Source organism: Siniperca chuatsi, linkage group LG1, assembly GCF_020085105.1.
Source record: "Siniperca chuatsi isolate FFG_IHB_CAS linkage group LG1, ASM2008510v1, whole genome shotgun sequence".
In the NCBI taxonomy this organism is placed as follows: Eukaryota; Metazoa; Chordata; class Actinopteri; order Centrarchiformes; family Sinipercidae; genus Siniperca; species Siniperca chuatsi.
The window spans coordinates 21,000,039-21,142,484 of NC_058042.1; the positions used below are offsets into that span (position 1 = coordinate 21,000,039).

At 38.7% G+C, this 142,446-nt stretch overlaps 11 protein-coding genes and 1 long non-coding RNA gene across 19 annotated transcripts in view; 8 read left to right on the forward strand and 4 right to left on the reverse strand.

Annotated features, from left to right (window-relative positions):
• LOC122876003 (CUB and sushi domain-containing protein 1-like) overlaps nt 1-30,615 on the reverse strand; it is a 491,774-nt gene extending 461,159 nt beyond the window's left edge. For both annotated transcript variants that reach the window (XM_044195800.1, XM_044195789.1), the window contains exon 1: nt 29,540-30,615. In XM_044195800.1, coding sequence (XP_044051735.1) covers nt 29,540-29,573 — 34 coding nt within the window. In that variant the 5' untranslated portion in view covers nt 29,574-30,615. The remainder of the gene's footprint in view (nt 1-29,539) is intronic.
• Nucleotides 4,667-31,832, forward strand: chs1 (chitin synthase 1). Its single transcript, XM_044195815.1, has 35 exons — nt 4,667-5,005; nt 5,177-5,265; nt 8,842-8,977; nt 9,517-9,702; nt 10,272-10,473; nt 11,417-11,577; nt 11,968-12,043; nt 12,540-12,658; nt 13,309-13,486; nt 13,768-13,864; nt 14,174-14,270; nt 14,991-15,112; nt 15,436-15,531; nt 16,667-16,831; nt 16,922-17,069; nt 17,889-17,954; nt 18,059-18,234; nt 18,480-18,538; nt 19,254-19,454; nt 19,594-19,762; nt 19,981-20,096; nt 21,126-21,305; nt 21,432-21,536; nt 21,634-21,751; nt 22,971-23,052; nt 23,139-23,374; nt 23,766-23,878; nt 24,003-24,084; nt 24,260-24,413; nt 24,793-24,897; nt 25,235-25,345; nt 26,601-26,738; nt 26,898-26,977; nt 27,346-27,412; nt 30,622-31,832. Exons 2-35 carry the CDS (start codon nt 5,219-5,221, stop codon nt 30,700-30,702), a joined length of 4,269 nt encoding a protein of 1,422 aa, XP_044051750.1. The 5' UTR covers nt 4,667-5,005; nt 5,177-5,218; the 3' UTR covers nt 30,703-31,832.
• An 882-nt stretch (nt 31,833-32,714) lies between these two features.
• Nucleotides 32,715-42,067, reverse strand: ddx21 (DEAD (Asp-Glu-Ala-Asp) box helicase 21). Its single transcript, XM_044195828.1, has 16 exons — nt 41,908-42,067; nt 39,757-39,990; nt 39,348-39,485; nt 39,103-39,178; nt 38,625-38,803; nt 38,388-38,505; nt 37,956-38,141; nt 37,541-37,686; nt 37,009-37,158; nt 36,553-36,714; nt 36,069-36,188; nt 35,564-35,637; nt 35,283-35,442; nt 34,725-34,859; nt 33,958-34,002; nt 32,715-33,757 (listed from the first exon to the last, which is right to left on the reverse strand). Exons 1-16 carry the CDS (start codon nt 41,989-41,991, stop codon nt 33,497-33,499), a joined length of 2,268 nt encoding a protein of 755 aa, XP_044051763.1. The 5' UTR covers nt 41,992-42,067; the 3' UTR covers nt 32,715-33,496.
• Nucleotides 42,068-52,031: 9,964 nt separating this feature from the next.
• On the forward strand, nt 52,032-55,944 carry mpc1 (mitochondrial pyruvate carrier 1). Its single transcript, XM_044195989.1, has 5 exons — nt 52,032-52,216; nt 53,338-53,341; nt 53,679-53,775; nt 54,279-54,411; nt 54,999-55,944. The coding sequence occupies exons 1-5, from the start codon at nt 52,146-52,148 to the stop codon at nt 55,021-55,023; spliced, it is 330 nt and encodes a 109-aa protein (XP_044051924.1). The 5' UTR covers nt 52,032-52,145; the 3' UTR covers nt 55,024-55,944.
• Nucleotides 55,945-56,854: 910 nt separating this feature from the next.
• LOC122876053 (kinesin family binding protein) lies at nt 56,855-63,804 on the forward strand. The gene is made up of 13 exons (XM_044195911.1): nt 56,855-57,370; nt 57,862-57,960; nt 58,573-58,652; nt 58,869-58,927; nt 59,260-59,384; nt 59,597-59,690; nt 59,924-60,036; nt 60,304-60,453; nt 60,790-60,864; nt 61,534-61,696; nt 61,864-62,038; nt 62,133-62,318; nt 62,589-63,804. The coding sequence occupies exons 1-13, from the start codon at nt 56,903-56,905 to the stop codon at nt 62,725-62,727; spliced, it is 1,926 nt and encodes a 641-aa protein (XP_044051846.1). The 5' UTR covers nt 56,855-56,902; the 3' UTR covers nt 62,728-63,804.
• A 5,910-nt stretch (nt 63,805-69,714) lies between these two features.
• On the forward strand, nt 69,715-78,412 carry srgn (serglycin). The gene is made up of 4 exons (XM_044195978.1): nt 69,715-70,257; nt 72,271-72,412; nt 77,169-77,392; nt 77,500-78,412. Exons 1-4 carry the CDS (start codon nt 70,203-70,205, stop codon nt 77,604-77,606), a joined length of 528 nt encoding a protein of 175 aa, XP_044051913.1. The 5' UTR covers nt 69,715-70,202; the 3' UTR covers nt 77,607-78,412.
• A 1,289-nt stretch (nt 78,413-79,701) lies between these two features.
• vps26a (VPS26, retromer complex component A) lies at nt 79,702-89,092 on the forward strand. Of its 2 annotated transcripts, XM_044195955.1 has the most exons (10): nt 79,768-79,852; nt 80,436-80,640; nt 81,201-81,350; nt 81,973-82,048; nt 82,570-82,726; nt 83,399-83,563; nt 83,683-83,789; nt 84,037-84,138; nt 84,345-84,454; nt 85,999-89,092. In XM_044195955.1, exons 2-10 carry the CDS (start codon nt 80,554-80,556, stop codon nt 86,113-86,115), a joined length of 1,071 nt encoding a protein of 356 aa, XP_044051890.1. In that variant the 5' UTR covers nt 79,768-79,852; nt 80,436-80,553; the 3' UTR covers nt 86,116-89,092. The 2 variants fall into 2 exon arrangements, with proteins under 2 accessions (XP_044051897.1, XP_044051890.1); XM_044195962.1 differs by lacking the exon at nt 80,436-80,640 and having other exon boundaries at nt 79,702-79,852.
• LOC122876092 lies at nt 86,449-103,233 on the reverse strand. The gene is made up of 2 exons (XR_006378007.1): nt 102,535-103,233; nt 86,449-86,506 (listed from the first exon to the last, which is right to left on the reverse strand). It is a non-coding gene; the product is annotated as an uncharacterized LOC122876092 (long non-coding RNA).
• On the forward strand, nt 90,117-100,314 carry supv3l1 (SUV3-like helicase). Of its 2 annotated transcripts, none has more exons than XM_044195889.1 (16): nt 90,117-90,601; nt 90,858-90,935; nt 93,084-93,191; nt 93,281-93,395; nt 93,548-93,716; nt 94,286-94,397; nt 94,915-94,992; nt 95,377-95,468; nt 95,601-95,781; nt 96,200-96,293; nt 96,620-96,739; nt 96,874-96,973; nt 97,103-97,183; nt 97,707-97,883; nt 98,587-98,735; nt 98,982-100,314. In XM_044195889.1, exons 1-16 carry the CDS (start codon nt 90,325-90,327, stop codon nt 99,403-99,405), a joined length of 2,355 nt encoding a protein of 784 aa, XP_044051824.1. In that variant the 5' UTR covers nt 90,117-90,324; the 3' UTR covers nt 99,406-100,314. The 2 variants fall into 2 exon arrangements, with proteins under 2 accessions (XP_044051824.1, XP_044051833.1); XM_044195898.1 differs by lacking the exon at nt 90,117-90,601 and adding an exon at nt 90,629-90,650.
• Nucleotides 101,374-112,399, forward strand: hkdc1 (hexokinase domain containing 1). 2 transcript variants are annotated; one of them, XM_044195851.1, is made up of 21 exons: nt 101,374-101,612; nt 103,245-103,407; nt 103,565-103,722; nt 103,978-104,100; nt 104,201-104,296; nt 104,939-105,038; nt 106,027-106,210; nt 106,323-106,478; nt 106,561-106,794; nt 107,120-107,261; nt 107,385-107,541; nt 107,665-107,813; nt 108,070-108,189; nt 108,421-108,516; nt 108,948-109,047; nt 109,423-109,535; nt 109,646-109,809; nt 110,152-110,307; nt 110,534-110,621; nt 111,494-111,639; nt 111,825-112,399. In XM_044195851.1, exons 1-21 carry the CDS (start codon nt 101,550-101,552, stop codon nt 111,958-111,960), a joined length of 2,844 nt encoding a protein of 947 aa, XP_044051786.1. In that variant the 5' UTR covers nt 101,374-101,549; the 3' UTR covers nt 111,961-112,399. The 2 variants fall into 2 exon arrangements, with proteins under 2 accessions (XP_044051786.1, XP_044051777.1); XM_044195842.1 differs by having other exon boundaries at nt 101,375-101,612; nt 109,643-109,809.
• A 5,611-nt stretch (nt 112,400-118,010) lies between these two features.
• LOC122876032 (hexokinase-1) lies at nt 118,011-141,200 on the forward strand. Of its 2 annotated transcripts, XM_044195866.1 has the most exons (21): nt 118,014-118,414; nt 125,781-125,943; nt 129,350-129,498; nt 129,601-129,720; nt 129,987-130,082; nt 130,272-130,371; nt 130,653-130,836; nt 131,410-131,565; nt 131,699-131,786; nt 132,123-132,268; nt 132,568-132,760; nt 132,864-132,975; nt 133,617-133,765; nt 135,473-135,592; nt 135,889-135,984; nt 136,082-136,181; nt 136,265-136,448; nt 136,610-136,765; nt 137,055-137,142; nt 137,692-137,837; nt 139,155-141,200. In XM_044195866.1, exons 1-21 carry the CDS (start codon nt 118,352-118,354, stop codon nt 139,300-139,302), a joined length of 2,757 nt encoding a protein of 918 aa, XP_044051801.1. In that variant the 5' UTR covers nt 118,014-118,351; the 3' UTR covers nt 139,303-141,200. The 2 variants fall into 2 exon arrangements, with proteins under 2 accessions (XP_044051810.1, XP_044051801.1); XM_044195875.1 differs by lacking the exons at nt 135,473-135,592; nt 135,889-135,984; nt 136,082-136,181; ... (3 more) ...; nt 137,692-137,837; nt 139,155-141,200 and adding an exon at nt 135,652-135,871 and having other exon boundaries at nt 118,011-118,414.
• Nucleotides 141,201-141,424: 224 nt separating this feature from the next.
• tacr2 (tachykinin receptor 2) overlaps nt 141,425-142,446 on the reverse strand; it is an 8,550-nt gene continuing 7,528 nt past the window's right edge. For all 3 annotated transcript variants that reach the window (XM_044195935.1, XM_044195924.1, XM_044195945.1), the window contains one exon: nt 141,425-142,446. This exon is cut by the window's right edge and continues 1,033 nt beyond it. The gene's annotated coding sequence lies outside the window, so the exon portion shown is untranslated.

Genomic DNA, 142,446 nt, shown 5'->3' on the forward strand with positions numbered 1-142,446 from the left:
GGGGGTGTTTTTCAGCAGCAGGAACTGGGAGACTAGTCAGAATCGAGGGAAAGATGAATGCAGCCATGTACAGAGACATCCTTGATGAAAACCTGCTCCAGAGCGCTCTGGACCTCAGACTGGGGCGAAGATTCATCTTCCAACAGGACGACGACCCTAAGCACACAGCCAAGATAACAAAGGAGTGGCTACGGGACAACTCTGTGAATGTCCTCGAGTGGCCCAGCCAGAGCCCAGACTTGAACCCGACTGAACATCTCTGGAGAGATGTGAAAATGGCTGTGCACTGACGCTCCCCATCCAACCTGATGGAACTTGAGAGGTCCTGCAAAGAAGAATGGGAGAAACTGCCCACAAATAGGTGTGTCAAGCTTGTAGCATCATACTCAAAAAGACTTGAGGCTGTAATTGGTGCCAAAGGTGCTTGCTGTGAATACTTATGTACATGTGATTTTTTTCGTTTTTTATTTTTAATAAATGTGCAAAGATTTCAAACAAATTTCTTTCACATTGTCATTATGGGGTATTGTTTGTAGAATTTTGAGGAAAATAATGAATTTAATCAATTTTGGAATAAGGCTGTAACATAACAAAATGTGTAAAAAGTGAAGCGCTGTGAATAGTTTTCGGATGCACTGTATGTACATCAACTAAAAGGTCAGAAGAAACTGGATTTAAACAGTTTTTTTTCTTCAAACCAGATGCAGAGGGATACCAAATTTGACCTTACAACTAGTAGCACAGTTTGTAAGAATAGTTCTATGTGACTGGATGAATCAACTGTGTGTGTGTGTGTGTGTGTGTGTGTGTGTGTACACACCTCAACTGATTCTGACCTAAATATATTCTTTCAGCACAATCAGAGCAGATCACTGCCCTCAGGCAGGTATAGAGCTCTTGGTGTGCATAATTTTCAAAAACTGTTTGTTTGTTTATTTTTCCTTTACGTACTGATCAGCAATATTCTCTTCACATTCATCCTACTCAGTGTCATTACAATCTTCTTTGGCGTCTGAATGTATCTGCTGAAACAGTTGGAAGCTAAATGTTTTTCTCAAGTACACAGTAATAATACATTTAATTTGTACCACACTTTTCATTAGTGAAACAAAGTCACAAAGTGCTTCATTATTTATGACATAGAACACACAACAAAGAAAACAGTAATAAGAGTTAAGATGAAAAAGCCTTCCTGAATAGAAAATGTCAAATCACAGACAACAGAAGAGAATGAACTAATAACGTGGCATACAAGGTAAAACACAGAACTGATAGGCAAGCTGAACAGCCCGACTTACTTTCTGATATTACTAGCCAGAAACACAAATTTATCAACTTGATTAGGATCAAGTGCGGCTCTCTTTTTATTTACAATATTACCTGCCGACAAGAATCGGTGACCGGCGGTGGCATTATTACAAGGGGCCATCTGGCAAGGGGCCTGCTGGAGCTGAGTGTGCCGAATAGTAGGCAGTCAGATGAGGTTGTACACTTGAGGCTGCTCCACTCATCTGTGGTGCCTCCACTGCATCACTTGGGTGGCAAGCTAGCAGGTTTGTTGTCGTTGTAGAGTAAGACAGCTGCTTTGTACAAAGTCGACAAAAAGCCTTATCTTTGTTAGTTACTTTGCCATCTATGGTGTAGAACCCAAAATACTTCCACAGACTGCTTCTCAGATGCTTTGGTGTCGTGATTGTCTGCTCAGGATGGCTTTGTTCGCTAGTATCTTCCATTCGTAGCAAATAACATCACATTATTAGCTTAGTTTATGATAGGTCAATAGGGCATGTAATAGGTCAAGCTGCTGAATGACAAGAGAAACTACTTCAAATGGTCTGTTGCGCTTACAGACTGTAAATTCTGTCTGCGAACATGCCATTACAGTTCGAATATTAACTTTTCCCATGTTCGAACAAATGTTCGAATTTTGAATAAAAAGTGACAGCCCTATTGGGGTGGCAGTAGCTCACTGGCTTCCTTTCGGTCAAAGAATTTATTTTAAAAATACTGCTGTTGTTTTATAAAGCACTGAATGGTTTTGAGCCAAAATACATTTCTGATCTTCTGCTACATTATGAACCATCCAGACCTCTCAGGTCGTCTGGGACAGGTCTCCTTTCAGTCCCTAGAGTCAAAACTAAATTAGAGTATAATCACCTGAAAATAAGAATTGTTGTGTTTTCATTACCTTAGAATAAGCCATTATTTCATCTACAGAGGGAGCGGGTCCACTTCCACGGAGGTCGCCATGTTCCACCACCATGTTTCTACAGAAGCCCAGAACAACCAAACACTGGCTCTGAAAGGGCTGTTTGTATTTTTGCGAGTTTCGCGGCCACCGTAGTTTTTCCTTCACAGTTGGAAGGGAAGGGTGAGGTGAGTGGTATTCAAATGGTTGCAAATACCAATTTCACCGCTAGATGCCACTAAATCCTACATACTTAAATTAAATAACATAATACCAATACTAGTTTGAGCTTGTGAGCTGCCCACAGTCTTATATAAGGGGGACTCAACCATACACACCAGAAACAATTAGCTGAAAGAGGATTATAGCTTTATACAGCTGCAGAATTGGCAGAGACGTCGGCATTACCAGAAACCCTTTCACATTGCAGGGAGCCACTTAATTCACAGTTAAAATTAAAATTAATTCAACTATTATATCTTTAGGGGAATGAAGATGATAGTGGTTCCCACCAGATATTCCCAGCCAATCTAGGGAGTTTAGTTTCATTTCAACATTTCATTCATGACCCTACCCCTCCCTTGCCATTTTACAGGCTCTGAACAGCTGATAAATAGTGAGAGTCAGCCTCTCCATGTGTATCTACAGCAAGTAGTTATTCTCAACACACAGTCCATATGGCTACTAATTATAGTTTCGCATTTAACATTTCAGTGTGTCCAAATCAGAGCCAGGGATAGGTACCTTGCTACTGACCTTTCTGTAGATCTGAGAGGCATCAGCTGTGAATAGCAGTAACAATGCCCTCAGTGACATTACCACTGTGATGTGAACAACATTTCACAGATCATAGAGCAGGACTGTCGAGCTGGGATCACTGCTACTGAGAAACGACAGATGCCAAACTCTTGACACAACTTCTTGTGATCTGATAGCCATGCCCACCTCCTTTTATGAACAATAAGAGATCTTTTTTGTAATGTTTAAGCTTGCAAAGCTTGCAAACAATCTTGCTTCTTCACATTAAACCCATAAAACCTGCTCGCTCTCCTGCCTTGCTCTCTGGTTGCTGTGTGTTATTATTGTGGGACTGTTCTCAAACTCAACCACCTGAAGGTGGGGGAGATACCACCGCCATGTTGACCATATGGCTGGCTTATTATGCACTGGCAGAGCATCTTAATGAGAGTCCACAACCTGAAAGAGACATTCTTTTGAGCCCACAGCACACATACACACAGACACAAATGCACACACACACACACATATTAACATACAGGCACATTGCTTCATAGATGCAAACACGCACACACACTTAGACTAGTGCAAATGTACAAACACCACTTAAGACACACGAAGTGCATACACAAACAAAAACTCTTGTGCATAGTCCGTTTCCTTTCACACACATACACACTACTGAAAACTGTGAAAAATCATTCAAGCATAGACATGGGCTAAAATTAAAGCCCTGTACTGACACCTAGTGGTAACAGTCACACATTATATCTGTACTGGCCAACAAGGTCAGCACTTGATACTTGTTAATGCTTTTGACATACAGCCAAAATGATGTATTACATGTTTGAATGGTGTACAGCCCACAAGAAAACAAGAAAAACTGACCATGTTTACAAAAAGTAACATAAATGTTGAACGCTATGGCAAACAGGCACATTTACATTAAGTATGAAACTGTAAAAGTGGAGGTTAGGTTGGCTTATAATATAACAGCGAACTGGTTCCCATGGTGCTGGATGAGCTTTAGATGGGACTTAACTTGACTTTACAACCAGAGAGTGAGATAAAGAAGAGGTAAAACGTGGCATTTCATGCTTCTGTTAGGGCAAATTGCTCATCAACCCTCACAATTTTTTTTTTTTCATATATACAAAAATACAAAGCTCAATCCAAAACACTATACTGGACATCTTGGAGTCATATACAGGGATGGCATTATATCAAAAGGAATTTCTTGTATAAAAATAAAAGAATAAAAGGAGGCAGCATCAGTGCACCTTCCATACAGCATTTTCATTGCCCAAGGTTATCTTTAGTACAGAACACTAAGTGTTAGCCTTAGTTAATTAAAAAGAGAGAGACTGAGTGAGTGCGTGTGTGTGCGTGTGTACTCACACTGTGACGTAAAAGCAGTTGTGTGAAGTACTAGAAGTAGGGTCCAGGTTTGTGTGTGTCTCTGTGTAAATGATCCTTGTACCTTCTTATTGCCCCCCATAAAAACTGGATAGATAACCTAACTAGTCACTGACACAACTTTGATTAGTCACGCAGAGAAATCACGTACTTTATTCCTATATTCCAGTATTTCATGTTGGGTGGTTACGGTATCTTATGCTCATGGTTACCTTTCACTCGGTCAAACCAACATACACACTTTCCGGTCTGCATAGCTTTCAAAAACTATGATCACCAGAACACACACACACACACACACACACACACACCTGAGGGGGCTGAACCTGACTGTCTATATGGGCGTCTTTTTCATAAACTATTGATAACAGACAAACAGGTGAACAAAGGGAGAACTGACTGAGAGACTTCAACACAGTTGGTTTCCAGTCAAATTAAAAATGAAAGTAATTTAAAAATACTTATGTTTGCACTTATGATTTGGGATTCCACATAATTTCATTCTACTCTGAATGATTGAAACCTCTTTCCTGTGGATAAAAGTTTGCTGATATTTGAGTTTGGAGGTGAGCTGAAGGTAGAACTTCTGTGAAGAGATACAAAGCAGCTAGGGGTGGATAGCTGAAGATAGATCTAATCAACAGAAGAATTCAAGATATCAAGGTAAAGTTTCTCTGTTTTCTTATATTTCAACAAGACATAATTTAAAAAAATTCTATTCTTTGTATTGTTTTATGTTTCACTTTCAAATACATATTACACTGTAGGTAATCGTCAGAAAAAAAATATTAATTTCAGCTCCCTGTTTGAACATTTTTCCTCTTTGACACACAGACTCTACATAGGCCACCATAAGGAGCGGAGTAGACAAGCAAGATGGAGGAAATGAAATACAGAGGAAAGAAAAGAGAGGGAAGACACAGGTAAAAACTACTCTGGCAGCCCACTGAGCAAAGCTACTATAGTTTGATCTTAATTAGCAGGTCTGATCAAATATATACAATGGGGGGGGGATTCGTCTTGCTGAAACTTTCTTTTTAGGCAGCAGAAACCCATCTTCTTTTTGTCACAATAATATCTGTATTCCTATTTGTATTCAGATTAGGTTCTTTACAGTGGGAAAATACGAGTCACAACTGTGCTGGGCCATATTGCAGGGGTTTTCTTTAAAAACTAGAGGTTGTTTATATAATGGGAGGAGGAGGAGAAGGAATGTAAAGTTGGTTTGAAGTGTATATGATAAAAAAAATAGAAAGCTGCTGACAAAAAACTGGCCATATTAGCTCACTGGGTCATAATGAATAATTTAAAAAAAGATAAAATAAAGTTTTTGAGTTTTGTCTATGAGAAAACTATTGAGAAAAATCTGAAAAGCTCTCTTGGCCATTTTGCGTGTACTTTTGACATAGTCCCTAACTTCAGCTTGTCAGTTGTCAAGTTGCAACTATGCAAACAATTAATCGATAACCAAAATACTTGCAGATTAATTTTCTGTTGATCAACTAATCGATTAATCGTTACAGCTCTAATTATTATATCATGAGGTAAAAATAACACCACATCAGTCAAGCTATATCCTGCACTGCCCAACAAGGATGGACCTCGCTTAATGTCTGTTTTGTTTTGTTTAAATCCGTAGTTTTTAGTCAGATGGTCTAATGTGGAAATAGCTTTTTTTGTTCTGCCATCATTTATGTACGGTAGTTGTAGAGCAGAGGTCAAGATTACATCATTACATCATGCCATCAAGTTTTAAAGTTGTGTCTGATTGGCTGTATTAGTGAGACAGATTTAGAAAGAAATAGATTCAACACACCATGCAGCTTTGAACTAAGCAGCTGTTCCACTTCCTGTCCATTGGCACACAATCAAAGTTTATTAACCTCTTCATCATTGTTAGGAGGTTAATTATTAGCGAGATAGATATTGGTAATGGATATCATTATTAAATTGTTCGTCTGGTGATATATCAAGTAATGCATTACCAGGTTTCTATTTGGTATAATTTACAGTTTGACGAAACACTTAATTTCCCTTGTGCACTGCTGTGCTTCTCTTTATTGCTGTGGCTGATATCCCCACAGATACCGACTGCTGTTAGGGGAGGGCTGCTCCATTTATAATGTTAAATACGTACTACAGCTTTAATCACATTGTGCACTTTGGTATCTATGAGGTCAAAAGAATCAGGTTGTTTCTGGGTTTAGATTTTTTTTTTTTTAAATACACTTCACTTATGTGCTGCTATCCTCTATATGATTAGGTGGAATTTGTATTGGAAAAACAACTTAAAACTTCAAACTTCTTGTCAAATAGTATTTGTAAAATCTGATATACTACAAGTCTAATACTACAAAATGACTTCATACTTACCATTTGTTTTTTGTCTAACAGTGCATTAAGTGTTATGCAACTGTGATGTGTGATGTGCATATAAGTGTGCTGTAAGATCACCAGAGGGTCAACAATTAAAATCTAGGAAAGTGGAACCAATCTGCTATGTCCTGAGCTGTGCAGTGGCCTAGAGTAGAATAAAATGCTGTATTATAGTAAACATACATTATGGCAGACCTACAATTAGATTGGTGTTTGGATTTGAATGAGAAAAGCAAAAGTGAAATGAAAAATAATCTTTATTCAGTTTTCCTGTAAAGGTGAAGGACTGTGAATGTTTGTGGTGTGCGCTGGACAATTGAAATGGAGGATCTCATCCAAACTGCGCTTTTTTCCTCATTTTTCTGGCCTTTTCAGTGCAAACTGCACTGCATATAAACAGTGCAAGCTGCTGGTTGTCGTCCATGTTTGTTTTGGTACAAGAACACACAACAATTGGCAGTTCTCACGAGATTTGCGGGGTTGTATACCACTAGAACTACAGTCGTTACTGACCAGTGGTTCAGTGCGTTGTCTAATGTATTTACTCAGTCATAAGGTTTATGCTCTTCCCTGACTATCAAAGACTAAAAATCTGTGGAAGTTAGTGGAAACAATCTTTAAGTGTGCTTTTGTAGGTTTCAGCTCATATTTAGGTTTGTCCCAAGCTTTAGGGGAGGTGACCCGTTTAGTCTTATTGTAGAGCTGGGGAGAATAATAACAGTCTTTGGGATGACAAATAATTAATAATTAAATAATTAATTAATTAATAATAATTAAAAACAAAAATCAATTTCTTTACAGACATCGCTGCCTGTTAAATGGATTCAGTAGAATAAACTCCAGCATTCTGTGTTACAGTTCTCATAAATTGCTCTGTAATAACATACTATATACTGATGTCTTTGTATTTATATGTGATTATAGAATTGTGTGATTACACAGTATAACTGGTATTGATTTATTCAAATCAAAGATTCTCCCAGCAACACTTAATTGTGATTTTCAAACAGTGGAAATTTATTTTAAATAACTGTCTTTGCTCTTCTAAAATCAGCAGCTTTTTATGGCTATTTATGTAATGGCTACTTATATGTATCATTATATTATTGTATCCTCATCTCCCAAACACACCTTCTGCCAGCATTGCTGTAGATATAGTGCAGAGCAGATTCACCTGGACTTGCTGGTATTTTTGATAGTTGCTATGGCAAAGTCAAAGATCACAAAGTGTTATCAATTAGAAAAAACAACACCCTGAGAATTATTCTGTACTTGACACATCAGCCAGCAGTGGGGGGCGGCAGAAAGGCTGATAGACACTAAAATGTCATTGGTTTGGTTTATAGTGCCAAAAAACTTGAGTATAATCAGAGGTATTCTGGGGGCTCAATCGACTTAAATGCCTGCTGTGTAACTGTAGTTTCTTGGGTCAGAATCCAGCCTGGGACACCTATTGTATTTCGTTCACCCTACCCTTCATGCTAATACATTTCATCTTGCAACAATTCAAACTGACAAGTAACAATAAAGTAGAAAGACAAAAAAAGTATAGAAACTAACAAAATGAAAATAAGAAGGGAATATTTTACACAGTACATTGACAGCTGCAGGAAGGCTAGGACAAATTGTACCCAAAGATTCTGTACCCTGACCCCTATGAGGAAGAGTTATTTTTTATTGAGAGACTAGTAAATTAATCATAATTATCTATAGAACCTTCTGGAGACGTAACCAGAATCCAACTCCACTTCCTGATTGTGACCTGCATTTGAATTATCATTATTATATTGTAATAAACATCTTTCCCATATATCAAACTCTTCCTCATTGCCACATCCTTGCAGTCCCTTTCAGCCCGACACTGACCTCTGGTTTTAGGGCAGTAAACTTGCACATTCAGCAAACTACACAGAACAATGTTTTCCCTGAGTTTCACATAGATGCAAACTAAATCCTGTAACCAAAAAATGTTTCAAAGTCCAACACCAATTCATTGGTTCTCACTCTCTTGGATCTGCCATCTTGGTCAAGTGAGTTGGGATTGACTCTGGCCTTAATATATAGGATAACTGTGATGACAGCTGAAATCATTTAATGTATGTGTGTTCATGTGTGTGTCTCAGGGATACATGGGATCCATTCCAGCTGAACCCAGTAGGAGCTGAGAAGGAAAGTAAGAGAAGATGTTTCCAACTGGTCCAGTACCTGGTGGCTGGTATTGTGGGGATGGCTGTCTTGACCAGTGCTGTTGTCGCTAAGGTAGGATTGCATGTATTGTGTGTCTGCCTGTCTATCTATCTATCTATCTATCTATCTATCTATCTATTTATGAAGTTATTCATCTATTTGTCATTGGTGTTGAGGCACAGAGGAAGAAGTTTGGCAGACATGATTGTAGTTCGAACATTTTTTTCTGTCAGAACTTTGATAGTTTACAAAAACATGTGTGTCTTATCTGTCTCTGCCTCCCTGTCCAGAGTAACATGAACAACATAGGTGCTATTTATGGTAGGGCAGGGCTTGGAATTCTTGACCCCGTGTACCCAACTCTATTTTTGTTGTTTTATCTCTCTGTCTCTTTCTGTATCTCTGTCTCCCTTTTTTCAGATAATCTTCATTTTCTCTCTATCAGTCTTTAACTCTGCAGCATGTGCATGCGTTTGTCTTCCCCTCTGCTTCTAGAGAACCATATTAATTGTATAACTAGTATGACATAGCAAATTGTAAGTTTACTTTGTCTTCTGTCTCATCTGTCCAAACTCTCTGGTTTTCTTTAACATACTTTTGGTCTCAATCAGGGCTCTCTCTTGGTGTTGTCAACGTTGTCCAGTCCAACCTCAATGCGCAGCCCCAAGGAAAAACAGTTCTACATGCTGATGTTGGTTTTCTGCCTGGTCTGCCCCAACTTCCTGGTGTTTATTAAATCACTGTGGAGGTGTGCCTTCAAGAGCTTTGTGCAGCCCAACATGAGGACCTTGTTATTTGTACGTTTTCTAAAGCAAACTCATTTATTGTGTAACCTGCTTTGCATGTGATGATAACAAATAAGAGTGGATAAATGTACATCATAAATCCTTATTTACAACCTTACATAGGAGGACACTAGGATCACAAGGATATTCCAGCAATAACTGTTTTGATCTTTGTCATTCATTATTTATGACTCTGCTCATCTGTTTAGATTATTAATCTTTATGAGGAAAACAACTTAGAGAATCCTGTAAAATGGGTCCAAACTGTCAAATAGTCAGTTTTACAAAACCTAAAACATGACCATACACAAATTTTAATTCACCTAAAAAGGTTGTTTTAAAAAATGGGGGGATTTATCTTACAAGTGCATGTGCCATTAGCAGATCTTGACCGCAGTATGCCAATGGGTCAAGCATTGTCATGCTTCTAGACACACTCAAATTGCCAGTTTGTGCATAAACTATAAAAATGATGAATGTCAATCTAAATCTTAACTGTAATGCTTAAATTTGTCACCCACCTGTAGCCCATAGAAATACTGTTAGTATGCAAGCATAATGATGTGTGTCTTTGTGTCCAGATTTCTGGCATTGAGTGCCTGGTGTCTCTTGGTACTTCAATCCTGGTGCTAGTCGTTATGCCTCAGTTTGATGTGTTGACCAATCTCTTCATCAGCGGAGGAGTTTGTATTGTGTCTGCCATTCTGCAGATATTATTCAGACTCCAGAGAGAAACATGGAAAATCTTGTTCCCAATCTGCTCCCTCATTCTCACAGTTGCTGGTAACTCTCTTTACATTTACTGTCTATCTGCAACACTGTCTGTCTGTCTGTCTCTTTTGATACTATGATATTAGTCACTAGTATCACTCTAAACAAGAATAAATTCAAAAAGTAGATCTCCATGATCAGTTCTACCCTCACAGACTCAAGATGGTGCTGTTGAGTGTCAAGTCCCATTTGGTTTGTTGTTATCGAAATATGAAAAAAAGAAAGACTTTATTCTATGGACTTAACAAAACACAGCTTGACAAAAACAATTACCTTTCAAAGTCTGACAGCTCATAGGAGGTCATTTGTTTAATAGCCATGCTAACATGTCTTTCCAAATTAGAACTAGGAAGGGGGTGAAGCAGAAAGAGAAAGATGATGCCAATCTGTTATCCTCCTCCTCCACAGAACATGTGCAATAATAGATGTCAAACTGATTGTTTGCTGTGTTTCTCCCACTTGTTTTGAACACATTGCAGTTGTAGTTTGTGTCTTCAGGTTTTGACTGAACTGAGGTGTCTCTATAATTATCTGTCAAGTCAGCTCTTTCAATTTCTTTCCATTGTTGACTTGTGTTTTTCCATGTAATGTCTGATTCAGTAAATCTGCCACCCTCATTATGACAACTGTCACAGATAAATGATGTAAGATTTACTAACTGGCATAACAACACTGACAAGTTCTGATTTGAGCATTCAAATTCAAGTTAGTAAGTAGGTTACAAGCTCCATGGTGGAGAAAAACACCTCAACAGCTCACAAAACTTAGAAAATCATCATCATCAATCATTTTTTTCAGTCAACAGCTGAGAAGTTAGACAAATAATTGCAAATAAACTACTTCAATATTGCATTTTTTAAGTAATTGGCTTGCATTCAAATTCACTGACATGATAGATGGAGAAATAGAGCTGCTAAGTAACTAACTGCTTACTAACTAACCAACAAATTAACAGGTTACTGCCTCCTGGGGGTTGACTACTATGTTCGTGTATCGTCATTTGTGGATAGACAGAGTGCTGACTGCTTTGTCTATGTTGGAATTGGAATTTTCTCTTCACTCCTTGTCTCTCTCTGCTGGTGGGAAAATCCACTGCAAGCTACTAACCGCATGCAGGTATGTTTTTTTTATATGGTGTTTCTATTGTTCTGTCTTAACCTCACTTAACCAACCCCCAAACTAGAAAACTACTTCTTTTTTTCTTTTTCTTTTTTAAATCAGCCACCAAACTGGAATTTACACCACCATCCATTCACCCCATTGTAGACTACAAGTTAAAAAGCTGAAATCCCCTCCACTGACCCCTAACCTTAAAATATAAAAGGTTCTTTTAATTGTTGCCACTTATTTGTAATTGTATTACCCACGTGGCCAGCTGTGCCAGGTGTTTTTCCACCTTTGTCTTCTGATAGAGCTTCAGCTGGATACTGAAGTGTTTTGGGCCAAATATATTTACTTGACATTATCAGTGAGACTATTTTCCCATCTCTTTCTTTCTCCCTGCAGGACAAGCTGTCAGAATTGGACGGTTTCAGGGACTTTGCATTTGTCATCAGCAGTATTCTGAGGATTATAGTGATAGGTAATTTTCTGCCATCAATGTCTGTATCAACATACAACACTCAAAAGAACATGCTGGCAAAATTACACAGGCTCCTGAAATTTATCATCAAGATCCAACACTGCTGTGTTTTGCCATGCTCAGATTGTAAAAATTTCCGACATTCACACTGGAGAACAAACAGATTTCCTGTGATGTCAGAGGTGCAGATGGATTGCAGAGGATGTTCTCCAGCTGTGATGAAATCTTCAATTGTTGTTTTCAATGTTGTAAAGCTATGCTTTCTATTCTGCACAACACAACACTATAAATTTATTCCATTCCATACAACAGCCTAATTTCCTTATATTTACTTGTGTTTCTTACTATTTCAAACCAGCACACTCGACTTCATGTTAACCTATTCTAACATACTATTTTTTGTGGATTATATGTAATTTGACATGTTATGGTTTTTATACTTATACTTAATTAGATTGTCTCTTTTACATCAGTGACACATTGTATTCTGTTGTAGGAGCAGTATACCTGTTCTACCATGTGCTTATTCAGAAATCTATCAGCTGGCCGGACTTTAACCTACAGAATGATGACTGGGAATTACTGCAAATAGGACTTGTGCTGTTTTTCTTACAGGTAGGTAGTAAGGAAGACAGAAAAACAGACAGACAAACAGTTAGAGACAGGCAGAGATGGGCAGTAGGTATATATGGACATGTATGTTCATGGTTCTCTTCTTCTGCTCCCCTTGGGGGATATTTGCTAAGGATTTGCAGCCCTTCTTTAGGTGCTAAACCATCAAATTGCATTTGTCTATATCTACTGCACAAGTAAAATTGAAGAAAATGTTTGAGCTCATGCAATAAACATTATTTAGAGATGCAAAATTATTGAAGAAGGAATGGAAATTTATACACTAGCCACGGCACCTGATTTATCACTGCCGACAGACCACTGCAGCAGACAAAACGGCATCTGAAGTTTGACGTCTGATAAAAGCAGGTGTAAAATCTCCGGCACTGTTTTACCAGGCACACAGAGGGAGAATTGCAATACCAATTAAAAACTAATGATGAAGGCCTGTTAGATTTATTTACTGTTCTAATCTAGTCAAAGGAGTTTAAAACTTTAAAGAACTACTAAAAATCTCCCACATTGATTCTTATTAATTCCAGCAGGTTTAACTCAATCACTGATCAGAATCAGATCTTACTGCCACTTATTTACATCTGTAGAACTAACATTGAAGTAAGCTAAATAATTATTCCCCCTGCCTCCTGTTTCAGGCCTTCTGCTCAGCAGCCTGCCACTGGTTTGGTGTGGTGGCCTGTAAGATTCATGCAGTCAGGATGAGTTTTGCACTGCCAGTATGTTGCACGGGACCTGCAGTGCTACTGTTGGGACTGATACTTTTTATAACCCAGGCACAAAAATTGGACGGAGCAGAGCACGGGAGTATCACAGGTGAGTTTATTTTTTTGTTAACCTATATTATATACTGATAATATTGAGAATCGTTTGTGCTCTGCTGAGATGTACTTTGATACAATTTAGTTTCATTTATGTTATTAATCAGAAAGCAGAAAAATGTTTGTACCTGTTCAGTCGTGGTGAATTGTGAGAAATCTTTGGTTACAAGTTACTCATGTCTCTATACTTTGAAAGGCAAATTTATACTGGGGAGCTAACAAATAATTTCACTTACTGCCAACATCCTAAACCATTTAGCTATATTTCCATTGCAGAATTTTGTGAAAGTTTGGTCTACTTGAGCCATAAGAACACAACCCCTGTGGTTTTACTGGAAATCACAAGGAGCATTTGTCGAACTTCACTCAACAGGTACATGTTTGTGTGTATGTGTGAATGAGCGAGTGAATGACTGAGTGTATTTCAGCCAACAGTATTAAGCATTTCCCTGTATCAGGTTTAAACTGTGTATGCGTGTGTGTTTGTGAGCAGTTGTATTCCCTACAATTCATGCAGCCTTGGTGGTTTATAAATGTGCTTGATGTGAGTAAAATGTCCTAAAACTACATATCATGCAATGTCCTATAACAATATATTAAGTAATCTATGTACAGGCATCAACATACACATTCAATCTATGTATATTTTGCTCAAAATGTTTATGGACTATGTGATTGACAGCTACTACTTGCAATGGCCTTTTTCAATGCTGGCACTGGAGGGAGTGTGTATGTGGTCAGGCTTCGTCACATGTACCTATTACGTATGGAAGATCAAGGTATCCACACACACACACACACACACACACACACACACGCACCTCCATTTACAATAAGCTTCTTACAGGGTCAGTTCACCCAAATTATCAAAAGAGATAGCCGTCTCTCTGAGATTTCTGGCTACACCCCAATACAATGGAGGTGAATGTAATTTCCTTTGTGTTGCTTACAGCATTCAACAATTACATTTTAAAAGGTCAGCAGCAACATCTCTCTCCAGAAACAATGTCTCTGTTAATGTTGATGAGCCAAAGAATAGATTTCATTGGAACTACTCTTTACCGAAAAAGAGTCCCAATGAAAACTGTTCACAGTGAATGTAAATGTAATTTTTCAAGTCCAGGAGCACCAGAAACAAAACTCCATTCACACCGTTGTATTAGGCAGCAGCAGAAATTGTGGACATCTCAAAACCTGGCCAAATAAAACCAAAACTGTCTGCATGGCTAGATACCAGTAACAGCCAGTAAGAATTAGTTTTCTTTGTAGTTTGGATAAACAAAAAAAAAAATGACAGATTCTGAGTTAGTTTCAAACCACCATTTAATCTGAAACTACAGCCTACTGCCACATAGTCAAACTTAAAATCACAACATATTGCACATTTTATTACATTTTAGGTCTACTGGTAATTTCATCAACCCAGGGGTGGGCCTCTTATCTTAAGACCAGACAAAAAGACATACACCTAAATGTCTCTATGGTTCACCATGTCGTAGGTCCAGCGTATAGAGAGAACCTCTCAACTCTTTGTCCGTCGACTCTATGAATCAGCTTTCATTGACCTGTCTCTGCTACTCAACACCAAAATGAAGGTGCCACGAGCCCGAAACCAAGAGAGGTGAGAGGGGTCTGAGAAGGGAGTTTCCCTGATTATTTTACTTTGCATTTTATTTTATTGACATTTTAAGCAGGTATATGGAAAAACCACACTAGGGGTGATAATTGTGTGCGGATGCAATAGAAGCTTTTTTGCATTACCAAGTTAGTTGTATCTGCACATGGTTACTGTATGAAACCATTGGCACCATGGGTCTGTAACAGTCCCCAGCTGCCATATCAGATCAAAGTTTGTTTCTTAGACTGTAGACCCATGTGCATGTTCACAACATGAAATGTTTAAAATTTCTGCTTAAAACCTTCACCTTCCCCTCTCCTCTACAGCCAGGATGACATACAGAACTGCGTGATCTATCTTTGCGCCACCATGTGGCACGAGACCTATGATGAAATGCTGAAGATTCTCACCTCCATGTTCAGGTTAGGGACACTGTCACTGCAGAGGTGTACCAGTATCAAAAAACCTTTTTCACATCTCTTTAAAGAGCAACTTAACAGCAACTGAAAATCTTGTTTCTGCTGACCTCCACTGGTTAACCTCTCACTTTGCTGCAGTGATATAGATGTGTACACTCCAGGCAGGGTCCAAAATTAACTTCTAACTGCCAATGGCTGATAAACTGAAAAAATATACCAGCCATAAATTTGCTGGTCTTTAATCCATTCTATTTTCATACAATGAGTTCCAACCACAAACGAGCAGGTCCTTTTTGTCGAGTACCTGCAGCAAACGCTGCAGCTCATTGTATTGTCGGTGCTGTCATAAAAAAAACAATCTCTCCTCACCCCCTTATCTGTGAAGTGTGACTTCTCAGTAAATTTCCACCATGCTCTTCATTTTTCCTTTTAGGTTGATCTACTCCAGCAATGTGCTGCCACATACTTGCAGACTCTTTTTGTGGTTAGCACGAAATGGTGGTACCCGGCTTGATTACCAGCTAGCTAGATAAAGTAAGCATAATCATAGCGACAGCGGGCAGCAAGGGTCAATCAAAGAACTGCAATACACTTATTGATGGTCATACGTTGCATGTCCCCACCAGTGTGCAGAGTCAATGCAAAACAAAACGCGGTCAATCAACTTGTGTTGTGGTGATGAGAGTCTGTAGTGAAGTATGCCTATTTCAGCAATTCGCCAATGGCGGTTGACCTCATTGATTTTATTCGCCAACGTAGATTTTTACTCGCATTTGGCGAGTGGGGCGTACTTATTTTGGACCCTGACCCCAGGGTGTGTCAGTACACTGTGACGTCACTGTGAATACAGGTGCAGCAGAGCTCACTTCTGGTCAGAGATGCAAGAAGCGTGAGAGGCAGTGAAAAACAGCCTTTTAGCCTGGTGTTATGTTGCTCTTTAAAATGTTAATCATTAATTAAATGTATCCGCTTATGACTTAAGATGTTCAAGGGCTTAAAATGCTAAACATTTCTGCTGTTTAACATTTGAAATTGTATTTGCCTATTTATTTCCTTTCGAGCTTTGACGTTTTGTACAGAAGAAGAAAATACTTGCAGTATTTTGCAGTATTGCTATAATCATTTGTTGTTGTTTCAGGTTGGACCGCTATCGAGGTGATCCAAATGAGGAACATAAGGACTGTTTTGACTTTGAGTGTCACATTTATGTAGATGATGCCTTCATGATTGAAAAGGACACAGAAAGGACGCTGGTTAATTCTTACGTTAATGACTTGATCCATGTTGTCATAGAGATTTATAGGTGAGATTATCCATCCATCTATCAATCTATCTATCTATCCATCCATCAATCCATCCATCTAACCAACCATCTATCCATCCATCCATTCAGGGTGTTTACCAACAAAGAACCAGATGATGTGTCGATCATTGAGACTCCCTATGGTGGCAGGCTGATGTTTGTCATGCCAGAAGGCAACATGCTCTATGTTCACCTAAAAGACAAAAGTCGCATCAGGAACAAGAAAAGATGGTCCCAGGTATGGAGTAGTATACCTAGTGGCAGTAGTGGTACTTTGTGTGTCTATATATTCCTGTATATCTGCGTGTAAATCCTAAAGGTGTCATGGTACAAGATGTTATTCAGTGGCCAACAGTAAAAGACTAGCACCAGGTAGTTCCTAGTTAAAATTGTATGACTATGATGCAGGGGATTGCTCAAAAATCTCTTTTGAGTCCTCTAATGAAAAGGCATAGGCAAATGAAAAATTTTCCCAGAGTCCAAGGTTGTCCATTGTCTTCAAATTGCTTGTTTTGTCCAAAACCCAAAGTTTTTCAATTCACTATCATATGACAGGGAAAAGCAGCAAATCCTCACATTTCAAATGCTGTAACCAGCCCATTTTTGACATTCTTACATCAATTAACAAATTAGTCTGCAATAAATTTTCTGTCAATTGACTAATAAATTAATCGACTAATTGTTTCAGCTCTACTTAGTAATGCAAAATGAAGAACTCTATTGTTCTATACACACTTGTGAATACTGAAAACGAGTTTAGGCTTTTCTCTAATGTCTCAATGTATTGACAGTGGAAGAGATTATGCTGATAATTAAACATCTCTTCAGGCATATCATTGTACTACTGTAGGAATATGTTAACTTATAATTTGAGATATGTTTTATAATAATATTGCGGATATAATTATATTGTCTTTCCTATTTGTATTATGGTTCCTTTAAAACACAATTTCATCATGTCTCTCAGATTAATCAAATGAATAACTGACAAATCATCTCTGTTAAAGATTAGACTATTTAGATTTTCACTCTTTACATTACTGTATATGACTTTCAGATTATGTATATGTATTATCTACTCGGCTGGAAGGGCTACATCGTCAAGAACCCTCAGAAGATCTCAGTAAGACTTTTCTGCCTTTTGTGTAAAATGTGCACATATTAGTATTTTGACAGTATGTGTATAAAAAATCTAAATATGTCAAATATCTATCCTGTTTTGTCCAGCGCCAGAATAACCCATGCAGAGCTAGTTTGATCTCTATGGATGGCGAAATTTTCCTGTTGCCTCAGTATGACAATGACATCAAGAGAAAATTCATCTCAGATGAACACACTTACATCCTGGCTCTGGACGGAGACACTGACTTCCAACCTAAAGCTGTGATCCTGCTCGTAGACAGGTAAGTGACAGACAAATCAACCAACTGATTTATACTATTATGGCTCAGGATTGAGATCTCATCACTTTCCAACATAAATCACTGATACTAATGGTGGAGAGGAAATGCTTTAGCTAGTTGTTTTTTTTGTTTTTAGTTTGACATTCAGCCAGTTAGGGCAATTGTTTTTCACTTATTATTGTATATAAGTTATTATTGTATATTTTTAAACATTTAGTAATTGAAACATTTATTTTCATTTACAGATTGAGGATGTATGAAAATGTAGGTGCAGCATGTGGTAGAATCCACCCTACTGGTATGGGTAAGTAGACTTTTTTTTAAATGTCAAACATGGTTCAAGTTGGTCTAACAACAAGACTAAGACCTTGATTTTACTTTAAGTTGCTTGCCCTGTGCAGCCGGCACCTGGAGCTATGAGGTAGCTTCCACTGAATCCATTTAACACAGTACGGCATAGCAAACCATCTACTAGCAGGACTTTGTAACCCAGTTGCAGAGGACAAGCATCCCAAATGCATGCCCTTAAATGGTAAATGTCACATTAAGTCATGGGATGAATTATAGTATCACCATATTTTTCATCTGTACCATGACTCAGTTGGTTGCTTAGATGGGAACTTCATTACATTGTATAGTTATTCATTGGAAATGCCTATTTTTGTAGCAGTAATCAAAGGTACTAACCATTTAAAAAGGTCCTGCTTCAGTTCCCAGCAGTGGTGCTTTCTGTGTGTAGTTTGCATTCTCCTCATACAGTCCAAAAATAAGTAAGATGGTTTAATGAAGGTAATTCGTCAAAAGGTAGGAGTGGTCCTGTCCAGCATACACTGGGTGTTTGCTGGGATAGACTCCAGCTTCCATAACCCTCAACATGACTGAGTGAAAAGAGATCATTTAAGAACTGAGCATTTGTGTATTTTCACTGCTGAAGATTATCTATTTTTCGTCCTTTTTTCATTTTTGTCTATCACTTTGTCTCTGTGACTCCCTGGTCACCACCCTGCCTGCCATCCCAGGTCCCATGGTGTGGTACCAGAAGTTTGAGTATGCAGTAGGCCACTGGCTACAGAAGACAGCAGAACATGTGTTTGGCTCTGTGCTGTGCAGTCCAGGATGTTTCAGTCTGTTTAGAGGGTCGGCCTTAATGGATGACAATGTAATGAAGAGATACACAACAACTGCAACCCAAGCTTCGGAATATGTGCAATATGACCAAGGTTGGCACACACACAGACACGCAAGTGCACCACCATTTTTACCTCGCCTAGTTTTGTCTATTTACCATTCTTCTTTGACTCTTCACGTCCATTTCTCACATTTCTTTTGTGTCTTGTGTGTGCATGTATATGCTTCTAGGGGAGGATCGTTGGCTGTGTACTTTGTTACTGCAGCAAGGGTGGCGTGTCGAATACAATGCTGCATCAGATGCATACACCAACTCACCACAGGAGTTCAAAGAGTTTTATAACCAGAGGAGACGATGGGGACCATCGACACTGGCTAACACACTGGACCTTCTGCACAGGTTAGTGTTATTTATTATTAGTAAGAGTGGATTTACGTCCTTGGACAGGTACTTTCTCACTTAACTGATTAAAAAAAAAAATCAAAATTAAAATTTGACTGTTTGTTCTGGTGTTTCAGAGACATATCTACAGGCTAGACATCCTCAATCAGCTGTTTACTATGACACTTTGACATGTACATTGTAACCCTTTTCTGTGGTTGTGACTTAAATCACAGTGGTTCAGAGACAGTGAAGAGAAACTCGTCCATCTCCAGGCTTTACATCTTATACCAGATGTTCACTGTTGGTTCCTCTATCCTTGGTCCAGCCTCTGTGACACTTATGATAGCAGGTAGGTTCAGGTCTAGTTTATTACTCTACAAGCCTTTCCTTTTGGGGGTTATGTAATGCAGTGGGGATAACATTTTCTTCCCCTCCACCATTGTGTCCCTGCTTCTCTCATCTCCACTTATATATGTTTACCATTATCAGGCTTTTTTAATTTAGTCATTGAGGGTTGAATACATCAATAAGATCTGACGCCTTCTGCATTTACATGAACTTGGTGACTGGAAACAATCATTTTTGGTGTTTTACTCTTTTAAGTGTAGCTGTTAGTAGACAACAAGTTGCTGCTCATTAAATCTGATCAACTTTAGAAAGGTGAATCCTGAAGATTTCATCAGAAACCTGTGACTTACTTTCATTCACGCTACTATCTAACACCATAGTCGTGTTGGCTCACTCAAGCCATACTGCAGTTTATGAAGTTCACATTAGAATGACTTAAGTAACTGAGCAAATCCCAGCAGGAAAAGTCAAACTGTTTCTTCAGCAGCTAGCTACAAGCTTCTTAAGACTTCTTAACAAACACGAGGACGCATGTGAAATAACTTTTGAAATTTTGCTAAACATTAAATTAGCTTTGACCAAAAGCGGGGGAAAAAGCAACATGGAATATCAATTCTGTAAAGTGAGTGTGAGGTAAATATGATTTTTAGCTGTGAGTTACGCTAGCTTACTATTATATTCTGCGTCATTTCAAGTCATATTCTGATTGGATGGTTTGTAAATATGGATCGTGGGAGCAATTACATGGTAAGATTTGGGTAATTCATTTATGTGTTTTTTGGCCAAAGTTCAGCCGTCAGTTTCCTTGGAATGAATGGGCCAGCATCTTGGCAGTCTGCATCCAGACATCCACGGACTTAGGCTAAATCAGAACAGACTTTATAATAAACTCAAATGGTGACAAGTAGGACACCCAGAATGCCCTGCATATCTGTATTAACAATTTTTCTGTATTAATAACTTCATCCAAGTCCATCTACCTGCATCCATTCCTTATTTATTCCCCTCTCTCTATGTATTTTCCTGCCAGGTGCTTTCCAATTTGTCTTCAAAATCTCTGGAACACTTTCCATCGTCATCGCAAGCATTCCTCCCGTGTTCTACATGATCGTCTGTTTTGTAGCCAAGTCTAATAACCAAATAACCATCGCTGGCATTATGAGTGTTCTGTACGCATTCCTCATGACTGCATCCTTCTTTTCTATCATCGGTGGGTAGAAACTCTTTGTGACTTCATATTACTTTGTGTGTGTGTGACATTTTCTTTTAAATTATGATTTAGTAAATGCATTTTAAACTCCTAAATGCACATACACACACCATGTTCCCCTTTTAGGTGACATGGTGATTCAGGGCACCTTCCTGACCCCCACTGGCTTGTTTTTGATTTCTATGGCAATCATGTACATGGTGACAGCTATACTACACCCAGAGGAGTTTGGTATGGATATATTATTATAAACATTATTTTCATGTTTTATGTTATGCTAACAATTTTATGTTATGTTAACAGTTTTATATTATGTTATTTTCTCCAGGGATGATTATCTATGGTCTGATGTATTTCATCTGTATCCCCAGTGGATATCTCCTACTGACCATCTACTCACTGGTTAACATGCACATTGTGTCCTGGGGCACAAGGGAATCCAACAAGTAATGCACTGATCATTATTAGAAGGACTAGTACTTTCACTTTCAGCTGCAAACAATTATTTTCATTTTTAATTAATCTTTTAATTACATAATTTGTAATTTACAATGATATTAAGCAAAGAGAAGCAGCAAACCCCCCAATTTACAAATCTAATCATCCATTAATCTAAAGCCAATCTGTTCGTTGATTAACTGACTTCAGTGATTTCAGCACTAATGGTGTTAGTTGTAACAGTAAAGATAACTGTTGTAAGGAGAGACGTGGTAATGTAAAAGTAGCATTAGAAGGAGCAAAAACAGTTACAACAGTAGTAGACAAAGTGGAATTTCCAAACAGTAGAAGTAGCTGCAATCTAGGGCGTAACATCCACTAGGGACAGGGGGGACATTATCTGTTGATCGTGCCTTAAATAATGTGCCATAGATCTATCAGTCCTATTCCTGAAAGTATAGCTTATCCCTAATTGAATACCAAATCATGTGATTTTCAGAAGGATTATGGGTTAAACATGCAGAGCAAGACAGCTTTTTCTGATGTATATTTACTACTTTTCTGTCAGAATGGTTAAACTAAGCACAATGGCCATCTTAATCACGTGTTGCTGCTGGGAATATGATAAAAAAAATGCAGAAAATGGTATTCATATCCTTGTATTTCCTTTCTGCTTTATTGTGCACCCCACACTCTTCAAACCAATGTTACACCCTTGCCAGCAACAATGGTGATTGTGTTACTATAATTAATTGATTAATATTGTGACGTAAAAGAGGAAATATGAATTGTTAATGTCAAAAATACAATTAACCTGAGACTTGTGCACTCAATTAAAAGTTTTAAAAGACAAGAAATAAAATATACAGTCCAATAACTGAAATGTATGAAAATATCAGAGTTATAGCAAACCAGTTAAAAGACGTAAAAAAGGTGCCTGAGGGTATATAATGATATGTGATACTGTAAAATTACGTAGAATTTAAGCTGATGAAATCCATCCAATCATCCATCCATTTTCCGCCACTTATCCGGTTCGGGTCGTTGTGGGAGCAGGCTATTGTTAACCAATGATTCACTTATCCAGCAGATAAGCGGAGGCAGCGGGGAATTAATTTGTTTTCTTTTATGCCAATCTGCATTCCCAACAATCACTCACTGTATCTGTCTGTATTTTATTGTGGGTAAAGTTTTTTCTGACTGTCCATCCTTCTGTCTGTCTGTCAGGGGAGACGGAGAAGTGAAGAAGAACCATAATATTCTGTGTGACACAAACTGTAGACTCTGCTGCTGGGACATGAAGATACAGGTACTGTTACCAAACAGCTACTAACAAGCCCTGCAGTGGATGAATCGATGGGACGGATTCATTAATTTTATCCTATTGCTTTACAGGTAACACAGGAAACAGAGAATCTGATGATTCGACAGATCACAGGCCAGACTACACAGCAAGCCCCTCCCCTTCCAATCACCAACCAGGAAATAACTCAACAGGCAGCTGCAAAGGTGGAGCCTCGAGCCGAAGTCAATACAACCAAAAAAGAAACTGTGGAAGAGACTGAGAAACCGCCAACTGACAAACTGAACAAGAAGGCGGCAAAAGGCAATGACGATGCTTCCAGTGGCAGGTATTTATTTTTCTTTTCTTACTTCTTCTGTTTATCATTAATCTATCTGGTCACTAAATATTTCAGTCAATCTGTCAGAAACCTGTACTGCCATTAAGTCAATCAGCTGTTTAGTCAATCGGTCAAACTGTAGCTTGTGTTATCTTTCATGCTGAGATCATTAACACACCCATGTACACAAACTCACCTCTACACGCTGCTGACGTCAAACAGAGTACAGTACAGTTCAAGTTCCAGACTGAGGACACTTGGTTGTTCCTCATTTTGAAAATATTAGACTTAGATTTAGATAATCATCTGTCCTTGTAGAAGAACAAAAGCACCTATACACTTGAATTGTGAAATCCATACTACCCAACACTCAGAAAAATGTTTGTGTGCCTGTGTGCAGTGATGACAGTGATGAAAAAGAGAGCATATCACAGAGTGCATCCGACAATGATGATGATGATGAGGTTGCCAAGACTGTTGACATAGAGCAAACACAGGAGCTTCCTGTCAGTGGTGAGAAGCACTTTCACTGTGTATTTGCCCTGAATACTCCATACTGTCATTCATACAATTCATTATGTAGAACCCAGTATGTATAGCATACTATGACATTATTGGTGTGTATGTGTGTATGTAGACTGGGTGAAGCCGGTAAAAGAAGAGTTTTTGAAGAAGCTGACTTATGCCAACATGAAGAGAAATCTACAAGAACAAATACGGTAAATAACTGAGAAATGTAAGATTTTGTATGTTCTGAGTCATAAGGCTTTTGTCACAATATCCACAAAAACTGTGGCAGTGTTTGCAAAAAACAGTGAATATTACTGTAAACAAATTAATAAACTAGTTTGTATCACAAACCGGAATTTGTTTTTGTGCTTTTCTTGTCCTCAGATACACACTCCGTAACAAAAATCAGGATGATGTGTGTGAGGAGCTGGTCTTAATGTTAACAGACACTCTTAATGGAGAACTAAGTGGAATAGGGCCCGAAGATGTTCTGTCAGAAAGCCAGCTGGAGCAGTTACAATATGCATTGGCAGAGCAGGTAACAATAATAATAATAATAATAATAATAATAATAATAAGAAGAAGAAGAAGAAGAAGAAGATTAATAGTAATAGCACATAAGCAATTGATTTGGTTAAAAAAAAAGTAATAATGTGTTGTTCTTAAAATAATGTGTGATAAGTTTGGCAGCAATAGCTCAGCTATTTTAGTTTTCTTTCCTTTTACATTGCCTTTGCCATATTTGTTTACATTTTTGTCAATTCAATCTCCATTATAAACAAAATGTAAAATTTTATTATATCACATTAGAATGCTTCTATTTCAGAGGCTTTTGATTTTATGAAAACCAAACTTAAAAGCTCCTGCAGAAGAGGAATGATTGAATCACTGAGTAACTGACTTTCTCTATCTTCCAGGCTCGGCGTATCCTTAAAACCAGTCATATGGAGCGATTAGAGAAGAGAGTAAGGAGAGCCATCGAGAAAACACTCACCGCCCCACAAGTTCAAAAACTAGATGAGGTAAGATGCTGATTCAGCCCCTGGGTTTGTGAGATGCAAATACTGTACAAGAACTAGCAGGGACAAGTCAGTGTTGCCTGGCAAGCTGAAAATCTTTTTCTGTACAGGTAGTACAGAAAAAAATCAAATAGTAACTTAAATGGGTAATCAAGAAAATGTGTTTAGGTCTGAGAAGGTACGGTGACAAAGTCAGGTTTTACACAGGGTTGATGTAAATGTTTTGTCATTCTTAGCTTTACTTTTCTATTATTACATTAATTAAGGTAGTTCCACTTTTGCCTTAGTTTAAATAAATCCTAAAAATTACTTGTGTGTATGCATCTGTGTATGTGTTTAGGGTGAGCATGACTTCTGGAACAAGTTAATCGAACGCTACTTGAAGCCCATCATTGACACTAAAGCACATCTGGAGGACGTCACAAGAGAACTAAAGTCACTGCGCAACAAGGTCAGCTCTCTGCATTTACTGTTTGTGCAAATGGGTCTGTTTTTTTGTGTTTATGGCATCAGTTCTCACATGAAGTGTGCATCTGTTTGGACCTTGAAATACTGACAACGTATTGGGCCAGTTTATTTTCTAATTATTTATTAAAACATTAGTCTGTTTTGGGAGCAAGCCTACTGAGGGGTCTACTACAGAAAGGGAGAGGCCAAAGACAAGTCAAACAGAAAATTGACCCATCTATTTATGTTTATTGCTCTCCTGATTGGTGTGTTGTTGACTTCGACCACTGTCAAACCACTCGCAAACCTTCCTGAAGTGCACATGCCATGATAACATCAGAGAAAGTGAGGGAAAAAGTTCCTCCAGCCAAGCAAGAGCTGAAAACCCAGTCACCTCTTACCATCTGTTGCATAGTGCACCTTTTAATCTGCTTAGAAATTTAGAACAAAGGAGGGATATAAGAAAAGTTGATAGCTTCCAGTAAACAGTGTAGCACAGTGGGCTTCAGGTGCTGGGAGGCCAAGGAATAATTTCTTTTTGGAATAAACAGAGCCAAGAGCTCTGTCCAAACTGTTAGTGCTTTCTACAAACGTTTGAGGTGACCCTCAAAAACGACTCTTTTGCTTTCCTTAAAATATGTTTTTACGTCAACCTATTAAAAGATATATATTACAATTACAGCCTAGATTTTAAAGGCAGATGTCAATATCAATATTTGAGAGTTTAAAAAGCCGATAATACAGTATACTGTCCAATATTCGTTTTTTTCGTAAACACAAACGTTTCTGATAAATTTTGGTTATCAAAAAATTGCGACCAAGATATGTAGTGAGCGGGACATTTGAAATAAAAAAATAATAATTTGTCAATGCTGTCTGGTGGAAAAACTACAGTACTAAATGCTGACACTGTTTCTAAATTACCTCAGACATATCTTTGGCATTTGTCTGGTACAATTCCTTGTGACTTATTGGCCAACATATATGCTAATACCGATATATCTGTGATAAACTAGCTTTGTTATTGTATCATTCAGAAAACATCCCTTGATTGGCTTGTTTGGAATGGGAATGACAATGAGCAAAGACTCATGGGGCATTTTATATCTTTCTGGGGAGTTCATCTCAGTTAAAATTTCTGTCCATTTTGTATGCACACTCATACTTTTCAATACAACTAACATTGCAGGCACTAAAACTGACATGTTATTTGTATTTAGTATGAAGAAACAGTATTAAATACTCCTTCCTCCCCACAGGCAGTCTTCCTGTATTTCATCATCAACGTGCTGTGGGTGGTGGCTACCTTCTTCCTGCAGGCCATAGGAAATGATGTCATCAGCATCAAGATCCCTAAATACTATCCAAATGGAAGTCTATCTGAAGAATCCCTCAAGGTTGGGAGAGACAGACACACACACAGACAGCCCTACATGCATGTGCTGCAGAGATAGAATTAGTTAAAAGGAGGACTGTGACATATTTTTGAATGTTTGTCAGTAATGCTGTAACTCCTGCTAAAAGTAATCACCATTACTGTCATTTTGTGTTGACAGGTGGAGCCAGTCAGTTTGATGTTCCTGTTGTCTTTTGCTATTCTTCTCATTATCCAGTTTCTGGCCATGTTATATCACAGGTGTATACACACACACACACACACACACACACACTTTTTCTCATCACTTCAAATTCAGTTTTTACTTTTTTGCAGCTGTAAAATCAGACTATATATTTGACAGCTTCATGGCTAACTCACAGACTGACCTTGAAAACTAAGCAGGAAAACATCCTAATTTTCAGAGAGTGGAGGTTTGATTCAGTGGCAAAGAAATGATAGCAAAGTTTTTAAACTGGTACTGAATATTTTCCCCCATCATGAGCAGCATTAATACATTTATGGAGAATTATAATTACATCTTCTGTTCTTGGAACTATTCTACATCTGTTTCTTCATTTTCCCATATTTTCTACTCGTGTTTCATCTTGGTGCCTCTCTGTTTGCAGGATCTACACTCTGATCCATGTGGTGTCCTATCGCAGCACAGAGAAAGACTACAGACAAAGAGACAATGTAAGTAACAACACTCAAACACACACACACGTATATACACATAAAACTGCTGGGACTTTGTTTTTGTACCTTGTCAGGTACAAGACTTGCAGAGGCTTTGAATATATTAAGGTCCCTTAACATAACATTGTTAAAGAAAGAGAACCAAACGGACTTGTCATGAAAACGGAAACAGTAAAACATAACTATACACAAATCTAAACTTCACTATCAATCACTAAAACATAATGACAGCTTGTTTAGACACCCAAACATTATGACACTATACTAATATGGCTTTTGCATCAACATTTGCAGTACACCTAAAAACTCACAGTATATATATGACTCAAGCACTGACTGGAATGGACTGGGACTTAAAAGCAGCCCTGGAGTTTGACACAGAGCAGCCAAACACAGCTGGCATGCAAATACTACAAGGCCTATGACGGGATTCACATACAGTATGGTGTATTCACAATAGAATATGCATTTAAATATGAGTTTAATATAGGCAATTGCGCAAGAGGGGTTCAATAACATTTAATCATTACAAAAAATGCAGAAAGTGCAATAATGGGTTCCAAAAAGAAAACATATTCAATATATAAGGTATGAGCATGTAAGCTAAATAAAGCTAATGGACAGGTAAAGGATATTATTTATTCAGGCCATAGATTAGTAGTGACATGTTGTGAGGGAAAAAAAACATAAAAGGGGAGCCATGTGGCACATTCTCTCTTAAAAAAGTGTGCATGTATCTAAATTTTAGATTTGAAGTACTGTACTGTCACACATGCAAACCAAGTTTTTTCAACTGCAGAATGACATTAAGACAACAAAATTGTTTCAGTTAAAATAAAAGAATGCATACATGACTTACGCATGTTTTTGTTATCCATCAATTTAACATAAACATTTATATAGGCTAAAATGCAAATCTTCTTACCTAGTTGCAAACAAAGTACAGATCAGTCTTGATTAACACGGGGATAGTGATGACTTCTACAGCATTTAATTGTCATAAATTAATAATATGGTAAGTTCTGGCAGTGTGCCATCTATAAAATTAAATGAGCAGCAGGAGACCCCACACAGGACTCCCTCCAACACATGACAGCTGGCTACATATACATGCTGTTTTCCTTTGCAAGGTCGTTATTAAAGCAAATTACTCATTATCCAGCACAACTTAAAAGAAAAGGAAGGACTATAGGCATAGGCTACAAACCGTCACAAATCACACACAGCCAAACAGGTGACTTGACAACTAAAATGTCAAAAAAATAAACATGAAACTGGAGGGTTCTTAAAGGTGCTATTGATAACCTCTGCCAAGGTGCATTTATTTATGCTAAAGTCGCGGTGAAAAGAGGATAGGGTTAAATAGCACTGGAACAACAAGAATACGTTTTTCTTCCATTTTTATAAGACATAGCGGAACAGAGAATGGGATGGTGAAACAAAAACATTTGACTGATTGGTGGACGCTTCAGCGCGTCATTGGAGCGCTGGAAAAGGCTGAGGCCAGCTCAACTTTGTTTTGTAGCGCGTCACTCCCATCACCTAGCAACAAGTGTCGGGAGTCAGTCTGTAGCTTCATGGCTTCCATTGAAAATTAGTTGTAGCCTGATGGTTTGTCGCCGGTAGTCTGAACACAGCATAGCTATACTATACTATACTATACCACGTGATTCAAGCATCGTATACTATTGTCTCACAAGCCTTATTAGAAGCAGGAACCAAACGTCAGACATCTCACACAGAAATAAATTCAGTCATTTTGCACCTATATATATTATGAAAAGTGATCCTTTTATTCTGCACCTTTCTAAAAGCTCTGGGTGTTTTTGTTGTTGTTGTTTTTTTTACATTCTTCTACATAAAAATGTTATCAACATAACCTTTAATATGTTCCAAGCCCCAGCTCTTGTGCTGGGTGTCTGAGTGTAGACAAACTTCATTAACCCTGACTATGATATCACACAAACAGCTACATTCAGGCAAACCCATTACATGCGATAAAACCACATCAACAACTGCATATACAACAGTAAAGAAGTCCATACAGACAGCCACAGCTGGTCATTTGCCACCAGGAAAGCCACAGAGGGAGCAGGGAGAGAGGAGGGGGTGTGTTTGACTCACCTACCGGTATTTGAAGAAGGCCGCTGGCCTCCATGGTGGCAAAGTGTTGATAACCACGTCAGATAATTACATTATTTTGTCCAAGTCTTCCCATGTGTCATGTGCTCTGACTTCGCCCTCTTTCTTTACCCGGGCAGGTCCAGTTTCGGAGCAGCTCCCTTCAGTTTCTCCTCTCAATCATTTTGAGCGGTTTGATTTTAACCAGCTAAGATTAGCTAGTGAAGTAGTCACGCAAAAAAAGCAGGTAGCTGATATCATTAGCGCTGCTGGGAAACTTGATAACTAACCCAGTTTGTTTCTTTTGAACAACTTTGCTAACTTTCTAGGGTTTAATTGGAGTGAAAGAGGCCACAGTGGCTTCCATTCACAATTTTTACCTGAGTCCTGACCGCTTACTTAGTTTCCCAGTGGCTTGAAGTTTTTACTTATCAAGGGATGCCATTGCCAATCTCACCTGCGTTTCTATCGGTAGACACGCTCGCCTCCATAACAGTGCAATACCATCTGTCACCACACAAGCTAATTGACGTTTACCACACCTTCCAATCCAGAGGGCGCTGTTTCACTCATTTTACCAAACTCAATGGAAACTTTGGGATAGATAGATTTAAAGTAAAACTGAGAAATTTCAAGGAAGGTCTGACAAATAGTGAATGGCACTGAAAATATTGAAGATTGATAGATTATTTAATTAATCCCAATGAGAAATTGCATTGTTGCAGCAGCCAAGTGGGTATAGTTGTAACATTACAATATTTTAAACAGCATAAACTGCAGGGCTGTAGCGTTTAAGTTTCATATAGCTCAAATCTTCTGCAGACAAAGCAGTTTTTCAAAAGGTTTTGAATCTGTATTTTATCTATAATATATATTTCAATCATCTAAATGTGTGCTGATTAAAACAGACGCTAGATGCAACAAACGTGGCCAAAGACAAATGAAACATTTAAAGCCAGAGACATCATCACTCATTCTGTTAACAATGTAGAAACTCTCAGTTAGGATAAGTCTCTTCATTTACTTGTCAATGCCATCCATGAGATCTTTATTTGTGTGTGTGTCTGTGCCTTCCTGTCACATAGGAGGAGGATGAGGATGATGATGGCTTGACTCTGGAGAACCAAGTTGCCAATGGACTTGTCATTACCAGTGATGACCTGTAGTCAGAAACAAACAACTGTAAACAGTGAAACACAACAACCAGCACACAGTGGCATCGCCAGTGGCAACCAACCAGCAGGTCTCTGGCTGGCAATCAAACACTTCTTTTTCCAGTTTTCACAATGCACTAAATACAGCACATATTAATGATCAAACAGCACAGAGGATAGCCTGTCAGACAGTTTTTGTAGACAGGCTATGTCTTAACCTTAAGGTCGCAGTAAATCATCTAGTCTTCAGCTATTCTGCAGCAGCTGTTTTGCCTCCCAGCTAGTGAGATTTGAGTATAGTCCAGCTAAGGTGGCAAAATGGCACAAGGGAAATCAATTATAGAAGAATAAGCTATAAGCTATATCTAATAAACTTTGTTTGACAATATAAAATGAGGAATTATTAAAATGTGAACTCAGGTTTTTACACAATGGGATCTCAGGTAGGAGTGTTTTTAATTATCAAGTGTTTTATTTGAATGTATTTGCTCTAAAGACTTGTATTTCTTCTATTTGAAGTATGGTTGAATGCATCAAGTCCACAGACTAATTGAATGTCCTTATCCGAATCAAGGGACTAAAGATAGAGGGTGTTGTATATGTTGTAGAGAGTGCACATCCCATTATACAATAATTTAGGAGGGTTACAAAAATAAATTTTAAAAATTCCTTGTTGAAGACACACTTCACATAGGTATCAGAAAGTTTACAGAATAATCAGTGTAATCTGGTCTTTTTTTGCATTTTTATTAATCACAATAGGTTGTATATGGAAGCAAATCATTTTAATTTGTTCAAGACTAATATGTATGAGCTCCTTGTCAGTTCAGGTTAAAGAACAAATACTTGAATGTTGCTCCCAGGAAACAGTGCCAAAGATTTATAAATGTGATACTTGCACATGAAATATAGTGAGGAATACTTTCAAGATTTTATTGTTAGACCTCCTATTTTATACTCTGAATAGTTTCTGGTGTAATTTACACTAATGTGTTGCCTTTTTAATATTGTGTCAAGATGCCATCAGTGTAATTATGTTTACCAATTATGTATACCAATTGTAACAATTCACTTTACAAAGGGATAGAATTTTCTTGAAAATATTTAAATAAACTGCCTGGAAAACTATTGAACTGATTGAAGTAAACGTGTGGACAATCTCCTTGTATTGTGAAAGAAATATATAACTACATATCATGTCAGAAATAACGCCTTTATGTGTAAATTGTATTTAAACATATCTAAATTAAGCTTACATGGTCTGACTCATAATTAGCAGCTCATATTCATCTTCTCATATTATTAACATGCTCTATATGAGTAAAAAGAATATTTCATGTCCTTTGGATACAAAACTGAATTTTCTTATTGTTGTTGAGACTTTGACAGAAATGTGTTTATTCAACTCTATGGTCAAAAGGTGGTTAAAAAAAATATTGGAACAGGAAGCAGACTACACCGTTAATAACAGTTTAACTTGCTTTTAATCATTTAACTTTTTTGTATAAAACGAATAATGTCAAGTAGGGCATATATTTGTTGTTGTTTTTTCTATGTAATGCAGGGATATGTAGGGCTAACTCTACAGTATTTTCCCTGGTGTGGGGTTGGAGGCCAGTGAGCAAGGTTCAACTGCTGTGCACCACAATCCGGCACCCCTGCACTGAAGCGGTATGGGGGGAAGTGGGATTTCGTGAGGTAGGTAAAAGAAGAGGGCTTAATTGAGTGGGTAGTGTGACGTTAATGTTCTAAAACCTTTTCATAATTTGAGCGCTGTACAGGGTTAGGGTAGTTTCTCCTCAGTTTGGTGTACTGGCTGTCCCAACTTTGCAACATAAACTTTTGTCGATTACATTAACTAAATTGCTAGTTATCCATTCATGCATTTGTGACTTTATTATCTTAAAGGCCAGCTAAAGTCAAAAGCATCGAGGTTCCCGAAAGCAGTTGAAAATTGTACTTATAAAACATTTGCACTTGTATATATGCTTATTTCACACCCCTTCAAAAAGACAAAACACAACCTTAGTTGACCTTTTTTTAATGAATAAATCATTGCATTCAAATGAATGGAAGCAGTAGACACAGTTATTAAATAGAGGCAATTGCAAAGCAATCATCCAATATATTTTTGGGGAGAGATGTTTCAGCTGAGGGTAAAGCAGCAATCTGACACTGAGCACAACTGTAAAGGTTAACACCCATTTCATCACTGTGGGTGCAGAGCAGAAACATAGTGTCTCCCACATGACAGTGTCTGCAGGACAGTGCACCTTCACGATGACACTACACACTCAGTTATCTAGTGTAGTCGTGTAACAAACAGCAAGTTGTTATGTCAGAATGGTGTGCCTTCTATTTTGGACAAAGGCTCAAGTCTGATTGCTGCCACTGTTCCCCAAACACCCAGTACAAAAAACCCAGCTATTAAGAACAAGTAATTTCATGAGTTTCAACTAATGTGTCACCTAAAAGATGTACACACTGGGTATTACAAAATGGCTGCCAGTGGTACTGTTTCAATACACTGTACACAGAAAATCTGATCTTAAACCTGTAAGGGAATGGCTACTTGGAAATAAATTCTCTGATAACATGTTTTGTTTGCTTTATTTTCAGGGAGCAGAAATTGGTCATTAAATGTACTGTAAACTTGTGAATATTTGAAAGCTTACAATTCAGCTTGTATCATGATGGAGATTTCCACCAGCCATACATCAATCCCTCTCACTGACAGCCAATAAAAAAAAATCACTGCCAGCCCAGATGAATGACAGTCAGTCTTATCAGTCCACAGGTCGGCACTTCAATAATCAAAAGCTTGGCTGAAGTTGCGTTTGTGTCCTCTGTTGTTGCCATAGCCACCACCGCCATTCCGGAACCCGTTACCACGGCCACCGTTTCCCCCGAAACCCCGCCCCCTTCCACCTCTGAACCCTCCTCCTCTGTCACCACGGTTACCGCTTCCAAAGCCTCTGTCGCCACGGTTATTGAACTGCTTCTCCTCCAGCTCTGGGAGCTCTGCGGCTACAGTCAGTTGCCAACGGCGACCGTCCTTCCAGTTATCCTGTTGAACGATTGAGCGGGGTGAAAAAGAACGTTAGTAGGGCTACCGCAGTCTGCCAACTTCAACAAGAAAACACTGTCAAAAATATTTATAGTTGACTTTGGATTATTCATTTTCACAAATTTAATTTAATCTTGAAAACACTATAAACAGTCTATCACATATCCTGAACAGATGGGAGATTTCGCTGTTGTTCTCACCTGCATCTCCTTGACTTTGTCAGCTGGGACATCAAAACAAACTCCCTGTAATAAACAGAAAAAGGGTGAGAAGGTGAGTGTTTCTGTCTCCCTCTGTTTTAGAGAGGAGTCAGTCTGCTGTCAGCTATCAGAATAAGAGCCAGGCATGGTCACACCTACAAAAAAGGTTTCACACATTTAATTTTTCCTAACCGATGTTTTGCTGTTTGCCTGTTGTGGATAATTAGTTGTGTACTAATGTCTACTGTGGCTGTAGTAGCTGAATTCACATATAAACTAAACAAACAAAGTTTTTTAAAAAGAAAATACACGGGTTCTTCTCTCAATTTGCCTTTTGATTTACCACCAGGTTTCCCATTTAATTTTAATTTGCCAAGTCTATTACAATCATTTATGAGGCACTGTGTGGGCCTTTTTTGTTGTTGCAAAAACTACTAATCCAAGTGGGATCTAACAAAAGCACTCATTGGCTATCACCTCGACCCAATTATTTGTAGCCTACATCCATGCTCAACTTTATAACTGTATACACCAAATATACTCTTTCTAGTACAGCGATTACTCAAAACCCTATTCTTAACCTTAAGCTAATAAAAGTAGAATTTGACAAGCTGAACCTAAAAAGTTCCACAATGGCTCCCATACTAAAACACAATGCGATCTGAAATTGAAAAAACAAACAGGAAATGTAACAAATATAATTCCTTTAACGCATATATAAACGCCAGCAGCACATCACATATGTACATGTTTGTGCGTGTACATACTGTTCTGCCTTTGAGGAAGGTCATTCCACGAATGTGGTTCTCAATCTCGTCTCCAAGCTGTTCTTTGATGGTTCTCCAGGCGTAACCCAGATTATGCATCTCCTGAGAACACACCAACTGCATAGTGGTGTAACCCTGTAACAACAAACGGAAACAATAACTAAGGTGGAATTAGCGTTATACAGCACATAAAAGCACAACAAATTCATGACGGTATCTAAATCACGGAGGACAAGTACAACATGTTTAATTGCATAACAGGGATAACAGGTCATATCAGGTGGGCCTGTGTGTGTATACCAGGGCTGTTGCAGTTTGAATCATCCTGCAGTTGTTGTCTAACCCTTGCAGGGTGCATGGTACAACTTCTGCAGTGTTTCAGTTAACACTGCAACCCTAGATGAACATATATGAAGCTACTTTGTCAGGCAATGTTGTATGTGAGCGTGAGCAGTAGCCGCTGTTATACCACTTTTTTTGTCTTTTGTTTTGGTTTTTGTGAATATATTTGTGTGTAGGTTGTTGACGAGAATAAAACCAAACCAAAACCAAACTTACAGCATCAGAGTTGAGCAGTGACCTCTGCTCTAGACTTGTGGCTCCAGAAATATGGGCCAGGGCTGCAGCTAGCGCATCAACTGCTCCTCTTTCCTCGATCAGTTTCTCAGCTGACGCTCTGAAGTACCCGATAGCTGTGACTGGAACAGAGTCCAGAAACCTGGACATAATAAAGAAATAAAATAATACCAAATCAATCTGACACGTATTTGCTTTCTTCCATACATCCAAAACAAAATATATATGGATCCACTTGGCTCTCACTCTCCAGAATTACCTACCTGACAGCATCCTTGCTTGATGACTTGATGATATCATTGGCAGTGGGAACGCCAACTCGTTTGAATGTGATACCCTGGAATAATACCAAATCAAATTTGTTTAGTTTGATACTCAATATAGAAACATGTAGAGTCACACAGATTGCATAGAACGTCCAAAAGCTGTGTCTTTGTCAATAAAATGTGCAATTTTACACACTATTTCTGACTACCGGGAAAAGTCGACTTTCAGTCTGGTTTTCTATGTAGAGCAGCAGCACCTTCTTCAACTCTGGCCTCTCCAATGAAACACTGTCACCCCTCTACATTTCTGTATTTGCTACTTTTGATTCTCCACTTCCCTTCTGTGCCTTCTCGTCCACTTCCATCCCATGTGTAACACAGAAGTGACTGAAAGCATTGTTTTTTATTTTTGCATAGCTGCTCAAACAAATAAACTTGTTGCTCTTCTTTGCCCTTCTGTGATCTACTCCTTTGACTGAATTTAAAAAAAAAAAACACATACTGCTTTGTTTTCTACGTAGCGCAGCTGGTCCTCTTCTTTCCTCTGGTAGAAACAGATGCAGACTCCAGTCCTGCCTGCTCGGCCCGTACGTCCCGAACGATGGATGTATGACTCCACATCCTGAAACCAACCACAGACACAGAAAAATGTTCAGAGAAAGTAAAAGGTGACAGGCCTTTATGAATCATAATTAGTTTTGTTTTTTTAAGTGTGCAGTGAAGATTAATCCACTATGAGTTGATTCTTCATTTTTCATCAATCAACCTGTGCTTAAAAGTGTACTGCAGCTGTTTCCATTTTCAATTCAACTCAATCTGAAGCATGCAAATGCTAATTTTCAAATGTAATTATCTTATGTGAATGGAATCTGCACCTTAAGATCAGAAATTATTTATAAATCTAAAATATAACATCTACATAGCAAAGAAATGGCACGTCCAATAAATGCGAAAATATACTCATGTTATAAAATTCTTATTGATACCTTGGGTGGAGAACACTGGACCACCAGGTCGACTTCAGGGATGTCTAATCCACGGGCTGCAACGTTGGTGGCAACGAGAACCTCAAAAGCCCCCTTCCTGAAGCCCTTCAGCGTCAACTCTCTCTGTTTCTGAGGAATATCACCATGGAGGGACTGGGCACTCTGAAAACATATAAACAAAATGAAATGAGAAAATGGTATTGTTCTCGGGGATCTGACACATTAAACATGCTGCAACAAAAAAAACTGAAAATACAAGCAGAAAACATCAGTTTTAAGAAGCGACAGCCCTGGCTAACAAATGTAACTGTCACAACTCCCCAATATTACAAAACTCTCAAATGATTGTTATGAAGTTATGTGATATATGAAATGTCAGTTGATCATTTTACAAATTAAAAAAGGTGTAATGTATTGCTGTTGTATGAATTAGCTATTCATAAACTGTAAGTCTACCTGTTTGATGGATGCATTCATGGAAAGTTCGTTGGCCTCTTTCTTTGTCTCACAGAACAAGATGGTTCTGCCGTGGCTGCCGCTGTAAACCTGGATCACATCGCCTATCACGGCTGCACGCTGTGACCAGTGGCAAGCTATGGCCAGATGCTAGAGGAAAGGACAGACAGAGACAAAAAGATGAACACACAGAGAGAGAGAAACCAGGGAGCAAGAAGAGACATTTTCATTAATCCAGCGGGCAGATTTTAACTTGTACTTCATTATAATTCCACTGGTGTTGATGATGATAAATACAGAAGTCTTAACAGCAAATTAACTTGCTGGGCTTTCCTGATGGAAATATATGTGAACAGTCTGAATTACTTTAACTGTCCCTGCTTACAGGCAACTTTGAGAGAACTAAGCCTAAGAACTAAGATTGCTGTAACGCTTGTTAAATTGCACCCATCACACACCCTTTACCTCTTTCACCTCTGCCAATTAATTCTCTCTCTCACACACACACACACACACACACACACAAACTTACTTCTACAGTTGTTGCAGCTCTCTGTGTTTTCTTGCCAATCAGGTCAACATGTTTGCACTCCGGTCTCATGTATTTCTTAGCCACCTCGTAGACCCAGGGGGGGCAGGTGGCCGAAAACAGAAGAGTCTGTGGGTTGGAGTCAGAGTCTGGAGAGGAGGAGCGCGCACACACACACACACACACACACACACACACACACACACACTTCCTTATTTTACATACATACATACATACATACATACATGACCATACTGATCATTTAATGTACTTTAACATATATGATACACAAACCAACATCCTAAAACTCCACAAATATGAACACACACATACTCATTTTCACAAAAACACACACACACACACACACACACACACACACACACACACACACACACACACACACACAGATTTACTCTACCTTTCTTATATGATGAAGCCAAAATCTCTTCAACCTGTTCTGCAAATCCCATGTCCAACATTTGGTCTACTTCATCCAGAACAACATGTTTCACTTTAGAAAGGTCGAGTTTATGGTTCTGGATGTGGTCTTTGATGCGACCAGGTGTTCCAACCAAAATATCGATACCATTACGGATAGCATCGACTAGACAGGAGGAGAGGAGTGGAGAGAGTTATTATTATTAATGTGTAAAGTATGTTGTTAAAACAACAGACCAAAACCACCTCAAAAAACAAATAACGAGCCTTGAGTTTTCTATCTATTTCAATAGTTAAACCTGAAAATACTTTATAATAAACGTTAAACATTAAGTAGCCATCAATGAAAATAAATGGACTCTTAATGATTTGAACTATTTCAGAATTCTATTTGTTTTTGCATAAGACTTACTCTGTGGGTTGTAGGAGCTGCCTCCATAGAAACAGGTGATAGCCAGTCTCTTGATAATGTCTTTGAAGTCCTTAGCGACCTGGATAGCTAACTCTCTGGTTGGAGTTAACACCAGGACCTACAGACAGACAGAAAAGAACCTCAGCCATACACAAACATAACCAGAGAGCAACTGATACTGGGACTCTGACTGATGTTAGTTTTCGATGATGGTTGAAAGTGTATGTGTGTGTGCACCTTGGGAGCCCGGCCTCTGGTGAGCACCAATGAATCCTTCTGGAGCTTCTCCACCAAAGGGATGGCAAAGGAGAAAGTCTTTCCTGTTCCTGTTCGGGCTTGGGCAATTACGTCCTCTCCATCATATACAGGATTAAATGTCTTCACCTGAATGTCAAACAGGTGAGAGACTCCCCGGGCTGAGAAAGTGATAGAGAGAGAGGGGACAGAGAGTGAGGAAGGAAAGAAAGTGGGACGACAGGACAGGGAGAAAGTTATTTAGCACACCCCAAAGCACCTCAGCAGCTTCAAAGCCCAGTTAACACTCCAAAGTACTTTTTCAGTACAAAAAGAATGTGCTTATTTCATAATGGTGATCACCAAATTTCAAATTCAAAATGTTTACTTCTCAAACACTGACACAAAATGTCAATCAATACTACAATCTTGAGCCACAGAGGGAAAAACTATGGTATAAAAACGTAAATGTGATGTTTACCTTTTAGTTTATCGATGGTGACTTGGGAGATCCTGAAGTTGGAGAAGGCCCCTTCCCTCTGCTCTGGTGTCTCCTCCTAAACAAATAAACAGAGTCAGTCTATATGACTGTTATCTTACCCTACAGCTCACTTCGAAGAGTGTCTGAAACAGCTCAATTATTTATTTTAATTACCACAAAGCGGAGTCATCATACAGCTAGTATCAACACAAACATTCAACTTCTCCTGAGGGGAAAAACTGTACCGTTTCTTTTTCACTGTCGCTAGCTGAGTCTTCACTTGACTGGGACGGTGTCTGGATGGGCGTCTGAATGGGGGTGTTTGGGGTGGAATGTCCGTTGGTTGCTTCCTCTGCGATTGCCTTCTTTTGCTTCTTTCTTTTCTAAATCCCAAGATAAAAGTGGAGACAGTGTTACACAAGGAGCAGAGTAAGACCTCATCTACAAAGCCAGAGAATATGCATTTAAGTTTTAAGCAAAATTCTAATCTGCCACCAATCACCTCTATAGCCTTTTCACCATTTACCACGAGAGATCGTCCAATGACCCACAAAACAACTTGATGGATAATAAATATAGTTTGTTGTCCATTTAGTTCCAAGACTAGACAAAGGAAATCTGGTAACTAAATATTCAAACTAACACAGCACTGACCTCTGTGTCTCCTTCAGTGTTCTTCTTAATCTTCTGCTTTGGTGTTTCAACACCATTATTGTTGCCATTGATGTCTGTGGCCTCATCTATGTGGCCGTTCACTTGGTCCGCTGCCAGCTTGTCTTTTTTCTTTTTCTTCTTTGGTGCTGGAGGTTCACAGTCTGGGTCCACCTGCTCTTCCTGGTCCTCCAGCTGCTTCTTCTTCTTCAGTTTCTTGCCCTCCTTGGTCTTGTTCTTTATTAATTTTTTATTAAAACAGAAATGATAAAAGGCATAGGTTTTAGTTAAACCAAATACTGAGCAACGACTAAAAGTTTTAAGAAACTGGCACCTTGGCAGCTTGAGTAATTTAAAGTTTGCTGTTATCTCAGCGTATTGATAAATATAATTAAAAGATAATTAATTATATGTGGTTATGTAAGGTACAATACATCGAAGTGGTTAACAAACACCACATTCTATTTGTTACAATTATTATTAGACTTTTTAAAGTGAATCAAATTTATTTTTTGTTTATGAAAAAAAAAAGAACTTGTCAGTTCAACACCACATAATGACTTTATTTTGACTTCTCGTAATTATTATAACTACAACTGAATGATTCTGGAATAAGTTTCTCATTGAATTTTGGTTATTAAGTACATATATTATTTCGTATAAAATAACAGAACTCATGGCAATTCATTTTTAAAATTGTATTTACAAAAATTAACAAGTACAAAGTACAAAAATTAAAGTACACTGTATTTGATTTTGCACAACCAAGGATGCACTCAGATCATGTTCATGTTTTTAATTCGTGTCCTCATGAAGTGTATCGCTTTTGATCAACTAATTGATCAAGACAAAATTTATCAACAACTGTTTTGAGAGATGTCTGCATTTTTAAATATAATGTAACTAGATGACACTCTAGTTTGTGGTGCTCAAAGCGCCAAATAAATAAATAAATAAATAAATAAATAAATAAATATATATATATATATATATATATATATATATATATATATATATATATATATAAATAAATATATATATATACACACACACACACACAAAATGCATGGATTGTCTCATTCTGGTAATACGCCTGTTTCCTTTTGTCATATTATATATATATATATACACACACACACACACACACACACACACACACACACACAGCTTTATTTTACATTACTTTAACATTTGAAAAACTCAACAGCAATGTCTGTTTCCAGAAATCATGACCCGGTTACTCAAGATAATCCACAGACCTTGTTGTGACCAGTTTCATGTAGGAACTACTTTCTTTCTATTGATACTGAAACTCTGCAACTCACACCAAAACAATCTAGATGGATAAATAACACTACAGGTAAGAGGAAAAATATGTACTTTTGATTTTGGGGTGAACTGTCCCTTTAAGTTCCTTTAACTGTAAGTGGAGCTTGAGTTGGGGATGCTTTGTGAAAAATATCAATCACCACCAATAAAAATAATCATTAGTAACAGCTATAGTTCATTTGAATTGTTTGTTTTACTGTTATGAGAAGGTTGTTTGTATACTTGACTAACAGCTGACGAGCCCAGCTGTAGAACACGTCATCAGGTCGCGCCCACAGCGCAGATACACACAGATCTAAGCAGTCTCCTAAAGGCTTCCACGTTGTCAACCCGTAAATCCGTGTGATCTATAGATCAGCTCGCTAACTCACAAGCATGCCATGCGATCTTCTAGCTAGGCTAAGTGGCTACATTAACAATGTATGCAATCATTACGTTAGCAGTGGATCAAATTCACTTTGGGACAGCTTTCCAGAGTGACTTTGTAACATCTGTCCAGGAACTAAAGATGAAACATTGCCTTTTGGCTGACTCTGGCGCATTTACAGCAATGTGCACTGTGCCTGTTAAATAAACCAAATAAATAAATACATAATTCATACAGCTATTGATTAACGTTACAGTGTTAATATTATTTCACTACTTGTGTCGCGGCATAAACCTATCTTACGTTGCTTTCCTAACAGTTAGCTAGCCGGTTAGCCGAGGTTTCAGGTTAGCACGTTCAGCCACATGTTGTCAAACATGGAGCAGCCGGAGCAGGACGTCGCACTAGCTACACGGATTATTTAGTCTGTCCAGGGCGACACGACCTACGCAGCTCACCTTAAGGGGTTTAGCCTCCGCGACAGTGTCCACATCTTCCTCCATGGCCTGATCTTCGGTTTCAAAGATGATTTTTGTCGGCATTTCTCTTCCCTGTTGGAACCCTCACCGTAGACACACAGGCTAACCCACGGGCACGCGGATAGAAAGGAACGCGCAAGCCTGCGCGCTGAAGAGTGTTCACGAGCCAGACTCAGAAATACAAGTGATAGAAAAGCGCTACAGGGCACAACACGCAAGAACATTAATTACCTCAAGACGGTACTGTCCAAAATAGATAACTGCGAATTCTACACTATGTAGAAGAACTAAAAGGCAAGGTGTGATTTCTAAAATAAAATCAATAACTTTTATAAAATTTGACAAATAGTTAATTCTACTATGCCTCACATGAGAATAATTATTGTAAAAAAAAAAATAGTGTGGTGTGGAATAATGTGTGTGTGACAGAAATACTGAGGAAAGCTCAACTAAACAAGCCTAAAGATGTTTCCTTTTCTCAGTTGATAAACTCATTACAGCAGAATCAAGGCAGAAAATCGCACTACAGTCAACATCAAAACGGTAACGATAATAAGTTCCCAGCAGATGGCGCACTGTGTCCTGTTCTGTAGTGCTTTGTCCTTCACATTGTAGGTATGCTCACCAGTGTGTAAGAGGCCTTTTGATGATCTGTTGCATAAAGTGTAACCATGGAGTTGCTATAATAAGTCTACTTGTCTTTACACTTAAAATCCACCTGAAATTAAATTGCAAGTTTTTTTTCTGTGCTATAAAAAGTTACAAGCTTGGCAGGTCAATATATAGTCATGCCCCTGTCTCTCAGACTCGAAGTTAATGTTCACCTGCAACTCAAATAGGGAACTTAAAGTTTATTGTCATCTTTGTTTTAGCTTGCAGCACATCTGTTTGTGTGTTTGGACTGAGATATTTGGGATCAAGAACTTTGTTGAAACTAATATTACTGAATGACCACATGCTAGATAATTTAAGTTGTTTAAGGCAATATTTGCATTCTTTTCGAGGACCAAGGTTAGACTGCGTTTTACCTGTCCTCAATGTAATATTTCACTTTGCAGCAATAGCTTTTTTCACATCAGACATGTGAAAATAACGGTGTTAATAACATTACCATCCTAGCTTGATTTGAAACAATGCAATTTTGGTAAATTATGTAGATGTAGATCTACATAATCAGTGAATAAAGGTAAAATAATCTCCAGAAATTGTCTAAAAACTTGCCCACGGTCCAATAAATATCTTTTCTGCCTCTTCTGGACAATGAGAAGTGTGCAGATAATTTGTTTGCTAATCACAAGTGCATTTCAAATGAGCTCCTTCATGTGTTATTTCAGTTTTGTAACCAGTTGGACACCAACATGTTTCACATGTGAAATTTTATTTGGGGATTTGGAAGCAAAATTATTAATTTGTAACTGAAACCTCAGTTAAATTTGCTTAATGAAAAATAATATCACATTTTGGATAAAGAGCAAATCTGTGTTGTGCATAAAAGATTGATTTTAGATCATTTGGACGAGTGGACTCACGTGTCTCCACAGTCCACGTGTGCACACAATGTCCACTGTGCGAGCGTGTGGTATGCGTGTCACGTGCAGCACGCACATGCACGCCCAAGAGGGACAATGATGTACTACTTTTGTCTTGTAACCTATTATGTGATGAAATGGCCTGTAGTTTTGTCCCAACTTCTGTTGTCTTATCTGCTTGTACTGTAGGCTATGTGGCCTGTATATCTTGTGCTTTTTATTTTTGACAGAGATGACAAAGTTCGAGAACACAAGATCTCACATTTGGCCTTTTCTGTAAAAATTAAGGTGCAGCAAAGCAGGTCTTGTCTTGATCTTGCAGGAGTAAAAACCTTCCATTGGGCCAGATGTCCTCAGGTCCTCTCACACTCTGTTTAATTCTTCTTCAATAAAACTCTTGAGTCGAATAGAGTCCAATGCAATGTAGATTTTACTGTAATAGCAAAACAAAGTACACGTAAAACCGAGTTGGTTCATGAAGCAACTGAACAGGCTCAGTTGTGCATTCACTTATATTTTCAAAACATGCTCCTCCTGGGGGGTTGTTAGGATGTTCCCTATTGGTCCATAATCAAAACACGGAAATCAATGACAGTCTCTGATTGGTTATGAATTATTGTGCCATTACAACAAGTGTGAGGGTTCCATTACACAAGGAAACTTCTGATTAAAGACATGAAAACATGATTACCTCAACTGTCCTTGAATAAATTGGATAAAGATAATGGTATGGTTGTTTTTTTTGAGAAACTAAAACAGGAGGATCTGGGCAGAGAGATATGACTCCTGGGAAGAGCATCTTTTCTGTCTCTTAATTAGACAGAAAGAGTTTATCACAAAACTTCCCAGGCTCTGTTCAACGAAATACAAACTTTTGTGTGTTTTTTTCTGGATCATAAATTCAATGTTTCTTTGATTAAAATGTAGCACATCATAACTCTGCAATAAACGAGCACCCTCCGACCTTTGGTAAAACACATCGAAGCCCATAGCAGTTGGTATTACGTGTGTACAGAGAGCATGCACATTTTCTTCTCTCAATTGTCATGTATGTCCATCAACTGTAGACACTTATTATAATCTATAGTACGTTCTAAAATATAAAAAAATAGAGGCTTTGTTACAAAACTATATGTATTAATCAGGAAACATTACTTGCAACCAAAGAATGAGCTAATTGATGCACTAGGAACACAGGGAAGGGGAAGGTCTGCCCTTTGTGCTCCAGAGTGGATAAGCAATTGGGGTGCCAGAGGCAGAGAGCTTCTTCACATAATGGGCACCCTTCCACAGGAATGTAGGTGCAGTACAAGCAGGCTGGTGCTTTCACTGAGCAACACAACTTGAATGATAATTGAACATGATTGTCTATATTTGTCCATATCAAGGAAAATATTTTCCACAGTCTCACACTGTGTTCAACTGAATATGAGTCATTTTGGATTCCTGTACTCCAACTGAAAGAGGGTGCTCCGACAAACTGCAGTATCTCTGTGAGGTTTTTTCTCTTGTCTCTTTTTTTTTAATTGCACACATTACTCTTATGGCTTTGTCCTTCAATGAATTTACTTGGCATTTCATGTAGCTTCCTGATGGTGATGATGTCAGTCCAACATTGTGCTCCCTCCCTCTGCCCTCTTTCTCTCTCTTAGAAGCTGCTTGATTTTACTTCATGCTCAGTAGAACCTCCACCTGTGCGTTAGTAGGTTATGGAAATACCTAATGCACTGCCTGTTAGGTTACATTGGAAATGCATGTCCAGCCAATGCTCTTAGTTTAGTGTTTGTTTTTCTGATGTTCAATAGTGTGGCAGTTACAGATATATTGGACAATATCCTATAAATTATCCAGAGAGCTGATATGTTGCGCTACATTTCCAGGATCCATATTTGTGGTAGTTTAGGTGTTATCACTTCCTGGTTTATTTTGGTGGTATTCTTCTTCCCTTGTGTATGTTGTGTTTTTACTTCCTGTCTGTGTTTTCCCTCCAGTTTTGATTCTTGGTCCGCCCTTGATTGTTTGCACCTGTGTCTCGTTGTCTCACCTCCCCTAGGGTATTTAGTCTGGGTCTTTTCTTTGTTCAGTGTTGGATCATTGTTGTACATATGGTGTTGGTCCTGCCAAGCGTATTTACTGTGAGTTTGTATCAGATTCTTTGTTCTCCCGTGGACCTATTTTGGATTTTGCCTGCTCCCCTATGAACTGTATTCCCACCTTGGACTCACTCCCCTGCTTTCACCTATACTAGCCGGTACTTATCTGCCTTTTGTCTGCTCACTACCTGTCTGCTTACTGTTCTGCCCATACTTGCCTGCATACCACCCCACAATAAACACGGTAGTCATCTGGCTACTTTTCCCTGAGACTGCTTCCTTATCATCTGCTTTTGGGTCCACATACCTCCATGCAGCACCCCTTACGACAATATTTTGGTCAGTTTTGCCTTTCTCGTCCTTTTGGGGTAAGACTTTTATCTGTTCTTTTTTACTACACTACAACTTATTATTAAGGGAATAAAAGGTAAAACCATTAAATGAAAAAAAATCTTTCATCTATCTATACATATATACACAGTGCATCCAAAAACTATTCACAGCGCTTCACTTTTTACACATTTTATGTTACAGCCTTATTCCAAAATTGATTAAATTCATTATTTTCCTCAAAATTCTACAAACAATACCCCATAATGACAATGTGAAAGAAGTTTGTTTGAAATCTTTGCCAAAAAAAAAAAAAATCACATGTACATAAGTATTCACAGCCTTTGCTCAATACTTTGAAGCACGTTTGGCACCAATTACAGCCTCAAGTCTTTTTGAGTATGATGCTACAAGCTTGGCACACCTATTTTTTTTTTTTGGGCAGTTTCTCCCATTCTTCTTTGCAGGACCTCTCAAGTTCCATCAGGTTGGATGGGGAGTGTCGGTGCACAGCCATTTTCACATCTCTCCAGAGATGTTCAGTCGGGTTCAAGTCTGGGCTCTGGCTGGGCCACTCGAGGACATTCAAAGTTGTCCCGTAGCCACTCCTTTGTTATCTTGGCTGCGAGCTTAGGTTCGTTGTCCTGTTGGAAGATGACTCTTCGCCCCAGTCTGAGGTCCAGAGCGCTCTGGAGCAGGTTTTCATCAAGGATGTCTCTGTACATGGCTGCATTCATCTTTCCCTCGATTCTGACTAGTCTCCCAGTTCCTGCTGCTGAAAAACACCCCCACAGCATGATGCTACCTCCACCATGCTTTAGCTCAAAGTACCGCTGAGCTGAAGTACAGCCTCCCAGCCATTAGCGTGGCTGAGGACTCTTAAAAGAAAGCTAAAAAAACAAAACGTATCTCTTCACTTTAGCCTTTAACTAGCTATGACTTTCCTGATACAGGCATGGAAATCTTTTTGCACTTTGCTTCATACTTGTGCTATGCTGCACTTCTTTTAAAGTGTTGTATTTTACTTGATTTTATGCATTCTATGTACTCTATTGTTTTTTTTTACTTTATTGTTCAGTGGGTTTTATTTTCCATCTTGTGTTATGCATTCCTCATTTTTATCTTATGTTCACTCTTATTACAGTGGCTTGCAAAAGTATTCATACCCCTGGAACTTTTTCACCTTGTCACTTCACAACCACAAATTTAAATATTTTTTAATTTGCATTTTATGTGAATATGTAACACAATAGTACATAATTGTGAAGTAAGAAAATTATACATCATTTCCAGATAAAAAAAATACAAAACTGAAAAGTACAGTGTTCAAAAGTATTCAGCTCCCTTAAGTCAATACTTTGTGGAACCGCCTTTTGCTGCAATTACAGCTTCAAGTCTTTTGGGGTATGTCTCCACCAGCTTTGTACACCTACAGACTGAAATTTTTGCCCATTCTTCCTGGCAAAACAGTTCAAGCTCTGTCAGATTTGATGGAGACCGTTTGTGAACTGCAGTTTTCAGATCTTGCCACAGATTCTCAATTGGATTTAGGTCCGGACTTTGACTGGGCCATTCTAACACATGAATATGTTTTGCTTTAAACCATTCCATTGTCGCTTTGGCTTTATGTTTAGGATCGTTGTCCTGCTGGAAGGTGAACCTCCGCCCCAGTCTCAAGTCTTTTGCAGACTCCAACAGGTTTTCTTCCAAGCTTGCCCTGTATTTAGTTCCATGCATCTTCCCATCAACTCTGACCAGCTTCCCTGTTCCAGCTGAAGAAGAGCAGGCCCACAGCATGATGCTGCCACCACCGTGTTTGACTGTGGGGATGGTGTGTTCAGAGTGATGTGCAATGTTAGTTTTCCTCCACACGTAGCGTTTTGCTTTTAGGCCAAAAAGTTAGATTTTGGTCTCATCAGACCAGAGCACCTTCTGCCACATGTATGCTGTGTCCTCCAAATGACTTCTAGCGAACTGTAAACAAGACTTCTTATGGATGGTTTTCAACAATGGCTTTCTTCTTGCCACTCTTCCATAAAGACCAGAATTGTGTAGTGCACGACTAATAGTTGTCCTGTGAACAGATTCCCCCACCTGAGCTGTGGATCTCTGCAGCTCTTCCAGAGTCACCATGGGCCTCCTGGCTGCATCTCTGAGTGCTATTTTTGTTCGTTCTGTAAGTTTTGGTGGACGGCCATGTCTGGGTAGGTTTGCAGTTGTGCCATACTCTTTCCATTTTCGGATGATGGATTGAACAGTGCTCCTTGAGATGTTCAACAATTGGGAAATCTTTTTATATCCAAGCCCCACTTTAAACTTCACCACAACTTTTTCTCTAACCTGTTTGGTGTGCTCCCCAACACTCTCTTAACAAACTTCTGTGGCCTTCACAGCACAGCTGCATTTATACTGAGACAAGATTACAAGATCCGGAAGTCATTCTCAATTGGAAGTCAATTGAGAATGACTTCCGGATGGGAGCCGAAACGTCTTGATTCTGAAAACAGTGTCCAGATGACTACGACTGAAACCTTTTCTACGATTATATGTAATACTAAATACACGCAGGTTAAAAATGAATCTCACTCTGCCCTTTATGAGCGATGCATCCTGAATATGTCCCGTTACGTATTCTCTGTTGTCTTCCTGGTAGAGATGCTTTTTAAGGTAACGTAACTGTAGAGGTCTATGGTCATTGTGAAATGGCATTAGTATTAACTGAAATGTTCTATTATTACAATCCAATTACTTCATGGCTTCTGAGCTGTTGAATGAACTTTCCAACCCCTGCTGGGTTGCGATCAGATATTAGAAATAAAGGGAAATATATATATATAATTAAACAGGAAAGATAAAAATGAAGAAACACTGCCAAAACAGATAGTAGAAGCAGAGAAGATCTAACATTCATTTAAGTGTGGACTGGGGTATAGCCAGAAGCCTTAAAGTTTTAAACTTTTAATAATTTAATAATAATAATTTATTTGTGTGTGTATAAATGGATGTTTGTTTTCTGTTTGCAAGGGTTGATACCAATGCATATGTTCATGTACTGTTTGTGTGTAAGCATCCCACCTTATTTCACATTTCATATTTTGTACTTTGTGTCTGGAGGTACATGCGCTGCTTCTAACAAACATCTGTTTATGTTTGTGTGAAGCTGGCTGTGGAAGCTCTAATCACCTCGGTTAAACCCATCGGGAACATCGTTCTCATTTCCTTCGCCTTCTTCTTTTACTTTGGCATCCTTAGGGTGCAGGTAACACACACACACACACACACACCTAACCTAACCTTAAACCAAGTCTTCACTGTAAAATGTAATGATTTATGTTTTGTCCTCAAAAGGAAGGCAAGTCCCCACAATGTGACTGTGTAAACAGATTTATGTCCCGACAACATGAGTAATACAGGCTTTCTCTCTCTCTCTCTCTCTCTCTCTCTCTCTCTCTCTCACTCACTCACTCACTCACTCACTCACTCACACTCACTCTCACACACACACACAGCTTTATTTTACCCTGACTGACAATCAAACTATTAAAATGAACAACATGACCTCTGGCCAGCCTTTAGCCAAGCACTCATAGTAAACACCTCTGTTGAGAATATACTCCTTTTTTTTCTTGGCATTAATAGTGTAATAGCCTCCTAGCTTTAATCCAGTTGAGATGATGTCAGGACAATGATAAAATAACACTACAGACACTCTCTGTCTTTATCTCACATAAACACTGTAGTTATAATCAGAGGGAAGTTCTACTAATGCGTTGGTCAGGACACGAGAAACATCACCAACAAGGCTGACTGCCTGTCGGCCAACTATTGCTGGATACGAAAGGAGTACAACTTTGACAACCTGCGTCAGATACGTACTAACGCACTGAGGAGGAGAAAGGGAGAGGAAGAGTTGTTTTATCTTTGGGACAATACTGACACATTGTTTGTTTTAAGGGTTAGGGTAGAATTAGGTTAAGGTTAGGAGGGGCAAGGAAATGCATTATGTCAATGACAGAAAGAAGTACAAGGATATGTGTGTGTTATAAGTTTGCAGAGGGTAGGGGATCGGGATAAGAGGTATATGTTTTGAATGAATGTGATATGAATGCACGTGTCTGTATCTTGTGTATGTGAATGTGTTAATGTTTCATGTTAGCCTGACACCATCCCAGGATAGTATATACTATTTTATATATCAAGGTAATATATTTGTTGGTACGCGATTGTAAGCAAAACCTCATGGTGGAAAGCCAACCTGTTCTTATTCCCTCTGCAAGGATACAGACGCACATGGAACCCTTTAGCATCTGTAGGCGACAACTTGAGAAACTACTTGGTTTGGTAGACTAGTAGGAAATCGCGTTACATAAGTACATAAGTTAACTTTTGGTTTCAAACAGGACACGAACCCTGGTCTCCTGGGTGAAAGTCCTGTGTTTGTTTGATCCATCCATCCATCGCTTGACAAACTATGTCACTTGACTACCTTTAGGCTCTCTGGCAGCCCTGTGCGTCCCATACAAATGGTACCTTGTGTGTCTGTATACAACGGCGAGTGGTGTGACAAAAAGTAACGCTCCTCTGTCAGTCATGGTTTCAAACCCACCCCATATTGGATAAACGGCTGTGATTGGCTCAACTGAATCCAGGATGGGTGGAAATCTGTTTGAATGGGAGAAGGGCCAAACGTACCTGCAAGAGCAAATGAAACATGAGCTCAGCAGATTCCTCTGGTTCCCAGGCTGGGGTCGTGTGGCAACATGTAACAAATACAGAGCATGAAAACATTTGGCTAAAAAGCTACTTTTAAACAGGGAGTGCATGCTTCATCAAGACGGCAGGTTGTGGTCATCATACTGCACCTTTTCCTCCTCCAGGGGGAGACAGGTGACGCAACCACACTACATACTAACTGTATAGCCTGCATTGTCATAGTATACTGTTTTTGCAGTTAGTTTACAATAATCATACACTATACCGTTTTCTATCAGGAAATGATAAAATACATGCACTGATGTACAACAATAACACTGCGACCTTGGAGTGCTGTTGCCAAGAAAAAGATTAAAAGATTTATTATAATAATAATAAACTTTATTTACACAGCACTTTTCAAAATCAAAGTTACAAAGTGCTTTACATGGTTGAATCAGGGTTAAAACATTTCAGGACTGAGGCAAATACAATCAGACATTAAAAACACAGCAATACAATGAAATAAAATAAAATAAAACCCCAATAAAGAGAATTACTAATAATAAAACAGATTCGATATGTTGGCAATACAACAGAGTACTAGAATTAATAAAAGGCTTTTTTGAAAAGATACGTTTTGAGAAGTGATTTAAAAGATGTCACTGATTCAGCAAGCCGAGGAGCCATGACTGCAAAAGCCTGGTCTGTTACACTCTTTGTTGTTGTTTTCCCAAGACCTTCCTCGAGCTGTCTCACCCTCCAAAATTAGTTTCACTGTTTTTATAATATATATATATATATATAATAATACAATTTTATTTATAGAGCACTTATCAAAACAACAACAAAGTACAAAGTGCTTCACAACAAGAGAAATAAAATACTGCAGTGAATGACGAAATATAAAGAAATAAAATACATAAAATACACAAAAGCAATCAAATAAACAGCCAGTTCGGGTAAAGTCAGGATATGCTTTCAGATAAAAATGTGTTTTGCGAAGAGACTTAAACAAAGACACTGACTCATACAACCTAATTTCTTCGGGCAAGTTGTTCGAGAGCCTCGAGGCCCTGATAGCAAAAGCTCTGTCCCCCTTTGTTTTTATCCTGGACTCAGGTACAGACAGAAGACCCCTGCCCGAAGATCTCAAACTACGTGAAGGTTCAAAAGAGATTACAAGGTCTAAAATATAGTCTGGAGCCAGGCCATGAAGAGCCTTAAAAGTAATCAACAAGATCTTAAAATCAATCCTAAAACAAACAGGGAGCCAATGAATAGAGTCTAAAACAGGTGTTTTTCAGCTGCAAACTCTCTTTATACATCCCTGACCCGCAGGTTACGTCAACTTCTTTTATACTGTCTTTTCCCAACCCAGTTCTCTTCATATATCCTTGATCCAGACAGATCCAGACCGTCTGACGTTGCGCTGCGTAATTGCGACAGTGTCGTAAAGCGCCAATGTTGTGGAAATTCGACCAGTCGTCCTCTGAGTTAAGCTGTCAGTCGCCCTTCAACACGGAAAGAGCACTCTTCTCGGCCAAAACAGACACCAGCCTATCGTTAAACCATGGCAGGGGCAATTGCACGGAAAGCTATTGACCACCTGAAGAGTAAAGACTTCAGGGATTATTTGATGAGGTATGTATTGGAAGCTGATAGATTTTCTATTAGCACGCATGCTAAAGTAGCTAGTTGGCTGTCGAATGACTGTTACAGCTAGGTAACGTTAGCTCATGTTTAACAGCCGGCTGAATTTACCGTCCTGATATGTCCAGCCAACGTCTTAATACAATCTCACGACCATTTTCAACAATGTGTGTGTTACTGTCGCTTGCAGTGGCATCGTTTTTCTCTGCTAGCGTTAGTTTTCAAGGACGATTGTGCTTTCTGTAGTAACGTTAGCGCTCACTTAACTTGTTTCTCCAGTAGGAGGTTGGCTGTAAATGGAGAGAAGACTGTGGGTGAAATTGTTTTTAAAAACAGTTTCTAAGTGAACTAACTACATGGGAGGGATATGTTGTCAGTTGTGCTAAAAACACCCTAAAAACCAGCAAGCCTTGAAAGTGGGTCGTAACTCGTGAGAGGCTCTGATAGGCTCGCAGGGAAACAACTAGCTGCTTTGCCTCTAACAACAGTATTGAACTGGGTTGTGCTTTGAAGTTATGGCCAGGGTCAAATATGTATCGTATACTATTTGACATGTTGTCAAGACGTTGGTTAATTTTTACATGATGCCCTGGTGGTGTGTGTGCTTATTATAATACTTATATACAGATTAGCAGCATGCTTGAAATTTAGAGTAAAGGCTAAAGTATGACACAGTGATGTAAGAGGCCATCTTTGTTTACATTTGTCACAGATAAACATGGTTATCTCTGGGTTATTTTTTGAAGAGCTATATCTGTAAAGTCTTGAAAATCCAGTTGAAAGTCAAACAAATGCACTGTAGATGTGTGTGAGGCACACATTATGTCGGCGTGTATGAACATCTCTGGTGTTTCTTTGGCTTTCTATGGTGTGTTTTGTCATTGTGTAGAAAATACAGTAATTAATAAATTCACCAGCTTGTGTTATGAATACTGTGGTAGATGTTGTTGACTGTAAGTGTAGTTAAATATTTTCATCCAGGTGCTAAAACGTTACCTCATTCATTATAACCTAATTTAGTAAAGTGCAAGCAAGACACAGCAGATTATTTTACTGTATTTATGTTCTTTTCTCTTCTATGTGGGCCTGCAAATAAAAAAACAATTCAACAGCACGGTAAGTACTCATCTTTTCTGTCAGTATATCTGTTTCTATGTGTGTCTTTCCTCATTTGTGGCTGCCTACTAGTTTATCTGGCTACCTTTCTTTTTGTCTTTGATTATTTTTGTGCTGTACAATATAGTCGTATCTGTTAATCTCCACTGAGTCTGTAGGTGTATCATTTTCATTACTTTTTATAATGGGATTCACAATACAGATTTTACTATTAAGTATTCACATGATAGTTATTGTATAGTTCTGTTCCACTTTACAACCAGCTTAAGATAAATGTCCAAACCATATAAAGTCTATGGTCCAACTATATTTTGTCACTTTGTGTGTATCTGTACAGCATTTCTGGGGTCCTGTAGCAAACTGGGGTCTTCCTATAGCCGCCATCACAGATATGAAGAAGAGCCCTGAGATTATCAGTGGCAGGATGACCTTCGGTAAGACACACAGACACATGCACTGATATACCCAGATTTACACATGCAGGGCACACACAATACCCCCATCCTTTTTAGTTAACTTTGTTTTTGTTAGGGTTGTAATTTGTACTTTAGAAATGAGCAATGACTGTCCCCTTTCTGTGTTATATTCTGAATGAGAGACCTTTTGCTTTGGCCTCAGAAGGGAAGAGTTTGTACTGTAGTATTAGGTGTGTGCAGCTTTGGAGAGGGGGATTAATGTCTGTGTTGGAATCAGGATTTCATCTACTGACCTGTAATGGCTTTAAAAATCCCCCCCATTTAGATGTTTAACATCCATATATATGAAACATTTATACTGTTGATTACGCTATAATTTATTTTTTTGTGGGCAATAAGGCTAGGTGACATATTTATGTTACCTATTTGAGCAGCAGTAAGACGTTTTCCAGCAGTAAATGTTTTATAAGAAGACAGTGCTATAATAAACTGCTGCCTGTGTGTTTTCTCCCTCCTCTCAGCTCTGTCCTGCTATTCACTGCTCTTCATGAGGTTCGCCTACAAGGTGCAGCCACGCAACTGGCTACTCTTTGCTTGCCATTTAACCAATGAGGCAGCACAGCTAATCCAGGGAAGTCGTCTCATCAAATACAAGTAAGCAATATGTGTTTTTCTGTTGTCATTGTGAACTGATTGTGTATCATGAAACACTGTCGGCCAAACGTTCAGCATTTTCAGAATTTCTCATGTATATTTCCCCAAAAATAGTGACTTCATGTCATGGTCTATAGTTTTCAATCACATTTCCATAGAATAATCTCATCCTGTTGGTCTTAAGTCCACGTTATCTTCTCTGCAAGGCTTAAGAAATGTTAGTGATGTTATGTAGGTGGCTTAGCTTGCTTTGTCATGAAGCTTGTGTGTTCAAAACCGGTTTATGTCATGTCATCCTTTCTGCATCTTTTTGCATGTTATTTTGACAACAATGATGACCAAATATATTAGTGGTCCTTATTTTGCCACCATGACTTTAGACCCAGTTCAACATCTCATCAATGACTAAACTGAAGACTTATGATAAAGAGCAATGTTATCAAAGTGACTTGCCTTCAGCACTTGATATGATAATGAGATTTAGGATAATAAGACCTAGGTTAAAAATAGCTGAAATGATCTTTTAAATTAAGGTAATGGAATAAAACAGAATTGTATGAGCTCTGACTGTTTCTATATTATTTCAGAATGGAGAAGAAGACAGGATCTTAGTGGGTGAAGCCGATGCAAAACGTTCACTGCAGAGTGGCACCATGCTGCTTCAACAGACGCCTAAACTTGGACATCAAAACCCATGCATCGAAAAACATCTTAATCTTATCATTGAAACCGTAGCACTTGCACCATTTTTTAACCTGATGTTACTCTGATCGATCACCCTCATGAAGTTTTAGTCACACAGAAAAAAGCTGATGCTTTCCTCCAAGAAGTGCTTCATTTTTAGATTGTTGCAATATTCAACATGACACACAAAAATATAATGTGGGTGAAAGTACACTCAGCTAACCTGCCTGACAGTTAGATGCCTTGCACACTGGATCCACTGGCTATTGCACACTCTGAAACTTGGCTAAAGCAGTCATTGTTCATAAATCATCTCATTTCAGGTCAACAGCATTAATATTTTTATTACTTTCATACCTGCTAAGTAATTGAAATGTTAATGATATTTCACAGAGAACTTAGCCTGAGGTCAGTTTGTGCAAATATGTCCACACCATGGTCCATTATCACTGGCTAAGCATATGGACTTTCATTCATTAACCTTTGCTTAAACACCTTTGTTTTTTGTGCCCTGGAGCTTATTATTATGCTGTACAATGAAAACATGTGTGGATGATGATCCAATTTGACAATTATTTGACAATTATTAAACAAATGTTTAAATAATACACAATAAATACTTATGTCTTTTTATGTGGTGAAGCTGCATAATTAGGATCAGACTGTCTAGGTTATAATCCTCCATGACTGGGCAAGACAAGCTGCTTCTGTCAGTGCTAACCCAAAATGTAATGTGTGTTGTCATATGTCATTCACATTAATTTATTGTCATTGTATAATTCACATTATTTCCCCCTGATTAATGATTTGACTCTCTGGGTTTGTTAAAATAAACCAACTTGAACACAATTCAGCAAGCGAGTGATTTATTTGCAAAGATTGTTTTTCATGAAGTTCGGCTTTGCAATTGTAGTTTTAATTTGGTTCTTGTTAGGGATCAGGTAACCTTTACAATGTCAGGCACAATACCAGGCACCATGGTAATATCAAGGAGGTCACTGCTCATATTTACACTCAACACTACTCAACCTAATGCCCTTGTTAAATTAACACTAAACACATCTTTTCATCAAAGTTATAAAGTACAAACCAAATGAACTGGAAATGAATGGGGGTTATTACACATGTTATATGTTTTATGTATACACCAGCTTAAGCTTTCATGTGAAAACAATTGCTCAGAGCTGGATAAATATATATTAAACTTTTGTTTATTTCACCACCAATTTCAACAATCAGGAGCCATTCAACATTGTCAAAACCAGCGGGGGGGAGTAGGATTCAGATCCTTTACTTAAGTAAAAGCCGTAATAGGCCTTATTTTCACTTCTTTACATGCTGTTGCATAGCGTAACCAATAACAGTGCATCATATTTTATAAACTGCTTATATGTTTTGTATGCAAAGTAGCAAGTGAGTAAAAAGTACAATATTTTCCTCTTAAATGTAGTGGAGTAGAGCTATAAAGCAAATACTTAAATAGTGCAAGTACCTGAAAATTGCACTTCCACCAGTAGTCGTAACTGATACCTTGGACACACAAAGATTCAAGTAAATATAATTTAAATGCAGCTGAAATATTTTTTGGAATAAATGGATGTTGTACTCGCTGACTTTCCAACAACAACCTAAAACCTTACTGGGCAAGAATGTAAATGGGTGTTTGATTTTTGGGATTTTTGATGGGGAAATAATAATGAGAGAAAATGACATTGAACGAGATAACCAAACTAACTAATTCCAGGAGATGGCAGTAATGCAATAATACGGACCCAGTTGCAGTTAAACGAGAAAGAAGAAGACCAACATGGCGTCCCTTAACAGTGACGAGTGGAGAGCTATCTGCGATAAATTCACCAACGCCCAAAACCTTACTGATGTAGAATCACGAAATGACCCGGAAAATGACCCGTTTCGTTCCAAATACAAGGCCAGGGAGCTCCTCAGAGAGATATACTGCTCGCTGAAGAGTTTCGAGGCCGGCGAAGGTGAGGAGGACGGCGGCGGAGAGAGCGGCGACCAGCGGCCGACAGAGCCGCCGACAGAGCCGCCGGTGGACGGGCAGAGGGAGGATGTGTTCGGTCAGGGCTTCAGCGGCGACTCGCCAGCCGGGCTGCGGGCCGCTAAACTCGGGGCTGTGGAGTACTATCTGGGCGTCAACCATGTCGACACAGAGGAGCTGTCAGCCGGGCAGGAGCATCTGATGAACTGCATGAAACTGCTGGAGAGATGCAGAGTGTCGTGCGAGAATGTGTCGCTGTTTATCCATGTCAGGGTAACGTTGACGTTATAACTTACTCCTTAATAATGCAATTAAGCTAACTGCCCGTTAGCTTCCCGTTAGCTGTCAGTTTTCTCAGACATTCCAGCACAAGTCGTCTACAAACAGGCCGTGGCTGTAGCTAAAGTCAAGCTCAACCAACATTTCTAAATAAAAATAATTTTGAAAGATATGACATGACAGATTGTGACTGAGATGCTGCTACGAAACGAATCGACCATCACGAAGTAATTGACTATAATATTGTTAAACCCTAATACAACTGACAATGGCATCATCAACAACGCCATTCCTTGACGTTGGAGGAGCATTGTGGTCCAGTGGGGAAGCAGTTTGTACCACCACTCCCCTTTTACATACATTACAGCTTGCGTATCAAACGGTTGATGATTTGCCATAATTATTAACAAGAATCACAGTGATTATAAAGCCCTGTAAACAGAGTAAATTATTATTGCTTATGTATTGGCTGTTTGTGTTATCAGAACCAGTTGGGCATCCTTTGGGCAGGCCGGGATGAGACAGAGACGGCTCAGGGATTCCTTGAAACAGCAGAATCCATCTATCAACATTATATGAATGAGGTAAGGTTGGTTTCCTGTGTGACTGTTTACTTGAAGGTACATTGATTGATTGATGACAGGGCAGGAGAGACTGTAGCAGAAGAAAGCCATCGGTGCTACATGAGGAGTGGGGAGACAGACAAACAGTTTTCTTCCCAGGTTACTGTCCGACTGATTATCTAGCTTCTTTATTGTCTCATAACCCGTCTATCATCTGCCTATCATGATCATGATATAGAGTGTCACATAACCATAATTTACCTGTTTGTCAGGACAGGAGCATTGCATTGTTGTATTTTTAATAAAAAGTAGGTGTACATGCCATTGGCATTGCATTTTTTTGCATTGTCTGAATTTCTGAGGGCGCTACATTATCCCTAAAATTCATTGCTATTCTCAAATTAAGATGAAATGTGAATACAGTGCACTAGGTAGCAGAAAGCGAGCAAATAAGTATGCCACCTAATTGTTGGTCGTTAATGTGTGTCACTCGCTGTAACTGTGTTGACACCAGCATTCAAAAGACAAATTGAACTGAGAAGTATTAGTATCTTGCAACAGCAGGACTGAAAATTACAATGGTCAAATCCTCTTCATCAGCATCCGTGGTTGTTGTGTTTTCTTTTTTTTCAGGATGGGAGTCCTCCCACTGATATGTCAGAGTACTTCACTACTGAGGAGAAGCTCCTGACACATCAGGAAAGGACCAAGAGGTAACTTGTAAACTCCAACATCCCTATACAGAAGGCCCACACACATATATGCATTTACAGACTTACTACCTGTTTATTTGAATACTTTTGTCCCAAAATTGGTGTGATAGTGGTCATTCATGCAGCAAACACAGGCACATGTTTATGTTTCTTTACTATGCTCTGCCTTCCCCATATACCCATTCTCCCATTCACTCTCCAACTTTCCTTTCTCAGGTTTGAGTTGGCCTACACCCATACCATGTACTACCTCGCTCAAGTCTATAAAAACCTTGGTGAGTCGGATCTTGTTTCACTCAAATAAGTAGAACAGTATATACTTATTGGCTCGTGTAAATACTTAAAAACGTGTAAAACGTAAAATGCACTTAATAATATTTAAACATAGAGAACTTAAATTTCTCCATAATCCATTAACATCCACTTTTATCTAATAAGGAGTCTTTTGAAGTTGCATCATATCCATCAATTTTTGAGGATGCTTATGGATTCTAATATGAATTGGATTCATGTTTATCTATGTAAATATAATGAAGCTGAGGCTTATTATGTTAATATATTGCTTTATTTGATGATAGTAATAATAATATTATACTTTGTCTCCCAGGTCAAACTGAGCGTGCTGCCACCTACTGCCACAGTACCCTGCAGAGACAGTTAAAGCTAAATCAGTTCAGCCCAATGGAGTGGGCTCTGAACGCTGCTACACTTTCACAGTATTACATCACTAAGGTAGGGCATAGATTGATGAAAACTGATTGAAAACTTTTGATTTAAAGCCTCAAATAAAATGTCAAATCATTTTGATTACATGGCAAGAATTTTGGTTGTAGTAATCCGATACATTTTTGTAAGATCTACTCTAGGTGTTCAATAGCGTTGTCACAGCAGTTTGTTTTTAGTATAAGTAATGAGAGGTGTGTCTGTGCGTGTGTGATTTCTAGGGCCGATACATGGAAGGCAGACATTGCCTCTCAGCAGCTACTGTCATCTCAGGTTTGGCAGGAGAGGTTCCTTCTGAGGCTGCAGCACAGGAGAGTAAGTATCTCTCAAAATCGTAATAATTGACATTTCTGTACATATCAAAATAAGCATACTGATTTTCTTTGTATTCTGTAGCCCTAATCATCTACAGTGAGTCAGACATCTTACCTCCCTTCCTCTATCTGACTCCTTCCCCCTCACTCCCTCTCACTTCATCCAGATACTTCTATCATTCCTTCCCTCTCCTGGCATATCTTAATATCTTTTTCTCTTTGTGTCTGACCCAGGTGAGACAGAGAGTGAGCGCAGGGAACAGCTCAGACAGAAGAGAGCAGAGATTGCGAGATGTTGGATCAAATACTGTCTCAACATCTTGCAGGACGCTAAGAAGCTGCTAGAGGTACTGCATGGTTGTATGTGTGTGGGCACTTATGTGTGGTTGTGGGTGTTTCTAAAATCTTTATACTCAAGTACAAGTCACATGACCAAAGATGATGCAAAGTTGATCATTTTAACTTGTCTGTTTTTGCTTCAGCCAAACCTTGATGTGCATGTTTTTCATGTACAGTATCTGTATATCTGTGTGTTTTAAGTTTCTGTTTACATGTCCACATTCTTGTGTGTATCTGGGCTTAGATCTATATAATTGTATTGTGTTTGTGACCAGGACAACATTGGGGAGCTGGATACTGATCGCCAAGAAGAGTTGAAGAGAGCGAGAAGAGTTGAGGAGGAGGAGGAAGAGAAGGGCAGGAAGAGTGCTCTGCTGTTTGGCTCTGAAGATACCTTCGACTCCATTGCTAGTCTGGAAGAGAAGGTCTATATACTGTGCCTGATACTACTGCTAGTGCTACTAGTAATGGTTTTTGTCATAATTGTTAGTGCATCATGTTGAACTGCTGCTTGTTATCAAAAACCACCATTATTTCTGTGTCAGAAGCTTCTCTTTATTGATAATATGTTATAACAGTAGCTATTTTTTAATATTATGTTTTAGTAATACAAGATTTTGATGTGATAGTATCACTCCATGTATCAAAAGCATAACCGATTGAGAACAAATCTGACAATAAATACAGATTTCAAATTACTGTATCATCAGAGGGCGCCATTGTAGTAGATGAGATCAAACTCCCTGCTTTCTGTTTTCCAGGTGCCCTGTTTGCTTCCACTGGACTTTACTGAGGCCAGAGCTGTATTTCTGGTGGGACAGAATTATGTCACACAGGTATGCACAACACACACACACACACAGACACACACACACACACACACACACACACACACACACACACACACACACACACACACACACACACACACTGAAACTGGGTTGGACCCTCATACTTAGACACTCTTATATAAGTAAACAGACACACACACAGCAGTGGAGCCCAGTTGAATTATCCCATCTAGCTGAGTTATTCAAGTTACCATTCCAGCAGATAAGTGAAAAATTAATTTAATAAGAAAAATGTGAATAAAAAAATCAGGCTATGAAATTAAATGTTCACCTCCCAGTGCAGTTTGTGGGCTGTGAAGGCCATGGAGATATTGAACAAATAAATGGGACTGGACTTGACTTGACACTTCAATGAATGTACCAAGCAGATAGCTACAGATGTTTTCATGCTAAATTCCTCAACAATATTGTTGTCTTAAATGTTCACCTCAAGAAGCAAATGTACACTGTGATGTCGTGAATATGATGTTATTCTGATATATGATGTTAAGCTGGTATTAATGGCAGTTTCCCTCTGAAGAATTTTGGATTGAAGGCCAATGAGAGAAATTGTGTAAGGAGCTCAAAACCTGGTTTTCTGAGCAAGTAAAAAAATGTGATCTGAGTGGATGAGTCCTTTATCCTTTTTCTCCATCCTTTCACTCACTCTCACAGGCCAAGGAGTACTTTCAGATGGATGGCTATGTGACGGACCACATAGAGATCTTGCAGGATCACAGTGCTCTTTTCCTGGGCCTGGCTTTCTTTGAAGAGGATCTGGAGCGGCGCTGCAAAATGCACAAACGACGAGTTGACATGCTAGAGCCAATCTGCATTGGTACTGCACTAACTTTGTTCTTGAGTTGCAGTTATTTTTGTATTTTTTTGTCTCTGAATAATTTCATAGGATTGAGTATGAAAAAGACGAAACAAAATAACTTGTGCGTGCAAAGTGACATAATCGATTAAATCTGACTTTCTCTGACTCTCTCTGTTTCTCTACAGACTTGAATGCCCAGTACTACCTATTGATCCGCAGACAGTTGATGTTTGAGTTGGCTGAGATCTACAATGAAATGATGGACTTGAAACTGACACTGGCCAACAGACAAGCAGATACACAGTCTCTAGATAGTCATGCCATTAAGAAATTCAACCATCTCTGCTCTGCCTCTGCCAAGTGAGTGTATATGTGTTTGTGGACATACATGTGTGTGTATGCATCTACATTTATTCAATCTAAATTATTTGAAATCCTCTGTTCTCCTCTTCAGATACTTCCAGATGTTCCTAGACTCTCTGTGTTCTCCAGAGGGGAAGCTTCCAGAGCACCTGGAGGAGGAGGTGCTCAGACCGGCTCTGGTAGCCCGCTTTAGAGTGGCCCGACTCCACAGCCGGCTGATCTGCTCTTCACCCTCTGCTCAGCTGGACAACCTCAACAAGTCTCTGGAAAACTACAAGTATGAAGATATATTTCTTAATTTATGGTGATACATTCAAACACTTTCTGGGCTGCATATTGAAAGATCTACAGGATTACTCTATATTATGACAGTAATAGGTAACAGAATGAAAGACAGCTGTATTTGGTGGAATAGAAAGGATTTTGTTGAAAGCAGTTAAAATGAATGGAATATGGGGGGAGTGCTCTAAAGTCTACATGCTCCCTGCTGCCATGTTGTTTATCTTTATAATGTGTTGCTCATCACTTTCATCCTGCACCTGTCTAGATACGTGGTGCAGTATTGTGAGGCTCACCCCGAGGCAACAGCTGCTGTGGAGACAGAGCTGGAGCTGAGTAAGGAGATGGTCGGTCTGCTCCCTCTCAAAATCAACCGCCTCAAAGCAAGGATGGCTGCAAACAACTGAAGGACGCCGCTGTTCACTGACTGACCTGTTGGTTGACCAATAGTGTTAAATCCAAATAAGCCAGTCAATCTAAATTTACCGCCGTATAGTCAAAGGACACTCCCAACAATTATAGAAACTGGATGGCATATTGACTTTCTTGCTTCTTGCTTTGTATTGGCGGTGGCCTTTTTCTTTTGTGCAGTCAGTGGGCATGCTGCTTTCACAAGTCTTTTGAACACATTACATGCTGCACATATGTGCTTTCCTCTGTAGTAGTAAAATGTGTGGAGCTAAGAAAATATGCTGTCTTCAAAATTAATATGAAAATGTATTTCTCATAGTACTAAGAAATAATTGAGAATGGTTGATGATCTCTTTTATATTTTCAACTTTGAATTGAATGTGAATTGACCCAGAGCTGTTTGTCTCTTTACATCGATGCTTTCTACCCAACCAGAGTGGTGTAAAAATATCTTTGTAGGTTTATCACTAAAATGTCACTTTGGACTAAGTGAGTCCCCGTAACATCCTTATGGCAGATATGTACATAATAAATTTTTGTTTTGTTTTATTTTATTTTACAATTCAGGTGTCCTCTGTGACCCTAGTCTGACTCATACTTGTTTTCTATTGTTAATCATATTGGTTTTTTTTTATTTAATGTGGCTTTATTTTCTGTAAAGCACTTCAGCACACTAAAATTCTGTTACTTCAGCTACTTTATGTCTCTGATGGTAAAACAAATGTTATGGCCTACTGTAACCAGGGTTAGTGTAACCATGGTAATAACATTAGGCAGCCAGGGGTACAGATAGTAGAGTTGATCCAGATTGTCTTACTGACAGGTTGCTGTTGCTCCTTAGAGCTGAGATGCTTGTTCTGCAAATCGTCAGAATGACTGTCCCAGTGACAGTCATTAAGTGGACTTGACCACACTGAGGCTGGTTTATTAGACAACATAATCTGCATGATGCCAGCTCGTCCAGTTGAACCTGTGTATTTTCTTCCTGCCTTGGATGAATCACAATGTCAATGTTTTATGTACAGTAGATGCTGTATGTAATGATAATAAATGAATTAAGTAATGCACACTTACGCCACAATACCAATATGTGCTTTTTACTTGCAATGAGAGACTCTGTGTAAAATGGGTCTTTTCTCTGGTATGTCTCTGTATAACAGAAGCGCGAAGTTGATTTAATGACTGTGGTTCAGAATCAGAAATACTTTATTGATCCCCGAGGGGAAACTCTTTCGTTACAGCTGCTCACTATCACGTCAATGCACACTTGAGAATAGAAGGAATAGAAGTACTAAGCAAATCAAAATATAATACAGGTAAGATAAATTAAGTACAAAGTGGATATAAGTATAAACGCTAAAATAAGTGGATTTAGAGGTTGATAAGTATGTATGGTATACAATGTAATAATATAAGTAATAATGCAATGAGTACTGTCAAGTTAAGTGTAGCTTATTAAGATGATTATGAGACGGTGGATATTGCACAGCAGTAATAGAAGTATGAATAAATATCCCTGATTGAAAGGCTAAAATTGTCTCAGTTTGGGGCCCAGATGAGTTTAAGAACCTATTTTCCCCAGTCTATTAAATTACTTAATGCAGAGAAATGTCTAAAATGGTGTCCATAAAAACCAAATGATCTCTTAAACTGACTGTAACAATGTGATGATGTTCTATAAAAGTTACAGTATATCTCATCTTACATCTTTTTGTCAATTATGTCTATATTGTTCCTCTCCCACAGTTGTGTCCTACATGTTTCCTTTATTGCTACAGTGTTTCGTACATTTACCACATTGTGTTGTTGAGTAAAAACTACATACACATATGTTACAGCTGGCAGAGATAAAGGGGCATTTCATATTAATAGTAAAAAGTCCTAAGCAAAGAAACGCAATAGCTGTCCATGTTAGGGCCCTGATTTCTAACTGTGTTTATTGAGATTATCTGAATTCTCAGATTCAGTTGCATGCTTTTATAAGGGGAAGCATTTGCAACAGAGGACAGATGTGTGAGCTGATGCATGACCGGTCTCCAGCCAACCCACGAGGCCTAACTACTCTGCTGCTTCCTCTTTGAGGGCATTATGGCTTTGTGGTGAAGCTGTACATCTGCAGGACAGAGTGTCACTGATCTATTGGGTAGATAACTTGGCCACGACTTGTGACACCATGATGACAGGACTGATCACCATCCAAGTCCAAGTGTCCTAAGATGAAACATATCTTTCACCATGTAGTGACTTCTGTATGGATATACAGATGTCAAAGGAAAAACCGTAACAAATGAGTGGAGAAACAGCAAAGGCAGATGCTTCCATACACTTTGTTAGTTTTACCTTTTATTTGTCACCCATCTGTTTGTGTTTATTAGTCCAATATGTGGAACAGGTCTCATTGTCTCATTAAGCCTGTATTACAGTAGTTCCTTCATTAGAAATGTGTGACAAAAGTTCAAGAGAGCTGACATCAGTTTTACTAATTAATTTCATCAAATAATGAACACCAACACACCCCTTCCCACACACATACACACAGGCATGCAAGTCAAAATACTGATTGCAGTACGTTATATAATGGAATTTGTGGCTTCTTCATGCAATGGAAACAATTTCAATGCATCAAAACCCTGCAATTCCTGCTTTCATTTATGCTCCCACTAACCTTTCTGATGCTTGTCAAAACGTGTATTGACATACCTGCTCAGCACAAGACACTTAAAACTAATTTGCTATGAATGAGAACTTGGCCAGGAGAGCTTACTGGGACACCTTCCCTTGCACAGAATAAACATACAGATTCACAGTAACTTTAGGATTACATTAATATTCATATTTGTATATCCAAGCAGAATGTAAACTAAAACTCCTGGACGTTTTTTGTAGTTTTTTGTGTTTTTATCAAGTGCCAAGAATAACTGCAGATGTGCCTGCTGAAAAATCAGGTGGCCTGCAGTTTCTGTTGATGCTTACAATTCACATCATACAAATTATGAAGTATGTGAAGCACAGACATTAAGTGAGTTTAAAATAAAATTACTTTATAACTTGGAACGCCTCATCCAATTGGATGAATTTAAACTTTTAATTTTGGACCTTGTTGTGATTGTTTCTGATGCTGGTTGTGTGTGCTTGTGTGTGACTGGCTGTGTTTGTTGTGTGTCTTATCTCTGTACTTATTTCTTCTGCTGTACTCAAGCTTCTCATGCAAAAGACATCTTGATCTTAATGAGATTAACTTATTAAATAAAGGTTATAATAATGATATAATGATAATGATCCTCCAGTAGACGGAAATGCTGACATACATATATTCTCTTTACAGTTTCACAATTCCCGAAACAAAAGATGCAAAGCGAGAGGGTTTTCTTTTCCTAGGAATCTGTGATGCTTTATTTTGTTGGGAATACACATTGTGTTGTCAAACTGTTAGATCCTGATACACACTCCTAGGAACAGATAAAACAAGCCATGTACAGTTGCCAAAACTGAAGAAAAACTGCTTACATTAGCTTATTGTGATTATCAGTCACTGCTTCACTTCCCCCTCACAACGTTTTCTGTAGAGTCCAGATAAGTGTTATGTTTTCATTATCACTTTGGCCTGTTGCAGTTTGGTGAAATGATCCTGTTGTGTTTGCATATATGTTAACGATGTGCATGTGTGTTTCAGAGAGTGTGAAAATAGTGCTGCCTCTACTGCCATAAACTCTGGTTACTCACACAATAGACTTGAATCCCACATAATGTGACAGGGTGGAGATGGAAACCAAGTTGACTATAAAAGCAGACTTTTTATAGATGCAGTAGCATACTGGTTGCTGCAGGGAAACACATATACAGTATATCAAACATAATATATCAGATATTAGTGATTGTATAGGCATTGTAGCATTTTAACTTGCTTGAGTATTGCACAGAAGATTAGCGTTGAGTGGAGAATTGCTGTGTGTGCAGTGATGTGTGTAAGTGGTTATATGTGCCTCATAAGTACGTCACTTATAGTATCTGTGTGTGTGTGTGTGTGTGTGTGTGTGTGTGTGTGTGAGTGTGTGTAAGGCTGGGCAGACTAGTGTGTCATTTCCTGAGAGAAAATGATAGCAACTGATGTTACCACTTCCTGCAGAATCGTACCGATGTGTCAGCTGAAACAAACAGTTCTCTCTCTCTGGGTCTTCTTCTCTTCTTGACTGACACAGACAAGACATAGGCATGAGGGCACAGAGACACAGAAGATGAAGAAGAGTAAGAAGAACACAACGACAGGAGTCAAAGAAAGGAGTGCAGTATTCAGTGCACAGAGCCCCCTCTGTCTCTTTTGTACAAGAACTCAACAAATATTTGAGGAGGTGCTGACAGTAACATGTACACACACACACACACCAAAAGGTCACTGGATCAGACTGAACCAGAAAAAAAGTCCATCCAAACATCATAAATCACAGTTTGTTATACACACTGTTGTATTTGTGCATGTGTGAGCAGCAGTTTCTGGTTCCACACACACAAACACACAAGGAAAGAAAGTGGAAATTTAAAAAAAAGAGACGATGGAGAAATACACACAATTTCAGATTTATTAATGATAAGAATCTGGTTTTGACTGGCTTTGATTCAATGTGTCTCTTTAAAGATTAGTGCTAATTGAGTGTTAGTTTGGCTTTGCCATGGGTTTGCCATAAAGAAAAGCTGGGCTGTATAGCATTGCTACATTCTTTCAGAAACATTGAGTTAGTGCAGTGAGATGGTGTGAGATTAAACTGCTGATTCTCACAAAAAGTGACGATCACAAAGTCATGATTTGTGTGTCAGATAACGTTAAATCACTTGCTCACGGACATTCAGCTTACTTTCTAGTTTCTAGACTTCTCCAGAATTGCATACCCCACCTTTAAGTAATGGTCCAGCTTTAAAAAACTGGGTCTGAATATTTCATTAAATATAAAAGTGATATTTTCAATGAAGGGATGAAAGAAGCATATACAGAATATACATAATATACTGTGTGTATCACTGCATAGAGTGATTTGTTTTCTAATGATGACACCACTGAGGGGGTAATTTAAAGAAATACTGGAGGTTGAAGAGATGTTCAAGCTACCCTTTACCACTTTGAAATTATAAAATGACCTGAAGGTAAACAGTCTATTTTTTGTTTTGTTGTCTGGCCAGTTTCATTATGATCACACAACCTAACTTTCCTCATAACAGGCCATACCCCTGCATGACATAGCCCATGGTTTATGCAATAAACTAAACAGGCCACAAGCTAATTGAGAGCATTGTTTACTATTTAGGATAACCCGGTTTTACTTGAAAAACTAAATAAAAGCCCAACCTTGCAGATGTTTTCTGGTCCTCGCTTATTTTGTCCTCGTCTTTTTTTTGATAGAAGAAAAGAAAGAGATTGAAAAAATCTTACTCTGATGAATGTGTGTAGGGACAGAGACTGATTCAATCAATGTCTGTGTTTCTAATATATTTATCTCCTTTCAAAAACACCTGCATTAGAAATATTAGATGTTTTTTTCTGAATTAATTTCGTAATAGAAGTTGGTCCAAGGTTCATTCTCTGGTGTGAAACTGTGACCAACAACTCTAACAACACACTGAATTCTTCTTAATCTATCATAATATCACCATCACTAAAGCTTCCTTAAAATCACATGCACATTGCACAACATGCTTTCAACATGAGTTACAATGGCATACTTTTTTCGTTCATGTCTTCCTCTTCCTCACAGCCCAAAAAGCATCCTGAGTAACTTCTGAGTCATCATCAATTAATCGGACAAATACACTTCATCTGCCCGAGGCACCGGGACATACCAGGTGTCCACACTTGAAATATCTCAACATTTATGAGCTCAGTCTGACATTACAGAAAGAAAAACACACAGATTTACACAAACATGAGACAAGTGGTGGAGGAAGTATTTTGATCTCCTACCAAAGTAAAAGCAGCAAAAACTCAGTATAAAAATAATACATTACAAGTCCTGCATTGAACATTTTACTTGAGTAAAAGTGCAGAAGTATTAGCAGCAACATAAAGTATCAAAAGTCAATTACTCATTATGGCTCTGTTCAGAGTGTTATATATATATATCATCTATATATTACTTATTGTATATCATTTCAAGTGTAAGCAGCAAGGGAGAGCTAATTTGAACTACTTTATACACTGTTTGGATTGTTTAATCTACAAAATACATCATATTTTGTAAGCTCTTTTATATGTAAAAATCCTTTTTGCAAAGTAACTAATAACTGTAGCTGGCAAATAAATGCACAGTAGCAGAATAAAAAGTACAATTCTCTCTGAATTGTAATGGAGCAAAATATAAGGTAGCAGAAAAGGCAAATACTCAAGTAACGTATTAGTACCTCAAGGCTATTATTAAGCACAGTAAATGTACTTGATTACATTCAACCTACAAACACAAGCATACGTACATATATCTGCAAGACATGTGGAGACACATGAAAGACAAATACACACAATGAAAAACAGGTGCAGACACACATAAGCATGCACCAAAGCACAATATATATCTCACACACACACACACACACACACACACACACACACACACACACACACAGCCAAACATTTACACATTATGTAAAGAGAGGACCCTTCAATGGTAGCCTACTGTGCTATATGTATCTCAGGAGATCAGGCTGTTGCTGTGGAGTTTAGGTTGAAAAGTATTTTAACACTAACAAGTGTGTTTGGGCCAGGTACCAGTACATCCCCATATAATAATTGCTTTTCCTTGTGTTACCCACAGAGGTTGATAGTGTTGTTGTGGCAGTTTGTTGATGCTGAATGATTGTATTTCTCTGTCTCAACCTCCTGTTTTTATGTTTAGCCTTGTGAAGCTGGAAGAAAGCAAAGCAACAAAAAGAAAGTAAAGGGGTGATACACAACCATCTCTCTCTCAGACACACACACACACACACACACGAAGAGAGCATGAAGTTGTTGGGGGGTTTTTTGCAATGAAGGGAGAACAAATTTAATGGAACCTAACTGAATTCATGTAAAAGCAGAAGCTCTCAAAGATACTATCGTCTACTTATCTCAATAGAAAATGAGCCCGCAGCCAATTAAGACAAATTGTCGCTTCCTCTCGGTCGCTGTTATCAGAAATACAGATTGAATCTTGGCTGCTATCTTCTGATACTGTTTCCTCAGTTCAAGTGTGCAGTTACGCAAACACCGACCTGATATCTGATATTTGAGGCAGCTAATGCAAAAGTTTCCACTGAGGACGATGTTCAGTCACTTTCTACACAAGAAGACTTCAGGAAACCATGACGTACTCAGAGGGCTGACCGCTTTTCGGGGGAGTTCGACTGTCTGAGGCAGCTTACACTCATTCTTCACCACGCAAAGAAGCTTCACTTTGGAAAGGAGCGCCTTCATATGTTCTTGGTGTTTTGTTAAAAAAAGACAAAGCTGAGGATGAAACTGATTCTGTTCTTCGTTATCTCCTGCCTCGCCTTACATAACGGAAAGGGTAAGTCGACAGTTTATTATTATTATAAAAGACTTTGTGACTCTTGTTACGCAGATACAGGTCGCAGTAGACTTCATATGGACTTTTGTTTTTAATTTTAAAGACGGTTGTAGTGGAAACAAGTAAAATCATTTCACACCTTGACAGCTTAAGTGCTCTCCCGGGACATCCTCACAATAACAGAGCAGTAAGTGACACAAACTGGGGTCTGAGAGCCATCTGGGGTCTTTGATTGACAAGCAAAATTAGGAACTGTTCCACTTCACCGGTATTTGTGTCAGCATAATGTGATAACCGTAAGCAGCCTGACTCATCTGTTAACATCAGGTTTCTCTGTCCTCACTGCTGGGTATATCTCCCCACTTGTACAGTATGCCTCAGAAAACACAACTTCGAAGTCTAAAATTGCACAACTAAGATATTCTGTTGTGGGGGGGGAACAAGGGTCAACACCTTGAGGTTTATGAGGGAAAATGTGTGGGAGCCCCTGCCTGGTTTAGTGCATGTTAAATCGGAAAGAGCAACGGCGTTTCAGTTTCCGTGTGAAGTTTCGATGTGGCTTGTTGAAGACTTTGTACATGTAAGGGGGCTTTTTGGAAGGAAGGAGACTGCCAGGGGAAACCTTAATAAATAAAAAAATAACAATCCTTTGATATGCTTTTGCTGAATTATGTCTGGTACTCAGTGTTTTTAAATCTAATATTATAATAATATAATAGTATAGTATTTATTAACCCTTAATTAAAGGGTTAATTACTCTGGGGATATGTGTTTTCTGTTGGTTATATGTGTATACCACTAATGAGGTTTTGTCATAGCTAATTTCTCAAGGAATATATTAATGCAGGTATAATCTTATTTAAAAGAGGAAAAAAGTAAAAAAAAATAAAAAAAAAAGCCTCTTGCTGGTTCATCTATTCTTCTTGCAATTATTGGATTTTGCCAATTACTATAGGCCTAAATAAGAGCAGCAGCTAAATTAAGACTTTATTCAGTAGAATTAAGATTAAAAATGAAATTATATTTTATTGTAGGTGTCACATGACATGCGCAACCAAAAGCTATACAGCCACTTGACACCAACACCTACACTCGATCAACAGCTTCATATCAGGCCAGTTACCTTTATAATCCGTGACTCTCTTACTGCCACTTTTACTGGCACAAGATTCAAACTACTTGTCACAGGAAGTCACCCATCTAAATGCATCCACAAATTTACAATAAAATGATATTGATACAACTGTCAGATATTAATAGCCTGTTTGATAGATGGTGCTGAATTACCTTTGACAGTAGTATCAGTGTGATGCAGAAATGTCACACCAGCTTTTCAGGAGGAAAACATTAAAAAATACTTCCCCAGTGTTTGAGATTTTACAAGAGTAATTATATTTTTTTAAGTTTTAAACAATGCCAAGAGTCCAGCTGTGTGGCCATAACAGGAAATAGGAATTTTGGCACAGCAAATTTTGTTTGATGCAGCATTCACAAACCCATAACAGAATCCCAACATCAATCATCGAACAGTCAAGATTCCCCAATTGGATGATTAACATGAAATTTGTTTTGCTTTGTCTCACATAGAGGGGTGGCTCATGTTATATTGCTTGCTGTAGCAATGAAACACTTGATAGCCACCAGCTAGTTTCTTTACACTGGATATTGGTGTAAAATAACTGTTAATGCTTTTAGCATCAGATACACTCCATGATCGACTTTCTGCCATGTGTTGAGAAAAAGCCGTGATGCTGTTACTTCCTATTCTAACACATTAGTGAAGAAAATAAACAGCTCTGAAGCCCATTAGGCCAACTGTAACTTCACCCTGTTGCACAATCATGTTGTAATCTCCTGAAATCCTCCAAACATGGAACTAGTAAACCTCAGTTGTCACACTAAACTGATCCAGATGAGTAACCAGATGTTGCCCAAGAACTCTCTGCCTCAGTGAATTATTGCATGATAAAAGAAACATAACTGAAACATCAATGACCCTCTTTCTCTCTTTAGGAGCACCTAAGACTGCTGCGTATAAGTTTGTGAGATGTAACCCTGAGGGCAACCAGGCCAACTGTAGGACTCACCAAAGTCCAGAAATGGCATGGAGTCCAGACCTACCAGCGAAACTGCCTGCTTCAACTGCACAGTATCTGTAAGTATGCATGTGTTGTGTTGTGTGTGTGTGTGTGTGTGTGTGTGTGTGTGTGTGTGTGTGTGTGTATCTCTATGAGAGTGTACAAGCTTGGGATGTGATGGTTTATTTGCTCTGTGAGTTTCTCAGAGCAAGGTAAGAGTGTCTCAGTAGCAGTGAGTTCACTGTCAAAATGAGTCTGGAAAAACAAAACATCCATCTCTGTTACACAGATAAATGCAGACTTTAAATATAGAAATGCTGATGCTGCATTGGATCTGTTACCTTGGTTAACACAACTCCAGCAACACAAACTCTGTACGTGTGTATCTCCATGTGTATTCATGTGATGTGTGTGTGTGTGTTTGAGAGTGTATAAGTGTGAGGTAGGTGGCCAAGAAAAGCCAAAATAGAAGACAACGTGGAGGGATAACGAAAGACAGAGGGACTGTCAGGGAGAGGGCAGGGAGGTTAGAGCTGGAATAAGAACGACCTAAAGAGTTCATGGTCTTAGTTTCATATTGTCACAGAGTACAGAAGTAGGAGTATATGTAATTTAAAGCAGTAGACATTGATCTATGGTCACTTTTGTTTTACTTCCCCATAGTTTGGAATGAAGGTGAGGAATGTTTCTCTGCACTGAAAGATAATTTTATACAGATTGTTTGAATTTAACATTATTTTAAGGTAGATTTTAGTATGGTATATTGGGAAATTAGAGGTGGTTTATGGGTATATTGGGAAATTTGAGGTGGTTTATGCCAAAAACTTAAAAATACTTACAAACTCATTGTATCTAATGAGCTGTAAAGAGTAAAAGTACAATGAAAACTTACTTCTGGTCATAAATATCAACCTGTTAACTCATATACATGTCATCTTAATCCTGGTGTGTGTGTGTGTGTGTGTGTGTGTGTGTGTGTGTGTGTGTGAAGGGACTGCTTAGCTCAGAGTGCTTTCTGGAAGCATACTTAGTACATAGTCACTCCAGGGCATCTTGCTGAAACAGTCTACTAAGATAGATACCATGTTATGGTTTTATGTTTCTGTCACATTTTCTGCTCTTTTCCCACTCTACACCGTGCATATACAGCATGTATGCAGTTCTACATTTGAAAATTAATCTCTGAGATGGGTGTAACCTAATGGGTGTACTTTGCCTAATTTTCGCAGTTCTTTAGACCGCAACAATGGGCTGAAGGAATCTTTTAGTTCCTTGAAAAGTAGTTCCTGGGAATAAAAGTTCCTGGTACTTTGGGTGGAAACTCAGCTTTAGATGTCCTTTTGGCCGAGCAGTGCGTGTAATGATGGCATCTGTGGTTTTAATATGATCAGAGTCATACTGTGCCATATGTCATCATATCTGCTATCACTCATTGCTGTCGACTAACCTAAAAAATGCTAAACAAAACAAAAAGCCATAATATTTCAGAATAATGTTTGTCTGTCTGTGATCCACCTGTTGGGAAGCTATCAATTAAAAGTGAATTAACACTTTTATAATTAATTTTTAATTAATAATTGCAGATTTTACTTGAATCCCAAAGGGAGGGTTCTTGAGCAATTGTTTTGATCATTAAAGCAAGTCAATTGAGCCACATTTAATATGAGGGCTTCATTCAAAATTGAAATATTTCAGTATATTTGTCATGGCAAGTTTTTAAATAAGCTTAAAAAATAGATGGTGCTCGGCAGAGCTCATATCTCCTTTAGTGCTATTCAACTATCAACAAAAGTTTTATTTATTTTTTTATTTTCACAATAGTTAATAAGTTAAAATTGGCTAGGCTGTTATGTCAAACTGTGCTTCCATGTCGTTAAATCTGACCAAAAATGTGTCTTAATATACACGTACACTTACTATAAATAAACACACCCTTTGACTTCTTGTGTGCAAAGTTCTTCAGTTTTTCGTTGCACCATGACCAACTTCTTTACAGTTTTGAATACTGTGAAAAACAAAAAAACATCTAACTCTTCTGGCAGAAGTAAGAGTTGTGAATATATTATATTTTTAATAGTTTCATCTTAAAATGAATTCAAGGCATCCTTTTTATTAAGAGTCTCCATTTAGTTTACCTTGAACTTCCACTTCAGGAATTAATGAGCCAATAAAGAATTACGTGTGTTTGTGTTTAGCACATATGGTACGTGTGAAAGAATTTAGGTTTTAATGTGTGTGACTGCTGAGAAAGTCTGTATCACAGTCTTGGTCTTAGCCCTCAGTTTCCTCTTTTAGGGTTCCTTCCTGAAATCGATCCTATTATTTAATGACCTTAATTTTTTTTTTTAAAGGAAACTTTTAAAAAATGAATACCACAAATCATATTTTATCCAGCTGCAGTCCATCTACAATGTTGTTGAAATCACACAGTGATTTGAATGTGTTTAATCAGCTGTAGCATTATATAGAAATAACAATGTAAACTCACAGATAAAACAAAAATCACTGACATATTACAAATTCCACAGAAAAACTCATGTCAAATTTTCTAATGCATATTTTCTGTATCTGATGTGTACAAAGAGGTATAGAAAAGGTAGATGACAGAGATATTTGCTTTAGTATCAATGTACATGGATTACATACTATAGGCTACTCCATTGAGCCACTACCATCCAATGATTTTACCTGGTCTGATCAATAAAATTGTTTAAAAGTCCAACTGAGAATTAGATGACGCGGTTGTGAAGCTTCTACAGACAATTCTTTTAATGATTTGGGATTACAGAGCAGAAATACACAGGAAAAGAGAGGCAAGGAGTGCAGATGACAGAAGGTAGCAAGTGGAAATGATGGTTGGAGTGATCGAAAGTAGCTTTGAAAAGGAGGATTATTCTTCTGGAATGTCTGTGTTGTTTGTCTGAGTCTTATCTGGCGTCCTACATCATTTCAGCTTGCTTAAAAACACCAGGCCCTTAGCAGCAGCCCTCCCCCTTTGCAGCCAGCCTTCAACAGGAAGCCAGAGGGAAGTGTTGAGAGGAAGTGGCTGTGACGCTTGGTGGGCTGCTCCTTCTGGTCTATTGTTTTGTATCCGTGTATATGCGACACTAGTCTGATACTCATGTTTGAGAAGTACCAGATTACATATAAAAAGGATACAGTAACCTAGCAATTAACCTGGAAACTTTAATTTCTTACTTTGATTTATTTCAACAACCCTGTCGGCCTACAAAGCAGAATATAATTAACAACACAGTCAGCTCAAGTCAGATTAAATTAATTCTGTTTCTAGGTCTTGATTGTCATAAATCTGTTCATATGTTTTATTATTAGTAATTTTATTTTACTTTGTTTTATTTTGTTTCATTGTATTTTAATATTTTTCAGTCCTGAAATGTTTTAACCCTGATTCAACCATGTAAAGCACTTTGTAACTTTGATTTAGAAAAGTGCTGTATAAATAAGGTTTATTATTATTATTATTATTATAATTATAAAAACCAGGAGATCACTATTCAGCAGGTATAAGAGTAGAATTATTCCAAACAAGGGTTTTACTTTATAACCATCAACAGCAGCAGGTTAAGAGGTTGAGAGTATCGGGTGTTAATATGTGTTGATGTTTTATCCTACAAACTATTTAAAGGCCCTGCACATGCAGGTGTTCTCACTTATTCTGGCTAATTAAACGTGTACTTGCTGAAGTTAGGCTGAGCTATGTTGGAATTAGGTGAGCGCACCAAACTTCATGAATCAATAAAAATGATAAAGGTGTAATGCAAAGCTAATAGGAGGATCAGAGAGATGTCACCCGTCTGGGCACATCCACACAGTGCTCAGACCATGTCTAACCAGGCAAAGTGAAAACACCTGTGTATGCCTTTAAGCCTGTGATATCATGTGCCTAATTGATGCACACCTGGTATTTATTAGCTGCTGTTTCCTAACACCTCTACCTGCTCCTGATAATCATTTAAACGTAAAACCAAAAGCTTAAAACAGTAACTATGCCTCTGTCCTTTTTTGGAGTAACAGCTTCAACATGAAAAAACATAAACAAAGCAACACCCCAACTCTGGCCCTAAAAGCCTCCCTTCACTCGAAATGTGTTTTTGTGGTTGTTATTGTCACTGTGCATAATGATATATGTGCAGTAGGGCTGCAACTAACGATTATTTTAAATATCGATTCATCTACCAATTATTTTCTTTATTAATCGTTTGGTCTATAAAATGTCAGAAAATAGTGAAAAATGCCGTTATAATTTACCACAGCCCAAGGAGAAGTATTCAGATGTCTTTTAAAATCATATATGACGAAGAGAAGCATTAAATCCTCATTTAGGAAGCTGGAACCAGTGAATGTTTGGCATTTTTGCTTGAAAAATTCCTATAATTATGAATCGATTATCAAAATAGTTGACGAATCATTTTCTGACGATCGACTAATCGATTAATCGACTGATTGTTGCGGCTCTAATTTACAGAGTTTGACACAGAAATTCATCTGCTGAAGGGAGAAAGTTTCTCTGTGTTTAAGACATGTATGTATGAGGAACTTACAAACTTACACAAGTGTGATGTGGAAATTTGAAACCTCCAGGACACATATGCTAAGAATGGACTGTACAGTGAAGGAGGAGACATCGTGCAAGTTAGACTTTTGAAATGACAAATATTTGCATACTCATAGATTCTGGGTTTAAAATGAGGTAAAATTAGTGAATGTGCGTTTGCAAGTAGTTCATTGAACTTCTTTTGTGGAAAAAACATATCACAGACAAACAATCCGCCATGAACACTTTTCAATATCTGACTCTCATTCTGTTTCCAGAGAGGCAGAGCCTGTGGAGGATGAGAGTCCACTGAGGGAGGAGGAAGAGGAGGAGGAGATGAAAGAGGAGGAAACACAGATGAGTGAAGAGGGGGAGTCACCTGTGGTTTACCTGCAAGAGGAAGGTTCTGGAGATGAAGGCTCAGCAGGTGAAGATAAATTCATGGCGGATCGGGCCTTCATGACTGCTGAAAGTGAGCCAGGCTCTGGCGAGTCCTGGACAGGTAATTTTGGGGGAAAAGGTCTTGATTTGCATGGATTCAATAGTTTTCTAGGTCCTCGTTTTTTCTGCTCCATGTAGTCTAATCTGTCCTTGTTTTTCTGCTTGTAGGTTTGGGTACGAGGAGCAAGAGCCGGTTGTTCCCAAGCAGGTCTTTGGCTGGTGAAGCAAAACCAGCAGAGGAGGAGCTGATAGAAGACCACCTTCTGCAGCTGTAGACTACTACCACATACACATACATAGGCCTACACACACACACACAAGGCTAGCATCTATTTTATTTCCACCTCATCTATTCAAATAGTAAAACAAACATTGCATCACCTGGTGGTGGAAAAACTTGGTAGCTCAGAGGCAAAAGCCAAATATATATTTTGTATTTTTATGTATTTTTAGTGCTATTGATGGGAATTATTTTCCTCAGGAGCAAATGAACAACTGTAAACAATGACAAAGTAGCTGCCAAAGTAGAAGAAGAATGGTCTGCATAAATGAGACATATAGAAACTTCAATTTAGTTTAAGATGGCAGTGACCCGTATTTGTGCTTTTTTGTGGAAAAGATGTTGAAAGCTGGAATGTGCTTTGATAATATAAAAAATTAAATATGCTTTCAAATAATTGTAATACCAGTGCAATAAGATGATGCCTTTGTCCACGCATTGCTCACTCTGTGCAACTGTAGTTCCCACCATTTTTTGTTTTGGAGCTATGAGGCCTGTGTTCCTTTAAAACACACAAAAACAAAGACTTATCTATATTATTTGATCCCTTTGTCTCAAATGTTGTGACACTTTACACTCACCCAGGAGGGTTATGGAACCTATTCTGGGAACTTCTGGTCTGCAAGGCTGAACAAGAGATTCTTGCAAACCCCTCAGGAATGGATTTTCGCAATGTTAACCACTGTGAGCTGGAACATATTCAAAATATGTATTGTGCACATGCATGCATTTCAACATGCTCTGCGTTGTCTAATTTGTATTTGAAATTCTTCTATCAATAAAGGATTTATAACAACAGTATTCAATGGTGTTTTCAGTATATTTTGTCCAAACTGTTCTGTTACCTGTTTATTATATCTCCTCAGTCAGCTGGGTAGTTTTTGAATCTCAGGTTTGGATGAACAGGGTTTAATGATTTTATCCTCTCCTGCTGCAGCCTTCACTTTTATACTTGCTAAGGACATGAGAGACTATCTTTGGATGCTTTATAGCTATGTAATTTCCTTTTTTATTGCATATAAATTGAAACTATAAATTGACTTTACAAATCTACTTTTCTAACATAAAGAGAATGTGTATGTAATGCAATACTTATCATAAATACTTATAAAAATAGTTATACATGGTTGTGTACATTTTACATTACTGATAAAAAAAGATTAATATGACATTAAACGTTTAGGACAACAGCAGCACAAAGCCAATATAATTGAAGTACAATAGATTTTGTCTAAGCTCCTGATTTAAAACAATTTTGCACAATAAACAATACAATTAATGCACCAAACAGAATAGTCAGTGGAAAAGTTCTAAGGTTTTTTTGAACAGCATGACCAAATGGTGAGCCACTGCTTAAAGTCTGCTAAAGACAGAAAAATTGCCAGGCCAGTATTATTCCAATATTATCTAATCACACATGGGCATATGTTGTATCAGCGTATATGATGGTCGATAAGTAACCAGAAATCGCAGTAGAGAAATGCCAACGCTCACCAGAGAACACTGATAAGGTTCATTTTCAACTGTAAAATGTCCCACACAGTACATATTTTGGTCACAATTTTTAAAAAGGGATCCCTATCAAAAATGTTTATGTTGTGCATTTGTCTTAAAGACAATCAGCCAATATATCATGGCATTTTTTTCTCATATACTGATATTAGTGTCGGCTTCAGAAATCCAGTACTGGTCAGGCTCTAATAAAAGTGGCTATTTTCAAAAGGATTCTGTAGTTCTCACTATTACTATACTATAAGATTATCATATTATTATTAGATAAAATTATTATTAACTAATTTAGAATAGAATTCTAAATTAAAGTAATTATTATATTATTGTACCAGCAGATATATCTGCTTTATGAAGTGATATTAGAGTTACCCAATATTAACGTTACCATCACTTCTTCTGTCATCAAATAGGTTTTTCTGAAGAGCTTAACCTGTTTCCATTATGAAATAATGAAAGAAACAAAATAATTAGGTAATTTAATGTCAGCGATTTTAATAACAAACTCACTTAATATTTTTTCTGATTTTCATAATGTGAGTAGTGTGTGTGGTGTCTTCAGGAAAAATGCCAACCTGTGCCTGCGTCCCATCTTACCTCTCTGCCCCGCCCGCAGACACACATGACCCGGGTCACATGACGGTAAGACTTGATACTACCTCCTGGTTCAGACAGACTGGCTACACGGAGCGAGGCTAGCTGTTAGCTTCAACTGTCTACACGGCCGAGATGGTGAGTGTAAAAACAAGCACCAGCTGTTTGGACTACACTGAAATGAACTGGGGTATGAATTCATAAAAACCCAGCATTAACACGGACCCCCAGCTTCACTTGACAGTCGCTCTTTAACATTTAAACCTGACAGGGAAGCTAGCTGGGTTGGTCGAATTAGCACTTGTACGAGGCCGTCTCTCTTTCTCAATGATGTTTTTGGCTAGCCAACGGCCCAGCAGCTTTGGGTAATGGTGATAGTAACTAAAAGTGTTGTTTAATAACTGAAGTAATTTTAGCTTGTTTATGTTTTCGGTAACTGGAGCTGCAAGGGGACTAAGAGAAGTGTTAATGTTAGCTAGCATTGCTGGTTAGCGCGATGTAACGTGAATGTAAAGTTGTAACGTTACCGTATGACACATGCAAGTTGAATTACAGCAACAACGTAAGCTACGCATTTTTATGTTTAAAGGATATGCTAGGAAAAGCGTCGATCACATATGTATTCAATTAGTTGAGGACAAAGTTGCTTAAATTGTAAGTTGATACCCACTGACTTTGATGTACTGTTGCTGTGTTTACCATTTTGTTTGCTCCTGTGTAGATCACTGGGTTGATTTGGGGCTTTCTACTAGGAGTGTCCTATATTATATATGCATCCAATACAATGAATCAAAGCATCCCACTCGTGTCCAGAGTGATTGGTCTCTCCTGACATCTTGATGACTGGGCTGATTCTTCCAGATTTGCTGCTCCTGCATGCCGAAACATGTGTTTGTGCCAGCTCAGAGGGAAATAATGTGCAGCTGGTGATTGAGTTTGTGTGGAAATAACACATAGCACACCCATCAGTCCCATCGTGTGCACACACATATACACATGTAGAGATGTTAACTTAGCAGCTTTAGCAGTGTTTGTGATTATTGCATGAGATAGCTACATCCCATTGTCTGTCATCAGAGTCCATGCAGATGTGTGTTAATAATCTCTTAATATTCTCGGCTCAGTCTGTTGTGGTGCCTGTAAACTAGAAAGCAGCCTCAGTCCTGTCACAATTATCTATACTGTCAGGCTGAAAACTGTGACAGACATTGTTTTTCAGTCTCCTAGATCAAGATAGCCATATAGCATGTTGGTCATTGATTTGCCAGTCTTGTCTGTTTTTTTTTATTTGTTTAGTTTCGTTAAGTTGTCATTTGTTCTGGACCTCTTTTGACTTGTCACCTACAACATTTCCAGGTTGAAGATTATAAAAAAAGATTGAAAAAAATTAGCAGTTCATGCTCTTCAGGATTAATAAAGCAAAGAGCTTTTTCGTTTGTTTCTGTGCATATTACATTGTTTTCTATGATGCACTTTGTGTTTTCAGAGTTTCCTAGGAGGTTTGTTTGGGCCGGTATGTGAAATAGATGTACTGCTGAACGATGCAGAGAACAGAAAGATGGCAGAGTTGAAGACAGAAGATGGGAAAGTGGAGAAACACTACCTGTTCTACGATGGAGAGTCTGTGTCTGGCAAGGTAAACTTTACATTATTCATAAAGTGGGTTCATTAAGGGGCTCTTACACACATGAAGCATGATTTAAATTTGCTGTCATTTTATTTATTAGTTTATTACAGTACTCAGTCAGCAGATACTGGGCTTCTCAGCCATACCCCAGTCTATTTTGGGATCCTCTTTTTAACTGAGCCCACTGGGAAATTAAGTTTCTTTTTATGTGTGTGCAAGATTTGCTCTGACTTTGGGAGGAAGTGAAGCTTCTATGTTTAGGATCCACAAATGTATCAGCTGATATATCTGCTTTATTAAGTAATATTGCAGTTACCAAATATTACTTTCAATTGAGATATTTGCTTGATTGGCTGTTCGCCTTCTTCTGTCATCATCTGAAGAGCTTAACCTGTTTGGACCAGCACTTGTACCAACCAAAATGTATGTAAATGCAGTAGCAGCAGATATGTAATAACAATGGATAGCTGTTGTCAGGGATATTTGTTTGTGTTCTGTAAAGAGAGGATATTCTAGTTGTTCTGCCAAAGTCAAATATATTTGTAAATTGGTAATATTGTCAAACTATCACTGTGACAACATGCTTTTTGGTTCATATGATACATGATCTCATCAAATGTTTCCTCTCCAGGTGAATGTAAATGTGAAACAGGGAGGAAAGCGACTGGAGCATCAGGGCATCCGCATCGAGTTTGTTGGACAGATAGGTGAGCACGATTAAAATGGTGCATTTATCACTCTCTATTATCACTCTATTTTCCTGTCTTTTGCACAAAGTATAAAGTGTATAGAGACTTAATTGTTATATGATTATGATGAACTCTATTGTTGCTCGGATGTTAGTAGGATGGTGCTGATGGATATATTCTGTTTAACACTCAAAACTTCTAAGTTACCATATGCAACTAGCTCCATGAAATATTTGAAATGCTAAGTGAGTGCATGGGGCTTTATAGCTGGAAAACTACTTGTCAACAGTAGGCTGTTGATTTTCTCATGTGGCTAAAAGGTTTAACAGAGCATGTGGTCGTCATGTGCAGCCTACCATAGTGGAGCTAAACCCTCCTCCAACTGTATTTGCAGTAGGAGGAGGGTAACGAGAGCAGTGTGTTGAAAGAATACAATCCTTAAATAAAACCAATGTATTAAGCTTTTTGTATTGTGTTTTTAAACTATGTTGAATTATACACCATGCAGACCACTATAAATCCACTCTGCTGAATTTCAGAGCTGTTCTCTGATAAGAGCAACACCCATGAGTTTGTGGACTTGGTGAAAGAGTTGGCTCTACCTGGAGAACTCGCCCAGAACAGGAGCTACGACTTTGAGTTCATGCAGGTGGAGAAGCCCTATGAGTCCTATACTGGAGCCAATGTCAGACTGAGGTATATTTATTACACAGTTTAACATAAGGCAAACTGCAGGTTCTATTATTGTATTAATCTCATGGGGTGTATAAATACATGAGTTGTAGTCCCACTTGATGTTTTTGATGGGCGGGGGACGTCAGTATCTAGTATCCAGGTTCAATCTTATGGGTTCAAACAGTCTGCAGGGGAGCTTTTCTCTCGCTTATCTTGTGCTGTTACCTCACTGGAGGGGGACAGTAAGAGAAATTCCCTACAGGGATCAATAGATATATTGCTGTTATTGGGACTGGTATCAGTAGTGCTGAAATGATCCATTATTTGATTAGTGTATTTACATTAAATAAATTGAATAATTGATCAATCATTTTTGTTATTTATCAATTAAAAATATCAAACACAAATGTGACTATTTTAAGATTTTCTCTTTCGGTTTTTTGAGTGTTTGTCAGACAGCATGACAAATTTTAAAATGTGATGCTGACTTCTGAAAACTTTTTTTCGGTCATTTTATATCTTGTGATCGATCAGTTAATCAAAATTTAGTTTATTGGCGAATAATTAATAAGTAACTTTTAGTTGCAAATTTGATATAGTTGTCACAGATTGAATTACCTTTGGATGACAGCATGTGTTGCATTGTTTCAGGTCTGACTTGTAAAGCTTACATTGTCTGTGTTCTTCTTGCAGGTATTTCCTCCGGGTGACAATAGTTCGTCGTCTGTCTGACTTAGTGAAGGAATACGAGCTGATTGTCCACCAGTTAGCCACCTACCCAGACGTCAACAACTCGATCAAGATGGAGGTCGGCATTGAAGACTGTCTGCACATTGAGTTTGAATACAACAAATCCAAGTAAGTTCAATATCACTTTAACTTTTCTGTTGAAATCTTTATTGCTTCCTCAGCAAATCCAGATAAGACCTGCCCTTCAGTCAGTTTGAGCAGCTTCTCTTCATGTTTCTCTTTGTTAGATACCACCTTAAGGACGTGATTGTTGGGAAGATCTACTTCCTGTTGGTCAGGATCAAGATCCAACACATGGAGCTACAGCTCATCAAGAAGGAGATAACAGGCATAGGTAAGAATCCTAACACAGATCAAACACACAGATGGTGTGTAAGTGCAAATGGCCAGCAGCCTGACTCTGTGCTAACTTTGTAGTTGATCACCTTTTGAGGTTTCTCGAGCTGTAAAATGCTGCAGTTGGTTTACTCTTTTGTAAACTGATTAAGTCCCAATAAGAGCATAGAAACTTCTGTCCGCTCTGCTCCACTTTACCATATTCTATCCTACTCGCTTAATGTAATTGTTGTCCTCCTTTTCAGGTCCCAGTACTACCACAGAGACAGAGACTGTTGCAAAGTATGAGATCATGGATGGAGCTCCAGTTAAAGGAGAATCAATCCCCATCAGGCTGTTTTTGGCAGGTAAGTTCTCTTTTCTTCTCTTCTCCTCTCCTCTCTTGTTACAACTTAAGAATATGGTAGACAATGAACTGTTGGTAATATGCTGAGTGTTGATCCTCACCAGTTGACATAATGTAACCTTATATCAACAGGGTGTCAGTTTCCCTGTCAACTTCTCCCTCATTAAAACACTGAAACAGCGTATCACATCTTCTGTTTCTTTACAGGATATGACTTGACAGCCACCATGAGGGATGTCAACAAGAAGTTCTCTGTACGCTACTTTCTTAATCTGGTGCTGGTAGATGAAGAGGACAGAAGATACTTTAAACAACAGGTGACAACACTTTGAACATAGTATTCTACATCAGTGAGCTGATATCTGTAACTGTTTCTCCAGCACACTCAGACACACATGAAAAATGAATATTATCCACATTGTGTCTGTCTATATATACACAGATCTTGTATGGCTGTTTGACACAACCATACAAGCTTATTTTGTCGGAACCAAAACCGCCGTAATATATTGACACTGGTGATGAAAATTTTCAAACAATACTCAGCCCTACACACGGTTTTCTCTCATGGAATTTATACTGTAGTTTCCATTCAAGTTGTCGATTACAGCAAGAGAAGACTTTCTGCATGCATTAGATCACTGTAATAGATTGCTCTTGGAGACAGACAGCAGAAGGTGTTTGGCTGCATTGCATAATATTTACACATGTAGTACATTGTCTCCCTGGTTACTGTGTATATTTTATTATTTGTAACATTAATATCTGTGTCTTGGTGCTTTGCTACAAACTTGTGTGTCACACGTGCAGGCCTGCAGCAGCAGAATTACCATGCAGTTTCTAAGATAGTTTAGTTTCTGTCTATGTTTTAGTCTGTCATTTGGTATGGTAAATCATTAATGGTGTACTGTTGAGTTTTTGACCATCAGTAGCGCTATGGAGCAATGTTTTTATGAGTGGGTCCCTTTTTTTGCACGTGGACGCACATGCCCTAACACGATGGCAGCACGATTTACATCCTGTCGTTGGTTTCATGCTGACCAACAGTTGGTGGTGGCAACGAACCAAGAAACATAACAATGGCCAAGAAAGGCAGTGAAATAGACTATGCAGGATTTAAAATATTTGGCTCAGCAAATGTTTTATGAGGATGGAAATGCATTTAATGCATTTCTTAGATACAATGAGTTTTGGTGAGAATAAACGGCTGTAAACATTAACTTTTGTTTGTTTACAAGGAAATTCCACAGGGCACCTTCAACTACCGGTTAGCTCTGTAACTTAATGTATTTGCTGGTGATGTCTAATGTTGGAGGTTATCAGTTATTTAGGTTAACATTTTTTATTTAAACAAATTTAGTCAATCAGCAACTGTTTTATTGAAAATACATAAAATGTTAACAAAAGCTAGCCAGCAGCTAAGCTAGCGCTATTTAGCACCAACAGACACATGTATTAAAGTTATCCAGATGCGGGTGCTGTTTGGGTTGTTGTGCCAGAGTCTGTACAGAGTCCCAACAGACTTTCTTATGCTGGTTCAGCAGATCAAGAAAAACACAATTAGAAATATGGCAAGAAACACAGAAAAAAATACTGGAAAATCAAAAAAATCACTCATCAGAAAAAAAGCAACATGTATAATAGTAACCTACGTTGTGTGCGTAGCCTGTGTACATCACAAGACTAATGTAACGAATGCGACCTTTTCTTCTACAGATCTTTTGGCCGAGGAGAACCTAATTATTATTGAAAGAAGCTAGAAACAAATGTCTAAGTTACATACTGCTGTGGCGGGTGTGCCAACAATGAGTGAGTTTGTGATTGAGTTTTCATTTATTCATTCCTCTGCCCCTGTCTTCAGGAGATCGTTTTGTGGAGAAAAGCTCCGGAGAAGCTGAGAAAAAGAAACTTCCATCAGCGCTATGAGTCGCCTGAGCCCCGAACCCAGCCAGTTAATGCAGAACAGCCAGAGATGTGAGGGCGATGCTATGAACTGAAAATACACACAGACACACCCAACTCTTCACTGCTGAACAGCCAGGCTGAGGGCTACCCCACTATCTCCCTGGACTGAGAAATGTCTGTATACATGAATACACATAACATACCTTCAGACATCCCCCTCATCACTTCGCAGCTTCAGATGTGAGCTGTCCGACCACCATCAATCTCCCCCAGGACTGAAACACACTCGCATACAGACGCACAAGCATACAATCCAAGTGAATGGCTGAATGCTAAATGTCAAGGCAAGAGTGCAAATCAAACTGACCCAAGAAAGGAACAGTGAGGCAGCCTATTTGATCTTGGCGTCTCAGACTGAAAACACACACACACACACACACACACACACACACACACACACACAACTGAAGCCATACAGTCTCAGTTTGCTGAATGCAAAATAAAACAGAAGCAAAGATGGAAAAGAGGAGATGGCTACAAACGACCACCACACCATTTATCCCTTTCTTCTGCAACAGGAGCTTCTTTTGTTTGCATATTTGGACAGCGGTTATCCTGGACTTTCTCTGGCATCCTCACTCCCACACTCCCTACAAAATGACGCTCTCTAGAGTCTAGCTAGTGATTGAAAGTATTCAAGGCATGCAGGATCGGCCTGAACGAAGGACGTGAGAGTCTAAGCTATGAGTCAACACACGCTCTGTGTTTATTCACAATACCCGAGTTTAAGCTATGATGATGCCACTGTGCTTTTCGTTCACCACCCAGCTGTTGTGCAAAGTATGCAAAGTATGATTCAACAGTCCACAGACTGCTCTTTCCATGCAAATGTCAGCTTAATTGGGAAATTAAGAGTTTAGTGCAACAAATGTTCATCTTAACATACCTTTAATCCTATATTTCATCTTCTAATGTGGCTGTTTTGTATAAATGAAAACATATTCCACTCTTACATGTTTCCATTTCTAGTCCACATCTCATTTCATACATGCAAGAATATATTTTTTTTTTCAAGATGGACATTATCATTTCAATGTAATTTCATACAATAATTTAATTAAATAAAAAACTTTTAGAGCTGCAACCAATGATTATTTTCATTATCAATTAATCTGCAGATTCTCAATTAATTGATTAATCGTTTAGTCTGTAAAATGTCAGAAAAATCTGCTACATCTACATATGTGTTGTTTTGTCTGACCAGCAGTCTAAAACCCTAAAATATTCAATTTACAGTTACGTTATAGAGAGTAACGCAGCAAATGCTCATTTTGGAGAAGGTAGAACCAGAGAATGTTTGGAGTTTTTCCTTTAAAAAACGAATCGATCATCAATATAGTTGCCATTTAGTTTTCTACTTGATTGACTAATCAATTAATTGCAGCTCTAAAAGCATCATATAGTCAAGGTCTCTGCTTGTTAAAGATTCTTGAGCTCAATACAACATTTCAGTCTCTTGTTAAGATGAATATTTGATGCAGTTTTCACTGATGTCAGGTTACTACAGGATTGCCTCCAAATTTAAAGATTCACTCTGCTTTTCTATAGTCAAGATGTTTCTCTGGCACGAGGCATTGTTTGATCTTTAAAGTGCTGTTTATTTATGACTTCCAAAGTTATTTTAAGGTTTGGTTCACCCGAACTACAAAAAAAGGAAAAAAAAAAAAGATTCACAGCCCGATATGTGTACTAGCTAGATCAACGGGGAGTTAAATTTCAGTGCTTTGAGCACCACAAATTAAATTCCATTGACCTCCATTTTATTGGGGTGGAAGAACTTTCAGAGAAAGAAATCTCAAAACTTGGGCACATTCAATCTGTAAGGCTAAATAGAAAATATGTTTACTTTTAATTTGGGTGAACTGAACCTTTTAAGTTCCCGTATCAGGGCTGGTGGCAGTTGACTCTCACTGCAGTCGATGTAAGAAATAGATTTTCTTCAATTTCCAAAATTCAAAGCTTAAAAAATGGCTGAAAGTTGAGGAAGTTTTCTGGCTACTTAAACCTGAAAATACATGTTTTGTCTTCACCACAAGTAGCAGTTTCCATTTCCATTTTAAATGATTCGATAGAAAAATCAAGTGATGCTAGCCATGATCAGCAGACTGTAGGTTCACTGTTCTAGTCAGTTTCACTTTTTCTTTTGCATAGGGTGAGGCGTTTTTTGAGTCTGTTGGTTCGGTATAAGTAGATTACTAATGTTAATAAATGGCTCATGTCTGCTATTGTAAGCACTGGAAGGGATGCAGTATCAATACACTGTCAAATCCAACAATGTTCCACTGTGATGCTCAGACCGACAGGTTAGGTCCTGCTTTAAAGACACACATACACACACAGTTGGGTGATGTTACTGGTCTTGTGTGTAGGTTGAATTTGCTCTTAAGCTCTGATCTGTGGCCAGTTTTGCACTTTCCCCTCCGATGCTTACCTTTGTTTAAAAGGGGCATGGAAGTTGAAACTAAACATCACTCAAGGACAACTTCACCTCAGAGATCTCCTGCGTCTGTAATGGAAATGATACTGTCATTTATATGTCACCACTTGTTTTAATTGGACTTAATAAGTACAATATTGTGTTACTTTTTGGCTGTCATGTTACATGTTTCATTTCATTAATGCACATCTACAGTTCAGATTTATTTGTTCCTTCACACTAGTGTTGATCTTGCAGTCTGGTTTTCTTTTGTTTGAGAACAGTGTAATTTATTTACAAGTAACTATTTCTTTTGCTCTCCCTGTCAGACATAGTTTCTGTCTTTCTGAACACTACAGGTAGGGATTGTTTTGTGTACTTTAAATACCTTCAAAGGTAATGAAGAAACACTTAAATGCCAAAACTCTCTGCCCCTGTGTTATCTACTGCATGTTAATCTTTACACAATGTCTTATCATGCCATTGATGTGTGTGAGTGTATGATAATGTGTATATACACCAAACTCAAATATATAGCTAAAATGAATCGTGAATAAAGCAAATTTATACTGAATATCTTTTGAACAACACTCTTCTTCATTTCATTTCTTCAGGATGACCACCTACGGAAAGTGTATGAGAGGTTTCAGAGAGACTATAATTGCTTGACTCCCTCACTGTAAATATTTTAGCTATTTCTTCAAATACAGTTGAAGGAACTGTTGCACATAGTATTGTCACAACTCAAACTTTAGTTCTTTCTCAAGCCCTTTCCTACCTCTTCCTTTGCCTGCACAGGCGAAAGCACATTAATTAATCTTCATGGCCACTGTCGTTTTGGTGTCCATCCTGATACACTTAAATTCCTGTCATATAAAATAGAACTTACAGAAGATAAAACTTAAAAATATAACTGCACAGTTAAATTAATAAAATCTGAAAATGTCATTGACATTTCTGGTAGCTAGTCAGACATTTCTGTTGTGGTGAATTTGGGGTTATGATGTCAGTATTTCTATAATTCTGGCTGTGGGCCGGTCAATAAAAAAAGGAGAAAGCTAAATTTATAAATATATTACCTCTTTGTCTTGAGTCACAGTAGTGAGGAGGATATGCACTAAGACACTAATTTTCATCATGCTATTTTGAATGACCCAATTTACCTAACATAAAGAGGCCCACCCTGTACATTTTTGGAAATAAAAAATAGAAAGTATTTTCTGAAGAGATCACCTGAAGTGAATGCGTGGCATTGGAAACCTTCAAAGATCGTTTTTAGTCGGTTCTCAAGAAAGGCAATCTACAGAGAGACGCTGAATGCGGGAATTTTTTTTTTTTTTTTTTTTTAGATGGCGACACAATCATCACAAGTGTTGCATATACGATCTTTGGATTCAGCTTTAGAGGAGTCCTTTTGTTTGCCTGTTTATATTTTGCTCTCTTTGGTACACAATGTTCGAATCAAAATACATTTTAGGTCATATTAATTTATCTGACAAATACTCGCTCATTTAAGCAAGTAGCTATCATTAGGTTTTGAATACAATTCATGTTATGCTCAATATCAACACAGGCACATTTGTGGGAAGCTACAGAGTGACAGGTCCTGACCCACGTTGGGTTAGCAGGAAGATAATTGTGCTCTCTTTATTGTACATCCATGGCTGACCGTCCTCTGTTGAAGTTAGTGGTGTGTAATCCACATGTTTAGACCTGCTGATCAGCATGGAGCGACAGTAGCACCATTTTTGTACGTAGCCCACAGAAGGTGCTAACCCCCGGGATATAAATAAACTAATTACAGCGATGTCAGTAAACCAGTGTATGTACTTGTTTTCTCGGCTGCAACGCCACATTAGCACCCGGGCTGCCCGCATCACCGCTGGCAGCCGTCATGCGTCTTCTGGGTCTGGTTTGTTACATAAACAACAGGCTGGTTCTCTGGTTTGCAGCCGAAAGGTTTCATCTAACAGCTCTTCTCCAAAACCCCCGGACACCTCTCTGTTTGTCCCCGTCTCTGTGAAGACCGACTTCTCGGTAGATGGGAGTGTGGGAGCAGAGCTGACCCAACCGCTCGATAAAAGTGAGGAAATTCACCTGAGCTGGTCTCTGAGTTTAAGTGTAAATGACCTGTAAGTTTATGGAATTATGTGGCACTTCAGAAAACGAGGTGATAAAAAAAAAAAAAAAACTTATGCTGTTGCTTTCAGGTTTTTTTTTTTCGTGTGCCAAGGCTGAGGTGTCAGATGTTGAGTATTTTGAACGCAGTGTTTGTATCGTTTGCTCTCTAAATTATAGACATGGACGTTTTCTAATACCTGTTTGTCTCTGTGATTCAGGTGAACTGCTGAAAGTCCTGAACCGGTTTTATAAGAGGAAGGAGATGCAGAAGCTGGCAGCAGATCATGGCCTGGATGGTGAGAAATTAATTTACATAATTTCACAGTTGTATTTTAATGCTGTTAAATCTGTCCACCTTTTATGCAGTCACCAATAATAATTGCCTTTTAATTAATGTTCTGCATGATAGACTACAGGGTTTTAAACTGCTGTGTGTCATATATAGTGATAATCATGACAGGGACTTCGGACCGGCTCCTACTCCACCAATCGAAGTGTCCTTGAGCAAGACACTGAACCCCACATTGCTCCCCATGGTTAGGCCACCACCTTGTGTGGTAGCTTTCTGTCATTTGTGTGCGTGTGAATGGTTGAATTAGAGGAAAATTGTAAAGCGTTTTGGATAATAGCACTGTATAAATGCAGACAATTTACCAAATTATTTACCATAGAAATTTAATGTAAAGACCCTGTTCACATTCTAAAATCAAGAAATTCAAAACATCAATCAATAGTCAGTATATGCTCACAATTACACAGATACATGGGAAGAGAAAATTCAAAGTTATGAATACAAGACATACATTTAGTTTTTTTTCCCTTTTCTTTAAAATTAAATTAAAGCTCAAATGCGGTTGTGTCTCTACTGAGGTTATTTTATGAATCATCATCATGTCCGACTTGTAGTTGCTGTGAAATGAACATATGCCACCTCTTTGTCCTGATGAATGTTGTCAAACAAAGAACATTTATTCTTTTAACAGAATAAACTTTTGTAGTACAAACGAAGACTAATAAAATCAAAATCTTCACAATTAAACAGAAAGTGAACAGTTTCTATAAAACGTAACGGTCACACATTTGAGCCAACGAGCTCTTGGATCATCATACGCTGACGTTCTGCTGTCGGTGGAGAGCAGCTGTGGCAACTGGTCCTAATACAGTTTCTCGATTGCTAAGACACATTTCTTGAAAGCTGCTCTCCTTTTCTCTAAGCTGTGAACACAAAACACAATTTTCAAGTTACATTCACAAATCTCAGATTCTTCTTGCAAAACCAAACTTTCGCGTCAAAACAGTTCAATCTGTGCTCAAAACTGAACTATGTTGTCAAATCGTGCCCCGAGTCAATCAAAATTAAAAACACTACTGAACAGTCACTAAACACTACGTAGAAAAATAGAAAACACAATGCTCAGGACATGAAGCTGGAGAAATAAATGGTTATTGTTCACTGTAGGCTAAATGCACGTTGCAAAACAAAAAAACCCTGTGCATTTAGCACTTGTACAAAAAGACAAGACAGAAATCTTATGCGTTAGCCACTGGTGTACAGTAAGCCCATGTAAAAATAAAGTACAAAAATATACATGTAATACTAGGCCTACAAACAGTTAGACCAACCGTCCATTACAATACTACAGTATATTGGTACAGTGATGTACTGAAACATATTTACTTACAGTATACTGTGGTACAGTATATAGCATGTCATACAGCAATTGCTGTCAACACATACTGTGCTATAATGTAAAAAAAAGGTAATTACCTGTTCTCTTCTCTAAATCTTCAGATTATGGTGGACACAGTGAATCTACTGATGTTTGGTTGTACCCTTTGTCCAGCCTCATACCATGGACAAGAACATGGTCAATCACAGTAGCTCTGATTTCATCAGATATTACTGTTCTTAGTCTTCACTGACCACCTCGACCTCCTCTCACACAAACTCTTCCTTTCAGATTTCTATCCATTGTAGGGCCTCACAAACCAGTGCTCTCTGAACTGGCTTACTTTATATGTTCCCTCACATCATTAGCCACAAGTGTGATCAATTTTGAGTTGTTGTGTTCAAGTGGTGACATCTGTGCTTTAATTGTGTTTTGACTTTTGTCACCTGTGCTCACCATTATGCAGCACGGGTGCATCACAATGAAAATGTGTTGGCAAGTTGTGTCTAAACAGGTGAAAAGTGCTTATGGTTTTGCTAAAAGAGTGATTGATTCAATCAGTGGGTTCAGGCAACTGAGCATTTGGTTCAGACAATACGGTTTAGTGTTTTAGCAATTGAGAAAAACTGTAACTGCAGCTGCCTTCCTCTTGTGAAGTTATCGATGCCGATGTCAGAATGATGTTGCAGTCATTCAGGAGCAAGACGGACAGACAACCAGCATGCTTTGTATGATGAGCCTTATGTGACTTTTTTTGTTTGTGTGTGTATACAGCTCGTCTGTTCCACCAGGCCTTCATTAGCTTCAGGAAGTATGTCCTGGAAATGACATCACTCCCCGCCGATCTGCACATCATCCTAAGTGACATCTGCTATGGAGCGGGTTTGTCAGTTTTTAATTCAACTTCAAGATGGAGTTGTCAATAGATAATATTAAAGTTAAACTTGAATTAACTTTCTGTTGTACTCCAGGTCACATAGATGACATTTACCCGTACTTTATGCGTCATGCCAAGCAAATCTTTCCAATGCTGGACTGTATGGATGACCTAAGAAAGATCTCGGACCTCAGAGTCCCTGCTAACTGGTATGTGCTGTTTATACTTATGATACTGGAGTTAACAATCTGGTACCTGCAGAGGATTTCACCTTTTTCTTCTGCTATAATGGTTGTAGGTTTCAGTCACCCTCTGTATGTGATATTACCTTGTGGTTACAGTGTTTGTGTGTGTTCATCAGGTACCCTGAGGCTCGTGCCATCCAGAGGAAAGTGATTTTCCATGCTGGTCCCACTAACAGTGGTAAAACCTACCATGCCATCCAGCGCTACCTGGCTGCTAAGTCTGGAGTCTACTGTGGCCCCCTGAAACTACTGGCCCACGAGATCTTTGAGAAGAGCAACACTGCCGTATGTATCTGTCTTCTTCTGTCATCTGTTTTGTTTAAAGGGGAACTCTCACTGATTTTACACATCAGTCTGTTTACAGGTGTTGGGGAGTTCTACTGCATATGTGAAAAAAAGTTGTATAAAGCATTTTATGGCTCCAGAGGGAGCTGTGTGAAAAACTGATAAAAGTGACACACTTGAATCGCCGACCAAACTGTTGGTGGTCGAATTGCATTGTGGGTAATGTAGGTGCCGGGTTTTAACAATGAAGAAACGTGTGTGTAATTAAAAAAAAAGATGATATTTCTGGTTCTGCTGCATTGATTTTTATCCTTTTTTAAAAACTGTCCATCGTGAGTCCGACAGTGCAATTCTAAATCAGTGGAGTACTCTTTCTTAGTGTTTTAGTCTCTGGATTATTTATGTGGTAATGTCTTTGTCCTACTGTGTCTATTCTGTCCTTTCTATTTCCCGTCTCTGTGTGTATTTTTAAGATGTCATTTTTTATCTCTTCCTCACCATACTGTACTGCTGACCATTGTGTATTTGTGTGTGTGTGTGTGTGTGTGTGTGTGTGTGTGTATTCGCAGGGTGTGACATGTGACTTGGTTACTGGAGAGGAGAGGACCTTCATGGACTCGGAGGGTCGAGCAGCTGGTCATGTGGCCTGTACCATTGAGATGTGCAGTGTCACCACACCTTGTAAGTAAACATAACACACACAAACATTTGTGTTTAATAGCATGAATATAACAAGAAAACTCAACATTGCTGTGTTGGACATCGTATTGAATTGTATTTTATTAGATTGTATCAGCTAAATCAAAAATGTATTGCCTTTGTATGCAGCAAGTGTTTGAGTTGTGATTCAATTAAATTAAAATCAATCTACTTTGCTACTATCTATAAACTGATACAATAATATGTATTAACCAGTAGTTAATTTGTTTGTTTTTTATGTGATATTTCAAGTTCCAGAAATGTTATCTCACTAGCACAGTTCTGTCACATCTTGCATAAATGTTTGTCTTGCTATGAAGAGCCAATACAATCATAAAAATATAATCATCAGCCAATTTTTAGAACTTTTGAGCAAGCAAATCTCTTCCCTACTTTGATTGCTTCCTTGAACCAAAATGTTTCTCCTGTTAGATCATGTAGAAATTTAGGCACTGATGTAAATTTTGTTTGTTGATTGATTATGTATGTCTGTCTTTAGATGAGGTGGCTGTAATCGATGAAATTCAAATGATCAGAGATCCTTCCAGAGGCTGGGCCTGGACCAGAGCACTGCTGGGTTTGTAACACACACTCAAAAACACACAGTCAAACGCACACACAAGACCTCTTGCACTGTCTTGGACCTCATGTCTCTCCATCTCACCCTATGATTCATTTGGCCCAAGGCTAAGCTAACGAGCATCTTCTAAAACTTTCTTTTACCATTCAGTTAATAAAGCTCACTCGTAATGTTTGCCATTGCAATAGTAACATTCATGATAATCAAGCAATGATAATTAACTTTTTCTGTATTTCTTGTTTTGTTATGTTGTGACACACACACACAAACACATTTTTTAGGCAAAGTACATGGTCACCTCTAACAACCCTAATGTAACATTTATTTTGAATGATGACGTTTCCGACTTCGGCAGTTGACATTTTCTTTGTATTTGTGTAGGGCTCTGTGCAGAGGAGATCCATGTCTGCGGGGAACCTGCAGCCATAGACTTTATCAGAGAGCTGATGTACACCACCGGAGAGGAGGTGGAGGTGAGGCAGCAATATGTTGTAGCAGCAATAAGAGAGGAGTGTCACTGATGTTATTCAATGTTTTATAATCATTGTCTTTGGGTAACCTCTCTCTCTCTCTCTCTGTCCCTCCATTCCTTTCTCTCTGTTAAGGTCCGCACCTACCAGCGTTTAACTCCATTCACAGTCTTGGATTATGCTTTGGAGTCATTAGACAACTTGAGACCAGGAGACTGTATTGTCTGCTTCAGTAAAAATGACATCTACTCCATAAGCAGACAGATTGAGGCCAGAGGGCTTGAATGTGCTGTAATTTATGGGAGCTTACCTCCAGGTGAGTTTGTGATTGGTTTTTAGAAGGCTGAATAGATAAATGTATGTTTGTGTGTAAGGAAAAGACCCAATATGTCAACTTGGTCCTCAAGGTTAGCTGCAAAGGTAAAGATAAAAACTTTTTCTACACCTCTGTGAATTTGTGTTTCCATCCATGAGCCATCTGCATGTTTTATTAAAGTAAGAGGTGCTCATGTGTGAATTAATTCTTTGAAATCAACAAGATCCTAGTGGGCTTGGCTTCAGCTAAAACTCAACTTTTAGTCCAGAAACATTATAAAAATCAAAGAATAGTAACATTTCTGTTATTCATACTTATTTTACCAGCCAGTATTTTAGCTTTTTGTGTGACAGAAACATTTTGTAAATAAGCTCCAGACTGTGACAGAGACCAAGCTCGGTTGTTCTGTGATTTACAGGCACCAAGCTGTCACAGGCCAAGAAGTTCAATGACCCTGATGACCCCTGCAAGATACTGGTTGCCACAGATGCTATTGGAATGGGCCTTAACCTGTAAGTACCATCAAACACACTGTATTACTGTCAAGGTCCTATGAAAAATAATTTGAAAAGATTGTAGAAAGGCCATAACATGACCTCACTGAAATTTTATGTTTTCTCCAAAAGAAGTAATGAGTGTGTTGTCAGTGCCGTGTGAAATCAAGCCTTCACTCTGAATTCTATGGAGATGTTATATCAACCTCCATGCTGTATGGGGGCTTTAACAAGACTCTTAATTTTCAAGTTGTAGTTACAGTGGCAGTGTAATTTCTGTAGATTCCATCAACTCAGCTCACATCTATCCATTTGTCTGCCTTTCTTTCCCTCTCTCTCTCCAGGAGTATCAAACGTATCATCTTCAACAGTCTGGTAAAGCCTAATGTTAATGAGAAAGGGGAGAAACAGATGGAGACCATCAGCACATCACAAGCTCTGCAGATAGCTGGCCGTGCAGGAAGGTCACTCTCATTTTTACTTATATTATCCCCATTCACGAGGGTTAAAGGTGGGAGAGAAGATACAATATTAACAAGCCATTTTAGTTTCTGTCGGGTTAATGTTTTAAACCTGTCTCCTCTGTCACCTCTCCCAGGTTCTCCTCCAAGTTTAAAGAGGGAGAAGTGACCACCATGCACAGAGATGATCTGCCTGTTCTGAAGGAAATACTCAGCCACCCCGTAGAACCCATAGAGGTGATCATTTAAACTCAAACACACACTCTTAGGTGAACCCTTCAAAACCCAGCTTCACCGTGTATCCCATCATTACAATATGGCACAAAAATAGTGTTCCTGATGTTAATCTCTCCTCCTCTGTCTCAGACTGCAGGTCTCCATCCTACAGCAGAGCAGATAGAGATGTTTGCCTATCATCTACCTGATGCTACACTGTCAAACCTTGTTGTGAGTATAGCCATCTGTTAATTCATTCTCCAACATTTATTTAGTAAGGTCTGTAAACAGACTTTTATGTGTAAAACGTTGTCCGAAGATGGTTCTGTAGTCATCACGTTACCCAAGTATGAAACTTTGGTCATGTGATAACTTGACAACTGAACAATCTATCCGCTGGTGAAGCCAAGAGATGCTGCAAAAGCTACGGAAGAAATCTAGTAAGTCGACCTAAGATTTTTTTAGTCAAATTAATATTCCACTCTAGCACAGGCTAGGAGTCTTTTGTCCCCAGAACAGCCCAAAAGTCTTTGAGGTGTTTGTTAAAACAGAGCTGTTCAGATGTACGCGGGCAGTAAGAATGCTAATAGGTGCTGAGGAAATTAAATGTAAGCTAAATTCAGTCAAAAGAAATATACTCAAGTCCAGGTGAACGTTTTGCGCTCTTAAATCATCTAGTTTGGTTTATCACTTGCTCGTTGTAGCCTCATCTCGTTCTGACAAACTGTGTGACTCCTCTCTGTCTTTCTCGCAGGACATATTTGTCAGCCTCTCTCGGGTGGACGGTGTGTATTTTGTCTGCAACATTGACGACTTCAAGTTTCTGGCTGATATGATTCAACACATCCCACTCAACCTGAGGTCACGCTATGTCTTCTGTACTGCTCCCATCAACAAGAAACAACCTTTTGTATGCACCTCTTTCCTAAAGGTGAGTAGAAGTAAACATGGGAAGAAGGCATAAGATGAAAGGAGGTAAATGGAGGGAGATAAGGAAGGAAGGAATGTTGGGTTAATGAGGGGGAAGGTCAAAATGATTCATTAATAGTAACAGCAGTGATTGCAGCAGTTTATTGGGGTCAGGCAGGGTTGACGTGGTGAAAGACCAAACAAAACATTTGATCTGTAATCATCAATCAGACACACTCATTTTAAATTTCTTGGCATGTAGCAATTTAAGTCAGTTTGTAGAGATTTGTCTTTACTTGTTTGTTTGTCAGACAACAGAAACTGATTCAGTGTTGTCAAAAGATACAATATAAAGAAAGTCGAAGGAGGTGTTTATGCTTTTTATTGGCGCTGTACTTTTGCCCTCTCACTTATCATACTAACAAAACAAGATTAGCTCCAGAATCAAATTATTGTCCTCAACAAGTAACCTTTGAGATTCAGAGTCAAGTTGTAACTTCTAATGTTGGTGTTGATGTGTGCAAAGAAAACTCTTGCTTGTAGAGTGGTCAAGAAGTGTATGATGTAAATGTATAGCAAAATATTTCATTAGTTTAATACAGTTATAATAATTGGATTAATATTAATGGTAATACTCGACATATTTCCTTCCATTTGTTAAGGTTTGCATACTGTCCTGTAGTTGCAGCTTTGTTGCACTGATTTGAATCTTGATTCTCTTTCAGTTTGCCCGTCAGTTCAGTCGAGACGAACCCCTGACATTTGACTGGGTCTGTCGCCATGTCAGCTGGCCTCTGGCTGCACCCAAAAACATAAAAGACCTGGTTCACTTGGAAGCAGTTCATGATGTGTTAGATCTTTACCTCTGGTTAAGGTAACTTTTTATATTTCCTCCTCTTCTACCTGTTCTACCTCTTTATCCTAATGAGATTATTTTGGCCAGTTGTTTGATGTAGTCATCTATTTGTAACACTTTAACTGATGAAACAGGGCTCATAATCATCCCCATACTACTTTCTCCTAGCGCCTTTTAATAGTATAGCATTATATTCCTATATTCCTCTGCTCGTCATTGCTCGCCTACTAATGTTGCTGTTGATCTCTCTGTCCGTCTCTGTAGCTACCGTTTCATGGACATGTTTCCAGACACGGCTTTCGTTCGAGAAATCCAGCGGGAACTTGATGACATCATCCAACAGGGCGTCCGAAATATCACCCGTCTCATCAGAGCCACTGACCCAACCATCACTGATCCACTACAGACACAGGGCAGCAGGCGTGGTAATAGTGGAACTGCCAGCAGTAATTATTTGACCAGCAGCAAAGGTCAAAGGGGACAAAGAGGCTCAGGAGAGATGATGGACAGCTCTCTGGCTAGTCGCCTGGTGAGAGACGGGCTGTTGACTCCTGATTTGCTCCGGCAGCTGCAGAGGGAGTGGTCTAAAGATCAAAAGCAGGAATTCACCAATCAGAGCACACTCGATACAGAACCTCCCAATAATAATAATAACAACAAAGGGAAAAGGAAAAAGAAAAAAAAATGAAGAGGACAACAAGCATATGTTGGTCATTGTACATGGTCAATGCTGTTCCCATGGAGATCAATAACTGATACAAGCCTTGGGTTATATTCGGTGATTTGAAGCAGTTTAAGGCATCTATGCACAGTTTCCAGCCCTGGAGGGATCATAAAAAGCTTTTAGCTGTAGCTATAAAAATAAAAACACCAAAATGTAGTTTGAACAAAAAAGCAGTGTTTATGGTCATTTGGTCTGGACTGAGATTTACACCAGAATACTGGGTCGTTGAATGTTTTCACATGATTTGCATTACATTTTCATTGATTTGCATTACATTTTCATTGATTTTACAGCTCTAAAAGTTGTACTCACCCATTCAGTGGGAGCATAAAATATCTCACAGAATAACTAATTAGGAAACTAATTTAAAATGGTCAAGTAAGCCCCACAACAAACTACCGGTATACTGACCTCACTTAGATTTGGCTTACAAGAAATAGACCCATTGCTGAGGGTTATTGTTGACGATGTCTTGTCCTGCCTGAGCTACTGGCCCATAATTCTACCTTGCAAATGGACAAGCAACATTGTTTACCACAATGTTTCAGTGGAGAGTCACAGAACGTAGTAAAGGCTGTTTTAGAAGCATTGTGATCAGGAAACATTTTAAAATGCACTGTGTGTGTGTGACTGTTACACAGGTCTGGAATCAGTTTGCTTTCATTCTGCTCAGTATACTCAAATGTAAAAGCTCAGAACAGCATGAGTATGATACAGGGGAAATGAATTGCAGTTTCTGTAAATATTTTGAATAAACTGAATTGAGTGCAGCCCTGTTAGTGTCTATATACAGATGAGATGCCATATTTTTTCTTGTTTGTTTGTTTATTTAAGGTGATTACATTAGTCAATTAAAAATCTACTATGTTTTAACTATGTCTTGATTTCATGTTTATATTGTATTATGTAGCTCACACCAGCAAAATAATGCAAAATCCATGATGGAAAACTAACTGGCTAAACTAACTAAAATGGCAATTAGCATAATTCAATCAAAACTTTCACACATGATTTTTCAGTGGAACATAAGGCAACAAGGAGCTCCAAAGAAATTAAATCATTACAAAACAGGAAATATTAGTACATATACTATGAGGAACAATCTCAAGTCATGACAGACTGTATACCAAACACAGACGAACCACATCAGCGAGGACGGACATCAGTCACAAGTTGGAATTAAATACTTTAATCCCATAACATACTGCTTTTTTTGCGCTTTTGTTTTCCTTTAAGTAGCCTTAATGTTATTAAAATCATCTAATTCCACAGTTGTATAAATATTGTTTTTTAGCTTGTTCCAACTTTTCATTGAAGCTGTGTGATGTTCAAATGGCTGCACCATTACGTCAAATGGAAATATTCAGCATGTCTCGTGCACCATTTTATACACATTTCCCCAGAATTCAGCCTCATATATTTCACATCATTGGAAACTTTGGGATCTCCTCTAGAATGTAAAATAATGTTCTGTGGGTTTGTACAATGTTTGGCTGCACAGCATGAGTTTGTAATGACTGGCCCATAGTTGGGCTGCTGCTTGTTAAACTGTTACCTCCTTCCTTCAGTTGTTTGATTGTCTACCTCCTCGACATTCCTACCATGTACAGTTTTTACTTCTTTTGTTTTGTTTTAATTTGGCATCATTAACTTAATGATACCAATAGTCATGGGGACAAGCTAAGTCATTGACGATGCATTAAAAAAATCTAAAAATGTTAATTCCTCCATTCCATGACCTTAGCTGAGTAACTCATCAATGAATTGCTAATATTTTGGTGTGGAACTTCAGTAAAGATCAAGTGTAATTCACCAGAGACACTAAATTAAACTAAAGTGAAGACAGGGTTTGGCAGTAAGACAGAAAGATTGGAGGGAATCATGGGAGAAAGGGGTTTGGCTTGTTGTTAATCATTGAGTTAGAGCTGAGGTTGTTCTCTGCTCAGTGGACTCAGTGGAGAAGAGAGAACAAAAGAAACAGACTGTTTCTTATTATGTGTACACACTGAATGCCTCTTTCATCAACATTTCACTGGAGTTGTATCGTGCACTGACAGAGGACCTCATTAACAAACCAACTGGCAGAGTGGTGTGTGTTGTACATCAAGATGTTGGCTGTTCATCTTGTTTCCTTCTTCTTCTCCAAACTCCAGGAGGATCCCACAAAGAAGGTAAGAGCTACTCCACAGTGTTACATGATACACACAACTTTTTATCTAGTAGCAGTAATTCTCAGCATTAAAGAGACTAGTTTCAATATGTTATCTGATACAGACGAGGTATTATGAGATTGACAAAGATTGCTGTAATATATTCAAACTGAAATGAGAACACTTTTCTAATTGAGGGAATATGTAACCAAATAATATAATCTGGTAACATGTGGATTCATCTTTCCATTCATAAAAAAAAACTATTTGTTACTTTTGTTTTAGTGAAAGTTATACTGGATGAATCAGTATGCATTCTAATTATGGCCTACTTTATCTCTTCTGTCCAGTCGGTGTACAGTATGCATCATTTGGTAAATTCCCATGCGAACTGTAAACAGCTGTTGTCCTGCTTTTGTATAAAACACCAATTGGCTCACATTGGATGCTACAGCAATTACCTTAAAAGTGTATGGCCTTGCTTTATCTGACACAATTACTGTAAAACATTGTATATGCAAATAATGGCAAGTTCAACAAAATGATTTATTAGACTTTAGAAGTTTTGTTGTTTAAAAAAATTAAATGTGTACTTCTCTTGATGCTCTAAGGTAGCGCTGCATCATTCACTGTGGGACATTCTGACAGGATTTATAGTAAAAGGATTTTTAAAAAGACAAATCCTGATATTTGTATCAACCACTTGACCTTTTTTGCGTGCCCACAACTATCTTTACTAAATCCAAGAGATAAGGTAGTAGCCACTGCTGTAATCAGATGATCAAGGTGCTGTAATCATTAGTTACTGTGTCACCATTTGTCTTTTCCTGAGCAATGATTTACATCTTTCCCTGACAGCGTCACTACTGCTATGTTAGTGTGGGATAAACACACACTCTCACAGGGACAAAGCAGTGACACTCCCATAAGGAAGACTGTGCACACACACACACACACACACCCACACAAATACAGAGTGACACCCAGCCAGGTGCACGGCCAGAGGGACCTTGTCCCCTAAACATGTTACCACAGTGATGGTTTAGTATGTAGGGTGGGACTGAGCGTGGGAAGGCTTTTTGATACATTTTCTACCTCCTACTAATTTATATAGAAGATTAGCAGGTTTTCCTGCACTCATATGTATTATTTCCCAACAATTCCTTGTTTCCATCTCTCGCCTTCATGGAGTCCCATAATTAAACTGGCCTCACTTTATTAAGTTTCTGTTACCACAAAATGGCTTTTAATTCAAGTCATGTTTGACACTTACTCATAGTTTGAGTGTTTTTGATATAAGTGCTAAATATGAGTTTGGGACATGCTGCTGCAAATTGTGTGGCAGTTTAAATGTTTGCCATAAACATTCAGTATAAAATAGCATTACAGAATCTATAATCATATATATTTGATTATAGATTATTCAGTGTGGACATTATACCCAGATACAGAAAATCCAAAAATGAATGGATGAAAGTGCATGTGACCCTGTCCAAAAATGTTCTCTAACTTTATTATTTTGTCTTGTGAAGTTAAAACTGCTTTAGATGTGAATTTAAATCCAGTCAGTGGGGAATAAATCAATATGGCTCATTTATCTTTGCCTCCGTGTTTGCTCTCTGTTTTCTGTGTCTCTCCTCAAATTTTTTTTAGGTGGACAGGTTCCTGTACGCCATGCGTCTCCATGACGACCAGCTTAGAGACATCTCGGCTCGTTTCCAGGCTGACATGAAGAAGGGGCTTTCATCGGAAAGCAACGTCGCAGCAGCGTTGAAGATGCTGCCGACACATGTCCGCTCCACTCCTGATGGATCAGGTTACTCACATTAATGGTTTTCAAACTTTTTAGGCTGTTGTGTTGGTCAAAGTATTCTGAAGAAACATAAATACACATAATATGTACATAATACATACTAGGCTATACACAAACAGTACAATAGATCATATATGTTTGTCTCTCTCCACTCCTACAGAGAAAGGACAGTTTCTGGCGTTGGATCTTGGAGGCTCTAGGTTTAAGGTTCTCCAAGTTAAAGTGAGAGAGGGCATGGGGATTAGGAGGGGAGGAGTGGAGATGGAGGAGAAGATCTACCCGATACCCAAGGAGCTACTCATTGGGAGAGGAACAGAGGTATGTAGGAGAGGAGGAGAAAAAGGAAATATGGACATTGAAAAGCAGACAAACGTGGAAGTCTAGAGGGAACAGAAAAGGCATGTAGGTGCTACATGAATTTGAGGAGTTTTGGACAAGCATGCGGGCAGAAGTAGGAGGGTTTGAGGTGGGTGCAACAACAGAGAGGAGGTTAAAAAGGTAACAGATTATCAACCTTCTTCCTGACTGTCTTTCTCTCCTCTCTTCTCTCCCTGTCTGACTCTCTGTCTGTAGCTATTTGACCATGTGTCAGAGTCTCTAAAGGACTTCCTGCATGAGAAGAACATCAGTTTGGAGAAGAAACATCCTCTGGCCTTCACTTTCTCTTTCCCCTGTGAACAGTCCACCTTGGATCAGGTAATGACACTCTATATTCATCCATCTGGTTTTCATGACCTGCACCTACAGTATATGTTACTCTGTATATTTTCTTAATATTTTCTTTCTTTCTCTGCAGGGATTATTGTTAAACTGGAGTAAGAACTACCGAGCTCGTGGCCTTCAGGGTAAAAATGTGGTCCAGGCCCTCAGAGAGGCTATTGACAGAACTGGGGTAGGACACCTGTATTCACATGTATACATAAGCTACTATTACTTTACGTACAGTATATGACCTACAAACTATTTTACATTTATCAGACAGGCCCGTAAAGGTACTAAGACATGACTTTTTAATTCCAGACATGTAGCTGATGCTTTTGTCTAAAGAAACTTGCAGTAATTCTGACGAACACACTAGCTAATGAGTATTACTCTTAGCTGACATTATCCTATAAGATGGTACTAAGAATAGATTGAACTCAGAGAACCAGTCCTTTATGACATTTTGTATGCATCTACATTTTAGAAATTTGTCTGATGGTCTTAACCAGTGTGTGTGTGTGTGTGTGTGTGTGTGTGTGTGTGTGTGTTTTTTTAATGTTTTTCTAGAAGTGATGCATGTAGTTACCTCAAAACAGACAGAAATAGGAACTGTAACATAAGGTGAAACTATGGGATTGAAAAAAATGCAAAGGTTTATTACATTACAGACACTAGCAATTATCTACCACCCACACTGATCATCTTACCCACTTGTCATCTCTTAGTGCTGACAGCACTTCTTCTGAAACACTTCAATCAGTGTACAAACTGTACTCTAGTTGATGTTACTTACCTTATAGCCTGGTGTATCACTCTGTAACTCACTCTGCAGGGTATGGACGTAGAGGTGTTAGCCATGGTTAACGACACTGTAGCGACCATGATGACCTGTGGTTTTGATGACCAGTACTGTGAAATAGGACTCATCATTGGTGAGTACATTCTTATATAAAGTATATATCATCAGATTCATACAAGTTACTGCACCTGTTTGAGACAGCAGACAACTGAAGCTGCAAACTAACCCGGGATGCTGTTTTGTAGCTAATAATGTGTCTTTGACGTGTGTGTTTGTGAATGTTTCATCTTCATCTTTGTGTCAGTTTTGTCTTCCACACTTATGCGCTCTGTACATGTACTTTACACGGGGTGGACAAAAAAGGAACACCTGACAATATAATGCAATCCAACAAAACAACAGACTGCAGACTCAAAAATTACAATAAAATTGAACTGAGACCTTCCTAAACCTCATAAAAGTGAGGATTTATTTTTAGTGTAAAATTAACATAAAATGAAATAATCAATTACTGTTTGAAAAAGGTTGCTGCTCCCTCTAGTGGTTCACTGTTTTAAATTTGTGTGTGAGGAAGTGTGTGTTTTGTGTGCATGGTTTTTTACCATGTGTTTGACTTTTTTGAGTGGTGACATTTTCACAAACTAGGTTGATAGTTGCCAGTTTAAGGATAGGATTCGGGGTTCATGTTAAATTATAGTTAAATTATAGTTAGTTTTAGTTAGGATTAGGACTTCATTTTAAGGTTAGTTTAGGTTTAACCTCTTTTGATTATGACGGTGTAGTCCCTCATTAGTCCAGGAGTGTTCTATCGTAGAAAAGGTTTCAGTCGTAGTCATCTGGACACTGTTTTCAGAATCAAGACGTTTCGGCTCCCATCCGGAAGTCATTCTCAATTGTGAAAATGGTCTGAGAACTCAGAAATTTAGAGTAGCTTAAATTTCTGAGTTCTCAGACCATTTTCACAATGCATGTCTTGATTCTGAAAACAGTGTCCAGATGACTACGACTGAAACCTTTTCTCTTGTGATTATTTAATGATAGAAAATTAATGTAACCAGTGCAAGTTTCTTTTAACAGTATAAATATAAACACATGGATTTCCTGTATGTTTGTGTGTTTAGGTACTGGCACCAATGCATGCTACATGGAGGAGCTACGTCACGTTGACCTGGTGGAGGGAGACGAGGGCAGGATGTGTGTGAACACTGAGTGGGGAGCGTTTGGAGATGACGGGGCTCTGAATGATTACATCACTGAGTTTGACAGGGATGTCGACGCAGCCTCCAACAACCCTGGAAAACAAATGTGAGGAAAGCAACTTTGTCTTGTCTGTCATGATATGACATGATATAGCACAACATGTATCAACTTTAAACCTTTCTGTTTCTGTGTTCTTACAATTTCTTCGTAATTGTAGCTTTGAGAAGATGGTCAGTGGGATGTATCTGGGTGAGTTAGTGAGGCTGGTTGTATTAAAGATGGCTAAACTTGGACTGCTGTTTGATGGACACGTGTCTACTGCCCTGAGGACTAAAGGGAAGATAACCACTGCACATGTAGCAGCCATGGAGCAGTAAGTGACCTTAAGTTGTCAGTCTGTGTCACACTCCTTCTGTGTAAAAACAAGTGACACCATACACGTCTGTCTATTTCAGGTACAAAAATGGTCTGAAGAACACCAGAAACATTCTCATGGAGCTTGATTTGACCCCATCATCTGACGACTGTGTTGCTGTTCAACACGTCAGCACCATAGTGTCCTTCAGGTCCTCAAATCTGGTGGCTGCAGGACTGGCTGCCATCCTGAGTCGAATTAAGCAAAACCGGAATTTGAGGACATTAAGGATCACTGTAGGTGTGGATGGAACTGTATACAAGACGCACCCACAGTAGGTTATTATGGAAATATTCACGAAAAATCATATTTATATTATGATTATATATTATTTAGCTGCTTCAGGTCCTGGTATTATGCATGCTGGCTCACTGTCACACTGCCATGGCTTAAAAACATATTTGGAGATATAATATCTTGAATTATGATTCCATCTGGTCACGTTGTTATGAACTGTTAAAATACATTTGTAGGTATCTAAATTAAAATATAATTATGGATTCTTATTTGTTAAATCAACTTGCCTCACTGTGCCAGACTTCTACATTGGGAAATAACAGTGGTGATGTTGCAGCTGGTAGAGACTCCTTCCATTTCAGGTATCCTAAACGTCTTCATAAAGTAGTGCGCCGGTTGCTTCCTGAGTGCCATGTCAGATTTGTCCTCTCAGACAGCGGCAGCAGCAAAGGAGCTGCCTTGGTGACAGCAGTCGCCCAACGACTGGCATCACAGAGGCAACAGGTTAGGTTGCTGTGTGTGCGCTGTGTGTTTCTGTACTGTATGTAGTACAAGTCTTCAAGTGTACACATTTTATCCTCATTAATGCTATCTAATATTATACAGTATCGCTTACGTGTATTCCAGGTGGATGAGACACTGTCTCCCTTCATACTGAGCCAAGAGCAGCTCCAGTTGGTCAAGGCTAGGATGAGGGCGGGGCTGGAAGCAGGGCTGAAGAATAAAGGCCGCTCTGCAATCAAGATGCTGCCTTCCTTTGTGTACAATACACCTGATGGCACAGGTCAGAAACTAAAATGAAACAGGCAATGAACAAATTCATTGTCATAATTTCTTCCAGCTTCTACGAGAGGTAACCTTTTGTTAAGAACAGATCAAAAGTAGCACATTTTTTGTGTTTTTCCAGAGCATGGGAAATACCTTGCCTTGGATCTGGGAGGAACAAACTTCAGAGCGTTGCTGGTGAACTTTAAAAAAGGTCTGCAACAGAACACACGAGTTTACCATAAGATCTACACCATACCACTGGAGATAATGCAGGGAACTGGAGAAGAGGTAGGACATTTTGTTGGAGTGTTACTATATAAAACAGACAGAAAGATTAGCAGTAGTAGTGGGACTTAGTTTAGTGAAATATTGATGATGAGTTAATAAGTATTTTAATTACGGAGCAAATAAGCAAATTACATGCAATGTTGTCTAGAAAAGCCTGTCAGAAGTGGAAGGTCAGATTCATTTTCTTGACAAACATCAGTGAATGTCAAGAACAATTTTCATTAAAAACTTTTATTTCTCTTTTGTCTGTCTCTAGTTGTTTGATCATATAGCGCAGTGTGTTAGTGACTTCCTGGACTACATGGGGATGAAGAAAGCACATCTTCCTGCAGGCTTCACCTTCTCTTTCCCCTGCGAGCAGACAGCTATTGACACGGTAAGTGTGGACATCAGAGTGGGGACGTCTTGGGCTTGAGTTCAGTTATGTTAGTTCAGTTTGTTACAACCACTGAAAACTCTTTCTCATTGTTATATTAACCAATGATCAGTCAATGATCAAATTAATTTTGCTTTTCAGAAGATAAATATACAGTAAAATGTAGTTAACAGACACCAAAATGAGAAACATCAATTTTGTAACCTTTTTCAACCTTTGTATGTTCTGTAGGGCACATTGGTGAGCTGGACCAAAGGCTTCAAGGCCACAGACTGTGAAGGACATGATGTTGTTAGCATGCTGAGGGAGGCCATCCAAAGACGCAACGTGAGTTTTATAATTATGACCTGGGTTTTGTCATGTGAGGTGAAAAAATAATGCTGCAATCTTCTCTATTTGTACCTATTTGCTTATGTACAAGTAGGAACAATAAGCCTAATGTAAAAAATTAATGTAAATTATGATAACAAATGACTCAATATCCATTTGATGGAAGTCCAGACTCTCGTTACATTCTTATATACTGTAGCGTGCATTACATTATAGTACATTTTCTTGGATGTTGAGTCATGTACTAATTACTTGTCCTTAAGAACTCGGCTTTAACATAACCACAGTTAAAACCACACGCCTATGTGTATGTACCTATGAGGACATATCCTGCAATAATCGTACTATACAGTAGCACCTATAAATAACATGTATAAATGTATTTATGTATTGTGTTTGTGTATGCACATGTATGTTTGCACCTACAGGAGTTTGACTTGGATATAGTAGCAGTAGTCAATGACACAGTTGGGACCATGATGAGCTGTGCCTATGAAGACCCTCAGTGTGAAATTGGACTGATCGCTGGTATGTGACCGTTAGACTGTTTACATTTTTTGATGTCATTTTGGCTAGTCGTCACTAATTTAGTGTGCTCTCTGAGGCTTAGGCCTTGTATTCGAATTAAGGCTGGAATTATGTTTAGGGTTGTAGTCAGCCTTGTAGTTATGATGGTTAATTTCACAATTTGGAAAAGCACTCACCAATCAGGGTCCTCACAGATACTGTAATAATAATGCATGACTGTGTGTGGTTTGGGTGTGACTGTTCTCCACAAACTTGTTGCTAAGCACACTGGATTTTGTCTCTAAACACAAGCAGAGCATATTTTGAATGCTTTCTTTATTGTAATTATAATGTTTTATACAACACAGAAATCCATCATGTGATTCTGTTCCACAGGAACTGGCACTAATGTTTGTTACATGGAGGAACTGAAGAACATTAAGAAGACTGAACAAAAGAAAGGAAAAACGGACAGAAAAGAAGGGACGCCTGAAGGAGAGGAGGATAAGGTAGAAGAAGTCTTATAAAACGCTCACAGTGTTTACGTTGTCAGTAAGCTGTGGTGACTTCAACTTAAATGAATTTTGGATGATATCTCATTTGTTTCTGCTGCTAGCAGGGTGATGGGACTGAAGCAGAGAAAAAGGAGGGGGATGCCGTGATACAAAAGATGTGTATAAACACAGAGTGGGGAGGGCTGGGTGATGATGGCTCTCTGGATGACATCATCACACCTTATGACATTGAGGTGAACCAAAACTCAATCAACCCTGGAAAACAAAGGTTAGAAACACTCACCGTGTGTGTGTGTGTTGACCTCTTGATGCTCCCTGCTTGGTCATCAAACACACACATTATGTGTGTGTCTCAGGATTTCAACACAGTCACTTATGGTCACAGTCACTGTGTCTCTGCATGTTTGTGTATATTTTCACACCTGTACATGCTTTTCTAAAGTTTGTGTTAATCATGTGTTTGTGTGCACATGTATTGTATGTGTCTCATGCCCCAGTGATTCTGTGTGTTTTCAGATCTGTTGACCTGTTCTATAACCCGTAACTTGATCAGGTGGCTACACAGTCTTAGTGGATCTAACAAATGATATGTGTCTTTGTGAGTGTGCAGGTTTGAAAAGCTGGCCAGTGGGATGTATTTAGGAGAAGTTGTCCGTCAAGTATTGTTGGATTTAACCAGAGGAGGTTTGCTGTTCAGAGGACACGTCACTGAAGCTTTAAAAACACCTGGAATATTTGAAACCAAATACCTGTCACAAATAGAGAGGTAGGACAGACCGTGTGTGTGAGACTGCATGTGCAAATGTATACATGTCTCTTTCAGATAAATTCCAATTCCACAGAATATATATATATATATATATATATATATATATATATATATATATATATATATATATATATATATATATATATATATAATTACAGTACATGACTGTAAATGTGTGGCTGTATTTTACTGTAATGTGTGTAACTGTGTTGTCTCCCCCTAGTGACCGCCTGGCTCTACTGCAGGTCAGATCTATTCTCCAACAGCTGGGGCTCGACAGCACCTGTGATGACAGCATCATTGTCAAAGAGGTAGAAGATAGAAAATGATGAGCAGCACTAAGTCATGTTTGGTTACAAACAGCTGTTTTCAGTGCAGTTTCAGACTTTTAACCAACTTTTAGACCAGTGTGTTTTTGAAGTAAAATGCAATTTTAAGGACATAATCTACTCCAGTCAAATTTAGTGTTCTGTTATACAGTACATGACAACTGTGCAGGACAAACATAGACACTTTAAGCAATTGTCTTTGATATTTTGACATTAATGATTAGTGATTAATCTATTTTACTACTCTAGTAGTCTCCCACAGTCAGACTAGACTACATCTGTCAAGTTCAATTTTATTTACAAGACTTAGTTCTGTATTGATTAACATTCATACATACATACAGTATATATGGGACCAGCAGTCCCAATTATCACTCTGTTCCAATTAATTTTCCTCGTTAAGCCATGCTAGTGAGCCAGCCTTCAGGGTCCTGGAACTGGCACACCTAAATGCAATGCAGCCATCATTAATGTTTTAGTTACACCTGTGCTTTTCTTGCCTGTCAATAATATCTGCCATTATAAAAGCCTATTAGCAAACTACATGGAGCATTTAGATGATAATGTGACTCTATGCCACTCAAAATGTTTGAAACCTTGTCAACAACAGCTAAAAATAGGCATTTAGATGTAAAATACCATAATTCTGCAACCCTCTGGCCTATTTCTTGTCTTAAATTTGACTCAAATGCCAGAGAGAGGTTAAGAGTACAATGCCCAGAAAATCATGTTCTCTGTTGCAACCTTTTTTCTACTGGTTGAGGAGTGATATGATATTGTTTGGCTCAGCAAACTGTGGCACCAACAGTCTGTTAAGTGTTGCAATGACGATAATGGTTTTCATTGTTATGCAGGTATGTGGAGCTGTGTCACGTCGTGCAGCTCAGCTGTGTGGGGCAGGAATGGCAGCCCTGGTCGATAAGATCAGAGAGAACCGAGGACTGGACCATCTAAACATCACTGTAGGGGTAGATGGGGCACTCTACAAACTACATCCACAGTGAGTTATTTTTATTTGTTGTAGTTGTGGTGTGAAACTATTGCAAAACTACTTTAAAAGGTTTCAGTTCAATTAAATGTTTTGTTGGTGATTGGATTCAAGGGCGACCTTTACCCTCTGTTTTGCTTCTTCAAATTACTTTATAAAACTAAACAGTTTTTTTATTCTTCTGCTGCTGTTTCTAGTTTCTCTAAAGTCCTCCAAGAGACTGCCAGAGTTTTGGCTCCTCAGTGTAATGTGACCTTCCTGCCATCAGAGGAGGGCAGCGGGAAGGGTGCCGCCCTCATCACAGCTGTGGCCAGACAGAAGCAGGAGATGTAACTTCACATGGCTGAAAAAGCCATGCTTGTCAAGCTGCTTCTCTGCTTAGAGAAAACTTTTCTTATTGTCCCTTAAAAAGCCCTTAATTTATGTTGGTTCTGTATAAGAGATGGGCTACACACTTTCTAAATTTCAGTACAAATGTATGACTGGCATAGCAAAAAGATTATATTTAATGTCATATTTGGTACTTGGGGGCTTTAAACCAAAACCTTTATAATCAGTTCCTGAGTCAGCCGTGGGAAAAGTGTCACACCCACAGCTGCATGTTCACATGCCAGTGTTAGCCATGCACTGATTAGACTCTCTGCCTTTGATACCAGGGAAAAAGAACAAACACATCAAAAATCACACCCTGCAAACTGCTCAAGGTTAGCACTGTATGTGAGACCAAACAAAAATGATAAATAAAGCTTATTTTCATTAATGTGTCTGCTAATTCTACTGTGTTTGAAGTCTTTCTTTTGAAGTTTTACACTGCAGTAATTTGTATCAGTAATTTGATTAATAAGTTCCTCAGTTCTTTGATCAGATGATTCCTACACAACAATTTCATAAATATTTTTTTTGTATATTTAATATAAATCTATTTAGAAAATATAGTGTATGTTGTATAAAGGAGAGCAAGGGCGTAAGTTTGCATATGGACGGCAGGGACATGTCTCTACCAATATTTGAGCGAACTCGTTTGCATTATCTTCGAGTGAAGTCATATAAGATAATTCCGATGTGCTTAGCTGTTGTTTCAGAACAATTGACAGTGCTGAGAGAGAGAGAGGGAGTTGCAAGCTGCAAACAGCTGTTTCTACGTGCCTCCCCCTGCTGATTTTGATAGTGAATTAAATTTAAAAAATATTATGCTAGTACTATGTTCTTATTGGAGTTCTCTGATTAATAATAATTGATGTTGTGTCCCTACCAATGCACAGACCAAACCTACGCCATTCAAGGAGAGACAAAGATAAGGTGTGTGTGTGTTAGTCAGCAGTATCTCAGTATTGATGAAGGACAGGAGGAGGATTGGAATGCTGCTGACCACATTTCCCAACAATATAAACAACCAGCGCTCTGTTCTGGCATTCTGGACTGACTTTCTGTCCTTGTGATCGCCTGTCTGTCTCTCTGCTCTCTGTCTGTCAATCTGTCTGTACATCTGTGCCATTTTGGTCATTCTGCCTGTCTGCTTTATCTGTCTTGCTGGATCCTTGCCGTTCGCCTGTGCGTTTATCTGTCTGTCTGGTACATGGTGAAATAACAGTACAGGCAGAAAGTTTTAGACATTTGATGTAACAAGTGAAATGAAGAGGGAATATTTTAGTATTGTTGATAAAATTTCAGTCTAAGGACTTATTATTATTATTAATCATTTTAGGTAAAAATTACAATTAGTGTTTGTGTGTACACCTTGCATTATAATCTCGAACTACTGATTTGACAATAGTGGACAGGGATTGAGCAGTGCAATGATCAGTGTACTTATGCTAATCCATTCATGACAAATTACATGATGTGTTGAAGTTGAAGGCAGGGAGAAAGCAGCACAGTGCAAGGAATACAGAAAATAATGCAAAGCAAAACCAAAGCATCAAGTAAGAAAGAAGAAAGGAAACAAATTTGAAAGGATTAAATACCGGAGGAAGGAAATGTATTGAGAAAGACTGTGTGCTAACAGGAGTGAAACAGTAGCTTAACTGTCAGGGATTAACATGTTAGAATGCTACCATCTGAGGGCTACGTCACAGACACACACACACACACACACACACACACACACACATACAGCATGGTAATCCCACACTGTCCTAGTATTGACCTAGTAGCTTCACAGTTAAACCATGCACTGACTCTGCAGCTTCAATGCAGCAACACACACAAACACAGCTGGGCTGCTGAATCTGCAGCTCCTGCAGCACAGAGCAGTGAAGTGACTGAAGCTGGCATGCTTTCTTTTCCTCTCACATTCTGTCACTTTTGTCTTTGTTCTCTTTTTCCTTTAATGTCCCTTTCTATCTGTTTTCATTCTTTCATCCTATATCAACTTTCTCCTTTCTGTTGTACACTTTATACACCTTTACTATACATCACTTTTTTTATTTTAGCTTTTATTTTAGTTTGAATAACCTCAAATGCCCCTCACATCTTTCAGAGGCTGCTCGAATGGGCATTCCTCAGGGAGCAAGGTGTGTGAGTCTTATTATACATTCACTTTCTTTGTGTATGTGTGTGCATGTGTTCAAGGCTCTGTGAATATGTGGGTGTGTGTCTTTGTCTCCCCTGTAAACCAACAATAAGAGCTTTGACACACACACATGCACACACAAACACAGAAATGGCCACCAGTAGATGAGCAGAGTTCAGACGCTGGTTCTTCAGGACCTACAAAGGGACGAGCTCTGACCCTTTTCTGGTAGGATTGTGCTGTTTTTTCAACATAGAGTAGTTTTTTTAGGGAGCACAGGCTTTCATTTTTATTTGACACTCATTAATTGTTTCCAAAGATAAAATGAATCGAAGCTTGAAGCCGGGATTTGAACCTCTGTATGGAGTGGACAGTGGAAAAATGAGACACCACAATGTCTCAAAACATCATTGTGGTGACAACAGTTGGATGCTGGCTCCGCTAGATCATGGGAAAACTTTATCAATGAAGGTAATTTAATAGTAGAATAATAATCTGGAGGAGATAACACTGCTGAGATTGGATTATCTGTAATAGTGCAACTGCTGGTTCAGTGGTAAAGATGTGGGATTAGTTGTCATACTGTTGTTGCTGGAGGGGTGAGGAATGAGATATGGAAACATGAGTCTGTAGAAAAAGGCTGCAATAATATTCTGAAAATGGATGATGAAATGATGAAGGAGGCAAAGCACAAGCATGTAGGTAAATTTAAATTATAGAGCTTGAAAATACTGTATGTTGTCATGTAACGTCAAGTTGCAAAGATCCATCATACTTGTTGGCAGCTAGTTTTCTATGTAGTGCGTTGTGCTAGTGGTTAACTGTCTTATGTCTCAGCCTGCAACAGGAGCAGGGTGGCTAATGATATTTTGTATATATTGATCTATAGTATCAATTTAGCTGGCTTGCTGGCTTGTTCAGCGAGCACAGTTAACAATGTGGTCAGTTTCCTGTGATCTTTATAGTGAGAGACATGCTAACATTTGGCTAATTCTTACTTTATAGCCCAAAAATTAAGCAAAGTAAAGATAGAAAGATCTATCTAGAGCTGCAGATTGAACAGACTTTCTCACAGCAGACATTCTGATTTCCACACCTTTTTTGCTCTTTCTCGCACTTGCAGAACTTGAAATCTTTAAAACCTTTTGTAGTTCTAAGTTTTTTCAGCATTTTGAGCTCATCACAGGAAACCAGGGGGTCATGGGTTTACCAAGGTGATAAGTTTGACGTGACATATCGCTGGATAAAGTTCTGATCTTGATGGTATTTGACAGTAAATAATATGCAAATGGTGTATAGACAAATACAAGGCCACTCACTAGGACTAATATAATGAATACTTTGACTAAGAGAGAGCTATGTAGCACAAATGTACCAATCACAGGATTAAGAGCAGACTTCATGGACTCTAATGACCAAAATGTTCCCTTTGCATTGTTAAAACAGGAAGAGGACTTGACAGGAAAACCAGCAATGGGTGATTAATCTTGAGAGGTGATGTTTTTCTAATTTACTGTGTATAAGTGACCAAATGTAGATGACATGATGTTACATTAATTTATTTTCAGTTCTCAGTAGACCTACTTTCAGTGCAGCCAAGGCAGTTTGTATTTTTGTGTAAGCAGTAAGACTCTCACTGCTGCTCACTGCACACATTAATACAAGTCCAGACAGGTTGGCAGGGAGGATGTCGAATGGCACTCTTGGGAAGGAAGAAATCACAAGTAGTAGAGGCAAATGGGTACAATGACAACAAAACAATCACAACATTAAAATACTGTGAAATTTCTGGAATGAATTAATGATTTAAAACAGATGGTGTCGTGTAAAGGGGGCTGAGCATGGAGATTCCTATTAACAGTACAGACACAAAAATACCATGAAAAATAAATAAATAATAAAATGAAAAAAACTGCTAATTGCCATACTGAGCAATCAGACATTGTAGATTTGGGTTACCTTTGGATGTGATGTTTTTTTTTACTGTGTACTGGAAGCATTGGAAGCTGTGACATATTTAAGTTCAGTCAGTACTGCTTCAATAGTTGACAAAATACCTTTTAAGCTTAAAAAATGCTTTTTAAATGCAAATTAGTACCACTTTTTGGTTACCATTTGACAAGATTCTTGCTTTTACTAACATTTCCATAATGAATTGATAAGTCAGAGTCAGTTACAAAACATTATCTGTACAAAATGTCATGGAGGACACTTCAGCAGGGTTTGGACTGGTCCTGTCTACTCAATTTGCTCCATTGCTGCCTTTTAGATAAAGTATTAAGGTGGAATTAACTCCACAGCCCACATATTGTGTGTATAAAGGATTACAGTTCCTCTGTGTCTGTTCTCTAGAGAGTCCAGACAACACATAGCTGTTGTTGTTGTGATGATGATGTCACGTCTGTCTGAAAGGACAGTGGAGCCAGAGAAAGTGGCTGTCTGATGGCTTGACTCTCGGGATGGTGGAGTGAGCGGCTTTCTAAATTATAGAAAGACAAGTGGAGTGAACAGCTTTTGGAATACTCTGCACTTTTAAGAGGTAGAAAGACAAATGAAAAGAAGTCAACGCATCTGTACACTGATCTCTATTGCAAACACCTAGTTTATTGTCTGAGCTTTCACACAGAGCCATACGGTGCAAGTATTCTCACATGCAGGGAGGCGGGCTCATGATTTTTCAATTAGCACACCTGAGGTGATAAAAGACAATAGCCTTTAGAGGGTGCAACACACCTAAGATTAATACAAAACACTATAAAACAAGATGGTTGCTTTTAAATATTAATATTTTCCATGTTTATTGCTGAACCCAACTATCAAAATATAGGCCTCCACCCACAGAGACATAACATACAAGTGTAAACCTAAACATGCCTAAATACAAAAAAGTAGCTACGCACAGAATTGAGATAAATAACTGGATCATCCATTGCCAACCAACAAGGGCACTACAGAACACCAGAGAGCTACATGTCTTATCTGAGGCCGAAAGGCAAAAAAGATGGAGCGAGTTATGGCAAAAGAAAGTGTGGCACTGACACACACACACACACACACACACACACACACACACACACACACACACTTGAAATGCCTGGGTGGCTCACCACAACGGCTAAACAATTTCCTGGGAGAAATCCTGACCTTGATATGCCTTGTGAGCCATGTGGCCAATTTGCCTGCCCAAACAAAATTCAGTAACACACTTAACTAACTTTTGTTTGTACATTGACGCCAGTATGTACAAACCTGCACAGAACCCCACTCCCACCTTTATACAGTCAGTGGACAGTAAAGCCAGAAGAGATGACAAACATGGTGCATAGGTTCAGGTGTGGAAAATCCTCCCTGACATTTGGATCTAGTTTGAACAAAAACTGACCTGACCTCCATACTGTCATGTTCCTGAACCAAAGCAGTGTATAAAACCTTTCCTTCCAACCTTTGAAGTTACCTAGGCTCAAAGAACCAAAGCCCTGCACCTTCCTCCTCTTCTAAGCCAAATGATTATTGAATAATATTACAGCTGTGTGAGTCATTTTCTCACTAACACACAAATGATATGTAACTTTATGACTTCCTTGAAACAGTAAAATCCAAATTCCCACCTCTTCCTCTTTCTGTCCCACCCCCATCACCCTCCCTGCCTCCCCTCCTCCCTAATTGGACAGTCCCCCGCTTTCTCTTTCTACCTCCTCCATCACTGAGTTTGCCTCCAAGGCGTCAGCAGACCAGCCAATCGCAGAAAAGAGGATGTGGCACTCATTCTTCCATGGCCACTCACACTCTCTAACCAATGAGTTCAGAGATAGTGGGCAGGGCTCATGTTCTGGCCCTCCCTGTTTCTCTCTTTCTCTGCCTCCTGCAGCTAAACTTGCTGTCTCACTCATGCTTCCTGGCTTCACTCACATGTACAGAAAGGAAGAGCTGTAGAGTCTTAGCCGCACATGAAGCAGCTCTGTCTATTTTAAACCACAACGGACTGGGCTCGACGTGTGACAGACTGTATGTACGAAGTAGAGCCAGAGCAGAGTTTGAGTTACTTTTTGTACCTTTTTATTTGGATTTTTCTCCATCTGACTGTAGGTGAAGGTGTGTGTGAGCGAGAAAAAGAGAGAGAGAGAGAGAGAGAGAGAGAGAGAGAGAGAGAGTGAGTGTGTGTTTGAGTGAGTCTGCATGTGTGTGTGTGTGTGAGAGAGAAAGAGTACCAGGATGATTGCGGCCCAGCTACTAGCCTATTACTTCACTGAACTCAAGGATGACCAGGTTAAAAAGGTGAGTGCCTTCTGTTTCGTCTGCCTCCATTTTTGAAATTATGTTTATATGAGTGAGAGAAACTGATGTGAAGAAAAAGCAGAGGTTGAGAGGAGAGGAGAGCATGTGTTTAGAGGTCATTGAGTTTACTCACACTGCCATCATCATAACTTTGCTGTAAGACTGGAGTTTTAGAGTACAGCACATGTGAGGAAGGCTTTGTGATACATCTCTTTAAGGAAGTGAATAAAACATAGAGCATGTTGGAAGACAGGTGCAAGACAGATTTCACGATCACTGAGATTCGTTTTTATAGTAAGATTTAAATCAACATGGCTCAGTGAGACGTGACTAACCCCACAGCAGTGTGTTTGTGTAGTAAGATGCGTAGGAGGACACGACACACGGGTGTGTGATTCGTACCATGATGTAAGTTTAGAGAGGTGTGGCGAGGAGGAGAGAGGAAGTTAGAGGCAAGGCTGAAAGGGCAGATGAGCAGAGAGATCAGAAAGTGGAACTTGACAAGAAAGAGCAAAGTTATTTAAGCGGTCACTGAGTTTCTCATTCTTGTTAAAATGATATTTACACTTTCATTTCTTAGTGCAAAGAGGAAAAAGAGCTGAGAGGCCTTTTAATAAGATAAAATATTCACTTACACAGTAACAGAAATGTACAGCCTTTCATTTTGCAGCAGTCAATTAACAACTGATCCTCTGACATCATCATTATCACTGTGATAACCCTCAGAACATATTCTGTCTTCTTTCTTTTTTCCCAAAAAAGAGGAAAATCAATTAAACAAATTGGGAAGTAGCAGCAATGTACATGACGTATCTCCCTTGTCTCCATATCTGCCCCTACCCAATGTCCATATGCTCTGTGCCTGTATACTTCCTGCAGCATGAATTTAAGCAAAATTAATGAAAGAATTGATGAGTGCAGATGAGAATAAAAGTCCCTAAAGCTGATTCTTGTGGCTTTTTAAGTATATTTTAAAGCATGATTGAATATGAAAAAGTTCAAGGTGAAAGAGGAGAAGAGTGACATGAGGTGAATACCCTGAATGTGTGTCTTTCATAACTTCTCATCCGAGCAGCCCCCACTGCACGACTTCTGGTTTAAAACTGACTGGACCAGTTTTAGTTGCCCTTAGAGATTGTGTGTGTGTGTGAATCGTAGAAGGAACTGAGCTTTTCTAATCACTTAGACCCCAACAGTTCCCAGTACTTCTTGATTGGATGTGCCATAAAATAATGTTGCCAGGCAACAAACACAGCCCCATCCAACTGAGTGAGAACAAGTTAAAACACTCTCAGACCCATTTGTGTCATGTCTCAATGTGGGCTTTATGATTCACATATGGCGCAGGGTCCCTTTAAGGTCGCTCCCTGATGATGTCACACGTCATCACCAACTGCAGATTCTGCATCAAACGCTGGTCATTTTCCTGTGTAAATGGAAAAGGCTTGCAGCTGTCATGCTTCCTTCCTCCATTTTTCTCTCTCTGTCTGTAACTCCTTTTTGTACTTCACTTAAATTGAGCAATCTTCATTCGCACAAGGCAATACACAAAGCTGTCATGTCCAGGTGTGCCTGGTGTGCCAAAGTCAAATCAGACTCTGTAAAGGTAAAATACATTTATCAGTAGCCAGGATCTGATACAATACAACACATCTCCCTCCCTCTTTACTCCTGCTCTCTTCCTCTCCCTGCCTCCCTAAAATAGGCCAGCTTTGAACCATGTGACCATAGGTGACAGGAGGAGAAGGCTTACACACAAATACACCCTCACACACTGTGCCAGGTGTGTAGCCATTGCATAGCTTTTTCAAACAGCAGGGTTTGTCTAGCCCTCAGCAACTTCTCTAGTTGTGAAATTGTGAAACATACAGCTCAGGATTTAAGTAACCATGAGTGAGAGTTTACAAATAATCTCATCACTTATGTGTTTTCAGACAAACTGTGTGTCTCTGCAGTTGTCAAAGAGCCTGAATCAGCTGAGTGCTTCTCCACTTCACTCAGTCCACTGCAGTTGATACACTGTGGGCTGTTAGCAGGCATCCAAAGCAGTGTTTCAGTGTGTATGTGAGTGTGCGTAGAAGACGGGAAGGTGCAGTGTAGAGGACAGTACTTTTCCACATGGCGAGGCTGGGTGTGCACAACATCGTGCACACGTACATACACTATGGAGTCCGGTTTCAGTGCTTCCTCGAATCACAACGCTGTGACAAGGAGAACAGGGCATTGTTGAGAGGAGGAATGCAAACAGAAAGGAGAAGGAGAAAGGGGGGAGAAAAATGGGATGGAAGGAGAGGCAGAGAGAGAGTGTGTGCGATCTCTTCCTGTAACTTAAACCAAGCTCCAGCCGGTGTAAAAAAAAGTTGTCTGTCAAAGGTGTGTTGAGGGGAAAACATGGCCGTTACAGACTCACACACCACTGGGGCCTTGTGTCACCTCACCAGTCTGAATGACCACACAGACTGTCACTTTGCTCAACATTAGTGGAAAAACTCCTATTATGGTCAAAAAATCTAATTATTAAACTGAATTTGAAATGTTTCATATGTAAGATTGAGATGAATCATAGTCATTGTGCACAGTATTTTCTCTACAACCCACAGCAGAGATATTTATTGAGCTATGTGTGATCGGATGATGCCCCGCTATAATAAAGTGCTTAGACACGGTTTCTAGCTGCAGAGTGCTGAGTCATAGATGCTAATTTCTTTTCCTGCAGCAGGAACTGAAGTTAGCCTGGGTTCAGTGGATTTCTTAGTTTGATGGGGAGAAATGTGGACAATACATGCTTTTAATCCTCACCCTTTGTAACCCAGGACCAGGCTGGTCAGCCAGGAACACATTGTTATTTAAGTAGACTAGCTAAGAATGCATTCTCACTCAATTAGCTGATTAGGAACACATTCTTATTTTAACCAGGCCATTTGAATAAGAATCCAAGTTACTTGACTTGACTCTGCTAAGTTTATTTATATAGCACTTTTCACGACGCATAGACTCAATGTGCTTTAAAGTAAAAAGCAAGCAAGCAAAAAAACAATAAAATAGGCAAAGATCATACATGACAAAAACATATAAGAAGATATTACATATATGGAAACATTTTAAGATAAGATAAAAACACATCAGATAAAAGGTATTACAATAAAAAGGGAATAAGATAAGAAGGTATTATCATTATTATTAAAAAGGGAATAATAATACTGATTCTACAGTAAAAATTTTACCCGTTAACCACACACTTTAAACCTAACTAAAAGCTGTCTGCTTTTAAAAGAAGACACTGTTGTAGCTGACCTTAGTTTATGTGGTAGAGAATTCCAGAGTAGGACCATAATGACTGAAGGCACCATAAGCTGATTTAGAACTGATTCTAGGTAAAGTGAGGAGACCTTTACTTGATGATCTAAGGGATCTGTCCGGTGTGTATTCAGTGAGCAAGTCATAGGAAAGAGCTAAGCCATTCATAAACAATACAGATTTTAAAATCAATTGTTTAACTGGGAACCAGTGAAGAGAAGGTAAAATAGGAGTGATGTTTTCAAACCTTGCTGGAGTTAATTTAACACCTGCTTTGTCAGTCCAGCAAAAAGTGCATTACAGTATTCGAGTCTACTGGAAATAAAAGCATGAACCAGCTTTTCACAATCTGACTGTGACAGGAAGCAGCTAACTTTAGATAGATTTCTAAGATGATAAAAGGCAATCATGGAGATATAATTCGAGTGCGCATACACTGTATATAAACTGAGAACACAATCAAAAATGCTTATGTATGAATGGTTATACAATAGCACTGTCTTTGGCCATAGAGATCCATCATCAGTACTGATTAATTAGAAACCAGAACAGGAAGAGGCAAGGTGGTGATGGGAGGAATATAACCATTAAGAGCAATGAGTAGCAGGGAGCATGAGCCGATAGGGTTGGTTATAGATAGATCGACGTGTTGAAACGTCAAACCTGAATGGATGTTTGTTTATCAGCTGACAGCGAGACAAATGACACGTGACCTGTTCTAAACAAATACGTGCTTAATTTCTTCATTCACAGAAATAAAAAAATAACTAACAGATTTATAGTTTGTGACCTCAATATGGTACAAAGTAGACCCTAAATCCTCAAGCCTTGATATGCTGTATTAACTTCTTACATTTTATGGCTAACATGGTTGCAAACAATTGGCTAACGTTACTTAAAAGAGTACTCCACTGATTTAGCATTGCACTCCTTTAACACTGTCCGACTCATGGTGGGCAGTTTAAAAAGTTATTTAAATCTATGCGGCAAAACCAGAAAAATATCGTATTCGTCTTCCTTGTAAAAACCTTCCCCACCTACGTAACCCACAATGCAACTCAACCACCAACAACATTGTGTTATGCTAGTAGCAGCTGATGTAGCCTCAAGCAGAGATGAAGAGCAGGCTACAGAGGTCTGGTAACATCACTTCTTTCTAACTCCACACCCCCAGATTTCCAGCCTTCTGCCCCAATTCATGCTGACTCAAGTGACATCACTTGAGGCAATTTAGCTCACTCTGGCTCCACAAAACGCTTTATACAACTTTTTTCACATGTCGGTACAGGACCATGCAAAGTTTTTATCTACTCTGGATTTCTACTCTGTATTCAGCCATAAAATTAAATTGTTTTCACACTTACACTATACATGAGATGTTATTGGCGGAAACTACAGATATTTGTGGTGCAGTAGCTCTTATCCAACTCAGCTTTAATTTCCTCAGGTCGGACAGTTGACATGGGTCAAACAGATCACACTCAAAAATATATATTTATGAATGTAAGAGCAACAAGCTGTCTCTATGTATTTTTCACCTGTTTGTCACAGGACAAATCAGAAAGATGTCATAAAGTACCAAGTTGACTTTCAAATAAATGCTGGTTAATCTGTGTGGGTTTGTTACTTTGTCCCACATACCAACACGTCTGTAACAGTTTGAGGAATAATTTGGTAATGCTGCTTGTTTAATATGCAGATCTGTATATTATATAAAATGCATTTAGTTTGCATGTGCATTTGAGCACACATACTTGTGTCCATGTGTGGTTGTGACAGATAGAAGGTGCAGTATTTGTAAGTAGCGAAAGAAAGAGTGGAGAGACATGTAGTTGTTTGTGCTCATGGTGTAATTGAAATAGCAGATGTTGAGGGGAAGCTTTCGCGTTATGAGGGGAGGGCGTTTTCGAGCACCAACATGTCACTGCAGTTAAAATGTCTCTTCAAACGACCGACTAGACCTCAGTGTATAATACAACTCAGGGTGGGTTGTGGACCTGCTTGTGGTCCAGCAGGTTAACAATACAAATATATTTCACTGAGGTTACATTTAGTCAGCTCTGGGCTCCCGTATGACAAGAGCTATGCTAATGAGCTTTCATCCCAGAGGCAGACTCCACATTTAGACAGAATATAGGGAATGTAACACCTACAGAGTAGCTAACAGTTGGACAGTGCCGTTCTCATGTATGTGACTCTTCATCTATGTTGACTCACAACTAGTTTATACTATTCTGCATGCTTAAACAGGAGATTATTAATATTTGTCAGATCTACGTGTCAGTATGTATGATGAAAGCCAAATTGACCACTTACAGTGGCAGAAAAGTCTCATCACACTCACATGCTCTGGGCTAGCACATAGTCAAATACAAGTACAAGTACAATAAGGTAAATGTCTGCTGATTGTAACCTTTATGTCAAAAATGCTGAATTTGTCCTTTAGTGTCAGCACACATATTTTCTCTACTATAAAATCCATTTCTGTGTCCAGCAGATGTAAATTCCTTCCTTTAAGTACACTCACACCTAAACTGGAATTGTCCTGAACCAGTTACCAAAGACCAGAGCTGTATAGGAAATACATATGTGTGACATCTAAAACAGGAAGTCACAACATTCCTACCTGATGTCTGCTACAATGAGTAATACTAATACATTCTCACATGGACATCACAGTACATACAAGCATTGTTTGTGTGTAAATATTGAATCATGTGAGCATATTTGTGTGAACTGGGCTGACCCTGTGAGTATTTTATATGTATCTCACATGTTCTGGGAGTTACTGTTATGGAACTGACTGATGCTAATCCAGTTATTTATGGGTCCTAAATCATAATGAACATGACATTTAACCAGAGTTGTGTCTGTAATATTCTGCTCTTGGTGTTGTCAGACTTGTGAATAAAGTAAGTCTTTGCTTCATCTTAGAGTGTGATGCAACAATGGATTTCGCCAGGATTGTTTAACTTCCTGTTCCTGAAAGGCCAGACTGCTCAGGCTGTTGCTGTATCTGCGACAGTTTACACAATGAGCAGTTTCAGTTGGCAAGATATACAGTATGTCCAGACGTGCTGAATTGCTTTAATGGGAAAGTTCACCCCAAAATCAAAAATACATATTTTTCCTCTTACCTCTGGTGCTGTTTATCCATCCAGATTGTTTTGGTGTGAGTTGCAGAGTTTTGGCGATATCGGCCGTAGAGATGGCTGACTTCTCTCGAATATAATGAAACTATATGGCACTCAGCTTATGGTGCAGTTTCATGTAGGGTAGAAAGAAAATTTGTTAAAAGAAAAGATGTTGCTGTTGAGTTTTTCAAATGTATTTTTTGGCGCTTTGTGCACCACAAGGTAAACTGGCCCTTTAAGGCACACCTAGCTGTGCTTTATCTGTGGATTTGATACTACTGTGGTGACCAGACAGTCAGTTTTTGTGACTTTTTATTGTGACCCTGTTATTTATTTGAGACTCTCCTACTTAGCCTCATCACTGTCATACCATAATAAAGTCACAAGGAACACCCTTCTGTGCAATATTGCCTTGATAACAGCAGTGAATATCCTGTACTTCCTGGTATCGCTGTGTGTCACAATGATATTCATTAGATATTTACTGTACATATGACCACAGTATGATAGGGGTAAGAACTTCCCACTTATTTTGCAATAAAGCAATATAAAAATAGTTATTTTGTTTTGGGGCTCATTCATTTCTGGGTTAAGCAGGGCTGGGATCAATTTAGTTTTATTTCAGTCAGTTCAGGGAGTGGATTATCTTCATGGGTGACTAAAAACATTATGGGATGGGGAGTAGGTCATATTCACTGCATCATTATGCTTACGGAAAATAAAGGCTATTCCATTAGCAAATCCAGTAAAAATCAGTTACTTCCATTATAAACTGAATTAACCAATGTCAGAGGATAGTGGTGTGTATATGTGTGTGTGGATGTTAATATGTGACACATGGATATTAATAGTATTGTTGTGGTTACAGATTGATGATTAATGGTTAAGATTAAGACGATTAATGCTTCTGTACATTTGTTGCTGTTAATTTTCAGATCGATAAGTACCTGTACTCCATGCGTTTCTCTGATGAGACATTACGGGACATCATGCAGCGTTTTCGGAGGGAGCTGGTCAAAGGACTGGGACGGGACACTAACCCCACAGCTGTGCTGAAGATGCTGCCAACATTTGTGCGGTCAATCCCTGATGGCTCAGGTTAGTACCTCTAAACCTTATTGTAACCACGGAAGGATTATCTGAACCACATAAAGCACTTTCTAATATGAAATCAGTATCAAAACCAGTCTATTTTATCACTGCATGAAAGAGTGTCAACAAAGGTCAGGCTGCACAGTCAGCTTTGAAAATTGTTATTCTTGCTAAAAGGGACTATAATAACAAATATAAGAAATATATAGTACTGCAGGTCAAGAATCATAAATATAAAATTGACAGTTGACGATTTTAAAGAATCTAAACAAATATTATAAGAAAATAATAAAGAATAGATACAATGTGACTGTTTTTAAATTACAGTTTTGTCAGGGATGTGCAATGTGCAAAATATTTACATGGGGATGTGCAAAAGTTTACAGTATGAGCATACTGTATACAGGGGTGGGGGGTATGAGAGTCAATGACAGTGGGGGTCCCAGGCCATGTTGATGAGGCCAACTGCAGACGGAAAGAAACTGTTTTTGTGGCGTGAGGTTTTGGTCCTGATGGACCACGGCCAAGGGGAGTGTCTGAAACAGTTTGTGTCTGGGGTGGGAGGGATCAAGTTTAGGATAGGTAGGACAAATTTATCATTTTCACCTTCTTTTGCCTTTCATTGCAAGTAGTCTACTTCTGATTTATCCATATAATAAAGGTATTGACACACCAGAGACAGGAAGGACTATTTTGTAACAGAAGCTAAATAAAATCCATTTTGACAAATACAGGTCTGGGTAGAGTTACATTCAAAATCATTCAAAGGTCAAATGTGTTTTTCATAGTTGCTGGGTCCTGTCCCAGCTTTCAGAGGACAGGGAAACACCCGCAGCAGGAAGTCACTCACAGTTATGAAGAGCCTCCAGTTGACCTTGCTGATCTGCATGTCTTTAGCATGTAGGAAGAAACAAAATGTGATCACAGTAACACAGGGCGAACATGTAAGCCTTATACAGACAGTTCTTGTGCTGTGATTTTAAACCAAGGTTCTTTTAGCTGTGAATCAATAGTGTTAACCACCATAGCGTGCATAGATGAGATTAGATTTTGAACCATGTGACAGTTGTTGATGATAACAATTGAAGTTGTTTTTCTGGTTTGAGAACAACACAAAGACAAAGCCTTGCTGACGGACAATTGTCATGCAGAGAAATGTTTATCTTGCAGGAAATGAGTGACTGAAAGTACCATCACTCTTTATCTGGCACCTCAGATCTATTGCTTACATTAATCTAACCTGATCTCAAAAGGCAAAACTACTGGTATAGTGACATATACTCTGTACTTAAATATTGCCATCCCTTCTCTCTCCCTGTCATTATGTCATTTCCTGCCGCATGCTGACTAATCCCGATTTACTGCAGTCATTCTGCCCTTGTAACTCACATGAATGTGAGTCAAAATTTGTTCATATCTTGTACGTGCAGTACTTGGGGAGGAGTGTCCATCCACTTAAACAGAGAGACAGATTTTATTACCTTAGTCAGCTGAATATTAATGGAAACAACGCTCTCTCTCTCCCTTACATACAAACACAGGTTGGCGCAAAAGGAATCTTAAATCTACTTTGTTAGAGAATACAGTGAAAATGAAAGTCAGAATCCTAAAGTTACAAATGATTTAACACAATATCTTTATCATTAGTCTTGATTATGGTATTATTATTCTGTCTGGTTAGACAGAACAGGAATTAACCTGTGCTCTGTTCACCTGATAAATTGGACAATCTCACCATCTTCTTACATTCTTCTTACTGTGAGCCACTACAATACTGTATGTTTGAATATCTACTATATTGTCAGATGTGCACAGATAATTTCATGGAATGGCTCTGTTCACTCTGTTCCCACTGACTAAGAGAGAATTGAAAATAATTAGAAAAGACTGGAGTTCAAAAGAAATGTTTTATTTTGTCTCATTATTTTGAAACCATGATTGCAAACCGCCCCATTGTTCACAGAAACTAACACTGCCATAGATTTTTTTTTTACTGGTTGTGTCTGCTACATTTACATTCCTATCAGATAGATTATCAGTCAGTCTGCACCACTGACCTGACCTTGCATTCTGATCTGCACAAAAAGTTGCTGCACAAGATCATAATAATGTGAAATTACACTGCTTGGTAAAGGTAAAAATGTTTCTAATATTATTATAACATAATACTCAGAAACAACATAATGTGGTATTTCTAAATATTTAATCGTTGTCTGTCATTGACAACAATTTTAGAAAAGCATGTAAAGATTTACTATTTGTAAAGTAGTAGATATACAAATCAATTGGCTCCCTACTTTAAACTCTGTGTCTGCTGCAGCAACACCAAAAACTTTCTGATTTGTAGGACATCCTGTTAATACTTTCTAAATGTGTACTTGAGGTGAGGAGTTACAGTTTGATTTGTTTGTACTGGATCACTAAGGAATAAGGAATGTAGAGTTGTTGCTGGTTTATCACTTCTTTTATAAGGTCATCACACTCTCTGAGTCCAATTACTAATGAGATATGATAAGCAAAGGAAGCTATAAACCAATTATGTTCCAAACTCAGACAGACAGACAGAAAGAAAGAATAAACTACAGTTACTACTTACTGACAAGTGACCATGAACTAAATATATACCAGAATTTCATTGAATTTAACCTAATTTAAAAAAACATCATTTTTAAAAACATTTTAACACATTAGTATCCATTCATTCCATTCATATTTACTAGACAAAATAACTGCCCACAGTGTTTAAGATGTGTTTAATGTTTATCTCAAAGCCTTTTAACAGTATCAGTTTGATTGATGTCGGTTTGCTGCTTTCTTCTTTAATTTACTCGCAAAGCATAATTTCTGATGAGCTCTTGGCCAGGTGATACGGCCACCATAACATCTCTCTCTGGTGGGGTTGGGCAATCAATAAAAACAATAACCACACAGGAAGTTCATCTTGCAGAAACGATTTAAGCAAATCTACAGTATACACACCATTATACACACACAAAGAAACACATAATGCATGCATATAAAAATACATAGATGCACTGCAAACCTTAGTTTCTATGCATTTATTTACTTACTCATTGCTTTATTGTATTTGGAGGAGTTGATAGATGACATCTGTAACCCAAAGAAAAGAAATAACTTCTGATAAAAGCTATCTGAAACAACTTTATCCTTCCATTCACTGTAGAGTAATAGTGAGAGCTGAGATTTGTTTGCTAAGCTAACAGAAGAAAGATAATACTGATAATGTATGTCTTCTTGTTGAGTAAAGTCCTGAGCTGTGGTAGTTAGATGTGTTTCCTTCAGTAATGCCAACAACACTTTCCTTATGAAGAAAACTAATGCTGAAACCTTGTTCCATTTAATGAAGAAATCCATTTTCCATTTAAATTTTTCACTTTTCCTGTCTCGACAGAGAAGGGAGACTTCATTGCGTTGGATTTAGGAGGCAGTAACTTTAGGATCCTCCGCGTCAGAGTGAGCCATGAGAAGAAACAGACCGTTCAAATGGAGAGTCAAATATATGACACACCAGAGGACATCATTCACGGCAGTGGAACAAGAGTAGGTTTATACTTAAACACACACACACACACACACACACACACACACAGAGAGAGAGAGAGAGTCTCTTCAGCTCAATCCCTCTTTCCACCTCTGTTCCAGTTGTTCGACCATGTGGCAGAGTGTCTCGGTGACTTCATGGAAAAACACAACATCAAAGACAAGAAACTTCCAGTTGGATTTACCTTCTCCTTCCCCTGCCAGCAGACCAAACTAGATGAGGTAAGACAAAATAAAAAAATATTGACTATTAACTGATCAAGCAGTAGTCAGACTGGAAAGTATACCTTTCTTGCTTTTACAGTTACAGTTAGTCGACATTATGTAACATTTATTATCTTTTATTCAAATATCTGAAGTTTATCATGCAGTTGATTTACATTATGAGCTGCCCCAGTTGTAATGGAGACCTCTCCCTTACTGTAAGCATCAAATCTATCTCTTTCCTTTGCTCACTTCCCTCTGGCTCTCTCTCTGTTTGTCTCCAGGGCTTTCTGCTAACATGGACAAAGCGTTTCAAGGCCAGTGGAGTGGAGGGAATGGACGTCGTCAAGCTGCTCAACAAAGCTATTAAGAAACGTGGAGTGAGTCTTATCTTTTGTCTCATTTGTGCTCATTTGCTGCCACACTTGAGTTCTGTAGTCTGAAGTTATCAACTTGTTCATCCTAATGCATTTGGTTGAATTCAAACTTGGATGCAGAATGGCACAGATGACTGCAAACCAGAGCTGTCAAAAAACTTACTTACACGTGTGTGCTTTCATTTGTTTCAGGACTATGACGCTGACATCATGGCAGTAGTGAATGATACTGTGGGAACGATGATGACCTGTGGTTTTGATGACCAGCGCTGTGAAGTCGGCATTATCATCGGTACTACAACAATGTGCATTTAAATAGTCGAGGGAGCAATCAAATTCAAGAGTGTATTTGACAAGTAAAATGGAATTCAATACTCTCCGAACCAATCAAAGAAGCAGAAAAGAAATTAGTACAACTAATATAAAATAAACTGTGTACACAACATAACAAACTGACAAAATGAGTGCCAACATCCATCTGTTTATCAAGTGCAAGGAAATAATTGTAGTCAGTTTAATAAGTAGAAGAGAAATTACAGTAAACTGTAAGGATATGTATTTTTCTGTGTTTAGGCACAGGTACCAATGCATGCTACATGGAGGAGCTGCGTCACATTGACCTGGTGGAGGGAGACGAGGGCAGGATGTGTGTGAACACTGAGTGGGGAGCCTTCGGAGACGACGGCAGGCTGGAAGACATCAGGACAGAGTTTGACAGAGAGATTGACCGAGGCTCTCTCAACCCCGGAAAACAGCTGTATGTCAAACCAAAACTATTACAGCCTCGAGCCCTGAGATAATCTAAATGAGCTACTACTATATTTTAAGTAGTTACTAGAAACCTTAAGGCTAGCAGTGATGTACCTCCAACCCCGCTGTTTTAGCTTATCTTTAGATGAATGTAGCTGATTTATGTGCTTAAAGAGCCAACTTGTCCTGTATGTTTGCTGTTTACACAAGTTGTCACAGCACTCTGTTAATAAGACTAGCAGAGGAAAAGGCAATGCTCTTTGTTGGCTCTCTGCCCGTGTTTTTCCACATGGGAGGCAAAGTCTGTTTTTCTAAAAATGTGAGATGCCTATAGCTTCACCATGAGGACAGCAGCATCTGAATCAGCACATTAAATGCTTCTTCCGAACTGAACCTGAACAGGCAGAAAAGGGGTCAGGTGCTAAAAATCCAACTAGTGGCATCTTTAACTTTTAGAGAACAGCTATCTGTTGGAGAAAGTTTGGTACAGTGATATTTATCCAAAGCTCAGGATATTTAACCAGACGTTTCTGCGTGTTTGTTTTGACCACCTCTGAATTTCTCGTTCTCTGTGTCGTAGATTTGAGAAAATGGTCAGTGGTATGTACATGGGGGAGCTGGTACGTCTCATTCTGGTGAAGATGGCCAGAGAGGGCCAGCTATTCGAGGGAAGGATCACCCCTGAGCTGCTCACTAAGGGGAAGATTGAAACCAAACACATCTCAGCCATAGAGAAGTAAGTCACACGACATTTAAATTCTATGCATTTTCTTAACTGAGTAGTTGAACATGAAACTAAATCATAAAACTTTAATTCATGTATATTTCTAGTCCATCATAGCTTCTCTGTCTCTCTCTTTCCTGTTTAGAAGTAAGGAGGGGTTGTCCAAGACCAGAGAGATTTTAACCAGACTTGGTGTGGAGCCCTCAGCTGACGACTGCATCGCTGTGCAGCATGTGTGTATTGTTGCTGAAATAGCACTTGAATCTTGTAAATCCCTCTTTTCAGAGATGCCACTTAAATTAGGGAAATAATACATGGTCAAAGTAAATTGAAGTATAAACTATTTAAAGCAAATGTTAAGAACAAAATGAAATACATTTTTTAGTAGTATTGGTATATTTTGGCAGTTCTGTTTAGATGCTTTTGATTGCAAACATAATCACGTAAATTTATACAGGCATATGTTTATTTTTTCAACATATCTGAGATCTGAGGTTTTTCAACCAAAAGGTGCTTCAGTTCATGAAGTCTGGATGTGCTGCTATTTCTCTTCTCCCCTCCTCCTTCAGGTTTGTACCATTGTGTCTTTCCGCTCTGCCAACCTGATAGCTGCTACACTGGCAGGCATCCTCATGAGGCTAAAGGAGAACAAAGGCGTGGCACGACTACGAACCACTGTAGGCATCGATGGATCTCTATACAAGATGCACCCTCAGTGAGTGACAATAAGATTAAAGATAAGATAAAAATTTGTGAATTAGTGTTTATTTTACATGCCCTATCAGCACTTAAATTTGTTTTATTACCTTTTTGATATTACACATCTCATTGCTCCTCACTTTTCCACAAAAATCATTATGAACTGCTGTCAGGTGTTCGGAGGTGGCTTACTGTATATCCTACATTATGTTGTGCATGTTATCCCTTCTTTATTGGTATGTAGTGTACACTGCCCAAGGAAGACCACATTTCTTATTAAAACTCTCTCATATTTATTTCTTATATCTATTTCAGATATGCCCGTCGTCTTCATAAGACAGTCCGTCGGTTGGTCCCAGACTCTGATGTTCGGTTCCTCCTATCAGAGAGCGGCAGTGGAAAAGGAGCAGCCATGGTGACCGCTGTGGCCTACCGGCTCGCCGAACATTCACGAGAAATTTCCCAAACACTATCCGAATTCCGCCTGACCACTGAACAACTGCTGGAGGTGAGGACAGAGAGATACTGTAGTGTGTTTATTTGTGTGTGTGTTTGTTTGTGCATCTTTCACAGTGTTACTTCACTATTTAAGATATTCTTAATTTCTCCAGGTAAAGAAGCGAATGAGGATAGAGATCCAAAATGGCCTTTCAAAGAGCACTCATGACTCTGCGACTGTCAAAATGCTGCCAACCTTTGTACAAAGCACTCCTGATGGCTCAGGTGCCACACACACACACACACACACACACACACACACACACACACACACACACACACACATACATAAATATTCAAGGTTGCAACTTTAGACTGCAGTGTGTCTGAATAGAGAGCAGCTGAGATCATTACTCATTACAGCTGGTTCACACCATGTCACACCTCTCTGTGATTGACAGAGGCATCAGCCAGTGATAATCTATTATTGCACATACTCACTCATGTAATACCCACTTTGCTGTTGTCACTTTTGGTCCTATTTAAAACCTTTGCTTAAATTTTTTTGCAACTTCAAAAAGTTTTCATAATTCAACACAGACATTTGTTTTAGAAGAATACAAACGTGGCCAACAATAACAACAAGGGTAACATTTTAGAAGGAGAATATACATGTAAACTAAGCAGAGAAACAATGGTCGAACATAGGGTGCCAAAATACAGTTGCAGATTTAGCATATGAATGATATGGAAAATGCATCTCCAAAATGCAGACAAGAATTTGGATTTTCACATTGACGTCCTCAGCTATTCTTTTGGAGCATTGTACACAGCATATTTTTGAGGTGTGTGTGTGTATTTCACATGGTTACTGTTTTATTTATTTATCTGTCTCTGTCTGTTTGTCTGCCCATCTTGTTGTCCAGAGCATGGTGATTTCCTGGCTTTGGATTTAGGAGGAACCAACTTCAGAGTTCTGTTGGTCAAGATTCGTTCTGGCAAGAGGAGAACAGTGGAGATGCACAACAAGATCTACGCTATTCCTCTCGAAGTGATGCAGGGCACAGGAGAAGAGGTGAGATCCATCAGTCATTTTATCCATTAATCTGTGTTAAACTGACTGAAGTGATGCAGACAGTGCATATGAGGGAAAATCAGAAGGATGGGTGAGAAACTTAAACTTCCATCCAACCTCCTGTTACCTTGGTGGTACTGTAAAGATTAGGGTGGTTTGGTCGGGGGTGTGACGCTTATTGGCTCAGAGGTTAGTAGATAGGATAGAAGCAGGGAGGGAGGTCGATAGGTTAGAGATAGACAGAGAGGTTGACTGGTAAAGATAAGCATTGAGTTGACTGTTTTTAAAACGTAGATTTAAGCTTAACTCCTGTGCACTGGCTGAGGCTAATCCTGTCTGTCACCTTTGGCCTTATCATCCTCCCTTTCTCGCTTCTCCATCTGTTTCTCTGCCTCCTGAGGTACACAGGACAAGAAAGTCAGAATAGAAATGGCACTATTTTATTGTATTGTAAATTGTAATCACAGGTGTTTTCACTTACTTGCCTAATTAGACCTCTCCTCAAGACTGTGCTTACTCTCCTATGGGACAACTTGCACGTTTGTCATTTTTATTAGTATGTAAAGTTTGGTGATATCACACGAGGGACTGTGTGTGAGGGACTACACCGTCACATTTCCCAGCATATCTCTGCCCAACTTCAGTCAGAGCAGAGGCCAAAGTAAGTGAGAACACCTGTGTGGGTGTGCAGGACCTTTTTAAAGGACTGGTTTAAATCCTCACATTAGCCAGAAAATTCTAGGCAGCAGAAGTAATAAGATGTGTCCAAAATTGTTCACTATTCACTATACATTCCGGTATATAGTGTGCTCTCAAAATGGTAGCGTTGTCAGATAAGGTCCACTGTACCCAATGTAGTGGGCTCACATTATTTCACAGTGCAACATTTAAAAGTAGTTAACAGTTGATATAGTGTGTAGTGAATGAGGGAATGATTTTGGACACTGCCATAGTCTGTTTGCCCTCAATAAGTTATGCTGAAGTGGCGTTTAGCCCAACCCAATGTATATTTAAGGTAACATAGGGAATAAAAATGCCACTCATGGCTCTATATCAAGTCAAGTATGTTGCTCCTCTGGCCACACCTCAGTCAGTGATCTCATAACATGTGTTTTCCATCACCCTGAAAGGCTTAATTCATACTGAGCAGTGTAACAGTACTTTTCTTACCTGTATGATTCAGTGTTGATTTACCCTCTTATTGGTCAATGTTAAAGGACTGTTGTTACACCATGTCATTCAGCATTGTGTCTGTGTTATAACAACCAACCAGACCAGACCATTGCTGGAAATATGAAGTAACTTGCCTGGTTAAGTAAGTGGCACACATGAACAACAGATTTAACAGGGGTCCACTAAATTCTACCTTACTCTGTCACAGGTCTGTACTGCCTGCAGACTAGCCAAATTATATAACAGTTTTGTATAATTGAAACCTTTTAAATATGTCAATTACAAGGCTGCTTCCACAGTCATATAACACTCAATTCATGTGTTCTATAAAATCCAATGTGAGTCCATCATGTGCCTTTTTAAAGCTCAAAGGGATTTGATTTTGTTTTTCTATGGGTATTTTCTTAATATTGCCAGAAAGAGTATTAATCTGGGCATTAATAAACACCTAATATTGGAGGTTGTAAATCACCGGAGGCTCAGAATGAGACACAATACTTTAGTTTCACATATTGTCATATTTTCCTCTTCCAGTTGTTTGATCACATTGTGCAGTGTATCAGTGACTTCCTGGACTACATGGGGATGAAGAATGCTCGTCTTCCTCTGGGCTTCACCTTCTCGTTCCCCTGCCGACAGACCAGCCTGGATGCTGTGAGTGCACAACTCTTCCTTCCTCTCTGATATAGTGTATTGTCTCTTACTTCCCTTAGAGTCTTAAATCTGCTGCTTCTCAAGACTGGACCAGCTGATTCTGCAAAACGGGTCCACACATATCACCAGCGTCAAGAGAAAACCGAGAATAATTCCAAAATATCAACTTTTCAAGAGGCAGTTTTGTTTTAAGCTTGACGACACTGTGTTTCATCAAGAATAGAATTGTGAAATTCTCGCATCCTATACAAGGTGTGTGTGTGTGTGTGTGTGTGTGTGTGTGTGTGTGTGTGCAGGGCATCCTGGTGACATGGACCAAGGGCTTCAAGGCGACAGACTGTGAAGGAGAAGATGTGGTGGGACTACTGAGGGAGGCCATTAAGAGGAGAGAGGTAGGATATGAGGAGCAGCATCATCCAGCTAAACATGGCACTGTGTGCAAAACAAGTAGACTGTGATGTTGCATCATATTATGTGTTTCCTCTTTAGGAATTTGACCTGGATGTAGTGGCCATAGTAAACGATACAGTGGGAACCATGATGACCTGTGCCTACGAAGAACCCACCTGTGAGATCGGACTGATCGCTGGTTAGTTTACCTTATACTCACTCTTTTTGATAAATGTTAATTTTTCTGTGTTCTATCCATCTAATGTGTTTGTCTGATTATAGGCACTGGAAGTAATGCATGTTACATGGAGGAGATGAGGAACGTTGAGATGATGGAGGGAGATGAGGGAAGGATGTGTGTCAACATGGAGTGGGGGGCTTTCGGAGACAATGGATGCCTTGACGACATTAGGACAGAATACGATCGCGCTGTGGATGACTTCTCCCTCAATCCAGGCAAACAAAGGTTAAAATACGCCTCACACACATTCATATTATGTCCACGTTCTTCAAGTCAGAAACACCTGTGAACGTATTAACCCCTTATTTCCTGGACTCGTATCTTTATAAATGAGCGTGTATATGTCTATTAATGTGTATGGTTTGTACTTGCACGTGTTTTTATAGATATGAGAAAATGTGCAGCGGCATGTATCTTGGCGAAATTGTGCGGAACATCCTGATAGACATGACCAAGAAAGGATTCCTGTTCCGAGGACAGATTTCGGAAACACTGAAGACCAGAGGCATCTTTGAAACAAAGTTCCTCTCACAGATAGAGAGGTAAAAAAAAAAAAAGAAAAGAAAAAAGAGCACTGTGTTTGTTTGTGTCAAGAGGAGTGACAATGCATTACTCAGGACTCATCTTGCCAAGCTGTCAAAGTGACAACATCAGTGCCAGTCGATTGCACTCCCTTAGCAACCCTTGTAGAACAGCATCTGCAACAAATGATCTTTGCTTATTTCACTGTTAGGCTACTGATGTTCTTATCCTTTAAAATTGTATTTGGATTTTTGGTTTAGTTTATTTGCCTCCTGATAACTCAGTCTTTATGTCTTTGTCTTTCTCCAGTGACAGATTGGCTTTGCTACAGGTGAGATCCATCCTGCAACACTTGGGGCTGGACAGCAGCTGTGATGACAGTATCATAGTCAAAAAGGTAAGGTATAGCGAGATACATATGTGTGAGCGTAACAAAACATTATACCAAAATATATTTTTTAAATTTGTACCCATTAAAACATTAGCACACAAGCATGTTCAGTAGCTAATCCAGTCTCATGCAACCCTTGATAATACATCAAGGGCAATTATCAACACAAACTCTTGACCCTTATTGCACCTCAGATGATGTTTGGAGAGAATATACATTCAGTTGTCAGTTTATTAAGGGAGGATTAATTGCAGGACTGTTTTATTAGACTGCATTAGTTTTAGCTAAATGTACCTAATAAACTGGCAACTGAATGTATATAGTAGACAGTGGACACTGTGAAAGAGTCTGAGCCCCACAAACATTGTTATCACGCTTCTCTTGTGAAAGAGGCAGGCATATGTGACTATACAAAAGTTGACAGAAACAGACATGCTAAGTTATATTTATTTTCAACATTTGTGGAGTGATGTGATATTTTCTGGCTCAGCAAACTGTGACAGGTACAGTCTGATAAGTGCTGCAATAATGATAATGGTTTTCATTGTTACACAGGTATGTGGAGCCGTGTCACATCGTGCAGCTCAGCTGTGTGGGGCAGGAATGGCAGCCGTGGTCGATAAGATCAGAGAGAACCGAGGACTGGACCATCTGAACATCACTGTAGGGGTGGACGGGACACTCTACAAACTACATCCACAGTGAGTTGAATTAGTAACTGATCATACAAAGCAATGTCACTGTCATAAGTGCCAGAGAAACAAAGATGAGATGTAACACGGTGACAAGGCCATTCTGTCATGTAGTAAAGTGACTAGTCTAAAGGACTTGTTTTATCTTCTAGTACAGCTAAAGACACTTTCACCTTGTTTACATGACAACTGCATTTGAATAATGGAAATTACTATGCAGAAGACGAGCAAATACAAACAAAGGCAGCCTCGACCAGTTGTGGATAACAGTGATGAGAAGAGCTGCAGGCCATTATAGCTCAACAAACAAGTGTCCTTGTTTGCTACTTTTTAAACTCTGTGTTGTAGTTGAGCCTCCCAAAGCATTTGGCAGAAAATCACTACAGCTGATGACTGGCTGATGACCATGTGCTACCTGCTCGTCTAAATCAGAAATTAAGAAATCGCAGAATGGAAGGAAGGAAGCTGGCTGTATCAGACTGGTTTTCTTTTCTGATCAGACCCATAACAGTATGGGTATGAACTTGCACCCAAACTCTGTGTTGTCCTTGTTAGTTCTTGTTTGTGCATTTACGTTTACAAGATGGCTAAAGCTGAATGCATATAAGAGGCAAGACAACTGTTTTTTTTTTGTTTGTCATCTTCATATTTCATGTACAAAGAAAAAAAAATCAAGTTCTGTTCTGAGCTGCTGATCTCATGCACCAGTCACCAAACACTAATTTAATGTTGTGTCAATAAACATAACAATGAGTAAATGTTCAGAAACTGATGATCCATTAAGTGTCAAACAATAATAAGAACTAACAATGACTTGATCATTTATTAAGATTTAGCCGGTTAACAGGTTCATGGCATGCACAGTATATGTCTCATGCACTATTACGTGCAGATCATGTTGAGTCATGTTTTAGTTATGAACTAATTAAGTACAGAATGTGTTGACAGCTGTACAATACAGGAGAGACACCTGAGGTTAAGTTAAATCTCTCACTTCACCTCCTTTCTTTTATGCCAGTGTCACTTCAAAAGCTCCATTAGCAAATAATTTAAAAGAACATTAAAAGTTGTTATTGATAGGGGTCATGTTAGTTTTAGCACATGCCATAGATACATTGCCTAACATAACCTAAGCTAACATAACCAGAAGCCTGTCCCTTATTTAGACTGCTGTTAAACTTTTAACCCTTGATCTTACTCTCTGTAGTTTTAGAGCCAAATCCCCATCCTCTCAAAGATCCATTTAAACTGTCACTTCATCCTATTTGATACAATGGTCATCACTTCACTGTTTAACCTTATGTCAAATCTTTTGTCTCTGTCTAGTTTCTCCGGGATCATGCACCAGACAGTAAATGAACTGGCTCCTCAGTGTAACGTCAACTTCCTGCTGTCAGAGGACGGTAGTGGGAAAGGAGCTGCACTCATCACAGCCGTGGGCTGCCGGCTGAGACAGGAGCTGAACAATAAATAGAAAATATCTCTTCTGTCTCGCTGTTATCTCCCCACTTCTCTGTTTTCCCCTCTCTCCACCTGCTCTCTCCTCCCCTCTGTTCTTTCCCCTTGTCTCCTTTCCTCATGAATCAGACCAGTCCAGTCAACGTATCACGTTCCAGTAGCTGCTTTAGCTCGTCTGCATGACAGAAAGAGAAGGTGATAGCTTTGTCTGCTGTGTTAAGTAGCAGAGAGTCTAGGCATAGTGCCTATGTTGTAGTTAGATTATGTTTGATTAACCATTGTAACAATACCCAGACTCTTAAGGGTTTTGCAGTTTTGTGATTTCTGAGATTAAACTTTATCATAGAGATAAAACACGCATTCAGCTCCTGTAAAAATGTGCAGGGCAGAAAAAAAGGAGTCCACACACTCCTGTCATGCTCCCATGAGCTGTTTATCATCACCATCTAGAGGATTCCTCTGATACTTACAGTCAAATTCTTCAAATGTATCAAGTACAAGTGCAAAGCAATTTCCAAAAGCATTTCAGAAAAACGTCTATCCTTGCAACATGTTCAGTATATGCTACTCACTGTCCATACAACTAGACATAAAAGGGATATGAGGTGATATAAAATTTGTAATGAGATGAAAGGGAATATTTATGTTTTAAAGTTGTTAATATCTTACCCAGATATAATACAATATGTTAAACATACATTGTTGCTATTTATTTTATTTTTATATTGGGAGATGTTGAAAAATGTTATTGTTGCAATAGCGAGGCACACAGAGAAAGCCATCGTCAAAGTCCCCTCAGCCGGTACCTGTCCTGTTGTGGAGGTTTTAATAAATCACATCAGGGCAGAGACATGACCATAAAGAGGGACTTCTGCCATGCTTGATCTGCATCGAATGCCATGCCACATGCTTGCTGAATGTGCAGATTTGGTCTAATTTATTCTAATGTACTCTACTGTAAAATATGTCCAAAGAGCCGTTGCATTTTACTATGTAGGAATCCTGTTGTCGGTACTAATCACAACTGTTGATAAGTTTTGTTGTCTTGAGAAGTGCTGGCTACTCTCATCATCACAGTGAGACTTACCGGTTACTTAGCAACAGCCATGAAACAGGAATCTGGTGCTAACATGGAAGCCAGTGGAACAACAATGGCCAAACTGCGTATAAGAAGAACATTACAGTAGTTGAAACTTAAAGGGGAATTCAAACATTTTAAAAATAAAGCTTATTCCTATACTCACTCACTGTACTCCATATGCTCCTAAAGGCTCAGGAGGGTGTTTTACTTAACTACTGTATGGCTAATTCAAGTAACAATTCATGCAAGTCATAAATATTTATTTTTCTCTCTAATAAAATCAAATAATCATATTATTGCTGTTAATGATACTCATTGAAAGACTGGTGGATTTGTTCACTGGCATTCTTCTGAGACATATTTTCATTGTAGAGGCTGAAATTTTAAATTTTTAAAAGATAGGTTTTAAATATATCTGGACTACAAGAATACAAATATTTTTAAAATCAGGGTCAGGCTAGGGCAGTTGTGATGCAAGGATGGATCTTTGTGATGCTACAGTACATTTTACTGCCATCTTTCATAAGCACAGTAAAATTCTGGCTTGTGCTGACAGATTAGCACAAACCCAACCGAAAGCTAATACTGTTAAGAAATTCTAGCAATGACATTGCAAGCAAGTTGAATCGAGTTTCTATTCCTACTTAATGCTCAAACTGCCAGGATGAACAGGGCCAGCCTTTCCAGCAGGTCCTAAGCTAACCTGTCTTTAGATTTCCCTACATCACACAGACTCTTTAATCTCTTTGTTTCTGTTCACAAAACCCAGACTGTATCTGTCCACGCTGTCAATCAATCAATCACTAAATAAAGACAAACCTGTGTCAAATTCACATTGTAGTTTTTTGCAGCAGACATTTTGCACTCATGTACGTATAGATTATCTTAGTGGTGGTGTTAGTGCATTCAGAGGTCACTGTTCAATAAGAACCTCAAGCCCCCATGTTGGTCAGCATCAGGCCTTCTGAAGTGTCCTTCAGCGAGAAACCTGACCTCTGACCCCTCTGTAACATTATTACAATGTCTAGAGTACAACTGAGGGACCATTGCACACACATACATATACTGTCACATTTATTAAAATATATTATTGACTTTTATTTAGGCCACAAACAACTAACCTGCTGTTTTGTGTAGACAACAAATACAGATGTTTCACTATGTCACTGTGTGCATTTTAAAAGTCAGTTTAAAAGTTGTTACAAGGTGTCAAAAGATTTTCTCTACATTTTGAAATGTTAACACTACCAGGTTACAGTATTAACATCATGACCCAACTGTAAGTGTGCAACCATCACACAAGTCCCAGATTTACATTTCCACTTCATCAGCATATTTTACATAAATATACGAAATAGTTGACAATGTTACATTTTACATCAGATTATTCAAAGTAGCAGCACTTTTTAATCTGAACTCTACTGCACACTGACCATGTGCATGCATATGAATGCACACTATCTGGCTGATATGTTAAACGAATAGTACTGCAATGTAACAGATACATGCTGACCATATAACTAATAATGAGGGAGATCCACCTAATTCTGTGAAATGAAGCACATTCAAGGCTTATTTTCCTTTTAAAATGTATCAGTTAAAGTCAGTGTTGATGTTGTATTTATGTTAGAAACAGGAGATGTCTATATTTGTTTATAACTGGTGATTATGCTTTTACACAGGATATTCTATCGTGTTTTCAGTATATTCTTACACCAGTCAGTCCATATTGGACCTGCTGCTCCACATAAAGTTACGCAGTCATGAGTGTGTTACATCCTGTGTTATAGCATAAATAGCTAATTCTGTGTCTGTTAAATATAATATGTGCAGCAAGTTGGAATTTAACTTATTATTCTGCCAAATCATCTAACATGAGATGCTTGAGCTGTATGACTGAAGCTGAATTGGGAATTGTAATTGGGAAAAAATCCCTTAACTGCTGAAATTATACCACAGATCTTCTCTTAACTACATTACACGTCGCCTTCATGACAGTTTTTTATTATAAGGTCATCAATATGGCCAACTTTTTTTTTAAATGCCTGCATGGCTGAAAAGACTTTTTACCAATGAATT

Excerpts from the sequence above, each read along its gene's own strand:
- LOC122876032 (XM_044195866.1), top strand. The coding sequence starts at position 118,352 with ATGATTGCGGCCCAGCTACTAGCCTATTACTTCACTGAACTCAAGGAT. Across the intron at positions 132,269-132,567 it reads CTATACAAGATGCACCCTCA|ATATGCCCGTCGTCTTCATA; the intron begins GTGAGTGACAAT and ends TATCTATTTCAG. Across the intron at positions 135,985-136,081 it reads AGGCCATTAAGAGGAGAGAG|GAATTTGACCTGGATGTAGT; the intron begins GTAGGATATGAG and ends TTTCCTCTTTAG.
- ddx21 (XM_044195828.1), bottom strand. The coding sequence starts at position 41,991 with ATGCCGACAAAAATCATCTTTGAAACCGAAGATCAGGCCATGGAGGAA. Across the intron at positions 39,486-39,756 it reads ACACTGAAGGAGACACAGAG|AAAAGAAAGAAGCAAAAGAA; the intron begins GTCAGTGCTGTG and ends CTTGGGATTTAG. Across the intron at positions 36,189-36,552 it reads TCCAGTGTTCTCCACCCAAG|GATGTGGAGTCATACATCCA; the intron begins GTATCAATAAGA and ends GGTTGGTTTCAG.
- LOC122876053 (XM_044195911.1), top strand. The coding sequence starts at position 56,903 with ATGGCGTCCCTTAACAGTGACGAGTGGAGAGCTATCTGCGATAAATTC. Across the intron at positions 57,371-57,861 it reads CGCTGTTTATCCATGTCAGG|AACCAGTTGGGCATCCTTTG; the intron begins GTAACGTTGACG and ends TTGTGTTATCAG. Across the intron at positions 62,319-62,588 it reads AAGTCTCTGGAAAACTACAA|ATACGTGGTGCAGTATTGTG; the intron begins GTATGAAGATAT and ends GCACCTGTCTAG.
- chs1 (XM_044195815.1), top strand. The coding sequence starts at position 5,219 with ATGGAGGAAATGAAATACAGAGGAAAGAAAAGAGAGGGAAGACACAG. Across the intron at positions 20,097-21,125 it reads TGTGACACTTATGATAGCAG|GTGCTTTCCAATTTGTCTTC; the intron begins GTAGGTTCAGGT and ends TTTTCCTGCCAG. Across the intron at positions 25,346-26,600 it reads TAAAGTCACTGCGCAACAAG|GCAGTCTTCCTGTATTTCAT; the intron begins GTCAGCTCTCTG and ends TCCTCCCCACAG.
- hkdc1 (XM_044195842.1), top strand. The coding sequence starts at position 101,550 with ATGTTGGCTGTTCATCTTGTTTCCTTCTTCTTCTCCAAACTCCAGGAG. Across the intron at positions 106,479-106,560 it reads CATGTAGCAGCCATGGAGCA|GTACAAAAATGGTCTGAAGA; the intron begins GTAAGTGACCTT and ends TGTCTATTTCAG. Across the intron at positions 108,190-108,420 it reads AGCAGACAGCTATTGACACG|GGCACATTGGTGAGCTGGAC; the intron begins GTAAGTGTGGAC and ends TATGTTCTGTAG.
- supv3l1 (XM_044195889.1), top strand. The coding sequence starts at position 90,325 with ATGTCAGTAAACCAGTGTATGTACTTGTTTTCTCGGCTGCAACGCCAC. Across the intron at positions 96,740-96,873 it reads ATAGCTGGCCGTGCAGGAAG|GTTCTCCTCCAAGTTTAAAG; the intron begins GTCACTCTCATT and ends CACCTCTCCCAG. Across the intron at positions 96,974-97,102 it reads ACCCCGTAGAACCCATAGAG|ACTGCAGGTCTCCATCCTAC; the intron begins GTGATCATTTAA and ends CCTCTGTCTCAG.
- vps26a (XM_044195955.1), top strand. The coding sequence starts at position 80,554 with ATGACTGGGCTGATTCTTCCAGATTTGCTGCTCCTGCATGCCGAAACA. Across the intron at positions 82,049-82,569 it reads CGAGTTTGTTGGACAGATAG|AGCTGTTCTCTGATAAGAGC; the intron begins GTGAGCACGATT and ends GCTGAATTTCAG. Across the intron at positions 84,455-85,998 it reads GAAGATACTTTAAACAACAG|GAGATCGTTTTGTGGAGAAA; the intron begins GTGACAACACTT and ends CCCTGTCTTCAG.
- srgn (XM_044195978.1), top strand. The coding sequence starts at position 70,203 with ATGAAACTGATTCTGTTCTTCGTTATCTCCTGCCTCGCCTTACATAAC. Across the intron at positions 70,258-72,270 it reads CGCCTTACATAACGGAAAGG|GAGCACCTAAGACTGCTGCG; the intron begins GTAAGTCGACAG and ends TTCTCTCTTTAG. Across the intron at positions 77,393-77,499 it reads CTCTGGCGAGTCCTGGACAG|GTTTGGGTACGAGGAGCAAG; the intron begins GTAATTTTGGGG and ends TTCTGCTTGTAG.
- mpc1 (XM_044195989.1), top strand. The coding sequence starts at position 52,146 with ATGGCAGGGGCAATTGCACGGAAAGCTATTGACCACCTGAAGAGTAAA. Across the intron at positions 53,776-54,278 it reads CAGTGGCAGGATGACCTTCG|CTCTGTCCTGCTATTCACTG; the intron begins GTAAGACACACA and ends CCCTCCTCTCAG. Across the intron at positions 54,412-54,998 it reads AGTCGTCTCATCAAATACAA|AATGGAGAAGAAGACAGGAT; the intron begins GTAAGCAATATG and ends ATATTATTTCAG.